The 144,179-nt window shown below is 38.9% G+C and overlaps 3 protein-coding genes across 6 annotated transcripts; 1 reads left to right on the top strand and 2 right to left on the bottom strand.

The window, feature by feature from the left end:
- Positions 1–45,236: 45,236 nt before the first annotated feature.
- On the bottom strand, positions 45,237–64,093 carry MAT2B (methionine adenosyltransferase 2 non-catalytic beta subunit). 3 transcript variants are annotated; one of them, XM_059174238.1, is made up of 8 exons: positions 61,515–61,639; positions 55,996–56,153; positions 54,311–54,505; positions 51,712–51,826; positions 51,376–51,528; positions 48,418–48,611; positions 47,544–47,657; positions 45,237–47,169 (listed from the first exon to the last, which is right to left on the bottom strand). In XM_059174238.1, the coding sequence occupies exons 2-8, from the start codon at positions 56,038–56,040 to the stop codon at positions 46,999–47,001; spliced, it is 987 nt and encodes a 328-aa protein (XP_059030221.1). In that variant the 5' UTR covers positions 56,041–56,153; positions 61,515–61,639; the 3' UTR covers positions 45,237–46,998. The 3 variants fall into 3 exon arrangements, with proteins under 3 accessions (XP_059030221.1, XP_059030222.1, XP_059030220.1); XM_059174239.1 differs by lacking the exons at positions 55,996–56,153; positions 61,515–61,639 and adding an exon at positions 63,937–64,093; XM_059174237.1 differs by lacking the exon at positions 55,996–56,153 and having other exon boundaries at positions 61,515–61,688.
- A 20,809-nt stretch (positions 64,094–84,902) lies between these two features.
- HMMR (hyaluronan mediated motility receptor) lies at positions 84,903–124,598 on the bottom strand. Of its 2 annotated transcripts, XM_059174235.1 has the most exons (18): positions 124,444–124,598; positions 118,536–118,634; positions 117,758–117,837; positions 113,795–113,842; positions 113,440–113,628; positions 112,205–112,291; positions 112,015–112,115; positions 110,541–110,615; positions 110,226–110,404; positions 109,638–109,786; positions 105,415–105,629; positions 101,392–101,508; positions 95,165–95,311; positions 94,726–94,878; positions 94,547–94,646; positions 92,846–93,022; positions 86,654–86,816; positions 84,903–85,723 (listed from the first exon to the last, which is right to left on the bottom strand). In XM_059174235.1, exons 1-18 carry the CDS (start codon positions 124,487–124,489, stop codon positions 85,704–85,706), a joined length of 2,145 nt encoding a protein of 714 aa, XP_059030218.1. In that variant the 5' UTR covers positions 124,490–124,598; the 3' UTR covers positions 84,903–85,703. The 2 variants fall into 2 exon arrangements, with proteins under 2 accessions (XP_059030218.1, XP_059030219.1); XM_059174236.1 differs by lacking the exon at positions 113,795–113,842.
- Positions 124,599–124,836: 238 nt separating this feature from the next.
- NUDCD2 (NudC domain containing 2) lies at positions 124,837–131,864 on the top strand. The gene is made up of 4 exons (XM_059174233.1): positions 124,837–125,326; positions 127,582–127,630; positions 127,856–128,007; positions 131,372–131,864. The coding sequence occupies exons 1-4, from the start codon at positions 125,138–125,140 to the stop codon at positions 131,453–131,455; spliced, it is 474 nt and encodes a 157-aa protein (XP_059030216.1). The 5' UTR covers positions 124,837–125,137; the 3' UTR covers positions 131,456–131,864.
- Positions 131,865–144,179: the final 12,315 nt, after the last annotated feature.

The following is a 144,179-nucleotide window of genomic DNA, read 5'->3' as shown; positions in this document are numbered from 1 at the left end:
AGAGCCTAAAAGTAACAGATCAGAAAGGAACAGAGACAAATACAGTAACAGTCATGTTATAGTCAATACAATGACACTAAATTCAAATCTTTCAATAGTTAGCCTGAATGTAAATGGGCTAAGTGCCCCAATCAAAAGATACAGGGTACCAGAATGGATGAATAAACAAGACCCATCAATATGTTTTCTACAAGAAACTGATTTTAGACCCAAAGACACCTCCAGATTTAAAGTGAGGGTGTGGAAAACAATTTACCATACTAATGGGCATCAAAAGAAAGCTGGGTGGCAATCCTCATATCAGATAAATTAGATTTTAAGCCAAAGACTATAATAAGAGATGAGGAAGAACACTATATCATACTTAAAGGGTCTGTCCAACAAGAAGATCTAACAATTGTAAATATCTATGCCCCTAACATGGAAGCAGCCAATTATGTAAACCAACTTAAAAAAAAAAATCAAAGAAACACATTGACAATAACACAGATACTATGATACTTTCTGTGGAAAACCCATAAGACTCCACTCCAAAAATGCTAGAACTCATACAGGAATTCAGTAAAGTGTCAGGATATAAAATCAATGCCCCAAAATCAGTTGCATTTCTATACACCAACAGCAAGACAGAAGAAAGACAAATTAAGGAGTTGATCTCATTTATACTTACACCCAAAACCATAAGATACCTAGGAATGAACCTAACCAAAGATGCAAAGAATCTGTACTCAGAAAACTATAAAGATCTCATGAAAGAAATTGAGGAAGACACAGTCTTCCTCATGCTCATGGACTGGAAGAACAAATATTGTGAAAATGTCTATGTCTAAAGTAACCTACACATTTGATGCAATCCCTATCAAAATACCATCAACTTATTTCACAGAAATGTAATAAATAATCCTAAAATGTATATGGAACCAGAAAAGACCCTGAATAGCCAGAGGAATGTTGAAAAAGAAAACCAAATTTGGCGGCATCACAATTCCAGACTTCGTGTTCTTACACAAAGCTGTCACCATCAAGACAGTATGGTACTGGCACAAAAACAGACACATACCTCAGTGGAACAGAATAGAAAGCCCACTGTTCAATGCAACTGGAAATCTCTCCTTCTCTCTCCCCCCTCCCCTTATAAATTGAGGCTATGGAGTAAGAGAAAAGTGCACATCCCCTCTTCCCTTCCCCTATTCATTAAAATCCCTTATTTTAACTACCCTACCCCATTTCTTCCCACTCCTTTTCTGGCAAAAAGGAGTCTTTTCCCCTCTTTGACCCTAAGAACATACTGCACAGGGGAAATTGCCCCCATCTGGACCTGGCTCCACTCTTAGTTTCTCTTCTCTTCTTCTGCTCTTTTCCTGGGGGCTCTTTTTCTTGGTGGAGTGTGGGTAATAGAACAGTGATAGACTTTGGGGGAACTTTAACTATTTTTTTTCTTTTTTGTTTATAAAAACACTAAACATTTAATTCCAGAGAACCAAAAATCCCACCTCCCACAGAACACTACTAAGGGGCATGTTTTCTCCTCCATACCTTTCCTGTTTCTCTCTCTCTCTCTCTCTCTCTCTCTTGTTAATGCTCTTAAAAACAAATTAGTTTTTTATATAAATAAAGTTTTTAAAGTGTGAGAAAAAAAAACAATAGGGATCCCAGAAATGGACCCTCGACTCTATAGTCAACTAGTCTTTGACAAAGCAGGAAAGAATGTCCAATGGAAAAAAGACAGTCTCTTCAACAAATGGTGTTGGCATAATTGGACAGCTACATGCAGAAGAATGAAACTGGACCATTTCCTTACATCACACACAAAAATAGACTCAAAATGGATGAAAGCCCTCAATGTGAGACAGGAATCCATCAAAATCCTTGAGGAGAACACAGGCAGCAACCTCTTCGACCTCAGCTGCAGCAACTTCTTCCTAGAAACATTGCCAAAGGCAAGGGAAGCAAGGGCAAAAATGAACTTTGGGGACTTCATCAAAATCAAAAGCTTTTGCATAGCAAAGGAAACAGTCAACAAAACCAAAGGACAACTGACAGAATGGGAGAAGATATTTGCAAATGACATATCAGTTAAAGGGCTAGTAGTCAAAATCTATAAAGAATTAATCAAACTCAACACCCAAAGAACAAATAATCCAATCAATAAATGGGCAGAAGACATGAGCAGACATTTCTGCAAGGAAGACATCCAGATGGCCAACAGACACATGAAAAAGTGCTCCACATCACTCGGCTACAGGAAAATACAAATCAAAACCACAATGAGATACCACCTCACACCAGTCAGAATAGCTAAAATTAACAAGTCAGGGAATGACAGATGCTGGTGAGGATGCGGAGAAAGGGGAACCCTCCTACACTCTTGGTGGGAATGCAAGCTGGTGCAGCCACTCTGGAAAACAGCATGGAGGTTCCTCAAAATGTTGAAAATAGAGCTACCTTATGATCCAGCAATTGCACTACTGGGTATTTACCTTAAAGATACAAATGTAGTGATCCAAAGGGGCACGTGAACCTGATTGTTTACAGTGGCAATGTCCACAATAGCCCAACTATGGAAAGAACCTAGATGTCCATCGATAGATGAATAGATAAAAAGAAGTGGTATATATCTACAATGGAATACTATGCAGCCATCAAAAGAAACAAAATCTTGCCATTTGCAATGACATGGATGGAACTAGAGGGTATTATGCTAAGCGAAATAAGTCAATCAGAGAAAGACAATTATCACATGACCTCTCTGACATGAGGAAGTTGAGAGGCAGGATAGGGAGTTATGGGGGAAAGAGAGGGAAAAAATAAAACAGGATGGGACCAGGGAGGGAGACAAACCATAAGAGACTCTTGGTCTTGGGGAACAAACTGAGGATTGCTGCGGGGTGGAGGGTAGGGATGAGGTGACTGGATGATGGACATTGAAGGAGGTGAGGACATTGAGGACATGTGCTATGGTGAGTGATTTGAATTGTGTAAGACTGATGAATCACATACCTGAAGCAAAAAATAATACAAATAATACATTATATGTTAATTTTAAAAATTCTGGAAAAGACAAAATCCATGGAGACAGTGAAAAGATCAGTGGTTGCCATGGGTCGGAGAGAGGGAGGGATGAAGGGGTGGGGGATATTGACAATGGGTGAAACTGTGTGTCAAGCAGGGAGTGTATGGGAAATCTCTGTATTGTCCCCTCGATTTTACTGTGAACCTAAAACTGCTTTTTAAGAATAGTCTTTTTAAAAGGGAAGCTCTTTGTATCATTATTCTTACAAGTATTTCAAAAGCTTATAATTTTATCAAAATAAAGTTACCCACACCATGAAACCAGAGCACTCTCTCTGCACATGCACAGGGAAAAGGCCTTGTAAGCACTCCACAAGAAGGTGCTGTCTACACCACAAATAGACGTGTTGGAAGGGGTCAAGTGAGAGAAGGTAGAAGGAACTGTGGTCTAAAAGGATTTCAGATCCTGCTTGCCAGTCTTTTAACTGGTTTTGATGTTCCTCCCCCTTTCTGGAAATGTTTATATTTCAAAGTCTTTTTGTCTATAACCCTGTATAAGAGAGAATTAGAATTTCCAGAGAGTTAGAAGAAGAAGAAGGAGAAGAGGAAGAAGAAGAAGGCGGCCCTGATACCTATTGTAAAATCAAGTTTCAGAATATAGACATTTTGGTTCTGATTTGGCAGAACATCCAAGAATGCTAAAAGCAACAGCATAATAAGGCGAACCACAACCTCAAAAGCCAGCAGCAGTAGGGAACTCGTGTTACATCTGCAGCCTGAAATAGTATGAAATAGATATTTTTAAAGATTATTAACTTTCATGATTAAATGTCTATAATGGCAATATTGAGTAAAATAAGGTATAGAGAAACCCATACAAGGGAATCAATCTAGGGGGGTGTGTGGATGGGGAGTACCCTAAGCACATTATCTGTACTTCACTATATTATCTGTATGCATCACAGTAGTTTCTAAGAATGAAAGTTGATGAGGTCTATCTCTCAATGAATGCAAAGTATTTAGCACATAACAAATACCACTTAAAACAAAGGCCAGGCGGGCGCCTGGGTGGCTCAGTGGGTTAAGCCGCTGCCTTCAGCTCAGGTCATGATCTCAGGATCCTGGGATCGAGTCCCGCATCGGGATCTCTGCTCAGCAGGGAGCCTGCTTCCCTCTCTCTCTCTGCCTGCCTATCTGTCTACTGTGAACTCTGTCAAATAAATAAATAAAATCTTAAAAAAAAAAAAAAAAAAAACAAAGGCCAGGTGAAAAGAAGCCAAATGTTAACAATGACGATTTCTTCGAGGTAAGATGATGAGCTTGCTTTCTTTGCTTTCTTGTATGTGTGGTTTGCGCTTCCTCTTCTTCTCTTCTCCTTCCTGTTTCCTATGATGATCATCCCCAATCTTTTTTTTTTAAAAAATCAGGAAAAATAAATAAATTTTCTTCTCCAGGCCATGCTGTTTTTACCTGAAGGTTAAAGAACCACTAACTGACCAGACATAATGTTCCACTGTAGGCATTCCGAGAAAGTCCTATAACTGAACGAACAGATCTGATTTCACCAGCAGCAAGAGCATTTATGTCCAAAGAGAGCACAATTATTCCCTTATGAACTGAGAGGCTTGAGATATATAGAGTAGAATGAGGCAGGTTAAAAAATTACATGAACTTGAAGTTTCTCAAAGAGCACAAGGAAGACTGCATGAATCCTTGACAAAAGTGGTCATTAGATATGCAACAAATCCAGTTCAGAAATACGTGTTTAGCTTGGTTGGGGACTGACACTAAAGGTAAAGGAAAAGTTGACTTGGTTAATAATAAATATATTTCTTGGGGAACCTGGGTAGCTTAGTCAGCTGAGCATCCGACTCTTAATTTTCGGCTCAGGTCATGAACTCAGGATCCTGGGATTGAGCCCCACATCTGGCTCTGTGCTCAACAGAGTCTACTGGAAATTCTCTCTCTCCTTCTCCAGCTGTCCCTCCTCCTGCTCTCTCTCTCTTTCTCTCCCCCCTCTCAAATAAATATATAAATAAAATATTTTTTAAAAAAATAAGTGGTTCTTCCCTTAAGTAAACAAACATGTTTCTTACTTAAGAAAGAAAGCTGAGAACTATTGGTAGACTAAAGTATTACATTACCCTGTGGAAATTCTCCAGGCTTGAGTCTGGGCACCCTCACATAGGTAGTGCGAAAAGTTTCAACAAGCGCCCGAACAGAGACCTTGGGTTCTGGGTCTACATGAATGCTTGGGTCTGAGGGTCTGTCAGCACTCAAAAGTCCCATTTCAAATTATCATTCCCCTCCCTACCCACTTCAGTGATAGAGGCTACACGCGTTTTCACACTTGGAAAGAGCCCTTTCAGAAAGATCCCACACAAAACTCCCTCAGAATTATTCTATCTGTTATGGATTGAATTGTGTCCCTCAAAATTCATATGGCAAAACCCTAACCCATAATGTGACTATTTTTGAAGATAAGGCCTTCAAGATAATTAAAGTTAATAAGGTCACAAGGATGGGGTCCCAAACCAATTGGACTAGTCCTTATAAAAAGAGGAAAAGAAACCAGAGCATTCTCTCCGAGCATGCACAGAGACATGATTTTTGGCTCAGGTCATGAACTCAGGATCGCCATGTAGGTGCGGTCTGGGTGCAGTCTGCCAGCGTGGAGGCAGAGCTCTTAACAGAAACCCACCCTGACAGCACCTTGATCTGGGACTTCCAGCCTCCAGAACTGTGAGAAAATGAATGTCAATTGTTTAAGTCACTCCAGACGGTGATACTTTATTATGGCAGCCCAAGCCAGCTAACATATCACCTTTTCTTTTTAATCTACAAAAATTTCACCCTTATGTAGTAAGGGAATAGACTACAATAGTCAGACTTACCAAATTTTGAACTTGCACTTCTTAAATCCCTTCCCATAAAAATAAAGCTAAAAGGATGTTTTCCTCTAATGTGGATCTTTTATAACACTTGATGGTTCATTTTATTCTGACTTTACTTTGTTTGTCTAAGGAATTGGATGTATAAGAAACAAAATAACTTCCCCTGATTACCAAATAAATGCATAATGAAAATATGCAGAAGCCATCAGGGTCTACATGAAGCCATCCTAGATATCATTATTGCTCCCTTCAAGCCTACTTAGGTTTAAATTAGAGAAAAATGTTGGGAAATTTCTTTAAGTTGTTTAGCTGTGATGCTCAGAAACACAGAAGGGATCATGGAGATTTTATCTTTGACACTAACAGAAAAGAACTTCCACTGGAAAGCAAAATGCTTTTACGCTTCAACGCTCTCTAAAATGACGAGGAGGTCACTCGAAAATTGACTTCTGATAAAGTGTCAGATTTTTAGTGACCTCATGCGAGCCAGATTTTGGTTAATTAGAAGCTCGTCTATGAGGAGACATCTGAAAGTTCAGTGAGGAACCATAACAACTTTTTGGACAGGTTTCTCTTCATCTGTGGGCTGATGGAGAAGTCAGATAGTATTGATATCCATCTCTTTTTCTTCAGACACAAAAGTCCAGCTTTTGCCACAATACGCGTTCAGTGAGCTGGTGACTTCCGAAGGATGTGCTTTTGTTGGCCTCCTTTATTGATTTGCTTGACCCCAGAAATACACAATAAATAGCTTTCTGTTCAACGTTAAAAAGAGAAACCAAATTCCCAACATTGTCCATCCAGTCTAAATCCTTCATTGATTAAAAGAAAGAAAGAAAGAAGCAACAGCAAAAGAAAAACCACAAAAACAGCAGGCAGCAAGCCAAAGGCAAGACCATTATAAATAAAATGACCTACTTCAGAAAGGAGGCCTGGTGTTCACCACCTAATTTAAAAAATTGTCTTCCATTGAGCTAATAATCAGATCATGTCTTTATATGGTACGTAAAAAGGGGAAACCAGGAAGACAATCAGTGACAGAGCAAGAAGTGCACATATATTGGAGGAGAGGGGGTCCTTGATCTCCTCGTGACGCACTGTGACCTCAGCCTACTACCCTGATTTTGCTAACAGTAATGTTTGTAGTGTAAGAGATGTCCTTCCAATTAAGAGCGATAAATCTAGACTTATTTAAGTGATTCTGCTCACTACTTGGCATTATATTTATTTTTACCCATATATTCCTTTGGAGCTCAAACCAGAATCAAAGCCATCAAAGACAGGGTTTGTATCTGTCACCTCCATTTCCTCAATATTTGATGAATAAATAAATTAACGAATGAAATACAAGACATTGAGACTGCTACAGTTGCTTTCAGAAAGCCCTTAAGGATGAAATGAGAACTTAAGAGGTCTAAAGGGAGGGAACTGGAACAACTACTGTGATCAGAACATTACCCCTTAATCATTAGGCAAGAGCTAGGAAAAGCCATCTGGTATAAAATAGGGAGCTCTCGTTGGGAACTATCAAAGGACAATGCATTCCATAATCAATGACCATGTATATAAACCATAATATCAATACAATGGGGAACTATGTAGCCATTTTAAAGATCAGAGCATAGAATGTATTTAAAGGGGAAAAAATGGTGACAATGTTTATAGTAGGTGACGGTGGCAGGTAGCAAATGCATAGTGTCATTCTGTTTATTTGATAATCTCAAATCCCACACCACTTTATACTCAGTGATCATCAGATTAATTTGGTAAGATTAGATTTTTATTCATTTATTGCTGCTTTTACAGATGTCCGCAACAGATATGTATTCATTCGTAATTAGAAATTGCTCAAAAAAAGAAAAGAAAAATTACTCAGTGATGTTCAAGAAGACTTTGCCTCAGCCTGAAGCTCATAAATAGATCACGAGACTAAATTTACTGCTCTCACATTCCTGTCACCTACCCTTTGGAAACAGCATGGGTAAATGTAAGCAATTTTCTTTTTTAAAAACAGGACTCTTGGGCGCCTGGCTGGCTCAGTGGGTTAAGCCGCTGCCTTCGGCTCAGGTCATGATCTCAGGGTCCTGGGATCGAGTCCCGCATCGGGCTCTCTGCTCGGCAGGGAGCCTGCTTCCTTCTCTCTCTCTCTGCCTGCCTCTTCATCTACTTGTGATTTCTCTCTGTCAAATAAATAAATAAAATCTTTAAAAAAAATAAAAATAAAAATAAAAACAGGACTCTTCAAGAAAACAAACAAAAATAAGTCTACCTCTGTTTTGTGCTGGTCTCAGCCTATCAATAGTGATGCTAGAAGTGCCTGGGGACACACACCTGCGCTTCCCACAGACACCTTTCCAAAGCAATGTTAACACTGGACTGACCCTTGTGGTTCTTATTATGATAGCAAGAAACCCTTCAGCCAACAACCACCCAGAAACTTTAAAAAAAAATAAAGGTTTATTATTTACAAGACCTGGAAATTACACAGCACACCTGGGGCCACACTGCGAGGTCTCAGGGAGGAATGGAAGGGAGAGAGGGAGAGAGAGTGAGCACAGAAGAGTGCTGAGTGTTCTGTTTTTATTGGGGTTGAAGGTGAGGGCCTAGGGTTTCACAGCCTCTCTTTTTATTGGAGAACTGAAAACATAACAGGGGGAGTGTAAGGTGCAGGGAAGGGAAAAGACAAATAGCCCAAATGATCAGTCACCAAAATCAACCAAAATCTCTAAAACCCAGGAATCTCAGGGTGGAGAGGTCGTCTGGCTCTTAATCAAATTACAAATTATGTGGCTGGTGTTTGTTTCTGAGAAATGGTCTTCTTTGAAGTGGACGCCTCTTTAAAATGGATGGCTGGGCTATCAAAGCTGAAATCAGGTACTCCCATCGGGACAAGCAAACACCACCAATCCGGGTTTAAGCCACACTCTCAACCTAATCAGGCCAATTCCCTGGGACCCACCCAGGGACAGTGACACAGCTCTTCCAACTATCCTCAGATCTGATCATTTTCTCTCTCTTTGGATTTCCTGTCTGTGGAGCAGAGCTTCACTTCCCCACATGTTCATCACCGATCTCTGTGCTTCCTGCGAGTGCAAAGGGGATGGCTCCTGTCCTATCTGAATCTACCCAGAAACTAAGACTCAAACGGAAAACTCATCATCTCCTACTGCCTCGGGCTTACTAATGCCTGGCGAGTAGCATTGTCTCAAGAACAAAGTGCTAATCCCATCCCGAAGTCAGCTGCGCTGGGTGGTGGGGTTGCGCAGACGGTCGGAGGACATCCCCTTAAACTGAACTCAGGAGTTACCTGGGGAGCTGGGTAAAAGACGAGTTTCCGCGACCTGGCTTCCGAAGTTTTTTCGGTGGGTCATTTTGAATGCATACACTGAATAGATTTCTAAGGTAGTTCTGCTGCAGGTGGCCCACAGATCACACCTGGAGAGACTGTGCTCTCAGTCTTTATCTAATGACACAGGGCAGACTATCAGGACAACGGAAGCACTTCAAAGTTTTATCCCATCTGTGACTGAAGTCAGGAGGCTTGCCTCTAGCTAGCTGTAAACAAGTTGAAGTGGAAAGTAGATTTTCCGAGCGTTTGGAACCTAGATTTCAATTTCTCCTTTTAGGAATGTGATAGTGCTCTCACCTGGGGACTTTAGTCAATGCTGTTTTGCATTTATAGTTTACTTTGCTCAGTAATTATTCGCAAAGTGTTTTGCAGAGTATGTTTGGTCTCCCCAGCTTGATCGTAAACTCCTAGGGTAGTTGAAAGGCTTTCAAAATATTTCTTAATGACATGGAAAGAAAGAAATTATGCTTAGCGCAGTGTTGTTGACAAAAGTGCATTCAAGGTCATTACGTGTATATTTCCTCTACACCTCATTTAGTTCTAAATCCGGAGTAGGCTTCCTTTTAAATTGAAGACCAGGAGTAGGAATGTGAGGTAGAGAACATAAACTTTTTAAATAGTAAAGAAAGCTTACATTTTGTAATGAGGGGAAATTTTGTTTTAATCCAATTGTCCTTAAAATGCAGTCCACAGCCCTGCAGAATTAAAAAAGAAAGTCATCTTGTCAAAAATGCAAATTCTCAGGGTGTCTCAGTGGGTTAAGCCTCTGCCTTTGGCTCAGGTCATGATCTCAGGGTCCTGGGATGGAGCCCCACATCGGGCTCTCTGCTCAGCAGGGAGCCTGCTTCCTCCTCTCTCTATGCCTGCCTCTCTGCCTACTTGTGATCTCTCTCTCTGTCAAATAAATAAATAAAATATTTTTTTTAAATGCAAATTCTCTCAGGGAGCCTGGGTGGCTCAGTCGTTAAGCATCTGCCTTTGGCTCAGGTCATGATCCCAGGGACAGAGTCCCACATCGGGCTCCCTGCTCGGCGGGGAGCCTGTTTCTCCCTCTCCCTCTGCTGCTTGTGCTCTTTCACTTTAATATAAATAAATAAAATCTTTTTAAAAAAGTGAGCTGTGTGACAAAATACCATAAACTGAAGGGGACGTGGGTGGGTGCTTAAACAACATTTATTTCTCACAGTTCTGGAGGCTGTAAAGTCCAATATCAAGGTGCTGGCAGATTGAGTTCTTAGTGAGGACACTTTCAGGTTTGACGAAATGTGTCTTCCTGCTGTGTGTGTCCTCACACAGACTTTCGTAGGAAATAGTATTCCTATAAAGGCACTATTCCTATCATTACCAGGGTGCCACTCTCAAGATATAATCTTAATCTAATTACCTCTCAAAGGCCCCACCTCCAATTCCATCACACAGAGTCTTGGGCTTCAACCAGGTAATTTGAAGAGGATATATTCTGGGGTGCTTGGGTGACTCAGTTGGTTAAGCCTCTGCCTTTGGCTCAGGTCATGATCCCAGAGTCCTAATGTGGCTCCCTGCTCCTCAGGAAGCCTGCTTCTCCCTCTCGCCCTGCTGCTCCTCACTGCTTGTGCTCTGTCTCTGTCAAATAAATATATAAAATATTTTTTAAAAAATGAAGAGGATATATTCAGTCCATAACACACTGAAATGTGCACTTAAAAATAGGGTTGGAAAGGATAGGGGAATCTGTTCTACGGATTTTAGAAACCAAAAAACAAAACAAAACAAAAACTTGAAGACTATAAAATAATAAAGCTACCACGTGACCAACATGCGCATCCTCCTTGCTAGAAATCCCAGAAAGTGTCAGATGTTCATGAAAAGAGATTCTCCTGTCTATCTATGAAATGAGTAAAACAAATACACAGCAACAACTGAAAATATCTCTGCCGCATTTTACAAAGTGTTTTGACTCACTTGATCTCAGGGGCGTCTCCTCACTTCCTCGAGATGAATATTAAGTCCTATTATTTTCCTGTATTACAGCTAAAGATTCTAAGTTCAGGGATGACCTGGGGAAGAGCCACATGGGTACCCAGAGGTGCCTAAATTCAATATTTATTTCCCTCCACCAAAAAGCATTCCCCTCCTTTATTATAACAAATGAATCCCCCCCCGCCCCCCACCCCGTCCCTTCACCCTGCTTTGCAAAGATTGGGGTAAATGTTATCTTCTAGAGCTCCTTGCTAAGTTTGTTTGTTGTCTTTAGACCTTTATCTTCAGTCACAAATTAACAGCTTGTCCTCATATTAACCAGATGGATGGCTGCACCTGATTAATTGCAGTTGTAAGATGGATAAGTAGATTAAAGAACACAGCTCACTGCTGGCCAGACATAATTAAGAAAGGAGGAGTGAGCAAGTTCTGCTGGGGCTTCCATGAGGGAAAGGCTCAGTGGACTGATTTCCTGGAACTGCTTCAGTTGCTAAATTATGAGAAGCACTCGCTGCCCACACTGGGAGAACGCTGAAATCCTGCTGCTGAGAGGGCACAAATCCTGCTTCTTCCCTAAGATGTTCAGCATTTAAATCAATGTTTCTCGGAGTGTGTTGTTTGACCACCTGTCTCAGAATCAGGTGGGTATTTATTAAAGATGCATATTTCTGGACCTCATCCAGGACCCACTAATTTGGGAGGGGTTGGGGTCTAGGAATCATTGTTAACTACCACTAAACCACTGACTTACTGCTATCTTCAAATGTGTAGAATTTCCAGTTACCAAAAGGACTGCACAAATCCATACTTTGTGAAAAATAAAGAGCCCTTGGTTACCAAAAACTCCAGCAACTGAATCTCTAAAACCCCCAAAGATCTGGCAAAGCAGAGACTCTATGCCAGACTCCGCCCAAGCTTTTTTTCTCAAAAGTCTCCGGATAGCCTTACTAGAGATGCCAATTCTAGGCCTCAGCCCAGACCTACTGAAACAGAAACTCTGGGGATGGGGTATCCTTCCGGATGAGGTATATTAACATTTGAGGATTACTGCTCTAGACCTGTGCTGCTCAAACTTCAGTGAGCACATGAATTATCTAGGGAGCTTGTTAAAATGCAAATTCTGTTCCAGTAGGTTTGGGAACTAATAATCTCCCAAGTGATGTTAATGCCGCTGGTTCACACACAGATCACACTTTGAGTAGCAAAATTCTAGGTAACTTTTCATCTAATGTCATGAAAGAAAATTCATATGCACACACACAAAAAAAATGTCAGAGGCTGGTCCCCGGGGCACCTGGGTGGCTCAGTGGGTTAAAGCCTCTGCCTTCAGCTCAGGTCGTGATCCCAGGGTCCTGGAATCGAGCCCCGCATCGGGCTCTCTGCTCAGCAGGGAGCCTGCTTCTCCCTTCTCTTTCTGCCTGCCTCTCTGCCTACTTGTAATCTCTGTCAGATAAATAAATAAACATATTTTAAAAAAAATAAATAAAATATTAAAAGAAGAAGAAGAAGAAGAAGCAGGTCTGTAGGCCTGGTTGAAATGGTTGGTTAGTCAGCACACTCCAACTGCAGGAAGGGAAGCTGCTGAATCACCATCCCTTGGCTTCGAGTCTTGAATACTGAAGAAGCATGTGTACTGACTGGCCTACATGCCTTCCTCCAAATCCATGATAATTAAGTTCACCAATTTTTATGTGGCTGGCAAAGGAAGCCAAAATAGCTTTGTAATAATCAAACTCTGCTTTGCCCCAACTTTTTTTTTTTTTTTTTTTTTTTTTTTTTTAAAGATTTTATTTATTTATTTGACAGAGAGAGATCACAAGTAGGCAGAGAGGCAGGCAGAGAGAGAGAGAGGAGGAAGCAGGCTCCCCGCTCAGCAGGGAGCCCAATGCGGGACTCGATCCCAGGACCCTGAGATCATGACCTGAGCCGAAGGCAGCGGCTTAACCCACTGAGCCACCCAGGTGCCCCATGCTTTGCCCCAACTTTCAAACAGCTAATAGGCTCCAATAAAGTGTACTAAACCCTCTGTCGAGTGACACGGTGTTGTGTAGCCAGCTCTGTCAGGACCTTGGAGAGTGGTACTATCCCCTGTCACTTCAGTGGGCCTTGATGTCCTTGGTCACTGAGTGAGGGGACTGGGGTCTTTGCCTACTCTTAAAAGCCCATGATTCTATGACCCATTCAGGCCTTTCTACTGACTACCCTCACTCCATTGTTTCTGGTGCGTGAAGACTGCCACAGCCTACCCTCTGTACTTAGTTCACTGAAAGTGCAGGCGTTTTGTTCCTGAGTCAGCCTCTCTTGCTGATCCAGGGATCACAAGCTTTGGCAACATGTGTATGAATTTGGATGCTACACGTTCTTGTGTTTGTACTTTTCACCTTTACCTTGGTATATTTTAAATTATTCAGCCTTGATGTTCCATCACGCTAAAATTACTAATTGGGAAAATGGTCACATACAGGATTAGTTTGCCAGGCTGTCAAGGGTTTACTAAGTAGCCCATGGCCGCTGAGATGAGGTATGTATAAATTAGAGAGTGAGGATTTGCTTCTAATAAAGGCCTACCAGAATAATTTGTGCAATAAAGACTTCGAATATCTAGTAGGTTTATAGAATTTCTCTAGTGTAATTAGGAGAGGCATTGTTGTGTAATGAAGAAAATTAATTAGAACTAAATGTTTAGGGAATGTGTAGTTAGGTAACCAAAGGCATATTTGCAGCCTAATTGTTTTTTGGCAGCTGGAGGCATTTTATACCCTTTCAGGGTGTTCAGTTAATAGATATTTTAACATGCCCAACTGTTTGCTTTTTCTTAAATTTAAACTACTCCCATAAAAAAAAAAAAAAAAAGTTCATCAAAGGCTTAAACCAAGTATGTATCCCATTGGAAAAATGCCTCTGTCATCTGGTTTATTAGATCATACTGTCTGTCAAATGTTAATTATTTTCAGAGGAAGTCCATACTGAGGCTAATTGGTATGCCCTCCTATACCACATAATTAGACAATTTTAGTGTTTATGCTTATAAAAGACAAACACCAAAATATTTTCTAATATTTTGCCAATATTTCTCTTAACCTATACTCAAATCTCAAATATTCTGCTTCAGGTCTCTGGAACAAGGTAGAGTTTTTGAAAATACAGTAAATTTTCACATAAGCTGGTTTGCTTATCCAGTTTGTTATTTTTTATAATATGCATAAAATTTTGAAGTCAAGCAGATGTAGATTCAAATCCTGGCTCTGTCATTTACTATGTGATCTTGGGGAAATTATTTAAGGTACTTAAAGCTTTATGGGACTGTTGTGAAAATTCAACAAAATAAGTATATTTTATTAAATTACAGAATTTTTGGTTTCAGGTGAGAGAAACTTAAAATAACAACAAAGAGGGGAAATAACTTTTATTTAGAATAACTTTAGATTTCTGAATTATAAAAACATTACTCAATTTCCATATAATCTCCACCCAGCTTTCCCAAAAAATAAACAAATTAACTCCCATAAACTATTTTTTTTTAAAGATTTCATTCATTTACTTGATAGACAGAGATCACAAGTAGGCAGAGAGGCAGACAGAGAGAGAGGAGGAAGCAGGCTCCCTGCAAAGCAGAGAGACTGATGCGGGGCTCAATCCCAGGACCCTGGGATCATGACCTGAGCCGAAGGCAGAGGCTTTAACCCACTGAGCCAGACGCTTAACAGATTGAGCCACCCAGGCACCTCTGCCATAAACTATTAACAGCAGGAAATGAGGGTGCCTGGGTGGCTCAGTGGCTTAAGCCTCTGCTTTTGGCTCAGGTCATGATCTCAGAGTCCTGGGATCGAGTCCCGCATCAGGCTCTCTGCTCAGCACACACCCTGCTTCCCCCTCTCTCTTTGCCTGCCTCTCCACCTACTTGTGGTTTCTCTGTGTGTCAAATAAATAAATAAAAATTTTAAATAAATAAATAAAACCAGGAAATGAATACTGATAAAAATACTTTAATTTACAAACCTGATTCAAATTTTGACAATTGTCTCTTTCTGGTCCAGGATCCCACTTTGCTTCGAAGCTTCTCATCTCCTTGATGTCCACCAACAGTTATTTTAAATAAGTCCCTAAATTTGAGTTTGTCTCAAATTTTCTCATGATTTAGGTTCAGGCTATACATTTTTTTTTTTTTAAGAGTTAACCTTTTTTTTTTTTTTAAAGATTTTATTTATTTATTTGACAGAGAGAGATCACAAGTAGGCAGAGAGGCAGGCAGAGAGAGAGAGGAGGAAGCAGGCTCCCTGCTGAGCAGAGAGCCCGATGCGGGACTCGATCCCAGGACCCTGAGATCATGACCTGAGCCGAAGGCAGCGGCTTAACCCACTGAGCCACCCAGGCGCCCACAGGCTATACATTTTTTATAAGAATACCACAGAAGTGACATTGTATCCTTCTTAGGGCATCATATCAGGAGCCACATGTCAATGTCTCATTCCTGTGATATTAAATTTGATTACTTCGTCAACACATTGTTTACAAGGTTTCTCCACTGTAGAGTTACTAGCTTCTCCTTTGTAAATAAGTATTTCATAAGGTGATACCGTGGGACTGTGTAAATAGGCTTTTTCTCATCATATTTTCATTCACTCACTTTAGTATCCACCAATGATTATAGCCTGCAACAATTATTACTGTGATGTTTGGCAAATGGTAAGCTTCTTCTAGTTATCAACTGGAATTCTGTAAAGGAAGAGCAATCTCATTTCCCTGCTTTATCTGTTTATTCCATGGTTTATATAAATCAGTATGGTCTCACATATTTATTACATATCAAATATTCTATGTATTATTATTATACTAAAATTGTCCCAGATGTGGCTATTAGGAGAGTCTTCACATTAGTTCATGTGTCCTTTTGATCACTTCCTTATTTTCTGGCACCTATGCCCCCCTCTTAATTCCAGCTCTGGAATATGCCATTGCTACAAGGAGCCTCATGTCACTGGAAAGTTCAAGGCAATGAGGCTAGCTTCAAGCACAGCTGAATCAAAGGGCTCAATGGATGTCATCAGGAATTCTAATATTTCTCTCAAACTTTTGGCTCTGATTTTCTCAGCTTCATTCCTAGATTACACTGTGGCAATACATGGTGGCTAAGGTAGCTACTAATCTTTACCCTCACAAACATTTTTCCTAGGAAAAAAGAGAGAACTCTTTTTTTAAAAAAAAGATTTTATTTATTTATTTGACAGTCAGAGATCACAAGTAGGCGAAAGGCAGGCTCTCAGCGGAGAGCCCAATGCTGGGCTTGATCCCAGGACCCTAGGATGATGACCTGAACGGAAGGCAGAGGCTTTAACCCACTGAGCTACCCAGGCACCCCAAAAGAGAGAACTCTTGATAGTCACAGCAAAAAATCCCACAAATAGGTCAGAATAACACGAACTGGGTCATATGCCCATTTCTGATCCAATCCCTTTGGCCAAGGAAATAGGGTACTCTGCCCTATGGTACTGATCAAATGACCACTCCTTGACAGGGAGGGATGAGAAAGGAGTCTAGTCTCATGAGAACCACATGCAGTGGGTTTTCCCCAAGAAAAGCAGACTCTGGTATGATACAGATAGGCTTCTACCACACACTACAACTACAAAGCTCTTTGCTTGGTGCACCGCACAGTGAATATTATACAAAGCCTTTTCCATCAACTCACTCTTCTGCCTCATCTCATCACTTCCATCTCCAAACAGGCAAATTGGAGATGAGATAAAATTCATATAAATCAAGCTGGTTACCTACTGGCAGTGCTGGCCAAAGATTTTCAAAGTGAAAAGAGGAGTAGTGTTGTTACATTATGCAGGTCTAAGCCCTCTTATCTATCTACAACAAAAAGCTACCTGGAATGGCTGAGTACTATTCTAATTAACATTGTGGGTAGGTGTGCACTTACACAATTGCGTTTATGTACATGACATTCAGATCTACAGTTTTCAAAGAGATAGAGGTAGTGTGGCAGAACAGAAATACTAGGCCTTTGGATACCAAGATCTCAGTTCCAATTCTGCTACCCTGTATGATCTTGGGTGAGTTACTTAGTCTCCCTGAGCTTTTCTCCTCTGCAAAATGGAGTAATACATACCTCATGTGATGTGAGAAGTCAATGACATAATGCATATAAAGCATTGAGCACAATAGTAAGTGCACAAGAAAATTTAGAATATGGATAAAAATAAAGGGAATATATATTATATATATACACAATGTATATATACACACACATACATATAGGAAAAAACTAGCATGAATTTCATCTTTCTTCAGCAATAATACCAGTATATTGGAATTTCCAAAACATCACTATAAACATCAGTTATTAAAGAATAAAAATGTGAAAATTACCAATTAAAGTTTGCTGAGCATGTTATATCTCTTTTTATGTTGCCTTAAAACAAACCAGTAAAAAATAACAACAGCAAAAACTAGACTAAGGAAAAAGAAACAAGAGAGTGAAAAGGCAGACTGTAGAATGGGAGAAAATATTTGTAAGCCATATGCCAAATAAGGATTTCGCTTCTAAAACATATAGAAGCTCATACAACTCAACAGCAAAAAAAGCTAATAACCCAACTTTAAAATGGGCTAACCACTTGTACAGTCATTTCTCCAAAGAAATAGTCAACAGGAACATGAGAAGATACTCAATGTCACTAAAAATCAGAGAAACAAATCAAAACCATAATGAGATCACCTCCCACCTGTTAGGGTGACCATCAGACTAACAAAAATAAGTGTTGGCAAGGATATGGAGAAATTAGAACATTGTTGTTGGAATGTAAAATGGTATAGTCACTATGCAAAACAGTATGGAGATTCCTCCAAAAATTAATGGATTTATCCATAAAAATGAAATGAAGAACTGGAAGAGATTATCTGTACTCCCATATTCAATGAAGTCACAATAGGCAGGATATGGACACATCCTAAGCTTCCGTCAATGGATAAATAAAGATGTCATATATACACGCCATGGAAGAGAATTTAGTATTAAAAAAGAAAGGGCAGGGGCGCCTGGGTTGGTCAGTTGGTTAAGCAACTGCCTTCGGCTCAGGTCATGATGCCAGAGTCCCGGGATGGAGTCTTGCATCGGGCTCCCAGCTCCGGGCTCCCAGCTCCACGGGGAGTCTGCTTCTCCCTCTGACCTTCTACCCTCTCATGCTCTCCCTTACTCTCTCTCTCTCTCTCTCAAATAAATAAAATCTTTAAAAGAAAAGAAAAGAGGGACACCTGGGTGGCTCAGTGGGTTAAAGCCTCTGCCTTCGGCTCAGGTCATGGTCCCAGGGTCCTGGGATCGAGCCCCACATCGGGCTCTCTGCTCCGCGGAGAGCCTGCTTCCTCCTCTCTCTCTCTTTGCCTGCCTCTCTGCCTACTTGTGATCTGTCAAATAAATAAAAATTTAAAAATCTTAAAAATAAATAAATAAATAAATAAATAAAAGAAAAGAAAAGAAAGGGCAGACAATCTCTGCTATCCTGCCGGCAGCTTCCTTGCTTATGTATTCAATAAACTTCTATTTCTTTCGTTCTGCCTTGGGTGAATTCTGTCACTGCCCACGCTACCAGTTTCTAAATAATTGGTAACCCCACATTTGGTGGTCCCCCATTTGATCAGGAGAGACATCACACTTGGTGGCTGTACTGGCCAATTTGGTGGACCCCACACTGGGAGCCTTTGCCAGCCCCGGGCTCTTTCCCCTAGTGGACTGACTCTAGGACTCCTTGGGGAACTGATGACCTCCAGCCAGGGTTACTTCTCAGTAAGGACCCAAAGCCCCAGGGAAAACCGGCCAGATCTCTCTTGCCCAAAAGGGTGAAGGATATCTCTTTTTGCCTCTCCTTCCCCCCATCCTCTCCATTCTCTTTTCAGCCCTTCAGTAGCCTATCTTCTTTAAAAAGAAAAAAGGAGGGGCGCCTGGGTGGCTCAGTGGGTTAAAGCCTCCGCCCTTGGGTCATGGTCTCAGGGTCCTGGGATCGAGTCCCGCATCAGGTTCCCTGCTGAGCAGGGAGCCTGCTTCCTCTTCTCTCTCTCTCTCTCTGCCTGCCTCTCTGCCTACCTGTGATCTCTGTCAAATAAATAAAAAATCTTTAAAAGAAAAAAAAGGGGCGCCTGGGTGGCTCAGTGGTTAAGCCGCTGCCTTCGGCTCGGGTCGTGATCTCAGGGTCCTGGGATCGAGTCCCGCATCGGGCTCACTGCTCAGCAGGGAGCCTGCTTCCTCCTCTCTCTCTCTCTCTGCCTGCCTCTCTGCCTACTTGTGATTTCTCTCTGTCAAATAAATAAATAAAATCTTTAAAAAAAAAAAAAAAAAAAAGAAGAAAGGAAAGAAAGAAAGATAGATAGATAGATCCTGCAACATGAAACATGATGCTAAGTAAAATAAGCCAGTCACAGGACAAATACGGCATGATTCCACTTGTATGAGGTATCTAAAATAGTTAAACTCCTAGAAGCAGAGTAAAATGGTGGGTGCCAGGGACTGGGAATGAGAGGGTGCAACTGGAATGAGGAATTCCTAATCAATAGGCATAAAGTCTCAATTATGCAAAATCAGTACATTCTAGAAATCTGCTGTAAAACCACTGTGCAACATTAACAATAATGTATTGTAACCAAAGAGACACAGAATCTATACTCAGAAAACTATAAAGTACTCATGAAAGAAATTGAGGAAGACACAAAGAAATGGAAAAATGTTCCATGCTCCTGGATTGGAAGAATAAATATTGTGAAAATGTCTATGCTACCTAAAGCAATCTACACATTTAATGCAATTCCTATCAAAGTACCATCCATCTTTTTCAAAGAAATGGAACAAATAATGCTAAAATTTATATGGAACCAGAAAAGACCTCGAATAGCCAAAGGGATATTGAAAAAGAAAGCCAACGTTGGTGGCATCACAATTCCGGACTTCAAGCTCTATTACAAAGCTGTCATCATCAAGACAGCATGGTACTGGCACAAAAACAGACACATAGATCAATGGAACAGAATAGAGAGCCCAGAAATAGACCCTCAAATCTATGGTCAACTAATCTTCGACAAAGCAGGAAAGAATGTCCAATGGAAAAAAGACAGCCTTTTCAATAAATGGTGCTGGGAAAATTGGACAGCCACATGCAGAAAAATGAAATTGGACCATTTCCTTACACCACACACAAAAATAGACTCAAAATGGATGAAGGACCTCAATGTACGAAAGGAATCCATCAAAATCCTTGAGGAGAACACGGGCAGCAACCTCTTCGACCTCTGCCGCAGCAACATCTTCCTAGGAACAACGCAAAAGGCAAGGGAAGCAAGGGAAAAAATGAACTACTGGGATTTCATCAAGATCAAAAGCTTTTGCACAGCAAAGGAAACAGTTAACAAAATCAAAAGACAACTGACAGAATGGGAGAAGATATTTGCAAACGACATATCAGATAAAGGACTAGTGTCCAGAATCTATAAAGAACTTAGCAAACTCAACACCCAAAGAACAAATAATCCAATCAAGAAATGGGCAGAGGACATGAACAGACATTTCTGCAAAGAAGACATCCAGATGGCCAACAGACACATGAAAAAGTGCTCCATATCACTCGGCATCAGGGAAATACAAATCAAAACCACAATGAGATATCACCTCACACCAGTCAGAATGGCTAAAATCAACAAGTCAGGAAATGACAGATGCTGGCGAGGATGCGGAGAAAGGGGAACCCTCCTACACTGTTGGTGGGAATGCAAGCTGGTGCAGCCACTCTGGAAAACAGCATGGAGGTTCCTCAAAATGTTGAAAATAGAACTGCCCTATGACCCAGCAATTGCACTATTGGGTATTTACCCTAAAGATACAAATGTAGTGATCCAAAGGGGCACATGCACCCGAATGTTTATAGCAGCAATGTCCACAATAGCCAAACTATGGAAAGAACCTAGATGTCCATCAACAGATGAATGGATAAAGAAGATGTGGTATATATACACAATGGAATACTATGCAGCCATCAAAAGAAATGAAATCTTGCCATTTGCGACAACATGGATGGAACTAGAGCGTATCATGCTTAGCGAAATAAGTCAAGCAGAGAAAGACAACTATCATATGATCTCCCTGATATGAGGAAGTGGTGATGCAACATGGAGGCTTAAGTGGGTAGAAGAAGAATCAATGAAACAAGATGGGATTGGGAGGGAGACAAACCATAAGTGACTCTTAATCTCACAAAACAAACTGAGGGTTGCCGGGGGGAGGGGGTTTGGGAGAAGGGGTTGGGATTATGGACATTGGGGAGGGCATGTGATTTGGTGAGTGCTGTGAAGTGTGTAAACCTGGTGATTCACAGACCTGTACCCCTGGGGATAAAAATATATGTTTATAAAAAATAAAAAAATTATAAAAAAAAAATAAAAAAAAAATTAAGGTAAAAAAAAAAAAAAAAACAATAATGTATTGTACACTTAAAACTTTATCAAGAAGATATACAATGTGTTTTGGGGCACCTGGGTGGCTTAGTCAGTTAAGCAATTGCCTTCGGCTCGGGTCATGATTCCAGGGTCCTGGGTTTGAGACCTGCATTGGGCCCCCTACTCAGTGGAGAGCCTGCTTCTCCCTCTCCCTCTGCCTGCCACTCTACTTACTTGTACGCGCGCTCTCTCTCTCTCTGTCAAGTAAATAAATAAAATCTTTAAAAAAAAAAAACTTTATCAAGAAGGTAGATCTCATGCTAAGTGTTCTTACCACAATAAAATAGAATTTTAAACCTACAGTGATTGAGGAAGTTGAAGCCCCACTTTTAAATGTGGGTAGAACAGTGGGGTAGGAATTACACCTACTGTTACTGGTGGCCATGAAACATGAGAGTGCTGCTTTATTAAAAATTACTCTGACAGTTTCTCCATACACAGAACCCCTTTAACATTTTCTTAACATTTGCCTGGTATGTTGATTGGACTATGATTTAATGACGCTGTTTTTCTTAAGTAAATAAGCCAGAATATAAATCCAAATTAGTGTCATCACCTTCAAAATAAAGATATAAATTTGTTTTAATGAAGTTCCAAATTTCTGTATCTAATTTTTTTTCTCATTAAGAGCAGACTTTTTTGAACACTACATCAAAAACGAATGATATATTACATGTTGGGTAATTGAATTAAAAGAAAAAGAGCAGACTTTTTGCAATCAATTAAAAGTCATTTAAATCCAAGACTCAGGTGAGTGGGCAAGTTTGATGTACACGTTTGGAGTTTAAAAACAATAAGGCAATAATAAAAGAAAAGAACTGGTTTCCATTTAATAGGATGCTATGAAGCTGTCAAAGATAGTGAAGCATATACATATGTGTGTGTGTGTGCGCGCAGTTATGAAATGGCCTAGAAAATATATTGTCCAGTGACAAAACAGCCAGAAACCTAAGAGGATTATAGCACGCTTTTAACTACATTTAAAAAAAACAAAAAGATGTATGTAAATATATGCTTCATCAATGCACGAGCTAGCTCTGGAAGGGTACCTAAATAATCGGTAGTTTACAAATAGCTGTTGTTCCAAAAACATTAATATGCTTGTGTAGCAGCTTTACATGTTTGATACTTAGCACTTACTAGATTTCAAGATCCTTTAGGACAAGAATTATGCCCCAATCCTCTTGATATTCCCATATGCACAGGAGATTACGTAGTACTCAATAAATGGCTGGGGATAAACATGATCAGATTTATCTATGGTAAGCCAAATAAAGAAAGGGGTGCAGAGAGAGAGATTCCTCCAAACTAATAACGAAAACAGTGTGAGGGCTCATTTGAGGAAGCACTTGAGTACAATACAACCGCCTCATACTCTTCTTATAAAAATAAGTATAACTGATTTGGCAAGAGCTTCTGCATTCTACTTGCTATTGTGGTAAGTCGCAGAAAAAACTTTCTATTTGGTCCCCAGAAACTGGATAACTCATCAGGTATATTCTGCAACCCAGTCTCACACACAGACACCTGCAGTTGTATTTGCCATTGTAAAATTAATAGCCCGTGTGGTTCCCAGAAGGGGTCCAGCTTGGAGAGAGAACTTCCCACCACACAGCGTACAGTTAGAAACAGCTGGCCCCATGGCCAGGGAATATGCTGACTGCTGCGGAAGCATTTGCCATGGGCCATTGCCATTCTTGGAGCACTAGACCAGCCCCCAGGCTCTTCCTGACACGATAGAAACCCACAGGCAGGTGGTTGCTGCTCCACTTCATTTCTTCATTCAAAATATTTTCTGAAGATCATATCCAAGAGCACATGTCATGTGAAATATTAACGTTTCAGATCAAAAACCAATACACCTCAGAACATGAAACTTCGTACAACTTCAGAGATGTCCTTGCCTAAGTGGACTGAAGGGGTAAAAAGTCTGCCAGTCTGAAAAGTCAGGATGCCTGAGGTTACCTCAGAGAGAGGAAATATATTGAACCATTCCCCCCAACAACATACAGAAATCAACCAGTATCATTTGCAAATTTCATAGAGAGAACACTGCAGGAGAGAAAGGGTTAGCTACACTTTAACATTCTCAAGCACTTACTGTGGCCATGGAAGCTGATAAGGGTTATATGGGTTTTGCACACAAATAGATACTTACTGTTGAGGAAACTAAAGCTCAGAGAAGTTACTTCACTTTCCCAAGGCAAAACATCCAGTACAGATATCAGGATCTGCCTTTAAGCCCACGTCTATCTTACCTAAAGCTGATGTTCTCCCCACTCTAAGAGCCGATGAAAAGCAAAGGTGAACAATATGGGCTCTGGGGCCAGATCACCTGGGCATGAACCCTGACTCTACCAACTGCCAGATGTAAGGCGTAAGTAACATGCCTCCTTGTGTCTCCCATTCCTCCATGGATAAAATACGCACAAGAAGTCAATACCCCGGAGGGTTATTTTGAGCGTAAATGGCTTTGTACTTCTCTGTACTCGGCAAGCATTATTACTGTTATTATGTCAAATGCTGACTCTGGAGAGCATCAGGGCAAAGATACTTTGATGAGAGATGGAAATTAACATGATCAAGTTGTAAATCAGGAGAAGGCAGATCAAGGTAAGAAATAATGAGGTATGTACCTGTGATGGTATTTGAGGACGGATAGGAGTGGGGGAAAGCTCACCAGGAGAAAACATGATGAAACTGGAATAGAACGTTAATGAAGACAAACTTAGAAATCAGAGTCATCGTGCTGATTGGAATACCCTGATACATTGGTTTGTTGTTCCTCTTCTCTGCTCTTTAAACAGAAGAGACATCTCTTTGTTGAACGATCTCAAAAGCAATTGTGTAAAAAGTAAAGTCTATACAGTTTGAACTCCTATGAGGGATTTAGTCCACCTTCCTCAGCTCAGGCAAAGGCTTCCAGAAACAAAGCACCAACTTTGATTCCTAAATGAGCATCAGTCCCTGTGGCTGTTACTCAAAGCTCTGAGCAGCACAGAACCTAATAGTTCGGGCTCCACAGCTGGGTTCTGAGCCTGGGGCTCCCAATGACTTTTTAGAGAGCTTCATGATTGGTTTGCTTCCATGGGATTTGGATCAAGATGAAAAATGAGCCCAAGGTTATTTGGAAACAGTTCATATTTAAGAGACCTTCAAACACTTCACAAATAAAAAGTGGTCTATAAATATTGTATAATAACCATAGAATAACTTCCCACTTGCTAATGTTTATCACTGGGGAAAAATTAGCAATGGGCACACTCATACTTCAAAAGTTAGGAAATTGAGGCTAAAACCCAAGTAGTTTGGAAGAGTTGAAATAATTTTACTCAGAGGGGAATAGCAGTTCGTAAGGGAAGGAAATTGTGTTTGAATTTCTCAGCAGTGAGTGTGATAAAAGTACTCTATCTAAATGATACCTATTTCTCACTGAGTATCCTTAGCCTCTAACACGCAACCAACCTCTCACCCTGCTAACTCATTACTGGTCATCCATGGAGATGGTCATTAGTCACAGGAATAGGGTTATGCAGATTAAAGATCACCTATCTGTAATGCATAAAGTAGAAAGCAAATGCAACAATCTCATAAACACATAACTAAATGTCTTTTCAATCATCATCCATTACCACCCTTCTGTGGCATGGTGCTAACCCTGACCCTTTATTCTGGTGAAGGGTGGACCTTTAGGGCCTGTGTTACATTAGTGAGTCGAATTGGCCATTTTTTCATTATAGACCTGCTGCCTTAAAAATCAGCATTTACAAAGCAGCTTGTGATGCAGTGAAGAACCCAGACAGAGATGTAATAAACAATGTTTTAAATTACATTTTGGACATTTTAAAATGCTCTGGGCTCAATTTCATAAGGTATTTGCATTTGTAATGAAAAAAAAAAAAAAAACCATCTCTGAGCTTCAGTCTCAGGTTAACAGCCTCTTTTATGTTGTAAATTTTTTGCAGGAGCAATTACAAATTGTATACAGATTCATTATTTCTCAAGTACTTTATCAGGACATTTCCCCATACATCTAATTTGTCCTGTCTGAAATGTAACTTGACATAAGGGATTTTCTTAATTGCTTTTGAAGCCCTTCCAAGATAATCAACTGCTTTTTGGAGCATGATAAAAGACAGTAGACAATATTGCCAGTCTGTCTTAGGATCACATGCTGAAGTTTTTGGGTAAAAGCAAAGAAAGGCAACATTTGCCTCCTAAACTATTCAGTATCTCCATTTTAATTTGGCTTCTCCTTAAATGACAGTATCTAAGAATAGAGAAAAAAGAAAATGTCCCCACCATTTTTATCTGCCCCATTGCAATGGCTGTCACTCTGGGGGTAGATGCAATCAATATCTACAAAAGGACAAAAGGATAGCCTGTGTTATTCTGAAGAATCTTTTTTTTTTTTTAAGATTTTATTTATTTATTTGAGAGACACAGAAAGAGAGAGAGAGTCGGAGTGAACAACAAGCAGGGGGAGCAGCAGAGGGAGAAGCAGACTCCCCACTGAACAGGGAGCCCAAGGTAGGGCTCGATCCCATGACCCCAGGATCATGATCTGAGCCAAAGGCAGACGCTTATCTGACTGAGCCACCCAGGCACCCCATGAAGAATCTTAACCAAAGACTAAATAAAGACTGCAGCGGCGTGCCTGGGTGGTTCAGTCAGTTAAGCATCTGCCCTTGGTTCTGGTCATGATCCTGGGATCCTGGGATGGAGCCCTGCATGGGGCTCCCTGCTCAGCTAGGAGTCTGCTTCCCCCCTCTGCCACTCCCCCTGCTCATGCTCCCTCTCTAAAATAAATAAATAAAATCTTAAAAAAAAAAATGATTGCAGCAAAAATAGAATAGCCAAATTTGGGAAGGAGAAGGAATATCGTCAAAAGGAGGTTGTTTTGGCTACCCTCCTTTAACAGATTTAAGTAAATGACAGAACACTTACTTACTTTAAGGGAACATTTCTACCTGTGTTTTCAAGCTGCCAATTCTAAAAAATTTCATTTTTTAGTTACAGAACTACATTTAATGGCAGGCAGGATTATGCTTAACCACTGATGCCCACACCCTTGTCCCCAGAGCCTTAAATGGCAAAATAGACTTTGTAGATGTGACTAAGGCCACCAGCCTTGAGATGGGAGATTATCCTGGATTATCAGGGAATATGCAACCTAACCATATGCCTCCTCAAATTTGGATAGCCTCTCCCAGCTGTGGTCAGCAAGATGAGACAGAAGGGTTGGAGAAATTCAAGATTCAATCCACTGTTGCAGGCTTTGAATATGGAGGAAGGGGGCCACAAACCAAGGAATGTGGTGGCCTCTAGAAGTTGGGAAGAACCCTTAGTTTATAATTAGCAAGAAGGGACTGAGTTCTACCAACTACCTAGGTGAGCAGGAAACTTAATCTTCCCTACAGCCTCCACAGAAAGGAATACAGCCTGAGAACACCTTGTTTTTAGCCTAGGGAGAGCTGTATCAGTCTTCTGGCCTATAGAAATATGAGATAGTACATTTGAGCTGTTTAAGCTTCTACATAGGTGGTAATGTGTGAAAGCCACACAGAAAATCAATAGTGTCTATACTGTAATATCCTATTTTTTTAAAATCAGCTCTCTGTCCAATGTGGAACTTGGACTCACAGCCCCAAGACCAAGAGTCACATGCTTGATCTATTGACTGAGCCACCTAGGTACCCTGTAACATCCTATTTATATACCTCAATCATCCTTGAAGTACCCAAATACAAGAGATTTAATATTAATTATATTATCATATAGCATTTAGTACCACCCTATACAATGAAAACTCAAATACCGCTTGCTGAAATCAAATTAAATTGTATCTGACAAATGGAAAACATGAAGAATCTAGTGTCCTTCCAGGAAGCTGACATTATTAACTTAAGGACAGTAACTAGGACAGTGGGTAAAGGATGAAAAGCATTAGCGTTGTTTTAGATTAACATTGTTAATATGCCATGCTGATCCTTACTCATTTCCCAAGAACGGTTCTTGGAGGAACAGAACTGATTCTTCTTAATTTTAAAGCTTAGCCTTGACAGTCTATAACAAGAAGTTCATGGGAATTCAAGGAATATTAGATCTTTTCAACTAAAAACCACTCCAAAATAATAGGAATCATGCCTAATAACAGCATCACTTTTTCTAGGTGAATGCAGACAGTATTAATAACCAAAAATAATATGGTTAGTTTGTTGCTTCATTTGTATTAAATGATGGATGACCTTATCTAAGATACTTATGTTCTAGGTGTAATCAACTTTCCCAAATACATAATGGTACAGGATAGCCATTCAAGTGAGCCAGGATATTTAAATCTGCTATGGAAGGCATTAAGCTAAAGAAAACTGAGAGTGTTCAGCTCATAACCTGGGTTAGGAAGAGATTCATGATGCAAGCCTATGAAAATCAATGTAAGTATGGTGCTCCATTTTAAGATAGTAGATGGAAGGCATGTATCAAATTTGGTTTCCTCCCAAAACCCCAGTGAAAAATCTTTTTGAACAAAAGACAAAATAACAAGGACAGGGAGAACTAGAAAGCAGACAATGGTGACAAAATTTTGGAAGCCAGAAAGCGAAGAGGACTAATGTAAACCATTCAACCACCCCAAAAAGCTGAATTATAGCCAGTGGCTGGGAGAGCTGAGAACCATAATAATTTATTCTGAAATGCCCTGATCCCTTCCCAACACACCCATATGATTGGACTTTATTCTATAAAGACCCGGACTGGAAGGAATGTTAAGGATGGAGGTACTACACAGCAATGAAAGGATTAAGTGAACAGATGAAAGCTAAATGCTAATCACAGTAATTTTCAACTGTATGGGAGCTGTCACATAATCTAGCAAAGAACCCAAAACTGTTTACCCTGTATTTTGGGACTAGGTTTCTACTGGATGAACTGCACAATCTTAAGAAAGCCTATTATATATAAGTTGAACTTGGTTCTGACAATAGTCTAAACAATTACTAATTATGGAATCTCTAAGATGAATTAGCATAAGTAGGAAGGAGGAAGTGAGAGGAAACCCTGGGTGCTATGAGTGCCAATAGCCCCTAGGCTGGTTTCCCTCCTGGCCCCTGTATCTTCAACCTCTAAAGATAGCTCAAAGATAGGGCAATGACATGCTGACAGGTTTACCCAACTCCTCCTGTAGCAACACTTTTTTTGTGGTAACTACCACAGAAAGAGCTTAACAGCATTGATCCCAGGCTTCATCTCCCACCCAACCACCAGATACCAGGCAGTCAAATCTTTGCCCTTCAAACAAGGGACAGTAAGACCCTTTTCTGAGAAATCTAACCTGTCCAAAAGGGGAAAAAAAAACTAAAAATAATGACAGTGGGAGGTCCCCAATTAAAGGGAACCATTCACATAGACCAAGAATGGCTGTTTTTGGTTGGGTTGACTTCACTCCCAGGGAACATTTGGTAATGTCTGGAAATATTTTTGACTTTCTTTTTTTTTTAAAGATTTTATTTATTTATTGGACAGAGAGAGAGAGATCACAAGTAGGCAGAGCAGCAGACAGAGAGAGGGAAGCAGGTGCCCCACTGAGCGGAGCTCGTTCCCAGGACCCTGAGATCATGACACAAGCCGAAGGCAGAGGCTTAATGCACTGAGCCACCAGGCGCCCCCATTTTTCACTGTCTTAACTAGATGGCTGTGGTTGGTACCCAGTTAGTATAGGCCAAGGATGCTGCTAATCATTTTACAGTTCACAGGTCTATAACCTGCAGGCATATATTCATCAATTCCAATAATCCTTTTAGTGTCTCAATCCCAATCACGATCAGCAGACAGCCAAAGGTTATAGGACAACTTAGCAAAGCCTTAAGAGCAAAAAACAAAAAAAAAACAGACCCAGCACAAAGAAACAAAAGCAGTTTGGAGGAAGAGAAATCTTGCAGCCAAAAAAAAGAAACAAAACCAAAAATTATCACTAATATTTCATATAAGTAAGAGTCCATACATCCATGAAACATGATAATGGCAGGGTTTTTGTTTGTTTGTTTGTTTTACAAAAAGGAAACACTGAGGAAAGAAAAAATGCTCTTGGAAACTAAGGTGGTAACAACAACAACAAAAAGGAATAACTTAGTAGAAAAACTGAGGAAAAATTTTTTTAAAGCTAGGGCAATCTCCCAGAATATAAAAAGATAAAGAGCTAAAAAATAGGAAAGAAAATAAGAGTCAGAATTCAGAGTACAGTTAACCCTTGAACATGGACTGGAACTGCATGGGTCCACTTATATGTGGATGTTTTAAAGGACAGTGCTATAAATGTATTTTCTTTCTTTCTTTCTTTTTTAGATTTTATTTATTTGAGAGAGAAAGAGAGAGAGAAAGCAAATGAGAGGGAGAAGGAGACAGAATCTGAAGCAGACAGACTCTACACTGAGGGCTGAGCCCAATTTAGGGCTCGATCTCACAACCTTGAGATCATGACCTAAGCCAAAACCAAGAGTCAGACATTCAGCCAAGTGAGCCACCTAGGCGCCCCTGTAAATGTACTTTCCTTATGATTTTCTAAACAGCCGTTTACTCTAGTTTACTGCATTTGAAGAATCCAGTGTATAATACATGTAACATACAAAATGTTTTAATTGCCTATTTATTAATAAGGCTTCCAATCAAAAATATGCTACTACTAGTTCAATTTTGGAAGGTGGAGAGGGAGTCCAAAAGCTTGACAGATTTTCTACTGCACAGGAGGTCAGCGCTTCTAATACCCACATTGTTCAAGGGCCAACTATATTACTTCCTATTGCTGCTGTAAACATATTATCATGAATTTTTTGTTTTAAACAATTTGTTATCTTACGGTTTGGGAGATTAGTCTGAAATGGGTTTCCCTGGGCCAAAACCGAGGTGTTGGCAGGGTCTTCCCTCCAGATGCTCTAGGGGAAAATGTTTCCTTGCCCCTTCTAGCTTGTGAAGGCTGCTGCATTCCTTGTCTCCCTCTTAAAAGGACCTGTGACAATACTGCACTCACTAGGACAATTCAGGGTAACTTCATCTTGTTGATTCTTAACTTAATTATATATGCAAAGTCTCTTTGTCATATAAAGTAACATTCATAGGTTCTGGAGATTAGCACATGGACCTCTTGGGGCCGGGGACACTACTCAGCCTACCACAATCAAAGTATGAGTTATGATAACCATGAAGTAGAATGAACAAGAAAGTGGGGAAAGACAGCAATGCAACAGTGAAGGATGTAAGTTTAAAGACAGAGGGGTTCAGGGCTAAGCAATATGGATAGAAATAGATCCACAATAAAATTTCACAATACCAAAAAAAAAAAAAAAAAAAAAAAAAAAAGAAGATTCAACAAGCTTCCAGAGAGGAGGAAAGAAACATAACAAAAAACAAAAGATCACAATGGCTCTGACCTTGATACCAGCACGGGAAGCACCAATACAATGGAACATGGTCTTCAAAAATTTGGGAAAAAATTATTCCCCTGTTAAAATATTATACCCAGGCACTCAATCAAGTTTAACATTTTTATCTCTTATGGACTTTTTCTCAGGAAGCTACCGAAGAAAAGAAACATGAAATACAGGAAAACAGAAGATCCAACACAGAAAGAACAGGGTAAATTACAGGACAACAGTGAAGGGCAATCAGAAAATACAAGGTAATGGGTCCAGATTAGAGCAATCTGACTCAAGAAAATCAAGGGCTGTTCCCACCAACATGTTTCTGCAATTATACCACCTTTTTTCAAAACCAGAGAATGCCAGATGAGCCTGAGCGAAATGGTCATGGATTCCTACTCTGTCCTTCATGCTGAGAAGCCTGCAATAGGTGGGTATCCTCATCTTACTCCCCCCAAAATGTCTAAGAGCCAGAGGTAGGCCATGATGAGCCTAGCAGTAGTCCCCCTTACCACATTACTACTGGTCATCCAGTCACTGGCTCATAGTGTTACTCTATAGTAGGACCAATTTTCCTTTCCCTTTTATCCACTGAATTCTCAGGAGCTCTGTACATACTCAGGAAAGGTAAAGCCAGAGGCATTATGGTTCATCACCTCTGGGTGCTGTCACTCGGCTGTGGCAATAGTTATTACCTTTTTCTTCCCTGGCCAGCTGTTTGCTTATTATCCATTTTCCACAATGAAATAATATATAGCTAGAGATACATATATAAATTGCAAATAACCATAAAAATAATCAAAATAGTGACAAATGCAAAGGTCAGGATACTACCTCAGAAGGAAGATAGGACGACTACTATTTTTTTTTTTTAAGATTTTATTTATTTATTTATTTGACAGACACAGTGAAAGAGGGAACACGAGCAGTGGTAGTGGGAGAGGGAGAGGCAGGCTTCCCATAGAGCAGGGAGCCCTATGCAGGGCTTGATCCTGGGACCCTGGGATCATGACCTGAACCAAAGTCAGCCTCTTAATGACTGAGCCACCCAGGTGCCCCAGGACGACGACTATTAAACAGAAAATAAGTGGGGCGCCTGGATGGCTCAGTGGGTTAAGCCTCTGCTTTTGGCTTATGTTATGATCTCAGAGTCCTGGGATCGAGATCCGCATTGGGTTCTCTGTTCAGCAGAAAGCCTGTTTCCACCTCTTTCTCTGCCTACTTGTGATCTCTCTCTGTGTCAAATAAATGAATAAATAAATAAATAAATAAGTTTACTTATTAACACAAAATTAAGTATTGGCAAAAATGAGAAATTTATTGGTCTTGTGCACGGTTAGTGGGAACGTAAAATGATGCAGCCACTATGGAAAACAGTATGGCAGCTCCTCAAAAAACTGAAAAATAGAATTGCTATATGATCCAGCAAATCCACTTCTCAAGGACGTACTCAAAAGAACTGAAAGCATGATCTCAAGGAGATACTTAACAACCATGTTCACTGAAGCATTATTCACAATGGCCAGGAGATGAAGGTGTGAATGGATGGACAAAATTGGCATATACATTACAAGGGAATTTTTAAAAAATATTTTAAAAACCTTAAAAATGAAAAGTTCTGACACATTACAACATGGATGCATGCTGAGGACATTATGCCAAGTGAAATAAGTTGGTCACAAAATGACAAATACTGCCTGGTTCTACTTATATTAAGTACCTAGAATAGTCTAATTCATAAAGAGAGAAAGTAGAATGGTGGTTCCCAAGCCTCAGTGGGAGGGGGGAGGAAGGAAATAGGTGCTTAATGGACATAAGAGTTTCAGTTTTATAAGATGGAAAGCGTTCTGGAACTGTGTTGGCAAATACAATCAACACTAGTGAAGTATATATTTCAGCATGGTTAAGATGGCAAATTTTATGTTATGTGTATTTTACCACAATTTAAAAAATTGGGGGGGGGGGTGCCTGGAGGGGTCAGGTCATGATCTCAGGGTCATGAGATCTAATGCCACATCCAGCTCCACAGTTAGGGTGGAACCTGCATGAGACTCTCTCTCTCCCTCTCCTGCTCACACACTTTCTCTCTCCCAGATAAATGAATAAATCTTTAAAAAAAAATTTTTTTTTTAAGTGAGGATACTGGTTGGCTCTAGAGGGAAAAGTAGCACTGTAGTGGTTAATTTTATGACAATTTGGGTAGGTCACAGGGAGCTGAGATGTTTGGTCAAACATTATTCTAGTTGTTTCTGTGAGGTTATTTTAGATGAGATTAACATTTAAGTCAGTGGACATTAACTAAAGCAGATTGCCCTCCACAATGTGTGTGGGCCTCAATTCAATCAGCTGACCAAGCAGACTGCCTTCACATTTCATTTGCAAAATCAGCTCTCCCTGGTTCTACAATGGATTGCATTTGAACTCAAACTGGAAGACTGGCTCCCTGGGTCTCCAGCCTATGGGTCCAACCTTCATGTTTTCAGTTTGCCAGTCTTCATAATCACATGAGCCAATTCCTTACAATAAATTTCTTTCAACATATATACACACCCTACTGGTTCTATTTCTCTGGAGAACCCTAATACAAGTAGACTATTAGAAAGACATACAGTAGTCTCCCTTATCCATGTGGGATATGTTCCAAGACCTCCCAGTGGATGCCTCAATCAGTAGACAGTACAGAATCCAAGGTATACTATTTCTCCTATATAGTCATACCTATGATAAAGTTTAATTTATAATAGGGAATGTAAGAGATTAATAATACCATAACTATAATATACTGTAAAAAAGTTACACGAATGTGGTTCCTCTCTCAAAATATCTTATTGTGCTGTACTCACCCTTCTTCTTAGGATGATATGAGATGAGAAAATGCCTATGTGATGAGAAGTGAGATGAATGATGTAGGCACTGTGATGCAGTGTTAGGCTACTACTGTCCTACTGACAATACGTCAGAAGGGGGATCATCGGCTTCCAGCCTGCAGTTGACCTCAGGTAAATGAAACCACAGAAAGTGAAGCCGCAGATAAGGGGGAACTACGGTATAGAAAGCTTCTAAGGTATCCATAATGTTCTATTTCTTAACCTGGGTTGTTGTACAGGGTACACGTACATAGGGTCATTACTCTTTAAACTGTATATACATCTTATGCACTTTGGTACATATGACTTACCACAACTAAAAACTTTTTTGGGGGGAGCGCCTGGGTGGCTCAGTGGGATAAAGCCTCGGCCTTCGGCTCGGGTCATGATCCCAGGGTTCTGGGACTGAGCCCCACATCCGGCTCTCTGCTCTGCAGGGAGCCTGCTACCTCCTCTCTTTCTCTCTGCCTGCCTCTCTGCCTACTTGTGATCTCTGTCTGTCAAATAAATAAATAAAATCTTTAAAAAAAAACTTTTTTTTTTAAATTTCTAAGATTGGGATGAAATCAAATTATTTCCTGAAATTCACATCTAGATTTCTTAACCCTTCCAGATTTTAAATAAGTAACCTGGACCTACTAAGCTCATCTGTATCTGGAAACAAGTGCTAACTTGGTTTAGTTGACTTAAAGTGGATCATGGGTGATAGATCTGCAAGGACTCAATAGGAGAACTTAGGAATGTTCTGAGATTGACATTATTAAAGAGGATTATTCCTCATGCTGCTGAGACACATGTAATCAAACCAATGTTTCATATGGTGTTCCCTCACACAGCATATATTTTTTCCCATCATCCATCCTTACCTTATAGTTTCGGGTGAATTCTAATGACAGAAGAACATTTCCAAAGGGCAGAACCCGCATCACTCTTCCAATTCAACTAACAACCTAATAGGTACTAAGAACATAAAACCTGGAGGTGAGAATAAAAAATTATTCTCAGCCCTACAACATGACCAACTATTTTACTTACCCTGGATAACCTCTGGCAACACTTATTAAAACATCTTGAAACTGAGGAGCCTCACTGACTCAGTCAAGAGAGCATGTGACTCTTGATCTTGGGGATCATGAGTTCAAGCACCATGTTGGTTATAGAAATTACTTACATAAATAAACTTAAAAAAAAAAAAAACTTTTTGAAACCTCTATAACAAGTTTATAGTTCAAAGGCAACATTTTTTAAGTCCTATAATGAACCGGGGAAAACTTGAAATTGTTCCATGTTGCATGTTTGTCAAAAATCAGAATGAAGATGGGGTCCATAGAAAACAAAACAATTGTGGGAATGAGCTAAGCAATTTCATTTTGATATTAAATCAATTGTAAAAAAGAAAACAAACTAGGGGCACCTGGGTGGCTCAGTGGTTTAAGCTGCTGCCTTTGGCTCGGGTCATGATCTCAGGGTCCTGGGATCAAGCCCCGCATCGGGCTCCCTGCTCCGCAGGAAGCCTGCTTCCCTCTCTCTCTCTCTCTCTCTCTGCCTGCCTCTCTGCCTGCTTGTGATCTCTGTCAAATAAATAAATAAAATCTTTAAAAAAAAAAAAAAAAAAGAAAAGAAAACAAACCAGAGAATTAGGTCAAGATGGCAGAGGAGTAGCAGACTGAGATGACATCAGGTCACAGGGGTTCAGCTAGTTATCAAACCATTCTGAACACCTACAAACCCAACAGGAGATTGAAGAGAAGAAGAGCAGCAATTCTAGAAATAGAAAATCTACCACTTTCTAAAAAATAGGATGTGTGGAGAAGCAAATCCAAAGCAATGGGAACATAGACTGTGGGGGGAGGGGCTGGCTCCCGGCAAGCAGCAGAGCAACAGAGCACAAAATTTGAACTTTTATAAGTCTGCTCCACTGAGGGACATTGCTCCAAAGGCCAAACGGGGGTGGAGCCCTCGCAGGGACAGTGTGGTCTCAGGTCCCACGGGTTCACGGAAGGACTAAGTGTCTGATTACAGCAGAGCTCGCAGGTAACAGAGCGGGAAAGCTGACTAGAGACGGATCCGAGGAGTGAGCTCTCTGTTTGGGGTTACCTTAAGCTGTGATCCATGGCACACTCTAGCCACTGCTCTTTGAGCAGGGACCCCACAAGTGGCAGGACTGAGGAAACCCACCTTCCTTCTCTGGAGGCAGGAATCCGCTGAGTTTGGAGACTTCTAATGGGGCTGTGTGCCAGAGACAGAAATACCTGGTTACAGGCCGGGTGAGCTTGGAGCCCGGCTGGAGACCAGGGAGATGGGAGTGATTGAGTGCTTTTCTACGAAGGCACACTGAGAAGTGGGGCATGAGCTCTCAGCTCCTCCCGGCTGGAGATAGGGAGGCTGCCATTTTCATTTCTATCCTACAGGGCTCTATGGAAAGCATTCAGGGAATAAAACCTCCTGAGAGGGAACCCAAACAGATTACTTAGCCAGGGCCCTGGCAACGGCTGTGCAATTCCACCTTCAGCAAAGACACTTGAGAATCACCACAACAGGCCCCACCCCCAGAAGATCAACAAGAACATCCTGCCAAGACCAAACTCACTGATGAAGGAGAACAGCGGAATTCCAGAGGAAGAGAAAGCAAAGTCATGGAATTCATGGCTTTCTCCCCATGATTCTTTATAGTCTTGCAAAGTTGATTAAATTTTTTAAAAATTTTTTATTCTAATTTTTAAAATTTTTCCCTTTTTTTTTTTTTTAAAGATTTTATTTATTTGACAGAGAGAGAGAGAGAGATCATAAGTACACAGAGAGGCAGGCAGAGAGGGGGAAGCAGGCTCCCTGCTGAGCAGAGAGCCCGATGTGGGGCTCGATCCCAAGACCCTGAGATCATGACCTGAGCTGAAGGCAGAGGCCCAACCCACTGAGCCACCCAGGCGCCCCTCCTTTCCTCTTTTAATATTAACTAGTTTATCTTAACAATACCTTTCTTTAAAAAAAATCTTTTCAGGGGCGCCTGGGTGGCTCAGTGGGTTAAGCCACACAGTGTTTAATTTTTTTAAACTTTTTACCCCCTTTCCTCTCCCCACATATGGGGTCTCTTCTGATTTGGTTAGCATACATTTTTATAGGGTCTTTGCCACTCTTTTAGTATTTTATTCTCTCATTCATATATTCTTATCTAGAAAAAAAGACAAGGCAGAAAAACTCACTACAATGAAAAGAACAAGAGGCAGTTCTGAAGGCTAGGGACCTAATAAGTATGGACATTGGTAATACGTCAGATCTAGAGTTCAGAATGACGAGTCTCAAGGTGCTAGCTGGCCTCGAAAAAGGCATGGAAGATATTAGAAAAACCTGTCTGGAGAAATAAAAGCCCTAAAATCTAACCAAGCTGAAATAAAAAAAGCTATTAATGAGGTACAATAAAAAAATGGAGCCTCTTACTGCTAGGATAAATGAGGCAGAAGAGAGAATATATTGTGATACAGAAGACCAAATGATGGAGAATGAAGAAGTTGAGCAAAAGAGAGACTACTACTGGACCACAAAGGGAGAATTCGAGAGATAAGTGATACCATAAGATGAAATAATATTAGAATAATTGATATTCCAGAAGAAGATGGGGGGTTTGCGGCAGAAGGTATATTGGAGCAAATTATCGTAGAGAATATCCCCAATATGGCAAAGGGAACAAGCTTCAAAATCCAGGAGGCACAGAGAACCCACCTTAAAATCAATAAAAAGAGTAGGGTCCACACCCTGTCATCTAATAGTAAAACTTACAAATCTTAGTAGCAAAGAGAAAATCCTGAAGGCAGCTTGGGACAAGAGCTCTGTAACATACAATGGTAGAAATATTAGATGGGAGCACACTTATCCACAGAGACCTCACAGGCCAGAAAGGACTGGCATTATATATTCAGAACACTAAATGAGAAAAATATGCAGCCAAGAATACTATATCCAGCTAGGCTGTCATTAAAAATAGAAGGAGAGGGATGCCTGGGTGGCTCAGTTGGTTGAGCGGCTGCCGTCAGCTTGGGTCTTGATCCCAGGGATCAAGTCCCAAATTGGACTTCTTGCTTGGCGGGGAGCCTGCTTCTCCCTCTGCCTCTGCTGCCACTCTGCCTGCCTGTGCTCGCGCTCTCTCTCTGGCAAATAAATAAATGAAATCTTTTTAAAAAATTAAAATAGAAGGAGAGATAAAAAGCTTTCAGGACAGGGGCGCCTGGGTGGCTCAGTAGGTTAAAGCCTCTGCCTTCGGCTCGGGTCACGATCCCAGAGTCCTGGGATCGAGCCCCGCGTTGGGCTCTCTGCTCGGCAGGGAGCCTGCTTCTCTCTCTCTCTCTCTCTGCCTGCCTCTCTGCCTACTTGTGATCTCTGTCTGTCAAATAAATAAATAAAATCTTTAAAAAAAAAAATAGCTTTCAGGACAAACAAAAACTAAAAGAAGTTGCCAACACCAAACCAACCTTAAAAGAAATATTGAAAGGGGTCCTCTAAGCAAAGAGAGAGCCTACAAGTGGTAGATCAGTAAGGAACAGAGACAATATATAGTATCAGTCACGTTACAGGCAATACAATGGCACTAAATTCGTATCTTTCAATAGTTAGCCTGAATGTAAATGGGCTAAATGCCCCAATCAAAAGACACAAAGTATCAGAATGGATAAAAAAACAAGACCCATCAATATGTTGTCTACAAGAAACTCATTTTAGACTCAAAGACACCTGCAGATTTAAAAGTGAGGGGGTGGAAAACAATTTACTATGCTAATGGACATCAAAAAGAAATAGAAACCAAAAAAACCCAGAAGAACAAATCAACGAAACTAGGAGCTGGTTCTTTGAAAGAATTAAGAAGATTGATAAACACCTGGCCAAACTTATCAAAAAGAAAAGAGAAAGGACCCATATAGATAAAATCATGAATGAAAGAGGAGAGATCACAACAACACCAAAGAGATACAAACATTATATAAGAACATATCATGAACAACTATGCACTAGCAAATTTGACAATCTGGAAGAAAAGGATGCATTCCCAGAGATGTATAAACTACCAAAACTGAACCAGGAAAAAACAGAAAACCTGAACAGACCCATAACCAGTAAGGACACTGAAGCAGCCATCAAAAATCTCCCAGCTGGGCGCCTGGGTGGCTCAGTGGGTTAAGCCGCTGCCTTCGGCTCAGGTCATGATCTCAGGGTCCTGGGATCGAGTACTACATTGGGCTCTCTGCTCAGCCTGCTTCCCTCTCTCTCTCTCTCTGCCTGCTTCTCTGTCTGCTTGTGATCTCTCTCTGTCAAACAAATAAATAAAATCTTTAAAAAAAAAAATCTCCCAGCCACCAAGAGCCCAGTGCCAGACGGCTTCCCAGGGGAATTCTACCAAACATTTATTTTTATTTTTTTAAGATTTTATTTATATATTTGACAGACCGAGATCACAAGTAGCAGAGAGGCAGGCAGAGAGAGAGGAGGAAGCAGGCTCCCTGCTGAGCACAGAGCCCGATGTGGGACTTGATCCCAGGATCCCGGGATCATAACCCGAGCCGAAGGCAGAGGCTCTAACCCACTGAGCCACCCAGGCGCCCCTACCAAACATTTAAAGAATTAATACCTATTCTCCTGAAACTGTTCCAAAAAATAGAAATGGAAGGAAAACTTCCAAACTCATCTTATGAAGCCAGCATTACCTTGATCCCCAAATCAGACAAAGACCCCATCAAAAAAGAGAATTACAGACCAATATCCTTGATGAACACAAATGTGAAAATTCTCACCAAAATACTAGCCAAAAGGATCCAACTGTATATTAAAAGGATTATTCACCATGACCAAATGGGATTTATTCCTGGGCTTCAAGGCTGGTTCAACATCTGCAAATCAATCAATGTGATACAATACATTAATCAAAGAAAGAACTAGAACCACATGATACTCTCAATAGATGCTGAAAAAGCAGCTGACAAAGTACAACATCCTTTCTTAATCAAAACTCTTCACAGTGTAGGGATAAAGGGAATGTACCTCAATATCAAAGTCATCTATGAAAAACCCACAGCAAATATCATTCTCGATGGAGAAAAACTGAGAGCTTTTCTGCTAAGGTCAGGAACACGGCAGGGATGTCCATTATCACCACTGCTATTCAATATAGTATTAGAAGTCCTAGCCTCAGCAATCAGACAATGAAAAGAAATTAAAGGCATCCAAATCGGCAAAGTTGTCCAACTATCACTCTTTGCAGATGATACGATACTTTATGTGGAAAACCCAAAAGACTCCACTCCAAAACTGCTAGAACTCATATGGGAATTCAGTAAAGTATCAGGATACAAAATCAATGCACAGAAATCAGCTGCATTTATACACCAACAGCAAGACAGTAGAAAGACAAATTAAGGAGTTGATCCCATTTACAATTGCACCCCAAACCATAAGATACCTAGGAATAAACCTAATCAAAGAGGCAAAGAATCTGTACTCAAAACTATAAAGTACTCATGGAATAAACTGAGGAAGACACAAACAAATGGAAAAATGTTCCATGCTCATGGACTGGAAGAACAAATATTGTGAAAATGTCTATTCTACCTAAAGCAATCTACACATTTAATGCAATCCCTATCAAAATACCATCAATTTTTTGTAAAGAAATGGAATAAATAATCCTAAAATTTATATTGAATAAACAGAGGAATGCTGAAAAAGAAAGCCAAAGTTTGGGGTGCCTGGGTGGCTCAGTGGGTTAAGCCACTACCTTGAGCTCAGGTCATGATCTCTGGGTCCTGGGATAGAGTCCTGCATTGGGCTCTCTGCTTGGCAGGGAGCCTGCTTCCCTCTCTCTCTCTGCCTACTTGTGCTCTCTCTGTCAAAAAATAAATAAACTGTCATCAAGAAAGTATGGTACTGGAACAAAAACAGACACATTCATCAGTGGAACAGAATAGAGAGCCCAGAAGTAGATCCCCAACTCTTCGGTCAACTAGTCTTTGACAAAGCAGGAAAGAATGTCCAATGGAAAAAAGATAGCCTCTTCAACAAATGGTGTTGGGAAAATTGGACAGCCACATGCCGAAAAACGAACCTGGACCATTTCCTTACTCCACACATAAAAATAGACTCAAAATGGATGAAAGCCCTCTATGTGAGACAGAAATCCATCAAAATCCTTCAGGAGAACACAGGCTGCAACCTCTTCCACCTCAGCCGCAGCCAACTTCTTCCTAGAAACATCGCCAAAGGCAAGGGCAGAAAGGGCAAAAACAAACAATTGGGACTTCATCAAAATCAAAAGCTTTTGCACAGCAAAGGAAACAGTCAACAAAACCAAAAGACCACTGACAGAATAGGAGAAGATATTTGCCAATGACATATTAGATAAAGGGCTAGTATCCAAAATCCATAAAGATCTAATCAAACTCAATACCCAAAGAACAAATAATCCAATCAAGAAATGGACAGAGGACATGAACAGACATTTCTGCAAAGAAGACATCCAGATGGCCAATAGACACGTGAAAAGTGCTCCACAATACTCATCATCGGGGAAATAAAATCAAAACCACAATGAGACAACACCTCACACCAGTCAAAATGGCTAAAACTGTAAGTCAGGAAATGACAGATGCTGGTGAGGATGTGTAGAAAGGGGAACCCTCCTACACTGTTGATGGGAATACAAGCTGGTGCAGCCACTGTGAAAAACAGCACAAAGTTTCCTCAAAAAGTTGAAAATAGAGCTACCCTATGACCCAGCAATTGTGCTACTGGGTATTTACCTTAAAGATACAAATGTAGGGGCGCCTGGGTGGCTCAGCGGGTTAAGCCTCTGTCTTTGGCTCAGGTTATGATCCCAGGGTCCTGGGATCGAGCCCCGCATGGGGCTCTCTGCTTGGTGGGGAGCCTGCTTCCTCCTCTCTCTCTGCCTGCCTCTCTGCCTACTTGTGATCTCTGTCTGTCAAATAAATAAATAAAATATTAAAAAAAAAAAAAAAAGATTCAAGTGTAGTGATCCAAAGGGGCACGTCTATCCTAGTGTTTATAGCAGCAATGTCCACAACAGCCAAACTATGGAAAGAACCGAGATGTCCATCAATAGCTGAATGGATAAAAATGATGTGATCACACACACACACTCACACTCACACACGAAATACTATGCAGCCATCAAAAGAAACGAAATCTTGCCATTTGCAACTGCGTGGATGGAACTAGAGGGTATTATGCTGAGCGAAATAAGTCAATCAGAAAAAGAAAATTATCTTATGATCTCCCTGCTATGAGGAAGTTGAGAGGCCATGTAGGGAGTTTGGGGGGTAGGGAAGGAAAAAAATGAAACAAGATGGTGTTGGGAGGGAGACAAACTATAAAAAAGGCTCTTAATCTCACAAAACAAACTGAGGGTTGCTGGGGGAAGGGGAGTAGGGTGAGGGTGGTTCGGTTATAGACATTGGGGAGGGTATGTGCTATGGTGAGTTTTGGAAAGTGTGTAAGCTTGATGATCACAGACCTATACCCCTGGGGCTAATACATTATATGTTAATAAAAAATAAAAAAATTTTTCAAAAACCCACAGCAATTAAAAAATAATTTTAAATAGAAGCTATGAAATTTCTGCTATGTACAGAACTCTCATGAATAAGTAATTTGGATTAAAGATGAAATTAAAATATTTGTGTTTTAAACAAATAAATAAAAATAAAAATAAAAATAGAAAGAAAAAACCAACAAAACAAAATAAAACGCCTAAAATTGTTGAAAAAAAGAGTATGGGAAGACATCCAGCTGGCTCAGTTGGTAGTGCATCCAAGTCCCGGTCTGAGGGTCACTGAGTTCAAGCCCCACGTTGGGTGCAGAGCCTACTTAAAAAAAATTAAAATTTAAAGATAAATAAACCAATTACAAATATAGGAATTTTAACATCCAATTTCTGGAGATAGAATTAGGCACATTTAAATTCAATTTGCAATTAGGTACATATAAATTAATTTGCATGGCAAAATACAGAATTTCAGAAGTACTTGGGCTAAAGAAGTTACAGTAAGGACTAATTTATCCTTTTTAAAATTTTTTAAAGGCTCCCAGGTGGCTCAGTCAGTTAAGTGTCTGACCCTTGATTTCGGTTGGAATCATGATCTCCAGATTGTGGGAGTCCGCACGGAGTCAACTTATCCCTCTTCCTCTGTTCCTCCCTCAGTTGCACACTCTCTCAAATAAATGAAAATCTTTTAAAATTTATTTCAAAAATATTAAATGCTCATTATAGAAAACTCAGAAAATATTAAAAAATCATTTAGAAAAAACCCACTTGTAATTCTACTTATGGAGGAAAACTCCTATTGTCTTTTGTCAGAAAGTATAGCTAGCTCAAGAGTGTATAAGCACAGGCTCCTCCACACACCCCCAAGCTCTTCCTCTAGGCACTTGGTAAGTCCACTGCTACTTTCTGTCAATCACCTGTGCTCTAGGCATTTCCACAATATAACCTGTGAAATAGATAATATTACTCCCACTTAACCCTAAAAGGAAACTTGAAACTCAAAGGAAAAATAACTTGCCAGAAGCAAGCAATAGAACCACATTCGAAATCAGATTTGGCTGTTTCTTATTTGCTACACCTAATACGGTCCTCAAGTTAGAAAATTCTCTCTTGACTAATCTACACAGTTGAAGTAAAATCTACTGCCTTATTTAAGGCTAATGATATCATGTGGTTTACAAAGAGATAGAATTTAGACTCCAACAGTAATTTATCCCAAAGGTTTTATTGGACAGTTGAATGTTTCCTACTTCCTGCTGAAAGTGTCTCAAATGATTGTTATTTTATATTAAAACTCAAAATAAGCAAATACCTTTAACTATATAGGACAGTAGTTTAAACATGTAACAAAAATAGTCTGAGAAATATTTAAGATACATTATGTTCTTCATACATTCAGGTTGATTGATCAAGCTCTTTTCCTTTTGGTAATGAATTTTTCCTAAATTCATTCTTGTGCCACAGACTGACACACTTAGGACCTGTTGGAATATATACCTGAACTTTTGGTATGATCTGTGGATATACAGTAGAACAGAAAGTCTCACAAACTTGAATGTTTTATACATTGGGCTCATTATAAGCATGCTCTAAAATTCCACACAACCTGAAGTCCATCATTAAAGAAACTAATAATTAAATAAATCGTGGTTCATTCACTGATATATATGCCACCATCAAAGAATACCTAGGTCCTTCCCTTTGGTGCTCTGCGGGTAGGTTTGTGGTAGCTCCTGTGGCTGTTGGTGCAGTAGACTGTGTGGGCTAGGGGAGGGAAAGAGTGGTCTCAACTAGGTACAGTAACTGTCATGGTCACTGTCATAGGGGCCATGGCCCAGGTGTCAGAGATGCTCAATTGGCTCATGGAGGTCTGTGATGAGGGTAGCAGGAACTGTGTGATCAGAATGGTTCTTATAGATAACTTGAGCCAAGTGGTAAGAAGAATTACAGGAACTAGATTTCTCATGTCAGAGAATGGAGCTGCACAGAAAAGAATGGAGTGATTTGGCACTGAAGTATCAAAGTGAATTTGTTTCTTTTAGAGAGAGATGTCAGAAAAAGTCAAGATCATGAAAGAGAACACTGAATAACTGTTGCAGGTTGAATCCTAAACAAAATGGTAAGAAATGCCACAAAAAATCCTGGACTGGATAGACTTATAAAGGACATTACTGGCACAACACATGTGAATGGGGTCTGTGGACTAGATAACAGTGTATCAATGTTAATTTTTTGAGTCTGAAGGTTTTATTATAGGGTTATGTGGAAGAGCATCTTGATTTTTAGGAATTATACACTGATGCTTATATAGCAGGGTGGGTGACTTGGAATCATGTCTGCAATTTACTCTTGAACAGCTCAGAAAAAACAAAACATACTTTGTGTATGTAAAGAGAAAGAGAAAATGATAGGATAAATGTGGCTAAATGTTGATAACTGCGAACTATGGAAGGGGAATACAGACATTCTTGTGCTATTATGACAACTTTTCTGTTAAGATTGAAATTTCAGGGGCTCCTGATGGGCTTAGTCAGTGGAGCACAGGATTCTTGATCTCAGGGTTGTGAGTTCGAGCCCCATATTGGATGTAGAGATCACTTAAAAATAAAATCTTAAAAAAAAGAAAAAGGATTGAAATTTCAAAGTGAATAGTAAAAACAAAACAAAACAAAACACATAGACATTCTTTATACTAATTTGGAATAAACTCTAAGGCATATAAAGATTTTAAAAGCACAGAAAAATTTTTATTTTATGATGCTATTTGTATAAAGAAGGGATGGTGACATACACATGTAAGGAGTGTATTTATCTTACTATACAGAGTGCCTGCAAAAACATACCAGGATCTGATCTACATTGATTTCTTCCACAGATGGAAAATCAGTAGCTAGAGAAGAATGAGAAAGGTTTTTTACTCTGAAACTTTTCAGTTTTGTCCTAGGTGCAATTAAATAACTTTAAAAAGGGGGGGGGGGGCTTTAATCCAGTGGTTGCCAAATCCAAGTACCAGGCTGCTTACTTTGGAAGCATCCAGAGAAAATTTATAACTAGATTAGCAGGTCTCAATTCCAGAAATTCTATTTCAGTGAGTCCAGGTTAGGGGTTAGGTACCACCAAAATTTCCCTAATTACAAAATATAACATGGTGTGGGAATTGGTCCTTTAAACAAATCATCCAAACCTGATTCTTTCTAAACCTAAAACTCTAAGTAAATTAGGAACTTAGAAATACTTTTTTTTTGTCCAATGGATGACAAAATCATAATCTAGGGAAAGGATACCCCATAAGTGAAATCAGAAAACCAGGTTTCACAATGAACCCTCAACAGAAGCCAAGTCATACACCTCATTCTGCCATGCTGATTCCTTATTAAGGACCAAAAATATCCTTGAAGCTAAGGTCACTTCAATGTTACTCTGCATAGATAATACATTCAAATACTCTGCATTCTTCAGAAGGAACATCCTACATAAACATGTGTCAAAATTACATAGTTATTTTTAGTTAAAAAACAATCAGATGGCACAAGTAGATACAGTATCTGTAACATTCTAGGTCTCAAGTAGAGTTCACCAGGGTTCATTTTATTATTTATATCTCAGTAAATATCAACTGTATTTTCTTATATGCATCAGATGTTACATAAGAATGTAATTTTTAAAAATTAAAGCAACAAATAACAGTGAGTTTAGATGCTTGGTCCTTATGGTTATAAAGTAAATAAAAGAAAACTAAGCATTACCATGCCAGCAGTACATATTTATTATTCTTGAATGGCCAAAAGACTTACAAGGCCCATCATTATTAATATAACCACAGATATGAAATATCACTTAGTGACATGGAGTGAAAAGGACAGTTTTACACATATTAAAAAAATACATACACATACACACACACTCTCTGTCAATTGCTCACCACACACTGCTACAAAAGCAGGAGGCATCAGGCTACAGGAGTTCCAATATACATAACACGTTGAAATATCTCAAGCTTAAAAACTGCATGTAAGTTGCAAAAATAAAGTTTCTTTCTTCAAACATTTTGATCAGAGCTCAAGCAATGCAAATAATGAACACCAATGATTTTTGTACTACTTAACTCACTTTAAAACATAAAAAAGGTCAACAGTTGCAAAAGTCCTGAAAATGTAGAGGTTATAGGAATGAATAATGCATTTCATCCAAGAGAAAGTCTACAGTAGATCTGTCTCATCCTGGCTTGTAAATATTTAAGAATCATAATTTACTATACTCAAACAAAGTTAAGCCAGAACAAAATGATAAAAAGAAAAATCATTACTTCAACTGTGGCATTATTGCCCTTAGTTTCTTTAGACAATTTCCTAGTGCAAGAGCATCATTTACCTGAAAGATCATGAGTCACAATTAAAGAGCACTCATACAAAACTATTTCCTTTTTTCTTTAAAAAGTGCCACATACTATACTTCTCAAAAAAAAAAAAAAACTGCACATACACTAATGAAAGACCGTTTGCCTCCATCTCTTGTCAATGAGGAAAGGCCAGAGTGATTCTTTGATTCCAATTCTAAATGGTGTTCTCTGGCCAATGCCCAAGGTCTCTAATTTGGTGCAGTCGAGCTGAGCATTTCTTGGACGTTGTGCTCCTAAGACGGGACTGTCAGTTATCTTTAAAGAAAAATAAAAACAAAAAAATTAAAAATAAATACATCTATGTTGCAGTTTTATAGTCTCTATTTCACTTTGCCCTTAACTGCAAATCTGATCTGATCCCTGGAAAAATACAAATAATCAAGATAAGACTTTTCCTATAAACTTCACCAATACCCATGGGCTTCCTTGTACAGGATAGAGATAAGTAACAATATAAACCACCAACTTACAAGTTCACTTTAATTAGTACCAAAAAATGAAGTTACCCAGTATTTCTAAAGCAACATGGAAAGTTTTATCAGTAATACAAAATATAAAAAAAAAAAAATACAAATATAGTGACAGATCTGGGCTTTCAACCAGTGAGGTTTAAAACACCATGTACTTACAGGTCGTAAGTGACTGCTGGGAAGGTTGAAGGCATCTGCAATTGCACATGCCATTTCATACTTAGTCATCTGTTCATTGCCAGACCAGTGAAAGGTTCCCTTAATTGATGGATCCTAATAACGACATAAAAATTCAAAACAGTTTCAACTTTTTGAGTTGAGTGGAACAGACTGCACAAAAAAACTAATTTAGAAGTGCAGGAACTAAAATGCATCCCTCCTTTCTAGAATGCTGCCCAGGAGATATCTAAAATCAAATTCCTATAAATATACCCAGCTAAGCATGAGAAACAATTTCTAGAATTTAGGCTTAAGAATTTTTTTTTTTAATAAAAATATAAATGGCTCCAAATTTTATTTAGTGGGAATCATAAGAATGATTATAGATTTTTACAGAAACACAGGCCAATTTAATGAGTATTTCTAATTATCCTCAGCTAAATCAAAATGTAACAGAACCATTTTGCAGTATGAGCTAATTAGTCACGATATCCTTAAATAGTTCCATAGTACCTATTTAAAATATACATTTTTATATGTTAAAAAACTACAAACCATTATTAACATCTTAAAATCAATCACTCTCACCTTTCTATTAATATTCTAGTCAGAGACAGAGTCCATAGTGTATGAAAAAAAAAAAATTCAAATACAAGAGCATAATATTTTTACTATTCACAAATATAGCCTACTATCTGCAAACTACTTTCGTTTGGTCGCAGTTGTAAAAAAAAATTTTCATAAACACTTGTAGTTATTTATTTATATTATTATAAAGATATATATTATTATGTATAATAATAAAGGAAACAAAAACACTTGGATTTTCACTTGTTGATGGCAATTAAGAACTCCTCCTTCCAAAGATTCTCACCAGCATTCTCTTTTCTGCTAACTGGCGACATACAGTAGCTACATCTTTGACATGTGTAGGGAACCTCTGCTGCCAGTGGTCCATGTTAGCTGACTTGTTACTGAACTGCACTTTATCAAACATAACAGTTACAGCACTTTCTTCAAGCTTTTCAACTTCTCCATACAGAACAGGAATTCTCAAAACAGCAGCTCCTAGGAATTAATAAAAACAGGTAATTTTTTAAAGTTGACTGGTTCTTAAATCTTGATATAAAATGAAAGTACACAGATTTAAATAATACTGCCACAGGGGGATGCCTGGGTGGCTCACTGGGTTCAGCATTTGCCTTCAGCTCAGGTTATGATCCCAGGATCCTGGCATCAGCCCCACAACGTCAAGGTCCCTGCTTAGCAGAGAACCTGCTTCTCCCTCACTTTCTGTTGTTTCCCCTGCTTGTGCTTGTATACCCATGCTCTCTCAAATAAAAAAATTAAAATTTAAAAAAAAAAAAATACTGTTGTAGAAAACTTGCAATATACCAAAATGACATAGTTCACCTATAATAACGCCCATTTAACAAATATTATACTGAATATTTTTAAAGGTTTCTGTCATTTGGGGTATTTTTATATATTATTTTTTTTTTAAAAGATTTTATTTATTCCTTTGACAGAGACAGATCAGAAGTAGGCAGAGAGGAAGGCAGAGAGAGGAGGAAGCAGGCTCCCCGCCGAGCAGAGAGCCCGACGCGGTACTCAATCCCAGGACCCTGAGATCATGACCTGAGCTGAAGGCAGAGGCTTTAACACACTGAGCCACCCAGGCGCCCCTTTATATATTATTTTTAACAGTCATAATAATGAAGAAATTAAACTGATATGACAACGAAGTGCAATGAGTGATCCTTGACTGGATCCTAGATTAAAAAATAAAAGGCAATGAAGGGTATTATTGGGACAAGTGGGAAAATTCCTACATAGATGATATATTATAGTATAACACCATATTAATGTTAAATTTCCTGAGTGTGATAACTACACTGTAATTATGTAAAGAAAAATCTTCTTAGTAGATAAATAGCATAGGGGAGCCTGGGTGGCCCAGTCAGTTTAGTGTCTGACCCTTGGTTCCAGTTTAGGTCATGATCTCAGGGTTGTGCGACTGAGCCCCACATACAGCTCTGTGTTCAGTGGGAAATCTGCTTAAAGATTTTCTCTCTTTGCTCCTCCCCCACCCCAGAATCAATCAATCAATCAATCAATCTTTTAAAAAAGATAAACAGCATGGTGAAATATTTTGGGGTGAATTTCAACTAATTCCCAACATGTTCGGTGAAAAACACACACACATACAACCATGACACATTAACAAGTGGTGCATCTATATAAAAGTTATGTGAGTGTTTCACCACATTATTCTTGGAACCAGTGATTAAGGAATTATGAGCTTTCAGATTTTATGTAGGTCCCTACTGAGCAGTTACAACAGACTTTGAATAATGAACACTTTAACTGAAAGTTAAACTTTTTAATTAAATTAACATACTGGATAACCACGTATAGATATGTATTCAAGGATGATTCCTGCAGGATAATTTATAATACCAAAGGGAAAAAAAAAAACCCATCTGGAAATGCCATAAGCATGGAATCTACACTACAAGATGCTTCTCAAAGACTGTACAGTCTAAGGCAGTGCAAGGAATCATTAAATCAAGTACTATGCAGCCACTGATAGGAAAAGATAATCCAGAGATGACTCAATATGTAGTGAAAGACAAATATTCAAGGGACCAGATTATAAAACGAAATCCTCCATTTTTAGAAAATTCACAAAAAATGCTTTCATACCTAACCACATTTGGTGCTTCCCAGAGGCGAGATTATAAAAGAACTTCTACCCTTTACAATTTTGATTTTTTTTTTTTCCAGTAAGAGTATTACTTTTTATATTCGGCACATATATTTGTGTGTATATACACAAACACATATAAGGGAAAAGAAGAGCCATACAGGGGCGCCTGGGTGGCTCAGTGGGTTAAGCCGCTGCCTTCGGCTCAGGTCATGATCTCAGGGTCCTGGGATCGAGTCCCACATCGGGCTCTCTGCTCAGCAGGGAGCCTGCTTCCTTCTCTCTCTCTCTCTCTCTGCCTGCCTCTCAGTGTACTTGTAATTTCTCTCTGTCAAATAAATAAATAAAATCTTAAAAAAAAAAAAAAAAAAAAAAAAAAAAGAAGAGCCATACAAACAGAAATTCAAAACCTCGGGCACCTTGGTGGTTCAGTCAGTTAAGCATCTGACTCCTGATTTTGGCTCAGGTCATGATCTCAGTGTTGTGAGATCAAGCCCCGCCCTGGGCTCCACACTGGGTATGAAGCCTGCTTGAGAGTCTCTCTCTCCTTCTCCACCTGCCCCTCCCCCTAACCCCCTTGTCTCTCCAGATCTTAAAAAAAAAGAAATAAATAAATTTAAGAATTGTACAAAAAATAACAAATACCTCAATCTAGGAGAAATGATACAGACCTGTTTTTTGAAAGAATATTACAAATATTTATACTATAAGAGTCTTGTCTTTTATACAATAACTTTTTTTTTTAATCTAAGCTCTATGCCCAATATGGGGATTGAATTCACAACCCCAAGATCATCAAGAATTACATACTCTACTGACTGAGCCAGCCAGGTACCCCTATACATGACATTCATGTATATACCAATACTGGAAAAAGTCTGCAAGGATTCATAAATTCGTCATGATTTCTAAAATTCTTATTTTTCATTTTTATTAACTACATTCTCTAATTTTTCCTCCAATGATTTATGCTAATTTTTTCAAAATTTTGTATGTCTTATATATAGCATACCATATATATGTGTATATATACATGTGTGTATGTCTGTGTGTGTTTTTCTCAGTATCATAAAAGGAATCCTCAAAACAATCAAAACTATCAGGAGCTAAAGAAATTTGTCTTACCTAAATTGTTCTCTAGGACAGCCTTTTCTCCTTCTAATTTTGTTTTGCCATACAGATTTAGGGGACTTGGTACGTCTTCCTCTCTATAAGGTGGATCTGTTCCATCAAATACATAATCTGAACTAATGTAGATTAGAAATGCTCCAATTAAAGCTAAAAAAAAAGACATAAAAGAAAATAATCTATCAAATTATTACATAACATCACTCTGCACTGGCATTTATAATAGCTTATTCATCATATATAAATCTCTTCTAAGCGATCTAGAAACCTTTGACCTTTATAAACTCAGCAATTATTTAATATTTTGCAAAGATTTTATAAAGTCATCATTACCTGCTTCCTTTGCTAAATTCCCAGAAGCATCCACATTAAGCTGAGAAGCAGCATCTGGCTGATTTTCCACAACATCTGGCCTTCTCTCCGCTGCACAGTGTACTATGACATGGGGCTGGATGGTAAACATTGATGTATTTTTAAGCCAAAGGAATAAAACAAGGGAGCTACAGCCTCCCAACAGTGACTCAATTCATAAAAAAGGTTTGCTAAATCAATATTCCTTCAAGTAAATAATCGCTGTAATTTTTTAAATTTTTTTTTTTTAGAATTGCTATAATAGTTTTGCCATGCTTCCCTTTTCCAAATTTCAAACTTCCTTAAAATAAATGTAGGTGGGGTGTCTACGTGGCTCAGTGGATTAAGCCTCTGCCTTCAGCTCAGGTCATGATCTCAGGGTCCTGGCATTCAGCCCTGCATCAGGCTCTCTGCTCAGCAGGGAGGCTGCTTTCCCCTCTCTCTCTACCTACTACTCTGCCTACTTGTGATCTCTCTCTCTCTCTCAAATAAATAAATAAATCTTTAAGAGATAGACAGACAGACAAATAAATAAATAAATGTAGGCCCTGAAAAGGAAAGAGCAATTTAGTAATCCCTAGGCAAAACCAGATAAACTCAAGATCAACAACTATTATTTTTCTTTTTTCTTTTTTTTTTTTTAAGATTTTATTTATTTATCTGACAGAGAGAGAGATCACAAGTAGGCGGAGAGGCAGGCAGAGAGAGAGAGAGAAGGAAGCAGGCTCCCCACCGAGTAGAGAGCCCGATGCGGGGCTCGATCCCAACCAGAGCCAAAGGCAGAGGCTTAACCCACTGAGCCACCAGACGCCCCAACAACTATTATTTTTCAACCAAAATAAGCTTTATTCTCTAATTTGGATGGGAGAAAAGAGCTAACATTTATACAATAAATATGACCTAAATAATAATTTGTGTTAAAAGAATACCAATTTCAAATTAAATTCATAAATTCAAATCTCTTATACCAACCATTTAAAGAATGTTAACTATGGGGAGCCTGGGTGCCTCAGTGGGTTAAGCCTCTGTCTTCGGCTCAGGTCATGATCTTAGGGTCTTGGGACTGAGACCCACCTTGGGCTCCCTGTTCAGCAGGGAGTCTGCTTCTCTCTCTTTCTATCTGCCTGCCCCTCTGCCTATTTGTGATCTCTCTCTCTGTCAAATAAATCAAATCTTAAACAACAACAACAAAATTTTAACCATTTATTATATCACCTATATACTAACCCCTGTGCAAGGAGCAAGGATTTCATAATCTACTGGAAAAGAAGGGTATGTAAAGAGACTGTTTCAGTAGTATGTGACATACATCAAGACAGAGGAATGGGGCACCTGGCTGGCTCAGTCAGTAGAGGATGTGATTCTTGAACTTGGGGTAACAAGTTCAAGCCTCATGTGCAGCCTAGAGCTTACTTAAAAAAAATAATTATAATAACTAAATTGAAGATATAGGAATGCACAGGGTCTTTTGTTAAGGAGGGGTACCTACTTCCCAGAGAAGATGAACCCAAGTGAAGATTCGGTAAAAGTACTGACAGGCAGGGCTAACACACAAACATGCCAGACTATCTCCATCCTTAACAACTGCCGAGGAAGCATAATCTTAGAGTTGCTTTAAAACTTGAACGTGCATAATCTGGGGTGCATCTTACAATGTCCTGAGCCCGACACAGACTTACTGAGTTAAAATTTCTGGAAATGAGATCTAAATAATGAGTTCTCCAAGTGTCTAATGCAGGTGTACCTTGGACATTGTTGAAAAGAACTTTAACTCTCACAATTTGATCAGAGGTAGAACAAAAGTTAAATTTTTCAGTAACTTTACTACAGCACTGGTCAACAAGTTATTTAACCCGAGCCTCTGTCATCTCTAAAATGGAAATGATAATACCTACTTTGCAGTGTCACGGGTTTACAGATAATATTAAACAGGCATTTGCACAGAAAGTCGTATTTAAAAAGAGAACCTCACAAACATAAGCTTTTTATAAAATGCTTTTTTTAATTCCCAAGTTTTGTCAACCTGTGTTTCGACACAATCTTTTGAACGGCTGCATATATTTTGCCATGCTAACAGAAAAAAAAAAGTGCACTATACACTTGGTCGTGGAACATGGGTTTGAGTTACGAGTCTATTTAGATGCGGATATTTTTAAATAAATAAAATACCATAATGTATTTTCTCAGTACCATTTTCTTCTCCACAGCTTATTTTATTGTAAGAATACAGTATATAACACATATGCAAACTATGTGTTAATCAACCAGGCTTCCAGTCAATAGTGTTAAAAGAATACCAATTTCAAATTAAATTCATAAATTCAAATATCTTATATTAGCAGTTCTTTTGAGGAAGTAAAAAGTTATACACAGATGTTCAATTATGCAAGGATTGGCATTCCTAAGGCCTGCACTGTTCAAGGGTCAACTGCATACTCTTGTTGCTTAATAGGTTAGAGCTTAAGTACAGTTAACTCTCTTGAGAGCAAGAACATTTTCTAAATCATCCAGACAACTGTTTAATATAGTTCATAGACAATTCTTAGGATAGTTTATGTATGTGTTAAACAGACAACCATACCTGAAAATCATGAATGATGTGATGAACCGCTTCAGAATCCAAAAGATTAACCTGTTCAAATTTTGGTCTTGCTCTTCTAAAACCACAGCCAAAGGCATGCCAATTATTCTGCTTAAATTCTTTATACACAGCTCTGCCAAGAAGCCCAGTGGCGCCAGTAATCAGAACCCGCCTATTGGGAACGTTAACTTCCTCCTAAAAGATGAATAGGAGAACAAAGGATTAGGTATTTTGAAAATACTCTCTCTACAAAATTAGTCACTATTATTGTTCAATAAATACTTCCAGTCTAAGTAGTTTGCTTCGTGTCCCATATTTATTAGACAATTCTTAAGTTAGAACAAAGATCAAGCTGCATCAATAATTATATCACTTAAGAAAACGTTCTACTGGGGCACCCTGGTGGCTCAGTCATTAAGTGTCTGCCTTCGGCTCAGGTCAAGCCCCACATCAGACACCCTGCTCGGTGGGAAGCCTGCTTCTCCCCCTCCCACTCCCCTTGTTCATGTGCCCTCTCTGGCTGTGTCTCTCTCTGTCAAATAAATAAAATCTTTAAAAAAGAAAAAAGAAAGAAAGGTTTTATTCATCTTATCCAAGAAAAAGAACCTAAGGTGATACTGTAAGGATATACCTAGTTAAATAGATTTATAGTTGAATAAACAGCAATTTTATTACGTTCTCCATTTTATAAAAATGTACAATTAGTCTGAAGCTATGAATTTTTTACGCCCTGATTAACTATTTGGCTGTATTCCACCAGTATGTTCACAAGTTGACAATTTTGGTCTTCAGTTTGTAATCCCAAGTTTTCTTCCAAATCTCATTGATTTATCATATTCTGATAGGTCTGAATTAGAGAATTCACATTTCACAGGAATTTATGTGGAGGAAAAATACACGTGGTCTTAACAGTAATAATAATCCAAGTTTAAGCAAACTGGTAAATGTTCCTGAGTTATCTCTAAATTTACTTTAACAGACAAGTTAAAACTAACATTGGTGGGGAAAGCCCTAACACAGAAGATAATGGAAAAAAGAAAAAGAAACAAATATTTTAAACTAATCTATGTTCTTACATGGCAAAGAAAAAATTCCTTACACAATGAAATTAAAAGGAACTACTATTTAGGAAAAAAAAAAGTTGTTTCCAAACCAGTTTAAAAACTTCCATTCTTCCCAAAGATGGGTAACACCAAATTTCCCAAACTCTTGAATAAAATCAACATTTACTATTTTAAAAACCACCAATAAATAGTTTTATTGGGGGGGGGGCACCTGGGTGGCTCAGTGTGTTAAGCCTCTGCCTTCGGCTCAGGTCATGATCTCAGGGTCCTGGGATCAAGCCCTGAATACAGGCTCTCGGCTCAGCTGGGAGCCTGCTTCGCCCTCTTTCTCTACCTGCCTCTCTGCCTGCTTGTGATATCTCTCTCTCTCTCTCTCTGTCATATAAATAAATAAAATCTTTAAAAAAGAGAGAGAGAGAGAAAAGAAAAGTTTTATTAGGGGCACTTTGCTTGCTGCGTCAGTATAGCATGTGACTCTTGATCTCAAGGTCAAAAATTTAAGCCCAGGTTTGGTGTGCAGCCTACTTTAAAAAAATTATTATATTTTATCAGTTCGCAGTCTTTTTACTATAGCTATGGTCACCTATTCTGAGATGTCAGAAACTTCAAAAAGGATGGTACCTGGGTGGCTCGGTGAGTTAAGTGTCTGCCTTTGGCTGGGGTCATGATCCCAGAGTCCTGGGATTAAGTCCCACATGGGGCTCCTTGCTCAGCAGGAAGTCTGCTTCTCCTTTTCCCTCTGGGGCTCCCTTGCTCATGCTCTCTCAAATAAATAAAATCTTAAAAAAACAAAAAACAAAACAAAAACAAAAACACTTTAAACAAGCATACAATAACTAAAGATCTTTGATAGTCCTTAGTTTAGCAGAATAATTTAGCACTATGTTTAAAAAAAAAAAAAAAAAAAAGGCGGCCACCACAGGGCATCTGGGTGGACAGTGGGTTAATGCCTCTGCCTTCAGATCAAGTCATGATCCTGGGGTCCTGGGATCGAGCCCCACAGAGCCCCACATTGGTCTCTCTGCTCAGTAGGGAGCCTGTTTCCGCCTGCCTCTCTGCCTACTTGTGATCTCTGTTTGTCAAAAAAATAAATAAAATCTTAAAAAAAAAAAAAAAAGAAAGGAGACTACATAATGGTAAACTCTTTTTTTTTTTTTTTTTTTTTTTTTTTTTTTAAAGATTTTATTTATTTATTTGACAGAGAGAAATTACAAGTACACTGAGAGTCAGACAGAGAGAGAGAGAGAAGGAAGCAGGCTCCCCGCCGAGCAGAGAGCCCGACGCGGGACTCGATCCCAGGACCCCGAGATCATGACCTGAGCCGAAGGCAGCGGCCCAACCCACTGAGCCACCCAGGCGCCCCATAATGGTAAACTCTTAAAGATATCTTTTCCTTAGTTCAACCATTCCAAACTTTTTAAAAATTGAAGGAAAAATTATCTAGGCTCTCTGTTGTAAAACCTGGCCCCAAGCCAACTGATCTATGAAAACAAGGATTTCAGCCAGTAAAATATTTTCTTTGAATTTTGGCAAGAAAACAGCCCTACAAAGACTGATTTGTAAAGAAGAGAGAACATGCCAAGTCTAGTAGATACAATCAGAAAACAATTTACACAGGATAAATACCATAAAGATCCCTGAGAAAATATAAAAGAGCTATGATTTGGTTTCTTCTGAGTTTCTCACTTTTTATTACTTCACATTAAAGAAGCAAAGGCATATGTTACAGTTCTTAGTTGGTGGCTCTTAGGGTTCATTATGTGTAAGAATCATGCAGGAGGCTTTCAGATTTAGTACATCTGGGATAAGTCCTGATAATTTGTATTTCTAACAAGTTCCCAGGAATGTGCTGAAGATGGTGATTTGGAAACTGCCCTTTGAGAAGTGTAATCTTGAACTCCAGGAAAAGTCCAAGGTTTTCCTAAGAAACATTTATCTTATTCAAAGAAGCCAAAAAATGTCATCTACCTTTCCAAAAGCGACACCTTTCCTTCCTTCCCTTTTCTCCCGTAAAAGGAAAACAAGAGTTAAGTCAAAGAACAAGTATAATGTATTACACAAAGGTTACTGAACAGTGGATTCCAATCTCTGTGTACTTCACTGACTGCGTAAAGCACACTTTTTCCTCATTTTAACATCCCTGTTAAATGAATGAAACAGAGATGCATCTTCTTACTATGTCATACTTTGGCAGTGTCTTTTGCTTTTTAGTGCATCTTAAAATCAGAGCCCAGATAATCAAGTACATTTTAGACTTGATGAAATACAGAATTAAATTACAAGGACAGCAAGGCTCTTAGGGAATTTAATACACTTAACTTTAAAACAGAATGTGGTTGCATGGAAAAAAATACAATCTTTTGTCCTTAAAGCCTGGGGTAATTTGTAAGGTCCCTAGAAGAAAAGAGGAAACAGTCCATGGTAACCAGTGAACAGATGTCAGTGCTCGAGAATTTTCTTTATTAAAAAAAGCAGAGATCTGAAGTGCAAGCATTTCTTAAAACGGAAATGATACTGCACAATCTTATATCTGAAAACTATCCAGTATTATGTAAGCCTACATCATAACTCCTGATCATAAGAATAGCCTTATTAAACATGCAGGGCAAATACTATTTCCAAACTGAGGAATCTCAAGCACTGAAACATCAAAGTCTTTACCCATAGTAAACGGAAAAGGTTGGGCCCAGACTTGTTTCTAGCTTCTATGGTCCAGCCATAGAAGACAAAACTGAGTTTTGTCTTAATCCTTTGAACTTCTATTTGATTTCATAATGATTAAATTTTAACTATTCTGCCATGAAATATGGTACTGAAAAGTTACTGAAATTTCTATTGATCAAATTCCTCATTAATAAAAAGAGGAATGTGAATAAGATGACTAAGGCTCTTCCAGCTTTACAGTTTTGTAATTCTAACATTTTCCATATTATACTTAACACAGAGGGGACTGAAGAGCGAAAGGAGCCTCGTTTATTTAAGTCATTTTTCCTCTTTTCACAGAGTTCTCTCTAGAGACTCAATGAGCTCCTTCTGTCACACTACAGGAGCCAAGACAAGATTTTTGTCATTTGGTGGTTGGCAAATAAAATATGCCTCACTCTGAAATTAAAAGACTCCAAACAAAAATATTTATTTTTTACTTTCTATATATAAACAGAAATTCATCTCAAGCTTTTAAAAAGCACACTGTTTTCAGGGGTTTTTGTTTGTTTGTTTTAAAGATTTTATCTATTTATTTGTCAGAGAGAGAGAGCGCAAGCAGGCAGAGTGGCAGGCAGAGGCAGAGAGAGAAGCAGGCTCCCTGCTGGTCAAGGAGCCCGATGTGGGACTCCCTCCCAGAAACTCAGGATCATGACCCGAACCAAAGGCAGCAGCTTAACCAACTGAGCCACCCAGGTATCCCTTTATTTTTATTTTTAAAAGAAAAGGACTGGGGCGCCTGGGTGGCTCAGTGGATTAAGCCACTGCCTTCGGCTCAGGTCATGATCTCAGTTTCCTGGGATCGAGCCCCGCATCGGGCTCTTTGCTCAGCGGAAGCCTGCTTCTCTCTCTCTCTGCCTGACTCTCCGCCTACTTGTGATTTCTCTCTCTGTCAAATAAATAATAAATAAAAAATCTTTAAAAAAAAAAAAAAAAAGAAAAGGACTATTCCTCTAAAAAATTACTTTGGACTGTTACTCCATAAAATACTTTAGTCTTGCAAAACTCAGGAATATCCATGCACTTCAAAGAACTCAGAATGAAGAAACTGTAGTTAATCCAAACAACAACAGAGAATTGAAAATACTGTCTGCCTGAAAACTTAACTTACATGTATATACTATGAAGTATCACTTTAAGTTACTCTGAATGTATTTGCCTCTAACTACATAAACTCTTAGAAGTATAAAACTACAAGTGAACAGATTTATATAGTCACTCAAAGAATTCCTAAAAAATTAAATACATATAAATAAACATAGAGGTACCAGTTTCATTATGCTACCTAATCAAATGACACCAAACTATAGGTAATGATACAAATGGCTCTTTCAAAATGGTCAAACACTACTCCGGGACAGTGATTTTCACTTTAGTACACTTGCATTAACTTCTAAAAATGTCTCAGAGGGGCGCCTGGGTGGCTCAGTGGGTTAAGCCTCTGCCTTGGGCTCAGGTTATGATCTCGGGGTCCTGGGATCAAACCCGGCATCAGGCTCTGTGCTCCACGGGGTGCCTGCTTCCCCCTTCTCTCTCTCTGCCTGCCTCTCTGCCTACTTGTGATCTGTCAAATAAATAAATAAAATCTTAAAAAATAAAATAAATATGTCCCAGAAAAAGAATGAGACATCAGTAACATTTAAATTGAGATCTTCTTAAAATTTTAGTGGTAAATAAAATACTTTGCTATTTTTAGAACCTCTTAGATACGACAGTTTCCTCTTCCTTTCTTTAACTGATCCTCTCATACAACATTCCTCTGGAGGCAGATCTCTGAGTAGACATTACTGGACACTAAGAGACTCAAGATTCCATGACTATCTAGGTGACACTGGTCTAACTGCTACTGTCACCCTATCTCTACCCTTCAAGACAGTCTTAACAGGTACCACCACAGTCACCTTCTCCAATGTAAGCAGTAAGGCAGTCCTCATTCTCACGAGTGAATTTTTTTTTTTAAGATTTTATTTATTTATTTGACAGAGAGAGATCACAAGTAGGCAGAGAGGCAGGCAGAGAGAGGAGGAAGCAGGCTCCCTGCTGAGCAGAGAGCCCGATGCGGGACTCGATCCCAGGACCCTGAGATCATGACCTGAGCCGAAGGCAGCGGCCTAACCCACTGAGCCACCCAGGCGCCCTCACGAGTGAATTTTAATTCCACATGTTTTGAGAGAGCAGAAAATATGTGTCAAGATTTAGGGTGGAGGCCCCCTGGCCAGCTCAGTCCGTACAGCTTTACACTCTTATCTCAGGACTATGAGTGTGAGCCCCACTATGAGTGCAGATTATTTTAAAATTAAAAGAATCTTAAAAAAAAAAAAAAGTAAGATTTAGGGTGTATCGTTTTTAGTGAAATCATGAAAACCTATTTTCATTAATCTACTGAACTCCTACTGTGAAACATTAAGCTTTACACGCATACACACAAACACACACACGCATATGTATGTAAACAATATGTAACATTATGCATTCAGTACTTTGGAGGACACATAAAAACAATACATAAGTTTTCATAGTCCATCTCGCCTACCTTTACCCCAACCCCAACACCAAACTGATTAGAAACACTAAATATACTCTTGGAAGCATAAAAATTCTGCAGTATCAAAAACAGCCATCTCCCACATCTCTTATTTCCGTAAGACATATCGGTCTAGGCATTAACATTCTTCTTTTCGCCATTGCTAGATACATTCTGTGGACTGAATGCTGGGAGGCCCAGAAATGAAACACAAGCAAGCATGGAGACAGAGACGGAAGACGTCTGGGATAGTTCTCCCACCGTAACAATCTTCCTTTATGTAACCTCCATAGTGATTCAAAGCCTGAGAAAGTGAAAGAGATTTGTATCTGAATCTCGGCTCCAAGCTTACTGAATGAACTTGGCCGAAGGCTCATCCTGTAAACCTCAATTTTCTCCTCTGTAAAATGGAGCAAAAACAGTATCTCGCCGTTAGGACGATTAAATGATGCATGTAAAGTGCCTGACCTAGTGCCCTGCACTAAGATTTCGGTAACTTGTCATCTCCAAATCCGCTATTTCTAAAACACCACTTTCCCCTTGGTTCTCAGGTAAGAACTGGTAAGATCGAGAGATGGAACAAAGAATGAAGAAGAAATTCAGAGAGATAAAACAAAACCGAAAGAGCTCTGAAAGCCCCTCTTCGTTTCCGGGAGGGAAGACCGAAGGCACCAGAGTGAAACCAGACCCCCTCGCTTCCTGCCGCAGGACTGGAGGAGCAAACACCGACGGGTGTGCACGGAGGTAAACAAACTCGGTGGCGCCGCCCTCTCCAACCAGAGCTGGGGCGACTCAGAGTCAGGGGCTGGGATTTCTGCAGGATACGCAAGGTAGATCACCCGAGCCCCCGCGACCTGGCTCGTCCCCCTCTGCATTCCCGATTCCTACGAGACCCCCGGGCCGACTCCCTCACCTCCACCAGCCGGCAGCTCCCGGGAACAAAGTGGATGGAGAGCTCGTTCTCCCGCCCCACCATGCCCGCCGTCTTCGCGCCGCCGCCGCAGCGACCGCCACTTCCACCAGCCCAGGATCGCCGCGGGCCGCAGCTTCGTCGCCCTCGGCCCGCCTCCCTAGGTCTGGGCCGGCCCCCGCTCTCCGCTTCCGGCTTCCGCCGCCAAGGCCTCGCCCGTTGATTGGCCACGCTCAGCCGATGCCCCAGAAAGGGGGAGGGCGCGTTCAGTACGCTCCCAGCCCACTCGCCAACTCTTAAAGGAATACACCAAACAAAGGCCTTGGCCTTAGGCTGTGAACACAAGTTTTGTGTGGGGAGGGGTTGTTTCTGTACTTTTTTTCTCTCTTTGCCTTTGTTCTGGACTAGGGAAGGACTGAACTGGATCGCCTAGGGTTTCAAGTTTCCAGAGTGCCCCGTGCGTAAGAGCCAGCCGCGCACGTAATACAGCAAGTAGGAGAAAACATTTTAAAGCCAGGGGGTAGGTTTGGGGAACACCAGGAGGAGGGAGGACAGTAGACCTCCCATCTCTGCAACATTAGGAGGTGGTTTTTTGTTTTGTTTTGTTTTCCCCAGAGATTTAGAAAGACAGAAGAATAAAAATACAAGTGTTGGCATCTGAGTCATTAACACCTCAACAACCCATTTGTCTTTCTGGGATGCTAAAAAGTGGTACGTGTGAAATTCTAAATAAGTCAAACTATTTTTAACCAGTTAAAAATAAAAAGCTGGGGGGGGGGGTGGGGGAGGAATTATCCGGGAGCCTCTTCAAAATAGATTCTCGGACTGTACCCGTAAACACATAACGAGACCCTGTGGTAATAGACCCGGGGACTGTACATTTTCGTTAGCGGAAGGAACCGGTCCCCACCGACCCCCTTGGAGAGAAGCACTCGTGTCACGAACTGCCCGGTCCGGCCCCGCGAGCTTGGCCTCCGCAACCACCGCCAAGTTCAAGAAACCGAGCGGAGGAGCGTTAGACCCTCCACCACTTGCACGGCTTCCTAAAAGCACGAATCGGAAACAACAGCCCCGAGGGCCGAGAAAGACCTCGCAGGCAACTGGTTTCCCTCCCAGCTCAAAACCGCAAAATCCGCGTCCATTGGGACGCCTGTGGAATTTGCCCAGGAAAAAACCCGCCATGGGCCGTGTAGGCTCCGCGGGCATGCACCCAGCAGTCCCGAGTGTTCTGACCCAGACACGCCGGACACGGGGCTTGAGAGTCGCCTACAGGCGTGACCGCGGCTTGGATTTTTCTGAAAATCTGAACAAAAAGGCCTTATTTTCATAATCCCTTTCGGTTTATTTCAGAGCTAAAGACTAAGCAGCCTTTTGAAAAAGTTTTTCTTTGTCTGAGCCCCGTGAATTTCCTTTCTACCCAACCCCCCTCCTCCCAGCAAGAACTCATTTCTTCGAGTTAACAGTCTTTCTTTGGAACGGTGGGGGAAGAGAGCCTGAAGCCTCCCCAACCCCCCACCCCGCTTTCCAATTTTTGTTTTTTCCCAAACTGTTACTGTTAATCAACTTAGCATTATTCAGAGAGTCCTTGAGAGGGCTGCCCCAGCATTAAACATTCATAATCTGCACACAAAGAAAAGGTGAGTGTCCGTGGGTGGGTAGGGGAGGCAAATTCAAGATCCTCCTAATCCTCTTTAAAAACTGGGATTTTTGTTGTTAATTTCTAGTAGCGACGTGTGATGCAACCTGATCGTTCTGATTTTTTTTAAAAAGTGTACAGTGCGAAGATTTAAGGACATGCATATGCAATTACTATTTTATTTTTATTCTCAGAGCAGCCTTGTCCAGAGTTAAGAACAAGAGTTTTCTTGCCTACCTTAGAATTTGGCGTGATACCTCCCAGGTAAAACCAGAGTCTAGTTGTGTAGTTTTTATTCATTCTCTTTAAAGATTAAAGTTTCTCTGTGAACAAAAATGCCACCGCTGTACATACAATATCCAAGTTCCTGTGGTGGCTAAGTCTATAAATTCAAAGAGAGCAGCCTGGAGCTAAAGTTATGTTAGCAGATTCAGTTCATGCTAAGACAAAGGCAGGAGCACACAATTAAAGATAAAATCCTTACTTATATAGAACCTTCACGTACGTCACTGCATATAATTTGGTTAAGGAAACTGCTGTTCTGTTTTGCTTTTTTTTTTTTTTTTTTTGTCAGTTAATGAGACTTAGCTGAAAACCTGGTCCCCAGGGTCAATAATTAAAACTGGTTTATCCTTCCATGTCCCAAAGTTACATGTTTTAAAGAAATGAATGACACCCGCTTCTTTTTTTCTTTTTTTAACACACCCTTTTGGTTTTTACCATTCACTGGGATGCTTTTTAAAGACACTAACTCCAAAATGCTTCATTTCTTGAACAGCTAGCTCTTACCTGTTCCATGTCCTCCGGCATTTCAGGCATAATTCCAAAATTATCTCAGGAAAACAGATTTGGGGTGAGTCTCAGCCTCTGCCTTTTCTGCCTGGGTCTTTGTTCTGCCTGAAGAGAGCGCAGGCACGCAAAAACGTGAGCTTCAGCTTCACTCGACCTTTTAAATTAGCATTTTGATTCCAATCCCAGAATCTCATGCAGTTTTCCACATTGCAGTAAACTGGCAGCTGATTCCCCCTGGCAGTCTTGAAAATACCCAATGAGAAGTTTCATGTTTAATTGCATGTCAAGTTAGGGTCCATTAGCAAAACTATTGGGAGAACCAGTTTATTTAAAAAAAGAAGAAGAAAGGAAGAAACAAAAAAACTTCCTGTGAAGACTTGTTGCAATTTTCTCTTGCAGAAGAAAAGCAAGAGCTCACAGTTGGAAAGCACGCAGATTTTGCAGTTGATTTCGTGTCCTGAAATATTTTATTCAGTTATGCCGTATTGCAACAGCATCTAAGTAAAAATTTTTCAGTGCTTTTCTACCCAGTGCCTTCTAATTATCTCAAAGCACAGTAAAAGGCACTGGTGGTAACAGCACCCAATAATTAAAATGCAACAGGTCATTTTTATTAACATTATGCTGCCTTCGCACTGAGAAAATGGTAGGTGGAGCATCTTTAAGTGAAGATTTCTAGATGAATGAGTTGCAAACCTGCATGCACTATAGAAACTATGAAACAAACGTCATTCTGTAGGAGTGAAGCCCTGTAATCTTACTTTTAACAATTTCTAGGACAATGAATACACTCCATTAAATTTTGAACCACTGTTCTGGACTATGGCTTTGTAACAATTTAAGAACAACAACAAAATGCCATATAGGTAGAACTAAGAAAAATACCCTTAACTCTTTATATTCTAGACACTTAGAGCACACAGCACATAGTAAACTCTGAGACACGCAGAAAATCTATAAGTCATGGAGAACTGCGCAATTAAAAAAAAACTGATACATTTTACCAAAATCAGAAATTTGTATCCAGACAGTATTAAGAAAATGACTAAGCAAATCACAAACTGGATTGGGGGGGATCTTTATACACACAAATGAAAAGGACTCATAGTTGGAATATTTAAAGAACCCCTACTGAAACTGCTTAAAATCATAAAGTTGAGGGGGGCCTGGAGGGTTCAGTTGGTAGAACACCTGACTCTTGATTTCTAGGGGTGGAGGGTGGGGAGGTGGGGGGAGGGGGGTGAGTTCAAGCCCCATGTTGGGTATAGAGATTATTTAAATAAACAAGTAACTTTTTTTAAAAGATTTATTTATTTATTTGACAGAGATCACAAGTGGGCAGAGAGGCAGGCAGAGAGAGAGTAAGGGTAGCAGGCTCCCCACTGAGCAGAGAGCCCAACTTGGGGCTCCATCCCAGCACCCTGGGATCAGGACCTGAGCCGAAGGCAGAGGCTTTAACCCACTGAGCCACCCAGGCACCCCAAACAAATAACTTTTTTAAAAAATGCATAATGGGCACCTGGGTGTCTCAATTGGTTAAGTGATCCACTCTTGGTTTCTGCTCAGGGCATGATCTCAGATGTCTCCATGCTCAGCAGGGTATGCTTGAGATTCTCTCCCTCTCCCTCTGTTCCTCCCTCCACTTACTCACAAGGGGTACGCGCCACGCGCTCTCTCTCTCAAATAAATACATGAAATCTTTTTTAAAAATTAAAATGAAAAAAAAATTAAAGTATAAAGCTGAGCAAAAATCAAATGGCTGCACTAATGCTTTCCCAAAGCTTGATTTGAAACTGAGTATCCTTTAACCTCTCTTCCACAAACCTCCCTCCTCCCTCTGCAAACCTCCCCTCTTCTGTTCTCAGCCTTTTGTTTCAGGAACCCAGTACCACCCTGGAAACTACTACAGAGGCTGGCAGCACATTCCCAATTCCTGTCTAAACTGGCGAGATTCTCTTTTTTCCCTATAAAACTCCCAGCCCCCTTCCGTAGGGGGGCTTGCAATTTTTGAAAGCCATAGCCTGCTGCACTTTCCTTTGCCTGGCAAAGCAATAAGGTTCTTCTTTATTCCAAAGTCTATCTATGTGTTATATTTTGGCCCCTAAGCACAGAAGCCAGTGATCAACAGCACAACTCAGTAATTTTTTTAAAAATTATTTTTTTAATGGACACATTTCAATAGATAACTTCACAAAGACATAAGAATGGCCAATTATCACATAAAAAGATGCTCAGCATCTGGGAAATGCAAACTAAACTCATACTGAAACATTGTCATTAGCCAGGCCCCAAGACTTGACTTTTATGGCTCATCTATGCTTACTTGCTGACCTTTGTTCCACATTTTTCCTTAAGCTCCTCTTTCCAGTTTAGCTCAAACAAAAGACCTGCAGGAGCTGCATAGCACCCACACTGTGATGGAAAGTGAAACTATCCTTCAAGAAATAATGAATGACTGAGCAGAGTTCCCCTGAATACCACCCAGAGCAGTTTGAGCTCAAACCCTGGCTCACACCTGCACAGATGGGCCATGGATTGACCTATGAAGTGACCCAACAGTTAGCTTTTCCTCATTATAATACTCTATTATTATATAATACTATATGAAATCTCTACCCAGGAAACAGCAACACAAGCCTCATTTACTCAACATATATGAATAGGATGTTTCTTTTAGGTGCAGGTAGCGACCCTATGCCTGCCTCTACATGCAATGACCAGGCTCCCTTCTGAATATTCTTCCTAACCCTAAATAAAAGGAACCACATTCACCCTTGCCTGGGGACTCTAGGCGTTGGAAGTTATTCCCTGTGATCTCATTTGCTGCAAATAAAGTTTACTTTGTGTGACAACTCCACCTGGTTGTGACTCACCAAAGAGGGAACTTATGTTAGTTCAGTTACAACACCATTACATACCTATCAGAATGGCTAAAATGAAAAAGACTGATAACTTCATATGCTAATGAGCATTTTTGGCAACTAGATTGCTTATTCATTGCCAGTGGGAGTATAAAATGACACAACCATTGTAGAAAACTGTTGGGCAATTTATTATAAAGTTGAACCCTTAACTTAGTAATTCCATTTCTGGATGATTACCCAGGGGAAATGAACATAGAGACTTGCACAAGAATATTGATTGCAGCTTAATTCAAAATAACCTAAAACTGGAAATAAGCCAAATATAGAACAGATAGATTGTGGTATATTCATAGTATTGGAATATTACTTAGCTATACAAAGAAATGAACTGCATGAATGAAACTCAAAATCATTGTGCTGAATTAAGGAAACTAAACATAAAAGAGTATGATTCCATTTATGTAAACTTCTGAAACAGTTGAAACTAATCTATGATGAAAGACACTAGCTTGGGGGAGGGGAGACAGATTGATTGTGAACGCCATAAATGAACTTTCTGGGGTAATGGAAGTATTTTATAACGTTTTTAAAGTTATGTTGATATGAAATATTTTATAACTTTTTTTATGTTGTGTTGATTAGCATATGGGTAACAAGGGTATACATGCTTATCAAATTATAAGAGTTAATATCTGGGGGTGGCTGGCTAGCTTGGTACAGCACATGACTCTTGATCTCAGGGTCATGAGTTCAAGCTCATGTCGGATATATAGGTTGCTTAAAAAATAATAAATATTAAAAAATATATATATTGCAATTGAATTTTTTAAATAGAATTAAGATCTGTTCATTTCACTGTCTATATTACTATATATAATTTATAACTCAGTTTAAAACAGTAACAGACATGTTTTGGACCGTTTGGGTCACAGCCTTAGACTCAGTCAACAATTCCCAGGATAGAAGTTTGAAGTAGTGTTAACTACTTCACTGGTACTGTTAGCTAGGATGCAATAGGAAGTTGTTTAGATCAGAGGCCTGAAAGCTATTAGCAGAAGGAGGGGAAGGGGAGTAGGGACAGATCAGTACTTCCTGTTGACACCTGGCTAGGTATTTTCCTCATAGCCCGGAGCAAGAGCCATTCTGAACTAATCTGGAGCTAAGGACATGCACAGAAGTCCCCCTGAGTTGTCTTGAAGTTACTTTAGCTCATTGTAATACTAAGATCTCCTCCAGTGGGTGGGGTTTTCTGCCATTTTTTTTTTAACATAACAATGTATGCTCTAGCATGTTGGAGTGCTAGGCATGTGTAATTGAATCAAAGTGCCTAAGTAATAGAATATGTGTATGTTCCTTAATATGCATGCAAACTCCCTGCCCACTAATACACTGAATAAAAGCTTCCTTTACCAACTCATGGGGAGCTAGGTAGTGCTTTGAGAGCTATTCCTGTCTTCTAAAAGTAATAAAAATTTCTTTGCTTTCAGCCCTTCTCTGGGTTTTGTTCAATTTAGTGCACCTGGAGAGGTGAACCCCATGAGTTCAGTTAACAGTATAAATGATGAGCTAAATGGACAGTATTTAAATTTTTAAACTCATTAGGACCTAAGAAATCAAAATCTTTTTCCTTGATAGGGTATGCACACATTTTTCAAGTTTAAGAAATATATCCCTAAGTTATAATGATACCCCAAGGGCAAGAACAAAGGTTTTTGTTTTTCTTTTTTACAACCTCCTCTCACCTCCACTCCTATCCTTTTTTTTTTTTTTTTTTAAGATTTTATTTATTTGTCTGAGAGATAGAGACAGAGAGCACAAGCAGGCAGACTGAGAGAGAGAAGCAGGCTCCCGGACACCGAGCAAGGAGCTGGATTCAGAACTTGATCTCAGGACCCTGGGATCATGACCTGAGCCAAAGGCAGCGGCTTAACTGACTGAGCCACCCAGGCGTCCCCACTATCCATTTTTAAAATTGCCTTTGATTCCACCATCTCAGCTGTTCCTGAAATGCCAATTGAATATTACCCCCACCTTAAAAGACCACCAGAGACGTGAGTCAAAGCCAATCAGCAAGGGTCATTTATTGCAGGTTCGAACCTGGACCTCTGCGCCGCTCGTTGCCGCTAACGCCAAGAGGTCCAGAGCTGGGTCGGTGCAGGATTTTTATAGACAGATACAAACAAGTTTCGGGTGGGGCTGAGCTGATTGATTGACAGTTTGAACAGGCATACTTGGCGTCAGTGGATTGGGTCAGGGGACCCCACGCGAAAGCAGACAAAGCAATCTTACAGAAGCAGAACTGGCCGGTTAGCCCACGCATGCGAGAAAAGCACTATCAGGATATTGAAGGCCTGGTTACTATCAAGTAAAGACAATTGGGAGTCTCCTGGTGGAATGTTACATTCCTGCTATCAAGCATCCTTGTTAATGAGATTTAGGTTTAAAAGAAATTTAACTTTATTTACTTTTCCTTCTACCTCCGCCTCCTTCCATTTTTCATGGAGGGGAGGGTGACATTAGGGCTTGAGGAACTGAGTTCTGTGTCCCTGGAAATTGGGCTATTGATAAGGTAACTTCTTTGTTTGTAAATCTCAAGGACATTTGCAAACCAAGGGAGACTCCTACCTTGCAGGACTGTGACCTCTGCAAGTTAACTATTTATCGTTTTATGGCAGTCAGGGGTGCCTGAGGAATGCTACACCTATGGAGGGGAGCGGGTGAAGGGGGGGTGCAAGGCGCCAGCTTTTGCTTTGTCCTCAGCCAGCCTCCTGCTCCTTCATTCCTATCTCTGTGACTCCTATACTCACATTAACGGCTCTGTGGCAAACTCTCTCTAGCTATGGTTTCCCATAGCTAGACATCTTTACCTCTGATAAACATATGTTCCTCTGGTATATCAAACTCACATGTCCAAGGAACAAAAAGTAAATTTAATATTAATTAATCATCTTGTCTCCCAAAACCTGATCTTCCTTGTAACCCCCCAGGTTTGTGAGAAAGATACTTTAATACTAATTAACTAATAGACTCAAATTTAGATATGGGAATTTATTAGGTAATAAAGATAAACTAAAAATAAATCATTAGGGGCACCTGGGTGGTTCAGTGGGTTAAGCCTCTGCCTTTGGCTCAGGTCATGATCTCAGATCCTGGGATGGAGCCACATTGGGCTTTGCTCAGCAGGGAGCCTGCTTCCTTCCCCCTCTCTCTCTGCCTGCCTTTCTGCCTACTTGTGATCTCTCTCTGTCAAATAAATAAATAAAATCTTTTTAAAAAACGTTAAAAATAATAAACTGGATTCCTACTTCACTTATACTAAAATAAGTTTTCAACAGATTTAAAATTTTAAGATTTGGGGAAAACTACTAGAGAAAAATGTGTCAAGGTGCCTGAGTGGCTCACTTGCTTGGGCATCTGCCTTCGCCTCAGGTCATGATCCCAGCGTCCTGGAATCGAGCCCCCTATTGGGCTCCCTATTCGTGCGGGAGCCCTGCTTCTCCCTCTCCCAGCCTTTCTCTCTCTCTCTCACTCTGTCAATGGATGAATAAAATCTTAAAAAAAAAAGAAGAAGAAGAAGAAGAAAATGTGCACAATAATCTCGGAGTGAGGCAGCCCTTTATGAGCGTATCATAAAATTCAGAAACCAGGGCGCCTGGGTGGCTCAGTGGTTTAAGCCGCTACCTTCAGCTCAGGTCATGATCTCGGGGTCCTGGGATCGAGTCCCACATCGGGCAGCCTGCTTCCTCCTCTCTCTCTCTGCCTACTTATGATCTCTCTCTCTGTCAAATGGATAGATAAAATCTTAAAAAAAAAAAAAATTCAGAAACCAAAAGTAAAAATATAGATTTTTGTAAATCTCTGCATACTATTGTTGGTATACAACAATAATAGTGATCATTAAACTAGTCGAAAGACAAAACTGGGAGAAAATATATATGATGCATGAGAAATCCAGAGCTAGTTGCCATGCTATATAAGGAAATTGGGGAGAGAACCTTAATGGAGGTTCTCTCCCAAGAACCCTTTAATGGGGCTTCAACCTTTTAAAGTGCAGAATTCAATGGTTTTCAGTATATTCAGAGTTGTGCAACCATCACCACTATCCAAGGGACACTGCCAAATGCTCTGAAGTGGCCACTGGACTTGTCAGGTTAGTGGAGGATTGATATAGAAGTTCAAGTAAAGGATGAGAGAAAGGACTGGAAAAAAAGGACGTGGAACTCAGTATTGTAGAAAACTCTTCCAAACACTGTTTCTGTGATGAGGTAAAGGTGTGGAAGGGTGGAGGGTTCTATACGATCCAAGGAGGACTGTGACTTTTGTTTGGCCTTGTTTTTTGTTCAGTTTTAGAAGGTCTATTACTAGAGCACGTTTGTAGGACAGTGGGGGTGATCCATCAAACTAATAGGAGGTGTTACAGGTTGAATTGTGACAATGACATGTTGAAGTCCTAATCCCCAGCACCTGACACCATGACCTGGTTTAGAAATAGGGCTGTTGTCCAATTCACATTTACAGAGACAAATGTAGAATTCTCCTGAAAGGAGGGGCACCGAAAGTCTCATAGCCCAGCCTGCCATCCGTGGAGTGGAGAAGGATCATCCTCCCCTTCAAATTACTGTCTTTCAAACAATAATATAAGGTACTACAAGGAGTAAGAGAATAGAAGAACACAGGGTTTCAGATTGGAAAATTTAATAGAGGGAAAATGAGGAAGTCCTGACTGCTTCAATTTTCAGTTAAGTATGTGGTAATGCCATGAGTTGAGGGTAATGAGGCAGGAGGGATACATGAGTCATAACTTTGAGGGCAGGACTGAACTAAAATTGTACCGATGTAACTTTTTAGCTAATGCAGGAGGATTTTTAAAACTTTTTATTATTAAAATGGTCAAGCTTACTGAAAATTTTAAAGAGCTTAATGAACATCCTTATATTTTCTACCCAAACAATTGTTGGTATTTTACTCTAATGGCTTTCTCTATATAGATTTTATTTTATTAAAGATTTATTTATTTATTTTAGAAAGAAAGAGCACACAAACAGGGAAAGGGGCAGAGGGAGAGGAAGAGAATCTCATGAACTTCCATTGAGCAGGTAGAGCCTGACACGGGGCTCAGGGCTTGATCTTACCACCCAAAGACCATGATTTGAGCTGAAATCAGGAGTCAGTAGTTTAACCGGCTGAGCCACCCAGGCACCACTTTCTCTATATATTTTAAATTAAATTTGTTTTCCTGAACCATTTCAAAATAAGTTGTAGACATCATGACATTTTACTTTTTAAAACATCAGCATTCATTTTCTAAGAATGAGGTCATTCTCTCATATGACTACAATACCACTGTCACACTTAAGAAGATTCACAATTCCATAACATCGTCTATATTTATGGGGTGCCTGGGTGGCTCAGTGGGTTAAAGCCTCTGCCTTCGGCTCGGGTCATGATTCCAGGGTCCTGGGATGGAGCCCCTCCTCCCATCGGACTCTCTGCTCAGCGGGGAGCCTGCTTCCTCCTCTCTCTCTGCCTGCCTCTCTGCCTGCTTGTGATCTCTGTCTGTCAGAGAAATAGATGAAATCTTGAAAAAAACAACTCATAACATCATCTATATTTAAATTTCTCTAATTGTATCAAGAATGTATTTTATAGCTTTTAAAAAAAAAATCCATATATCACCAAAGTTCCCACATTTTGTTTACTATTTTCATCTTCTTTTTAAAAGAGCTTTAAGGGACGCCTGGGTGGCTCAGTTGGTTGGACGACTGCCTTCGGCTCAGGTCATGATCCTGGAGTCCCCGGATGGAGTCCCGCATCGGGCTCCCAGCTCCATGGGGAGTCTGCTTCTCTCTCTGACCTTCTCCTCATTCATGCTCTCTCTCACTGTCTCTCTCTCAAGTAAATAAAATAAAAAAAAAATAAAAATAAAAGAGCTTTAAATTCACGGGAAAAGTGAGTAGAAGGTACAGAGATCCCTCATATTGGCGGTCCCCGTCATACTCCACCCCTCACACTTGCACAGGCTCCTTAGCAACAACCAAGCAAGAGTGATACGTTTGTTAACAGTGATGAACTTACACTGACACATTGTAATCAACAAAAGTCCACAGTTTACATTAGTAAACTCTTGGGGCTGTACATTCTGGTACATTCTGTGGGCTTGGACAAATGTATAATGGCATATATCTGTCTCTGTGGTGTCATACAGCGCATTTTCACTACCCTAAAAATCCTCTGTGCTCCGCCTATTCATCCCTTTCCTCCGCCCCCCCCCTCCCCCCGCCAGCTCCGGGAAACCATTGATCTTTTTGTCTCCAGGTTTTGCCTTTTCCAGAGTGTCGTATAGTTAGAATCACAGAGTACACAGTCTTTTCAGATTGACTCTTTTCACTTAGTAATATGCATTTATTTCCCCCATGAGCCTTAATAGCTCATTCTTTTTAGCACTGATTAATATTCCATTGTCTGGATGCACCAAAATTTATTTATTTATTTATTTATTTATTTATTTATTAAAGGTTTTATTTATTTATTTGACAGAGAGAAATCACAAGTAGATAGAGAGGCAGGCAGAGAGAGAGAGAGGGAAGCAGGCTCTCTGCTGAGCAGAGAGCCCGATGCCGGACTCGATCGCAGGACTCTGAGATCATGACCTGAGCCGAAGGCAGCGGCTTAACCCACTGAGCCACCCAGGCGCCCCCCAAAATTTATTTAAACATTCACCTACTCACCTACCTTGGCTGCTTCCAAGTTTCGGCAATTATGAATAAAACTGCTATAAACATTTGTGTGCGGGTTTTTATGTTAACATTCATATTCCCCACCCCCATCACATTAGCTTTTTGAAGAAACAATACCAGTTACTTGATGATTTTTTTCAGGGATTCATATAATATTCCACTAAGCTTTGTATTTTCTGTAAAGTGATTTTTTTTTTTTTTTGAGACTTGATTAGATTGATAGCGCTGTGCATGCATATTGTATCGTATCAGGAGGCACCTGACAAAAGGTCATCCTAATATGAATGGTGTTTTACCATTTGGTGTGGTGGTCCTGCCTTCCTCCTTTTCACGCTCCTTTCCTCCTTCCCTCCCTTTCTCCTTTCCTTTCTTTCCTTTAGTAATTTCTGCATCCAATGTGGGGCTCCCGTTCATGACCCCATGATCAAGTGTCACATGCTCTACCGACTGAGCCCGCCTCGTGGTACATTCTTTTATCCTTTGCAATTAATAAGTAATCTTTGGAATCCTACTTTGGGACCTGTGAGTATCCTGTAACCTAACAACATTCGCCTAATTGCCTCCACTGATATTCCTCTTCTAAACTTGTGATTATGTTGGAGGGGGCAAAGTCCCTAACACTTAATGAAGTCACCTAGGGAGAGAGTGAGGGTAGCTGAAGAAGAGAGAGTGGGTGTGGCTAAAGAAGAGAAGAGAATCCAGGTTCAACTCCTTACTCTAGTAATTACAAACCAGATACAGGGCAGTGCAGCAAAGGAGCGAGAAAAGCAACAGTTAGGTGAAAGGAAAACCAAGTACATGGCATCAGCTCTCTGGACAAAGCATTTCAAGAAAGAGGAAGTTCTGTTAGCATAAGATGAAATTAGAGAAGTGCCCATTGGATTTGGTAAGATAGAATTCACTGGAGAAATTGGCAGGAGCTTTGCAGAGGACTGGGGACAGAAATCAGACTATAGTGAGTTAGGATGAGTAAGACAAGGGAGAAAGAGCTATAGCATGTGCTTTTTTTAGAGTTGGATTTTTTATTAAGATTTTGTTTATTTATTTGAGAGACAGAGTGCTTGCGTGTGCACACAAGGTAGGGAGGGGTAGAGGAATAAGACTCCCCACTGAACAGGGAGCCCCACTTGGGTCTCAGTCCCAGGACCCTGAGATCATCACCTAAGCCACAGTCAGATACTTGAAGGACCGAGCCAGGCACCCTTCAGAGGTGGCTTTAAATATCTCTAGCACGTGCTTGTCAATAAATATTGTTTTTCACAAATTGTATACTTACTTCTCTTCCTTTGGTCATTTCTTTCAACATGAGCTTTGAAATACAGTGTAGTGACAGAAGATTTTGAAATATTAATCTTTGTATTTTTTTAATTTCTTACAGCTCCCTCCTAATTTTCTCCTACTCACTTTGCAGCATTCATAGAGCCAGGAGGAGAATTAGGATGGTTCAAGTGAAAATACACAAATACAGCAAATATTTGTCCTGCTATTGTTATTCTCTAGAATCTAAAGCTAATGAGGACTCTGAAGTGGAAGGGGGCTGACAGATCAGTCCTTTCTACCTGATTGAGGGAGAAGAGATAAACATTATTGTGACTGAGATGGGAAGAGAGAGTATTGGAGCCACCCTTGGTATCTTAAGAGTCTCCAGAAAATCAGTTGACAAAATTTGATTTGTGATTAAGGCTCCAGTGACTCCTAAATTGAAGGAATATTAGACTTGGGGTCTCAATGAAAGCTTTTGTAAGGAGAATGAATGTCTCCCACATCTTTGGGCTCTGGGGTCTTCTCTTTTACTTTGCCACTACTTTGGGGGCCCCCACCCTATTTCCAGGAGATAGTCCCATAAAGTCATGAATAGCAACAAGAGATCTGGAGGGTTTCCAGGGATGGTGAGGAAGGAGGTCAGGGCATCCCACACTATGGTGCTCTCTTGGCAGTAGTGTGAACATGGACAGGTATTCAAGGTTAAGGGCTAACGTGGATATACAGGGCCTGAGTGGAAGTAGACATGGCCCTCAGTTCTGAAGCCCAGGCTTCCTATCACTTGGGTTTTTACCTGTCAGCCTCGGCACACACAGGCCAGGTCCTGTATGTTCCCTGGGAGGCAGCATGTCAAAAATCTTGAAGCAAAACTTGAAGGGTCAATAAAAAGTCGAAAGGTCAGCTCTTTCTTTCTAAAGAAACCTCACCCACACCTTCAGTACACACTGGCCTGGCACTCCCTCAGAAATGTAGGCTATTCATTTCACAGCTGATTTCTGAAAGGTCTAAAATTTCTCCCTTAAATATCCTCCTCCTTTGGGGAGAACTGGGACTGTGATGATGATGAGGACGATGATGACGACGACTTTTGGCAACGCTTTGGAAAGCGAACACCATTACACTCATGTAATCCGTTGCTGGTTGTTTATTATTCTCCATGTCTCCATCCTCATATTATGAAAGCTGTGCTACTTTTGCTTCAGCATAATTAAATCAGTTTGTAACTTTATGTATGCCTAAGTGTGACTGTCTTTCTCGCTAGACTGAAAGCTCTGTGAAGACAGGAGCCATCTTCATACATTTCTTTGGCCTCTAGCATAGTAGTTATTTAAAAAATCTTGGTAGTTGTTAAATGATTCTAACACTGGCAGATCTCACCGAGCCATAAGAAACAGTTACCATCCACACATTCACCATTCCCAGATGTGTCCTTTTGTTCAGGGCCTTCTCCCAAGCCACCTATATATGCAACGAATGTTCTGCCTGACGTTTCCACCCCACCTCAAACTCAGTGTGTCCCAAACCGAATGTGTCCACCTCACTTGACAATGTGCTCTTTCACCCATGTTCTTTATCTCAGGGAACAAGCTCATTTACCCATTGTCCAAGCCAGAAAGCCTTTAACTCTCCCTCAGGCTCATCTTCTGTTTTTACCTGCCTTACTATCTTTTTTTTTTCTTCTAAAGCAACTAGACGTCGTCTAATGGATACTAGGTCCAAGTAAATATTATTGGATAAATGATCTGACTTCTGGTTTATTTCCATAGAATTAATTTCCCACTCAGTGGTCAATGCAACATCTCATGTTGATCCATTGCTCTTTAATGGCTCACTATTGTCACAGGTTAAAGATCAAATTTCATAGTATACATTTTTCTCTTTATCATTCACACAATCAGATCCACTTATCCTTGCAGTTCAATTTCTTGCCACTTTTCTCCTGGTGATACTGAATGTTGTTTATCAAAGGGGCCAAACTCTCTTACTTTCCCATTTGATAATACATTTCCATTGAATCCTCATATCTCTGATCTTCCTGACACTCCTACCCATTTCTTCAGGTCCTAGCTTAGTACTTACCTCCTGACCTAACCTGGAAGGGTTGGAAACTCATGCTAGATCGCTAAGCACTTCGCAAACCAAGATCTTAGTTAACACTTAGCTAATCAAAGACCTACATTGTCTTTGCTTCCAAACAATTTTGTAGGGGGCATTCTTACACTGAAGTCTTTGTATAGATAGCTTAAAGACAAAGCCCTGGGAGAAAAATTTCTGGATCACAGGGCCAATGATTTTTTATTTTAGCAGATACTGTCCAGTTGATTTTTATATAGTGATAGACCTATAGTGTATCATCATTGATCATTGTTAATCTGATACAGAAATGCTGGCATTTCATTTTACTTTGCATTTACTTGGATGGTAAGTCAGATTATCCTTCCCAAAATAAAGAACCCTTGCATTTCTTCTGGGTTCTATCTGCATAGATCTTGCCTACTTTCGGACAGTTGGTGTTATCCTTAACTTATAAAAATCTCTAATCAGAAGACATTTGCTTTATCTGTCATATGTGCTTGTTAGTTGACCATGGAATTTTTCTCCATTTGGATTCTTTTAGTTTTTATGAAATCACAGCTATGTTTTTTGGCTTCAATCTTCTTTAGAAAATCTCTCCATTTTGAGATTATGAAGACACATTATTATGTACTATGATTATAGTGAGGTTTTTTTTTTTTTAAGATTTTATTTATTTATTTGAGAGAGACCATGAGTTGGGGGAAGTGGAGAGGGAGAGAGAGAAGCAGACTTTCCACTGTGCAAGGATCTCGATGCGGAACTCGATCCCAGAACATTGGGATCACGACCTGAGCTTCACTGAGCCAGGAAGGCTCCTGTGTTTTTTTGTTTTTGTTTTTGTTTCGTTTTATTTATTTATTTTTTTAAAAGATTTTTATTTATTTATTTGATAGAGATCACAAGTAGGCAGAGAGGCAGGCAGAGAGAGAGAGGGGGAAGCAGGCTCCCCCGCCAAACAGAGAGCCCGATGTGGGGCTCGATCCCAGGACCCTGAGATCATGACCTGAGCTGAAGGCAGAGGCTTAAACCACTGAGCCACCCAGGCGCCCCATGTTTTTGTTTTATTTTTTTTTAATATTTTATTTATTTATTTGACAGAGAGAGAACACAAGTAGGCAGAGTGGCAGGCAGAGGGAAAGGGAGCAGCAGGCTCCCCACTGAGCAGGGAGCCTGATTCGGGGCTTGATCCCAGGACCCTAGGATCATGACCTGAGCTGAAGGTAGACTCTTAACCGACTGAGCCACCCAGGCACCCCCCCTTTCTTTTTTAAAAAATTTATATCAGTAATTTATTTTTGGTTTGAAAGTGACACAAAAGATACAACTTTTTCCTCCTATATGGAAAGCCAGTTATCCCCAAACAACTTATTGAGTAACCTGTATTTTGTAGACATTCCACCATTGATTATTTTTCTCTTTGTGAAGTGGAAGTAGCTCTCATTGGCTAAGGGTGGGGCTGAAGTCTGAGGTTTGAGAAAAATTAAAAATGGGGAAGAGGGGTGCCTCGCTGGCTCAGTCAGTAGAGGATTCGACTCTTAAGGTTGTGAGTTTAAGTCGCACGTTTTGTGCGGAGCCTACTTTTTAAAAAAGTGGGAAAGAAAAAGAAACATAGAATTATTAGGTGATTTCAAGAGCCAGGAAAGGTTGGAAAGCAGGACCTTGCCATGGCTATTTTGATATTAGAGTATTTTATTTAGTAATTTTCAACAGCCCGGGTACAAAATCACAAGATGCAGACAGTTCAGTTTGTGCGTGTTGAATTTTAACAGGAACGTGAGAGGAAAGAAATGGAAAGATAGAGCAGTGAGCCATGACATCTAAGTAATAAAGTGAATTAAACAGAAGGTGGTCTGGTAAGAATTTTAGGATCAATTATGTCATATTTGATGTTATTTATTTTGCCCACAAATCTGTAATTTGGGCAGGGCTCGGACCAGTCCATTCAATACTGCTCCACATCACCAGGGGCAGTTGGCTTTAAGGCAGGGAATCAACTGAAGAAGGCAGGATTCCAAGAGTGAGTGTTCTAGAACACCACAGAAATGGTGTAGCATCTTTGCTGACTGTGGTAAACAAAATAATGGCTCCCTCAGAGATGTTCAGATCCTAATCTCTGGAACCTGTAGCTATTACTTTACATGACAAAAGGAATTTCACAGAGGTTGTTAGAGACTTTGATGATTTGTGTGGGTCCAATATAATCAAAGGGACCTTAGAAGAGGGAGGAGGGAGTGTCAGAATAAGAAAGGTGTGACAACAGAAGCAGAAGTTGGAGAGTTATGCCTTGAAGATGGAGGAAGGGGCTATGGGCCAGGGAATGTAGGTGGTCACTAGAACTTAGAAAAGACAGAGGGCACCTGGAGGCTCAGTCAGTTAAATGTCCAACTCTTGCTATCAGCTCAGGTCATGATCTCAGGGTCGTGAGATTGAGCCTTAAGTGGGACTCTGTCTAGTGGGGAGTCTGCTTGAGATTTCTCTCTCTGCTCCTCCCCCTGCCCTTTCTCTCATATCAATCAATCAATCTGTAAAAAAAAAAAAAAAAAAAAAAAAAAAAAAAAAAACCCACACCAAAAAAATTTAGAAAAGACAAGTGAACTGATTTGTCCCTGGCGCCTCCAGAAGGTAGGTAGCCCCACCAATACCTAGATTTTAGCCTTATAACATTCATTTCAGACTTCTGACCTCTAGAATTGTTGGATAATAAATCTGTGTTCTTGAAAGCCATTAAATTTGTGTTGATTTGTTAGAGTGGCAATAACACTAATGTAGATGAGTTAGCTACTGAGCTACTGAAGTTGAATAGTGCCACTTCCACTGTAGTTATAGGCCCCACCCAGACTCATGGGGAGGAGAGACTACCATCTATCTCCCAATGGAAGTGTGTCAAGGTCACACTGAAGAAAGGCATGTTGGGTGGGAGATAGTAGTATAGACCATCTGTGGGGTGCCTGGGTGGTTCAGTCGGTTTAGCATCTAACTTTAGTTCAGGTTATGATCTTGGGATCTTGGGATCGAGCCCTGTGTATCAGGCCCCACACTCATGGGAGAGTCCACTTCTCCTTTTCCCTCTCCCTCTGCTCCTGTTCTCTTAAATAAATAAAATTAAAAAAAAAAAAAAAAGGAAAAAAATATTGTCGGCAATAGGAGGAAAACTGAGATCAACTTGATCACTTAAGGCCTAGATCAGAGAAGCCTAGTCTGTAGGAGCTGAGTGTCTGTAAATCTTCATTAGGTCTTAACCATAAACACTTTCCAATATGTGGCCCTTCAAGACTTAGAAGCTTTTCAGAAGTTACTGAGGTAGTGTTAGCAAAATGCTAGGAATACACTTTAATAAAACTGTTCCAGAGATCTACTATGGTACTCTCTTTAATGAGATGAAGATATTTATATTATACTTGAAGGATTATCATGTTGGGGATGATGAGGATTAGGAGAGGACAAAAAATAAAGTTTGGGACTCAACCTTCTCAGTCTGAAGCCATCACAAACGTGGTATTAAAGATTCCTCCTAACAAGCTGTTCCATTTTCTTCATAATCTCAAAAGGGAAGAAACTGTTAGCTTCATATTGTTTATAGTCATTTTTGAAAACACAATTTTAACAAGGGCATATTTTCTTCTCTTGAGAATTTTCTTTCATTAATGATTAAAAAAAATTTTTTTTTAAGATTTTATTTATTTATTTGACAGAGAGAGATCACAAGTAGGCAGGAGGCAGACAGAAAGAGAGGAAGGGAAGCAGGCTCTCTACTGAGCAGAGAGCCGGATGCGGGACTTGATCCCAGGACCCTGAGATCATGACCTGAGCCAAAGGCAGCGGCTTAACTCACTGAGCCACCCAGGCGCCCTGATTAAAAAAATTTGTGAAACCCTCCTCACAAAACTCAAATTAAAAAAAAAAAAAAGCAAGAAATACCCCCACATCTGGCTCCCTGCTAAGAGGAAGCTGCTTCTCCCTCTCCTCTCCTTGCTTGTGTTCCCTCTCTCACTGTCTCTCTGTCAAATAAATAAAATCTTAAAAAAAAATGCAAGAATGCAACTTAATTTGATTTAAAACATTATTAACAAAAAATAACACATACAAAAATAAACAAGTCTTCATAAATAAAGCCATTTTAAACCAGTAGTCCAAAAAATAATCCCAACATTAAGACTTTAGTTTGAGAATAAACTACTTAAGAGCTTTATTGAGGTATAAGTGACATATATTTAAGTGACATGTATATATTAAAGATATACAATTTGATGTTTTGGCATATATACACACACACACACACACACACCCATGAAACCATCACCATAATTAATGTAGTGAATATATTCATCACAAAAACAATACCTCTTTTATTCCTAATATTGGCAGTTTTTCCCCTGATTAGTCTAGCTAGAGGTTTATCAATTTTATTGATCTCAATAAATAAACTTTCATTGACTTTTCGCTATTATTTTTCTGTTTTCTAGTTTATTGATTTCTGCTCTGATCTTTAGTATTTCTTTTCCTCTACTTAGTTTGGGTTTAAGTTGCTTTTCTGTTTCTCATTCCTAAATTAAAAGCTGAGGGCAGGGCACCTGGGTGGCTCAGTGGGTTAAAGCCTCTGCCTTCGGCTCAGGTCATGATCCCAGGGTCCTGGGATCAAGCCCTGCATCGGGTTCTCCACTCCTTGGGGAGCCTGCTTTCTCCTTTCTCTCTCTGCCTGCCTCTCTGATTACTTGTTATCTCTGTCAAAAAAAAAAAAAAAAAAAAAAAAAAAAAAGCTGAGGGCATTGAGACCTTTCTTCTTTTGAAATATAGGCACTCAGTGAGATAATTTTGTTCTAAATCTGCATTAGTAGATTTAGATTTAGCAGCATTCCCTATATTCTGATACACTGTGTCTTCATTTTGATTCTCTTCGGAATAGTTTCTAATTTCCCTTCTGATCTTTTCATTGACCCATGGTTTATTTAGAAGTGCATTATTTAGGGACGCCTGGGTGGCTCAGTTGGTTAAGCAGCTGCCTTTGGCTCAGGTCATGATCCCAGGACACTGGGATTGAGTCCCACATCGGGCTCCTTGCTCAGCAGGGATCCTGCTTCTCCCTCTGCCTGCCTCTCTGCCTGTGCTCGCTCGCTCTCCCTCTATCCCTGACAAATAAATAAATAAAATCTCAAAAAAAAAAAAAAAAGAAAAAAAAAAGAAGTGCATTATTTAGTCTCCCAACTATCTATGTGTTTCCCAGAGATCTGTTATTTCTCAATAAATTCTATTGTGGAAGAGAATATACCAAGTATGACTGGAATCCATTTACACTGAGAACTGGTTTTGTGGCCTAGGATACAGTCAATATTGGTAAATTTTGTATATTTACATAAAAAGAATGTATATTCTACAGTTGTTGGGTAGTTTTTATAGATGTCAATCTAATCAGGTTGGTTCAGAGTATTGTCCAAATCTTCAATATCCTTTCTGATTTTCTATATATTTATTCTACCACTTATTGAGTGGGGCTCCCCCCCTCGCCCCCTCCACCCAACACAGGGCTTGAACTCACGAACCTGAGATCAAGAACTGAGCTGAGATTAAGAGTCAGACACTTAACCAAATGAACCATCCAGGTGCCCCAGAGAGAGGGTATTGATATCTCTAATTATAGATTTTTCTATTTCTCCCCGCAAATCTATTTTTGATTTACATATTTTGAAACTATGAGTGGGTGCTTTGTTTAAATTTTGTCCTCCTAATGATCTGACCCATTTATCATTATGAGATGAACTTTATATTCCTGGTTATATTTTTTGCTCAGAAATCTGTTTTATTTGTTCTTAATATAGCCACTCTAGCTTTTTGCTTTCAATTGGTTTACATTATCCTGCCCCATCTTTTTTTTTTTTTTTTAATTTGTGGTAAGACTACTTAACAGATTTACTCTCTTAATAAATTTTAAGTGCAAGATACAGTGTTTTAAACCATAGGCATGATATTGTAGAACACATCATTACAACTTACTCACTTAGCATGACTGTATTAAACATTCTCCATTTCCCCCTTCACCCAACCTCTGGCAACCACAGTTCTACTCACCGCTTCTATGATTTTAATAATTTTAGATAACTCATGTAAGTAGAATCATATGTATCATTTGTCTTTCTTTGATTGACTTATTTTACTTAGCATAATATCCTCAGAGTTCACCCATGTTGTTGCATATGGCAGGATTGCTTTCTTTCTTTCTTTTTTTTTTTTGAGGCCAAGAAATATTTCCTACGTTTTCTTTATCCATTCATTTGTCTTGGACATTTGTTTACACACCTTGGCTACTGTGAAAAATGCTGCAATGAATATGGAAGTGCAAGTACCTCTTGGTGATTCTCATTTCAGTTCTTTTGGATAAATACTCAGGAGTGGAATTCCTGAATCATATGGTAATTCTCTTTTCAATTTTTTGAGGAACCCCTATACTATTTCCCATAGTGGCTGCTCTATTTTACATTCTCACCAACCATGTACATGGATTCCAATGCTTCCATATCCTTGCCAACACTTTTCTCTCTCTCTTTTCTTTTTCTGATAATAGCCATCCTAGCAGGGTGAAGTGATAGATCTGTGTGATTTTGATGTGCAATTCCCTGACAACTAGTGCCTCTGAGCATCTTTTCCTATATCTGTTTGACACTTGTATGTTTTCTTTGGAGAAGTAGCTATTCAAATTCTTTGACCATTTTGCAACAGAGTGCAGTTCCTTATACATCTTGGAAATTAACCCCTTTGATATACAGTTTGCAATTATTTTCTTGAACTCTGCACGTTCTTTTCACTCTGTTGTTAGTTTGTTATGCAGAAAAAAACACAAAGTCCCACTTGTCCAGTTTTGGTTTTGTTGACTTTTAGTATCATAACCAAGAAATCATTGCCAAGACCAGTATCATGAAGCTTTCCTGTATTTTCTTCCAGTTTTATAGTTTAAGGTCTTTGAGATTATTTTTTTGTGTGTGGTTTGTTTTGCATTTAGATATCCAGTTTTCCCAACACTATTTGTTGAAGACACTCTCTGATCCCTATTTATATTCTTGGCACTCTCAAACTAGTTTCTGGATTGCTCACAAAGGGAATTTGTCTCTGCATTATCGCTATTTCAGTACGTTTATGGGGGAGAGGAGGGTCCAAGGTTTCTATTCTGCCATCTTGCTGATGTCATGTCTCAGCACGGTATATCTTTTAACACTCAAAGTTTTATGGGGCACCTGGATGGCTCAGTCAGTTAACCATCTGACTTCAGCTCAGATTATGATCCCAGGGTCCTGGGATTGAGTCCCATGTTGGGATCCCTGCTCAGTAGGGAGTCTGCTTCTTCCTCTCCCTTTGCCACTGCTCTCTCCTGCTTACTCTCTCAAATAAATAAAGTCTTAAAAAAAAAAAGTTTTAGTTTTCACCTATTTTTGTCTTTATATTTGAAGTGCATTTTTTTCTAGTTTCTAATTTTCTAGTTTTCAAATTTCTAGTTTCTATATCATATGATCTCCCTGATGTGAGGAAGTGGAGATGCAACGGTGGGCGGTGTGTGTGGTTAGGGGGGTAGGAAAAGAATAAATGAAACAAGATGGGATTGAAAGGGAGACAAACCAAGAGACTCTTAATGTCACAAAACAAACTGAGGGTTGCCGGGGGGAGGGGTGTAGGGAGAGGGTGTTGGGGTTATGGACATTGGGGAGGGTATGTGCTATGGTGAGTGCTGTGAAGTGTGTAAACCTGGAGATTCACAGACCTGTCTGTACCCCTGGGGCTAATAATATATTATATGTTTATAAAAAATTTTTTAAATTAAAAAATAATTCTAGTTTCTACATTTCTTCTGAACTTGTGGCTTATAGTAGCATACCAACTTTGTAAATCAGTTATTTTAGATGAAGAATCACCATTTTCTAAATAATATACTACCATATATGATTCTGGATACAAGGTAGGGAGGGCAGAGCAAAGAAAAGAAATATACCTTAAATAAAACCATTAATGTAATTTTATATAATACCAGTTGAATAATGCGTAAATGACTAATGTGTGGTTTTATTTCCTATTACACAAATATTAATCAATCAGCCAGTTGTCAGAAGCCAAGCACACTAAGACAAATTCTTTTGAGGATAGTTTCTTAGATTTTTAGTGTATCTAAGAATAGACTGCACAGTTTATTAAAAATGCAGATTTTCAGGCAAAACTCTAGATTTTAATTCAGGAGGAATCTGCAAATTACTGACCAACTCAGTGTCCCTGGTAAGAGACAAAGAGATTACTGTGGAGTTCGGCATACCCTTTTTTCTTATTTGAACTGGATAAATGGATGATGGGTATGACAGAAGGAGCCTTATTAGACAATCCAAGTAGAGGCAGGAACAAAGCAAGGTGTTTTAGCCTAGCTTAAGAGGTTCAGATTAGAAAAGGCCTCCGGTATCCAGCTAAAAACCTATGATTAGAATCTGGAAACCATCTAAGGTTTCAGAGTAGGGGGATAATAATCTGAAAATTTTTTAAAGGAATGTTGATTGGATGGGATGAGTTGTAAGTTGGAAAGCCTGTGAGAAGGTGTAGGATAAGGTGATAAAGGTAAGCATCGAGGAGGAGGTACAGACAATACAAAATAAAATATCAGAAGTCATGCTGGTAAATATTGAACTTCCCTTCACATACTTAAAAATAGGAAGTTAACATTAAATACATTAAAAACATTCATTAAAAACATAGTAACAGCAACAAAAGCAATAACAATAATAAAAATAGTAAGAATAAAATAATTTTTAACAGGTCTTTCCGATGTTTACTTGCATCATTCTTAAAAGTCCATAGGAGCTCAAGAGCAGTTTGTATTGCCTGGAAGAATCATCAGAAAGAGGTATTAGTCTTCTAAGTTAAAACTAATCCATCAGTCATTATAAACTAAAAATAGGCATTTCTTATCTTCTATAAAGTAGGTGAAGCAATGTTGGCGTTCTGTAGCATAATTATATTTCTATTTGAAAAATTTTTTTAAAGTCTTATTTTATTTATTTATTTATTTATTTCAAAGAAAAATTTTATTTATTTATTTATTTGACAGACAGAGATCACAAGTAGGCAGAGAGGCAGGCAGAGAGAGAGAGGAAGAGAAGCAGGCTCCCTGCAGAGCAGAGAGCCCGACTCGGGGCTCAATCCCAGGACGCAGAGATCATGACCTGAGCCGAAGGCAGCGGCTTAACCCACTGAGCCACCCAGGCGCCCCTAAAGTTTTATTTATTTAAGTAATCTCTATACCTAATGTGGGGCTCAAATTCATGACCTGAGATCAAGAGTTGCATTCTCCTCCAACTGAGCCAGCCAGGTGTCCCACATAATTACATTTCTTCATTCACTATTTCAACTGATGTTGATTTATTGTCAAAGATAAAAAGATTCATAGTCAAAAAAGAAAACTTTACTTCTCCACACCTACAAATTCAACATTTAGGTTAAAATTTTGCGGGAATGAAAGAGGGAACAATTCTGGGGGTAGGTGGGGTTGGTGGGTAGGTAGAAGCAAAAAAGTCAGACAAGGCTTCAAGGAAGATGGGCCATAACTGGGTTTGAAAGTGGGACCTAGACATGAGGAAAACTGAGAGTAAAAAGGAGGAAAGAAAAGGCATTTATACAAAAATCTTAGTATGGATTTAGTACTTCAGAAATTGTCAACAAATTCTCACAGTTCATAAAAAAGGAGAACTTGGGAAATGTTTGTCAAAGCAAACCCAAAGGAAGATGTCACTTACACATTTATTCATTTCTTACCTTCTTTCAATGGTGTTTTGAGAGGAAAATTTTCTTTGCTTTCATGAAGAAAAGCCTTTGAAGGATCAAAATGTTTGATACCAAGAACTTTATTCAATTCCTCTTGAAGTTTTGTCTCATTTTGTTTTCTTTTAGCGAGCTGAGAGCGGAGTTTTGACACCTCCTATGTAAGAAAAATATAGACAGTAAATAATTAAAGTTCATGTTGGTGAAGTGTGTTATCCACTTTACTGATGAATTCCAAAGTTGTTCTTTTACCAAATTAAAAGGCAAAAATCACTACTAGATACAGGCTTTAAGAATACAAAATAAAAATGACTCTGAAGGGCTGTGACAAAATGAGACATTTAAATCTTCTTGTCACTCTACAATGACAAAGCTATGTTTCTGATAAAAGTTCATCTCTAAATTAAATGCAGAGATCAACCACTGGAACGACAGCTCCACTAACCTGCTTCCCAGTGAAACCAGGAGAGGCAAGCTGAGAGAACCGCAGGCTGTTCCCCTTTCCCCCAAGTCCACCAAGTACTCAGTTCCTATGCCAGATGTGTCACTCAGAGAAAAGCTGGTCATTTTCTCCAACTTCAGCTCCAGAACCCTGTCTCAGAGATTTTTTCTGGGGGCCAGGGCCGGAGGGGAGAAAGTAGGCTATAAAACACATAGCTCCTAATTTCTTGCCAAAGGGGCTGATTTTACTTGGAATAGAACTGAGAGAAGTTCAAGCTGAAGGGTGCTGTGAATTATCACAGAGCTGGTGGTCAAAGGGAACTGGGTGGTGATTCAAAATGTAGGCTAAGGGGCACTTGGGTGGCTCAGTGGGTTGGGCCTCTGCCTTCAGCTTGGGTCATGATCTCAGGGTCCTGGAATCCAGCCAGACATCGGGCTCTCTGCTCAGCGGCAAGCCTGCTTCCCCCCTCTTTCTTTTTGCCTGCCTCTCTGCCTACTTGTGATCTCTGTCAAATAAATAAATAAAATCTTTAAAAAAATAATGTAGGCTAAATTGTAGGTTTAAAACTGATGAACAGGGGAGCCTGGGTGGCTCAGTGGGTTAAGCCGCTGCCTTTGGCTCAGGTCATGATCTCAGGGTCCTGGGATCGAGTCCCGCATCGGGCTCTCTGCTTAGCAGGGAGCCTGCTTTCCTCTCTCTCTCTCTCTGCCTGCCTCTCCGTCTACTTGTGATTTCTCTCTGTCAAATAAATAAACAAAATCTTAAAAAATAAATAAATAAAAATAAAACTGATAAACAAGACAGCTGGGAGGAGCCCTTCTAAGTCAGAACATAATCACTGACCTCAGATACAATTCCAATGAAAGAGCAAGAATTTAATTGGGTTAGTTTGAAGAGCAGTTATATACCAGGACACTGCTGAAGATAATAGAGCAATAGCAACTAGTAATCTAGCAACTAGCAAGAGTTTAACAAGTGATCAGGGAAATAGAGGAAGACAGCCCTACCAAAATCAGTGTCATGCCAGGGTGATCGTGTGCATGTTCTAAACCAAACTATCCTGAGTAGCAACATCAGAGGGACAACACTACTGGGGGTGGAGAGAAGGAACAGAATTCACTGGTACAATCCAGCCAATTACCAAACAAGTGAACAAGAAAATAACAGGCCTGGAAGGAGAGGGCTGTAACCAGAAGTGCTATAATATGTAACCTAAAATATCCACTACCTGACAAAAATGTACAAATACACAGGAAAGCATGACCTATACAATGGAAAAAAGCAGGTGACCAAAACTGCCTGCAAGAGTAACCAGATATTGGAATTATCCAAAAAAGATTTTAAACTAGCCATTACAAATATATTCATAGAGATAAAGAAACATAAATAATCAAATAAATAAACAAAATGAGAATATTCAAATTATTAGATTCTGAAATGAAAGAAGGGATATGATAACTGACCTTACCAAAATTATAAAGATTATAAAAAAGTACTATGAACAGTTATATATCCATAAATCAGATAACTGAAATGAAATGGACAAATTCCTATAAAGACACAAACTACTGAAACTGTCTCAAAAAGAAAGTAAATCTGAATAGATTCATAGTGAAAAGACTGAATAGTAATCAAAAACTACCCACAAAGAAAAGTCAAGGTCCAGATGGTTTCACTATTGAATTCTACTGCATATTCAGTGAAGAATTAATACCAATTATTCACAAACTATTTCAAAAAGTAAAAAAGACAACATTTTTCCCAACTAATTTTATAAGATCAGCATTATCTTGATACCAAAACCAGACAAAGATATTACATAAAACCTATAGACCAGTATCTGTTGGGAATATGGATGAAAAAAATCCTTAGCAAAAATTAGCAAAGTGAATCCAGCAACATAAAAAGAGAATTCTACACCATGACCAAGTGAAATTTATCACAAATGCAAGGTTAATTACATATCCAAAAATCAATTAATTTAAGAAATCATATCAATAGAATGAAAGTCATGTGATTATGTTATAGACACAGAAAAGGCATCTGAAAAATTTAACACACTTTCATGATAAAAACAGTAAAAAAACTAGTAATGGAAACTTTCTCAACTTGATAAAGAGTATCTATAACAGACCCAAAGCTAATAGCATACTTAATGGTGAAAGTGTGAAAGCTTTCCCCCAAATCAGGACCAAAACAAGGATGTTCACTCCTATCACTTCTATTCAACATTGTCTTGAGGTTCTTTCCAGGGACTTAGGCAAGCAAAAGTAATCAAATGCATTGTTAGAAGTAAAACTACCTCTATTTATGAAAGACCTTCTATACAGAAAATCCTAAGGAAGCCACTAAAAAAAACTCTTACAACAAATAAATGAGTTCAACAAGATTGGAGAATACAAGACCAGTACACAAAAATCAATTTTATTTCTATATACTTGCAACGAACCATCTAAAAATGAAATTCATATATAACTTCACATACAATATCATTAAAAAGGATAAAATACTGAGGAATAAATTCAACAAACGGAGTGTAAAACTTACATTTTGAAAATGCCAAAACATTGTTGAAAGAAATTAAAGATCTAAATAATTGGAAAAACATCTGACTTTCATGGATCAGAAGATGTAACATAGTTAAGATGGTAATACCTCATGCCTATCTACACACTCAACATAATTCCCATATGAATCTTAAATGACTTCTTTGTAAAAGTTGAATAGCTGGTTCTGGAATTCATATGGAATTGCAAGGGACCCAGAATAGTCAAAACAATCTTGAAAAAGGAGAAAGTAGGATGATTCATGCTTTCTGGTTTTAAAATTTATTACAAACCACTAGTAATCAAGACAGTATGGGGGCGCCTGGGTGGCTCAGTGGGTTAAGCCGCTGCCTTCGGCTCAGGTCATGATCTCAGAGTCCTGGGATCGAGTCCCGCATCGGGCTCTCTGCTCAGCGGAGAGCCTGCTTCCCTCTATCTCTCTCTGCCTGCCTCTCCATCTACTTGTGATTTCTCTCTGTCAAATAAATAAATAAAATCTTTTAAAAAAAAAAAGTAAAAAAAAAAAAAAAAAAAGACAGTATGGAAGTACAAGGATAGATCAGTGGAATATATTTGAGAGTCTAGAAATAAACCGTAAATAAACGGTAAGTTGATTTTCAAGAGGATGTTAAGACTATTCAATAGGGAAAGAATAGTATCTTTTAACAAATGGCAAGGGAACAACTAGAGGGGTGCCTGGGTGGCTCAGAGGGTTAAAGCCTCTGCCTTCGGCTCAGGTCATGATCCCAGGGTTCTGGGATTGAGCCTTGCATTGGGCTCTCTGCTTGGCGGGGAGCCTGCTTCCTCCTCTTTCTCTGCCTGCTACTCTGTCTATTTGTGATCTCTGTCTGTCAAATTAATAAATAAAATCTTTGAAAAAAAAAGAAAAGAGAACAACTAGATATCCACATGCTAAAGAATAGTTAGACCCTTACTTCACACTGTATATAAAAACCTCAAATGGATCAATGACCTAAATGTAAAAGCTAAAACTGTAAAACTCTTAGAAGAAAACAGAGATAAATCTTCATGACCTAGGATTTGGCAAAGGATTGTTAAATGCCAAAGAACAATAGACAAATGAAAAAAGAGACATGTTGGGCTTTGGCAAAAATTTTGTGCTTCAATCAACATCATTAAGAAAGTGAAATGACCGGGTACCTGGGTGGCGCAGTGGGTTAAGCCTCTGCTTTCAGCTCAGGTCATGATCTCAGAGTCCTGGGATAGAGCCCCACATTGGGCTCTCTGTTCAGCTGTGAGCCTGTTTTCCCTTCTCTCTCTGCCTGCCTCTCTGCCTACTTGTGATCTCTCTCTCTGTCAAGTGAATAAATAAAATCTTAAAAAAAAAAAAAAACCCAAAGTGAAATGACAATGTACAGAATGGAGAAGATATTTTCAAGTAATAAATCTGATAAGGAACAAACACATATAAAGAACCCTCATAATTTAATTAAAACAAACAAACAAACAATAATCCAATTAAAAACGGGCAAAGGACATGAATAGATAGTTCTTCCAGGAAAGAGATACAAACGACTGATAAGCACATGAAAAATGGTCAACATCATTAGTCATCATGGAAATGCAAGTCAACCACAATTAGGTATCTTTTCACAACCACTACTATGGTCAGAATGAAGAAATAAGGTAACAAGAAGTGTTGATAAGATGTGGAAAAACTGGAACCCTCATATATTGCAGGTGGAATACAGAAAGATATAGTTGCTTTGGAAAATAGTTCTTCAAACAAACACAAAGTCACCAAGTTACCAAGCAATTTCACTTTTAAGTATTACCCAAGAGAAACCAAAATATGTCCACACAAGAACTTGCATATGAATGTATATAGTAGTGAGTTATATAATAGCTCAAAGGTAGAAACAAGTAAAATGTCTATCAACTGAAATGGATAAATAAAATGGGAGATATTCACAAAATGAAGTATTATTTGGTCATAAAGAAGAATGAATTACTGATATACGCTACAACATGCATGAACTTTGAAAACACTGTTAATCAAAAGAAGTTAATCACGAAAGACCACATATTATTTGAGTGCACCAATAGAAAATATCCAGAACAGAGAAATTTATGGAGACAGAAAGTAAATAAGTGATGGGAGGGGTGAATGAGGAGATGGGGAGATGACAGTTAAAAGGTAAATGGTTTGGGGTGCCTGGGTGGTTCAGTGGGTTAAAGCCTCTGCCTTCCGCTCAGGTCGTGATCCCAAGGTCCTGGGATCGAGCCCTGTATGGGGGCTCTCTGCTCAGCAGAAAGCCTGCTTCCCCCACTTTCTCTCTGCCTGCCTCACTACCTAGTTGTGATCTCTATCTGTCAAATAAAAAAATAAAATAAAAAAATCTTAAAAAAAAAAAGGTAAGGGGTTTTGGGGTAGCTGGGTGGCTCAGTGGGTTAAGCCTCTGCCTTTGGCTCAGGTCATGATCTCAGGGTCCTGGGATTGAGCCTCGAATCGGGCTTTCTGCTTGCCTGCTTCCCCCTCTCTCTGCCTTCCTCTCTGCCTACTTGTGATCTCTCTATCTGTGTCAAACAAGTAAGTAAAATCTTAAAAAAAAAAAAAAAAAAGTAAGGGGTTTCAATTTTCATTTTGATACAAATGTTCTAAAACTGTGGAGATGGTTGCATATCTGTGAATGTCCTAAAAACCACTGACTTGAATACTTTAACTGGGTGACTTGTATGGTATGTGAATTATATCTTAATAAAGCAGTTAAAAAAAAAAACTTAAAAAATACTTAACTATCTTTTTCTTAAGTAATCTCTACGCGCAATGTGAGCTTGAACTCATGAGCCTGAGATCCGGAGTCACATATTCTACCAACTGAGCCAGCCAGGTACCCCAAATGCTTAAACTATTTTTGTATACTGCTTGTCTTTATATTTATTTATACCAAGGACTTTGCTGTTTTGTAAATCGAAATGGATGTGTAAAGCTTTACGAACTCTTCCAATTACACTAGTGATTTCCATTATACTAAGGAGGTAGTTGGAAACCTGAGAACGTTAATAGCCATCTGGTCAACACTCTTTAAAATAAATCTGTAATTCTCAGATGGATGTTCCTCTATAAACTTAGTTTTTTCTGATACCAAAGTCCTTCCTTTAACTTAAATTTTATAGTTAGAATAACAAATGCCCCACCCTAATACCTTCAAGAGAATGAAGTGTTATTTTACAAACCGATTTGAGTTGGCTGTTTTCATCTTTCAGTTTCACAACATGCTTGATTTTTTGCTTTAGATTTTGATGACCCAGTAATTTAGCATATGAATCTCTTAGTTTATTTAGTTGTTCCTGAGCTGCACCATGTTCATTCAACAAAGCCTGTTTCTCTGCTTCAAATGCATCCAGTTGTAGCTGAAAAAGAGGTTTTTAAAATAGACTTAGAAATAATAAATTTACATGTCTCATATGAACTACAAAGGAAACTCAAATACAAAAATAAAAAACAAAATGATGGATGAAAACAGATCATGCTGGCATATTCTCAGGGCTCTCCTTAAATTCAGTGAGTGAGACTCCTTAAAAAAACTTTGGTGTATTTCATTTCCAGGATCACTAAAACACAGGGAGAGAAGGCAAGCTAGACAGCCTAATCTGTGTGTCAGCTGGATCACCATGTTATAATCAACACTCTCACTTTTTTAAGTGGTAACATTAGTTTTTATCTTTTTTTTTTTTTTTTTAAAGATTTTTTATTTATTTACTGACAGGCAGAGATTACAAGCAGGCAGAGAGGCAGGCAGAGAGAGAGAGGAAGAAGCAGGCTCTCTGCCAAGCAGAGAGCCCGATGCGGGGCTCGATCCCAGGATCCTGGGATCATGACCCGAGCCGAAGGCAGAGGCCTCAACCCACTGAGCCACCCAGGTGCCCCAGTTTTTATCTTTTTTTAAGATCAGTGTGTGTGTGTGTGTGTGTGTATTTTTTTTTTAAACTTTATTTTTATTTATTTGACAGACAGAGATCACAAGTAGGCAGAGAGGCAGGCAGAGAGAGAGGGGGAAGCAGGCTCCCTGCTGAGCAGAGAGCCCGATGCGGGGCTCGATCCCAGGACCCTGAGATCATGACCTGAGCGGAAGGTAGAGGCCCAACCCACTGAGCCACCCAGGCGCCCCTTAAGATTGTATATTAATTTGAGAAACACAGAAAGAGTGTAACAAAATTAAGGATCACAGATTTACATAAATTATCAAAAACTTATATCAGGACAGCCTGCTAAGCTATTACATCTCTTATTAGAAAGTAATTTTTAGGGACGCCTGGGTGGCTCAGTGGGTTAAGCCTCTGCCTTCAGCTCGGGTCATGATCCCAGGGTCCTGGGATCGAGCCCCAAGTTGGGCTCTCTGCTCAGCAGGGAGTCTGCTTCCTCCTCTCTCTCTGCCTGCCTCTCTGCCTACTTGCGATCTCTATCAAATAAATAAATAAAATTTTTTAAAAAAGTAATTTTTAGCCTATAAAAACTACACAAAAAAATGTATGCATAAGAATTAAAAAAAATGTGGGCGCCTGGGTGGCTCAGTGGGTTAAGCCGCTGCCTTCGGCTCAGGTCATGATCCCAGGGTCCTGGGATCGAGTCCCGCATCGGGCTCTCTGCTCAGCAGGGAGCCTGCTTCCCTCTCTTTCTCTCTGCCTGCCTCTCTGCCTACTTGTGATCTCCTTCTGTCAAATAAATAAATAAAATCTTTAAAAAAAAAAAAAAAAAAAAAAAAAAAAAAAAAGAATTAAAAAAAATGTATGTCTCCTTTAGTAGGAGTTAAACTGACACTGTAAATATAAAGCAAAGTGATCTTTCAGAGAAACCAAGTCACTGTGTTGACTGTGACAGGGAACAAAGTGAATGCCTAAAAGAAACAAAAGTGAGCATAGTCCCAGCTGACAAACCTGAAAAGGTTTTGTTTTATTATATAGTTCTTCATAAAGGAGACGCCACTTATTCATTTCCTCAGTTAACTCTGCCACTGTGTTTTCTTTTCCAGCTTTTCTGTAAGGAGAAATGAAATTTTAAAACATAGTATATTAGAAAAAATAACTGAGGCAGTCAGGTTCTAAACCTAGATTACCTTGCTTCTTCCTCTTCGAGTTGTTTCTTGAACTCTTCACCTTGTTGCTTGAGTTGGTTCTGCAAATCAGTTATTGTTTTAAGAGACGAGATTGTGATTTCTTTGATTTCTGCTTCTTTAAGTGCTGACTTGGTCTGCAGATCTAGAAGCATCCTTCAGTTTGAGAGAGAAGAGTCCTTTAAACATTTTATAGCCACTTTAATAACATTTCCTCTTTTTTTTACTTAACAAAACAAACCAACAAAACAAACTCAAGGAACTCTCCAAAAATTGTACTTTTTAAACCATGTAAACCTTTAATTTGTAATTGAAGATCACCCAAAGCAAGTCATGAAATTACAATTCCCTGCAACACTTAGTAGCTGGCTTTCAACGACATTAAATTATCTTAACAGTTGTAAGGCTACAAGTGTGGGCAGGTTTTAGTTCTCCCACATACCTTGCATATTCCTGATTTGCATTCTCAGTTGCCAATATCTGATGATGAATGTCCTCTGCACTTTTCTCGGCCTTGGCCACTTTTTCCTGAAGTGATGAATTCTCCAGCTTAAGATCTTCTATCTCACTAGCTGTTAATGCTTTATAACTTATTAAAAGGAAAATAAAAAGTTGAAGGATTTTTCTAACTATTGTATGCATGATAAACATATAGCTCAGTAGTTTTTATTTTATACAGTTTAAGGTAACACAAACAAACCCCTTATAAAATACCATGCATTTACGGAGGTAAAAATTCAGTATTCTGAGGTCAGTACTAATGAGCTTATATGGCATATGCTGCTCATTCAAGGAAAAAAATATTGAGTGCCTACTATGTGTATGAAGTATACAAAACATGAAAATTACTCCAAAACAAATATATGATCCCTGCACCTACTGTCACAGGGTTTATGCTCTTGTGGGGAAGACAAGGAAATGCCTCTCCAGGTCTTTGCAAAAAAAATGGGAAAATATATGTATAATAAAATTTATGTCATGAAGAAAACTAGAGGGGTTATGTGTGGCTCAGTTGGTTAAATGTCTGCCTTTGGCTTAGGTCATGATCTGAACCCTGGGATGGAGCCCTGCAAAGGGCTCCCCACTTAGCTGGGAGTCTGCTTTGCCCTCTCCTTCACTCTCTCCCACACTTGTGCATATGTGCAAGTGTGCTTTCTCTCTCTCTCATAAATAAGAGTATAAATAAATCTTAAAAAAAGGAAAAGAAAACTAAAGCACACCTTAAGCTGAGCTTAAAGGCATTCCCATATGATCATTTCAACAGAAGCAGAAAAACATTTAACAAAGTACAACATCCATTCATGATAAAAACTCTCTGCAAAGTAGGTCTAGAGGGAATATACCTCAACATAATAAAGACCTTTTATGAAAAACCCACAGGCAACATCATAGCCAATAGTGAAAAACTGAGAGCTTTTCTTTTAGGAAGAGCTCTTCCTTTTTTTTTTTTTTTTTTAAAGATTTTATTTATTTGACAGAGAGAAATCACAAGTAGGCAGAGAGAGAGAGGGGAGTAAGCAGGTTCCTTGAGGAGCAGAGAGCCCGACCTGGGGCTCAATCCCAGGACCCTGGGACCATGACCTGAGCCGAAGGCAGAGGCTTTAACCCACTGAGCCACCCAGGCGCCCCAGGAAGAGCTCTTCCTTTAAGAAAAGAGCTTTTCCAGGGCACCTGGGTGGCTCAGTGGGTTAAACCTCTGCATTTGGCTCAGGTCATAATCTCAGTGCCCTGGGATCAAACCGCACTGGGCTCTCTGCTCAGCAGGGAGCCTGCTTCCCCTCCCCCCTTTCTGCTTGCCTCTCTGCCTACCTGTAATCTGTCAAATAAATAAAATCTTTAAAAACAAACAAACAAAAATAAATAAAAGAGCTTTTCCTTTAAGGTCAGGAACAAGACAAGGATGTTTACTCCACCGCTTTTATTCAACATGGTACTGCAAACCCTAGCGACAGCAATTAGACAACAAAAAGAAATAAAAAGCATCCCAAATGGTAAGTAAGTGAAACTCTATTTGCAAAGTACATGACATTATGTATAGAAAACCCTAAAGATAGCACCAAGAAACTACTGGAACTGATAAATGAATTCAGTAAAGTCACAGGATACAAAACTAATACACAGAAATGTGTTGTATTCCTTTACACTAATAGTGAAGCAGAAGAAAGAGAAATTAAGAAAATACAATTTACAATTGTACTAAAAACAATATCTAGGAATAAATTTAACCAAAGAAGTGAAAAACCTGACTCTAAAAACTATAAAACATCGATGGAAGAAATTCAAAATGACATAAGGAAATGGAAAGGCATTCCATGCTCATAGGTTGAAAGAACAAATATTGTTAAAACGTCTATAACTGCCCAAAGCAATCTACAGATGTAATGCTATCCCTATCAAAACAACAAAAGCGACAGTATGTGACATGGTAAGTGCTGTGAAGTGTGTAAGCCTGACAATTCACAGACCCATACCCCTGAGGCAAATAATACATTATATGTTAATAAAAATTAAGAAAAAAAACCCAAAACACTGAAAGCTTTTGCATAGAACTAGAACAAACAATCCCCAAATGTGTATGGAACCACAAAGACCTCAAACAGTCAAAGCAATCTTGAAAAAGAAAAACAAAACTTGAGGTACTACAACTTTAGATTTCAAGTCATATTACAAAGTGGTTGTAATTAAAACAGTATGGTACAAGTATAAAAATAGACACAAAGATCAATAAAACAGAACAGATAATCTGGAAATAATCCCACAATTATATGGTCAATTAATCTTGGACAAAGGAAGAAGGAATATACAATAGGAGAAAGACAATTTCTTCAATAAATGTTGTTGGTAAAACTGGATAGCTACCTGAAAAAGAATGAAACTGGACCACTTTCTTTCACCATACACAAAAATAAGCTCAAAATTTATTAAAAACCTATATGTGGACCTGAAATCATAAAAATCCTTGAAGAGAACATCACATTAATCTGACATTGGTTATAGAAATATTTTTCTAGATATAGTCTCCTGAAGCAAGGGGAATAAAAGGGAAAAAAACTACTGGGAGCACAGCAGAATAAAAGGTTTTGGCACAGCAAAAGAAACAATCAATACAACTAAAAGGCAACATACAGAGTGGGAGAAGATATTTGCAAATGACATATTTGATGATGGGTTAGCATCCAAAATATATAAAGAACTGATACAACTCAGTATCTAAAAAACAAATACTGCAATTAACAAATGAGCAGAAGACATGAACAGAAATTTCTTCAGAGATCCAGATGGCCATCAGACACATGAAAAGATGCTCAGTATGACTCATCAACAGAGAAATGTAAATCAAAACTACAATGAGATATTACCTCACACTTATCAGAATGGCTAACCTCAAAAACACAAAAAACAACAAGTGTTGACAAGGATGTGGAGAAAAAGGCACCCTCTTGCACTACTGTTGGGAACGCTAACTGGCACAGCCACTGCAGAAGACAGTATGGAGGTTCATCAAAAAATTAAAAATAGAAATATCCTATGATCCAGTAATCACACTGCTGGGTATTTTCCCCCTAAATACAAAAGCATTCATTCAAAGGGATACATGCACCCCTATGTTTACGGCAGTATTATCAACAATAGCCAAACTATGGAAGTGGTCCCAGTGTCCATTGATAGATGAATGCATACAGAAGATGTGGTAGATATATACAATGGAATAATATTCACTCATAAAAAAGAAATGAAATCTTGCTATTTGCTACAACATGGATAGAGCCAGAGAGTATGCTGCTAAATACAGTAAGTCAGAAAAAGAAAAATACCATATGGTTTTGCTCATGTGGAATTTAAGAAACAAACAAGCAAAAATAAGTAGATTAACCAAGAAACAGACTCTTAATTATAGAGAATAAACTGATTGTTACCAGAGGGGTGGGTGGGGGGGATGGGCGAAATAGGGGATGGGGATTAAGGAGTACACTTATAATGATGTAAAAAGATAAAATGAAATAAATAATAAAAGAAATGAAAAACCACCCAAAAGCCCAAAGTCAGAATGGGTAAATTATATTAATAAAATCAAATATTCTACAGCAGTTATTATGAACAAACTATAACCTCAGTCAATAATGTGACTCAATTCTTGAAACATACATATTGCAGAATATAAAGACAAGTCTCAGGAAATGACATAGAGCATAATGACATTTTTTGGCAAGATTCAGGAAAAAGGCAAAATTATAAAATATATTTGTATGGAGACACATGCTATAAAATTAGACACAGGAAAAAAGTGAGGAAATTGTTAATGTATGCTTTAAATGGTGTTATTTGTTGGTGGAAAGCAGCCAGATGGGATAGTAGTAGAACCCCTATATAATACCAAATTGTTGAAATGTTTTGGCTTACTGGTTTGGTTGTCTTTTATTGATTCATACATTTTTAAAAAAATATTTTATTTATTTATTTGACAGAGAGATAAATCACAAGTAGACAGAGAGGCAGGCAGAGAGAGAGGCAGAAGCAGGCTCCTGCTTAGCAGAGAGCCTGATGTGAGGCTCAATCCCAGGACCCTGAGACCATGACCTGAGCCGAAGGCAGAGGCTTAAGCCACTGAGCCACCCAGGTGCCCCTGACTCATACATGTTGATTTTATCTTTATGTTTTATAATTTATGTGTTGTATATCATTTGTGTTTATTAAATATACTAAAATAGATATAAGAAAAAGAGACTTCATTCCAAAATGCTCTAAATATAATAAAAATGTTTGTATCAATATGCTCTTGGTGTGAGATGCACACAAATTTCTTAAATTATCCCTGAAATTTATAGTTTCCCCCGAAATAAAAATTTTTTTAAAAAGGGAAGTAGGTAGATAGAATAGGAAGTGAGGAAATGGATACAGTAGATATAATCTTCTATCAAGACAATCTATAAAGATGAGTACAATTTTGGATTAAGAAGGGTGTTGTGAGTGAGAGGTGTTACTGGATAGCTGCAAAAGGAAGTGGAGGAGTGAAAGGAATTAATATAATTTATGTATTTTAAAGATTTTATTTATTTATGTGTGAGAGAGAGAGAGAGAATGTGTGTGAGTGGTGGGGAGGTGAGGAAGAGATAGAGAGGCAGGGAAAGGAAGAAGGAAAGAATCTCAAGCAGATCACATCTTGAATACAGAGCCTGAAGTGCGGTTTGATCTAATGACCCTGGGATCAAGACCTGAGCTGAAACCAAGAGTCTGATGCTTAAAAGACTGAGCTACCCAGGGACCCCTAAAGCTTAAGTATTTTTTTATATATACAAAATTTTAAAATATATATTTATATATAAATATATTATAATATATTTATATATAAATATATTATATATAAATATATATTTTTAAGATTTGAGTGAGTATGCTAGTGGGGGAGGGGTAGAGGGCGGGGAAGAGGGAGAGAGAGAGAAGCAGAGAGAAGGAGAGAGAAGCAGACTCCCTGCTGAACACGGGACTCTATCTCATTACCCTGAGATCATGACCTGAGCCAAAATGAAGAGTCAGACGCTTAAATGATTGAGTCACCCAGATGCCCCTATAATTTATGTATTTTATTTTTAAGATTTCATTTATTTATTTGAAAGAGAAAGAATGAGAGAGAGAAAGCACAAGAGAGTGGGAAGGGTCAGAGGGAGAAGCAGACTCCCGCTGAGCAGGGAGCCCAATGCGGGACGGGATCCTGGGACTCCAGGATCATGACCTGAGCCAAAGGCAGTCACTTAACCAACTGCCACCCAGATGCCCCTAAAATTTATGTATTTTATTTTATTTTCTTAAGATTTTATTTATTTATTTGACAGAGAGAGACACACAGAGACAGAAGGAACACAAGCAGGGGGAGTGGGAGAGGGAGAAGAAGAGCCTGATGAGGGGCTTGATCCCAGGACTCCGGAATCATGACCCAAACAGAAGGCAGACACTCAATGACTGAGCCACCCAGGTGCTCCAAATTTATGTATTTTAAAGATAAATGCACATTAACATTTTTTTCTACTTATTGAGACAAATTCAGTAGAAAAGTTGAAAAGGACAAATGGAATAATGTTACTGAAGGCTAAAAGACTGAACACTCCTCCTGTAATAGGTGAGATGATGAGTAAGCATAAATGCAGGTGTGTTTACAGGTTTGGTAATGAGGAGATAAAACCTTAAAAATTCTTTGTGAGGAAAAAGATGGTGTCAGGAGAGTAAGACAGAAGTGCCAGTGGTTTGAGAGTACATGAAATTTTTTTTTTTTTTTTAAAGATTTTATTTATTTATTTGACAGAAATCACAAGTAGATAGAGAAGCAGGCAGAGAGAGAAGGGGGGAAGCAGGCTCCCTGCTGAGCAGAGAGCCCAATGCGGGACTCGATCCCAGGACCCTGAGATCATGACCTGAGCCGAAGGCAGCGGCTTAACCCACTGAGCCACCCAGGCGCCCGAGAGTACATGAAATTTGATGGAAATGGCAGGAAAGGAAATTTGTATGCATAGTAAGATTACCTGGTAATAATCCTAAATGCCCATTTATGGCTGGGAATTATAGAATTTAGAGTAATACCAATGCCTCTATTAGTGTGGTTATATTTTCAGATTTCGCTAAACATGCCTCCCCACTCATATTATATTTGAGAGTGCCGGCTCCCGAGAAAAATACCTTTCAAACTGAGCAGTAACGTCTCCAAGGTTTTGCACTGTACTATCATACTTCTCCTCTAAAAGCAGGGTAGTCTGACTGTGAGTAGCATTAATTTTTTCCAGTTCAGCTTCTTTCCTAGGGAACAATTAAAAGATAAAACACTAATTACAAATCATTATTCTAAGGAAGGGATTAGTATTTACCTTTTGATACTGTGAATCATGTGTCCAAAGTCTGCATCTTTGTATCCACTACTGGATAGCTTAGATCTAACTTTACAGTCTGCTTCTTCTTCTTTTTTTTTTTTTTTTAAATTTTTTTTTAAATTTATTCATTTGACAGACAGAGATCACAAGTATGCAGAGAGGCAGGCAGAGAGAGAGGAGGAAGCAGGCTCCCTGCCCAGCAGAGAGCCCGATGTGGGGCTCGATCCCAGGACCCTGGGATCATGACCTGAGCCGAAAGCAGAGGCCTCAACCCACTGAGCCACCCAGGTGCCCCTACAGTCTGCTTCTAATAGCATGTTTACTTATGCACTAACTTCTCTTCTGGCCTCATCTTATCTTTCCTTCCCCCTTATCTTACTTTTGTTTTTATCCTAATTTATTCATTTCTAAATTTATCTTTCAATATTACATGTACTTATATAAATAGTTAAAACATTCTTTTTTGAAGAAGGTAGGGTAAAAAGACTAAAACAATCTTAACAGCAACCAAAACTAAAGAAAAATTACCAGTTAAAAACACTTGGATTGAAAAAGGTCCCTGCATTTAAATATTTAAGAAATACTAAGTGTCTTTAACTTCACTTGGTATTTCTTTGAAAAAAGTTCATAGGGATCCCTGGGTGGCTCAGTCAGTTAAGTGTCTGCCTTCAGCTCAGGTCATGATCCCAGGGTCCTGGGATTGAGCCCTGCATTGTTTCTTCCTCTCCCTCTGCCAGCTGCTGCCCCTCCCATGTGCTTTCTGTCAAATAAAGAAACAGAATCTTGAAAAATTAAAAAGAAAAGAAAAGAAGAGAGTTTTTAGGACTATATAGATTTATTCCAGTAATCTTCATAATAAATTATTACTTAAAGATTCAATAAGTCATTTGGTAGATTATTATTCATTTATAGGCTGTGAGACACAGAAAATAAACAGCTAATCAAATTCCTTCCCTTTTTTATTTTTTTTAAAGATTTTATTTATTTATTTGACAGAGATAGATCACCAATAGGCATAGAGACAGGTTGGGGCGGAGGGAGGGTGGGGAAGGCTCCCTGCTGAGCAGAGAGCCTGATGTCGGCTTCAAGATCCCAGGACCCTGAGATCATGACCTGAGCCACTCTGGAGCCTCAAATTGCTTCCTTTTTAAAAATTTTAAATTATTGGGGTGCCTGGGTGGCTCAGTGGGTTAAAGCCTCTGCCTTCGGCTCAGGTTGTGATCCCAGGGTCCTGGGATCGAGCCCCGCATCGGGCTCTCTGCTCCGCAGGGAGCCTGCTTCCTCCTCTCTGTCTGCCTCTCTGCCTAGTTTCTCTTTGTCAAATAAATAAAATAAAAAATTATTTAAAAAAATTTTTTTAAAATTATTTATTTATTATGTTCAATTAGCCAGCATATAGTACATCATTAGTTTTTGTTGTAGTGTCCAACGATTCATTAGGTGCATATAACATCCAGTGCTCAGCAAAACACGCGCCCTCCTTAAGATTGATCACTTGGTAACCCCATCTCTCCTCATCAAATTCCTTCTATAATGAGTATGGGATTTCAAAAGTATATACAGCAATAGCCGAAAGCAATCACATAGTAGTATAGGATTTATGACAAAAATATTCTCTTTCCTGTCCCATAGAGAAATCACTTTCAATTTTCTTAGTTTTTTCTTATGCTTCTAAAATTTCCAGGCTGGAAGGGACTTTAGAGAGCATGTCATTAAAACCTCTTTTTTTTTTTTTTTTTTAAAGATTTTTAATTTATTTATTTGACAGTGAGAGATCACAAGTAGATAGAGAGGCAGGCAGAGAGAGAGAGAGGGAAGCAGGCTCCCTGCTGAGCAGAGAGCCCGATGCGGGACTCGATCCCAGGCCCCCAGATCATGACCTGAGTTGAAGGCAGCGGCTTAACCCACTGAGCCACCCAGGTGCCCTCATTAAAACCTCTTAATTTTGTGTCTAATGAAATAGAAAATCAAAGAAATTAGAATTGTCTTGCTTAGGATCACAGAGCTGGTTAGCAGATCCAGCAATAAAATCCTTATCTCCTGACCTCTGTACCCAGTTCCTTGAGTTTGCATAAATGATTGTCTCAACATTCTTTCCTCCCCGAAACTGACATCATCTACTCGGTTTCTTTTCTTTTTTTTTTTTTTTTGACAGAGAGAGATCACAAGTAGATAGAGAGGCAGGCAGAGAGAGAGAGAGAGAGGGAAGCAGGTTCCCTGCTGAGCAGAGAGCCCGATGCAGGACTCAATCCCAGGACCCTGAGATCATGACCTGAGCCGAAGGCAGCGGCCTAACCCACTGAGGCACCCAGGCGCCCCATCTACTCAGTTTCTTAAAGTGCCTGTTCCTTGAGCCTGGCTCCAGCATAGAATAATTCCCCTAATAACACTTTGGTACTTACCGCTCACCTCAAAAGCAGGTTATATATATATATATAGGAATATATATATATATATATATATTCCTTTTTATCTCTGATTACCACAAGAAAACAGAAAAAGGATTGTAGTAAAAATATGTTAACAGGAGAGAGATACACAGTTGTTAGATACATTATAATACTGCGGACTTATGTATAGTTCTTGGTTCCTTCTTAGAAATATTTTTAGTACGGAAATCCCAAGGACTAAAATAACAATTATTTTAGGTGGAACTTGAACTTAAGAATCAACCTGGATATTTTAATTTAAATAATGTGGTGCAGAAGGATGCATAATGTAATAAAAATAGGGGATTAGAATTAAAAGCAAAGTCCAAGGCAAACCTGGCTGGCTGTCAGTGGAGCACGTGACTCTTGATCTCGGGGTTGTGAGTTCAAGCCCTATAGTGGGTGTGGGAAATACTTAAAAAAAAAGAAAAAAGAGGGGCGCCTGGGTTGCTCAGTGGGTTGGGCCTCTGCCTTCATTCAGCTCGGGTCGTGTTCTCGGGGTCCTGGGTCTGCACCCCATATTGGGCTCTCTGCTTGGTGGGGAGTCTGCGTCACCCCCTCTCTCTGCCTGCTTATGATCTCTCTCTGTCAACTAAATAAAAATTTTTTAAAAATTTTAAAAGAAAAATTTAAAAAAAAAAGAAAAAAAGAAAGAAAAGAAAGAAAAAAGATGGGTGCCTGGATGGCTCAGTTATTATGCATCTGCCTTTGGCTCAGGTCATGATCTCAGGGTTCTGGGATCGAGCCCCACATCAGGCTCCCTACACAGCAGGAAGCCTACTTCTCCCTCTGCCCCTTGCTTGTGTTGTGTCTCTTTCTGTCAAATAAATAAATAAAATCTTAAAAAAAAAAAAAAGAAAAAAAAAGAGAAGTTTGAGATCTCTTAAATTTCTTATTTTTGAATATTTCCTAAGGTTTGGTTATTCTTTTCTATTCTTTTGCTTTTTTGATTGCTATTTCTGAGAGCACAGGTACTCAGTAATTAAAGGTGCAACTTATGCAACATAAACTAATGTACACATAGGTGAAAAGCAGAAATGTTTCTTGTTCAAGGTAGGATTCAGACCTTTGTTTTCTTTCTACATCTGTTATTGCTATAATGTTGATATCCAATAATTTTAGACAACACACGAGCAGTAAGGGAACCCCAAATTTTGGCCATTTATTAACATCCTTTTAAACTTTTGGCCTGAAAAAAAAAAGAAGCTATGCTTCTGACTTCGGCTGTCATACTTGTTTGCATAAACATTCTATGGATATACTTTACTTCTCTCTATTCCTTATTTGTGAAATAATTCTAATCTCACTTACTTGCATGACTGACCTATGTATCCTGACAGAATGTACTGGAAAACACTTTTTAACATCTGAAGTCATATCAGACACAAGGTCTTATTAATACAAACCCTCTCAGCTTTTCTTCTAGGAGTTTCAGTTCTTCAGCTCGAGATTTTGTTTCTTCTTCCAACTGTCTGACTAGCCTTTCAGATTGTTCCTCCTTTTGCTGTAATTTATCTAGTTCATCCAGTGCTTGCTTTAATTCTTCCTCAAAGAGATTCCTTTCTTTCATCATTTCCTCTTGAAAAGAACAGAGCTTCTGTTGAAGACTGGAGGACAATTCCTACATCCAAACAGAAAACCACTGAAATAGTATGAAATGGCCTTCTGAGGCTTTTACTAAGCACAAAAAAGAAGTACAGATAATAAAGTATGAATACTTAATTCGAGAGCTTCAAAGAAACTTGAAAAGTACAGATGTCACCTGTGTGTCGTCATGGATTATATCCTGCACCGTGTTAACACTGGGGTAAATGTTTCAGGCTTTATTCTATGTATCGCACACCCACAACACATTTCTTGTAAAATTAAAATTATAATTTACAACTGAATTTTAGCATTTATCTTTCTCTGATGATACTATTTGAAAGGTATACTGTGATTTCAATAGTATAAAAATGTATTTTAATGTTATACTATAAATCATTACTGTCAAAAAATTCTGGCGCCTGGGTGGCTCAGTGGGTTAAGCCTCTGCCTTTGGCTCAGGTCATGATCTCACGGTCCTGGGATTGAGCCCTGCATCAGGCTCTCTGCTCACAGGGAGCCTGCTCCCCACTCCCCCTCTCTTCCCGCCTCTCTGCCCACTTCTGGTCTCTATCTGTCAAATAAATAAATAAAATCTTTAAAAAATAAAAAATAAAGAAGACACAAATAAATGGAGGGATACTCTGTCCTCGTGGATTGGAAAATTAATATTGTTAAAATATCCATACAACCATAGCAATCTATAGATTCTACGCATTCCCTATCAAAACGGGAAATTTTACAGAAATAGAACAATACTAAAATTTGTATTGAAACATAAATGACCCTGAATAGCCAAAGTGATCTTAAGAAAGAACAAAATTGGGGGCATCATGCTCCCTGATTTCAAACTCTCTTACAAATCTATAGTACTCAAAACAGTATGGTATTGGCATAAAAACAGATACATTGAGGGATGCCTGTTGGCTCAGTTGGTTAAGTGCCTGCCATTGGCTCAGGTCATGATCCCAGGGGTCCTGTAAACAAGCATTCTCTCTACACTTTATACTCCTAACAATGCATTTAGGATCTTTTTTTTTTTTTTTTTTTAAAAGATTTTATTTATTTATTTGACAGAGAGAGAGAGAGATCACAAGTATGCAGAGAGGCAGGCAGGGGAGGTGGGGGTGGGGGAAGCATCTCCCTGCTGAGCAGAGAGCCCGATGTGGGGCTCGATCCCAGGGCCCTGAGACCATGACCTGAGCCAAAGGCAGAGGCTTAACCCTCTGAGCTACCCAGGGGCTCCCTGCACTTAGGATCTTAAATACTAAGATACAAAAAAACATTTGAAAGGTCTGCCAACAATAACTGCAGTTGCAGGATTAGATGGCAGAAAAAAATAACAAAAAACAAAAGAACCCAGGTAAAGTGAAAATTGCCTCTGATTATATGCCACCTCAGTCTTAATGTTTTCTCAATGTGGAGATAACCATTAGTTTGGTATATATGCCTTCTGGTCTTTTCCTACACACTTATGTACTTAAAAAAATACACACACACACACACACATACATATATAAATAACATAAATTACATATGTAAAGATCACACAAAAAAATCCTAAAAATGATTGCTGAAATCTTTAAGTCAGTATATACAGATCTACTTAATTCCTTCAGTTGTTGCAGGTTGCCCAACAATATTTCCTATCAATGCATTCGAGTATCTATTTGCTCCACTCTAACATGTTATATATTATCAAATGTCTTAATTTGTACCAATCTTATAAGGGAAAAACAATTATTTCCATTTTCCATTTCTTTGATAATTACTAAGGTAGAACATCTTTTCATATTTACAGATTATCTGAATTTTGACCTCTGTGAATAATGAATTTCCATGCTTTGCTCATTGGTTTTTAAGAACTGTTTTTCTCGGGGCGCCTGGGTGGCTCAGTGGGTTAAGCCGCTGCCTTCGGCTCAGGTCATGATCTCAGGGTCCTGGGATCGAGTCCCGCATCAGGCTCTCTGCTCGGCAGGGAGCCTGCTTCCTTCCCTTCCTCTCTCTCTGCCTGCCTCTCTGCCTACTTGTGATCTCTCGCTGTCAAATAAATAAATAAAATCTTTAAAAAAAAAAAAAAAAAAAAAAAAAGAACTGTTTTTCTCACTAATATGTTTATTTATTTATTTATTTTTAAAAACTAATTTATTTATTTATTTGACAGAGAGATCACAAGGAGGCAGAGAGGCAGGCAGAGAGAGAGAGAGAGGAGGAAGCAGGCTCCTGGCCGAGCAGAGAGCCCGATGTGGGGCTCGATCCCAGGACCCTGAGACCATGACCCGAGCCGAAGGCAGAGGCTTTAACCCACTGAGCCACCCAGGTGCCCCACTAATATGTTTATTCTTTATGTAATCTAGATTTTAAAAAATGTTGCTTTTGTTTCACATGCATTTAGATACCATTTTATTTTATTTATTTTTTTTTTTTAAATATTTTATTTATTTATTTGACAGAGAGAAATCACAAGTAGACCGAGAGGCAGGCAGAGAGAGAGAGAGAGGGAAGCAGGCTCCCTGCTGAGCAGAGAGCCCGATGCGGGACTCGATCCCAGGACCCTGAGATCATGACCTGAGCCGAAGACAGCGGCTTAACCCACTGAGCCACCCAGGCACCCCTTAGATACCATTTTAAAACATAACTGTAAATGCCCAAGTAGTAATCTAACACATGTGCCAGGAAAATACATATTTTTTTAAGATTTTAGTTTTAAGACTTTATTATTATTATTATTTTAAGAGATTTTATATATTTAAAGTCAATCAGAGAAAGACAGTTATCATATGATCCTCTGATATGAGGAATTTGAGAGGCAGGGTAGGGGTGTTTGGAGGGGTAGGGAGGGAAAAAATGAAACAAGATGGGATCAGGAGGGAGACTAACCATAAGAGACTCTTAATCTCACAAAACAAACTGAGGGTTGCTGGGGGTTGAGGGGGCAGGGAGAGGGTGGTTGGGTTATGGACATTGGGGAGGGTATGTGAATTGGTGAGTGCTGTGAAATGTATAAGCCTGATGATTCACAGACCTGTACCCCTGAGGCAAATAATACATTACATGTTAATAAAAATAATTAAATAAAAAAGGTTTTATTTATTTATTTGACAGAGAGAGACACAGCACAAGAGGGAACACAGCAGGGGGAGTGAGAGAGAAAGAAGCAGGCTTCTCACTGAGCAAGAAGCCTGATTCAGGGCTTGATCCCAGGGCTCTGGGATCATAACCTGAGCTGAAGGCAGAGGCTTAAAGATAGAGCCACCCAGACACCCCAAGATTTTACTTTTAAGTAATTTCTTAACCCAAGGTGGGGCTGGAACTCACAATCCTGAGATCAAGAGACATATGCTTGACTAAGTCAACCAGGTGCCCCACAAGAAAAAAAAAGTTTTTTTTAAGATTTTATTTATTTATTTGACATAGAGAGAGAGACAGCAAGAAGGGGAACACAAAGTAGGGGGAGTGAGAAAGGGAGAAGCAGGCTCCTCACTGAGCAGGGAGCCTGATGCAGGACTCAATCCCAGGACCTTATGATCACCGCCTGAGCTAAGGCAGATGCCTAATAACTGAGCCACCCAGGCGCCCCAAGAAAAAAAAATTTTTTTTTAAAGATTTTATTTATTTATTTGACAGACAGAGATCACAAGTAGGCAGAGAGGCAGGCAGAGAGAGAGGAGGAAGCAGACTCCCTGCTGAGCAGAGAGCCCGATGCGGGGCTCGATCCCAGGGCCCTGGGATCATGACCTGAGTGGAAGGCAGAGGCTTTAACCCACTGAGCCACCCAGGCGCCCCCAAGAAAAAATTTTTAAACAATTTTCTTATTTTGGTTCATTAGTTGCTTATAATTTTTTCACATTATTGATAACCCTGTCATAAACATCTCTGCAGATAAATCTGCAGCATAGACAGGACAACTTACTCAGGATAAGATTCTAAAAACAGAACTGTCAGAGTGAAGCACATATACAATTGAAAGGTCTTCTGATACACAGGGAAATGTATGACTTAATAAGCACAAGTTGTTTTCTTTTCTTATACTATAGTAAACTACCTTCTCTTGTTGCAGAAGTGAATCGATCTGTAATTCTTTTTGTTGTAGTTTTTCATGTTCCTGTTTTTCAAGAGTAAGTTTCTCCTTTAAGTTTTGCATTTCAGAATTTAGAATTTCAGTCCGTACTCTATCCCTCTCGACAAGGTCTTCTATAAAAGTGAAAAATGCTGAAATTAGATACTAACTTTGAGAAACCAGATTTCCATATTTTCTGCTATTAGCATGTTACACAGATCAAGTATTTGCAAAGAAATAAAGCCAAAACATAATTCAGAAGTTTGTATCATTTACTATATGAAATATAGTAATTCCATAATAAATAAATAAATTCTATAATAAAACCTTGAAAATTGGTTCTGTATCTTCTCATTTTAAATGGCCACCTAATGGGGAAGTCAAAAACTGCACCACTGCATGTACTTCAATGAAGACAAGCAATATATTGAAATAAACAGAGAACAAACATTATAAAAGATAAAAATTCTCACATAGAGAACAGGATTTTTATGTTGTTTTCATAATTATTAAAAAATGTGTTCATATAGCAGTACTTTCCTTAAATATTGTACCTATTATTTCTTTAAATACCTTTTTCTTTCTCAAGCAGCTGACACTTAGCATTCAAGTCTTCTACTTGTTTAGAAAGTAAAACAACATTTTCCTCAAGAGACTGCTTAAGGCTTATAACTTCATGATTCTTCTCTTTCAAATCTTCCTCTAACTGGGCAATATCCAGCTTGTATTTTTCCACTTGATCTGATGCACAACTGCATTAAAACAAATTATTTTGAACAGCACATGATTTAAGCACAGAGAAAATGAGAAAACTGAGAAAGTATGAAATGATGTACTCATCACTATTCAACAAACTAAGGTCTATTTAAAAACTACTACTCATATTACCTAATTTCTTCGATGTATTCTAAGAGTTTTTCTGTTTCGGATTTTTCGTCAATCTTTTCCTTCTCTATTGAAACACTGAAAAAAAATGGCATATGTGAATAAATACAATAATCACACATAATGCTTAATCTGTACCAAATACTCCCATATTGGATATGCTGTTTCTGGAGTCCAAATTCTTTTTTTTAATGTGGGTTTTTTTTTTTTTTTAAGATTTTATTTATTTGACAGAGAGAGACACAACGAGACAGGGAATACAAACAGCAAGAGTAGGAGAGGGAGAAGCAGGCCTCTTGCCGAGCAGGAGCTTGATTCCAGGGCCCTGGGATCATGACCTGAGCCAAAGGCAGACGCCCAACAACTAAGCCACCCAGGAGCCCCTAATGCATTTGTTTTTATTTTTAAGATTTTATTTTTAAATAATCTCTACACCAAATGTGGGGCTCAAATTTACAACCTTGAGATCAAGAGTCACATGCTCTACTGTAGCATCCAAATTCTAAACCATTATTTTATGTGACCTCTCAGGTTGACAATTTAAAATATACAAATAGGAAACTGAAGTTTTTTTTTTTTAAGGTTTCCAAATAAATTCTGATAAAAGGGCTAAGATGATGAGAATTATCACCTATAACAACCGAAGTGTTAGAAATGATCTTCCCTATAGCTTTCCTGTCTTCCCAACCCACAACACGTAGAAAACAGCATTTTATTGATATAAAGCCTTTGTTTTAGGTTGACTTTTATCCAATTACTCATGTGTTACCTCCTCCTCACAATTCAATTTAGAAAATGAGCAAATGATTTAGACACCTTATAAAAAGATTTTTATGAATGGTCTGTGAGCACAGAAGGAGAAGCTTGACACTTATAGTAACAAAATTACGAATGAGACATTACTTCCTACCTACTAGAAAGGCTAAAATCAAATAGACTGACAATATCAAACCTTGGAGAGGAAGTGGAACTGGAATTATATCATATACTGCTAAGTACGACTGTAAAATGTGACAACCACTTTTGAGTTTTTTAACACATTATATGTATATTACACTACCCTATGATCAGGAATTCTAATACTAGATGTTTATTCAAGAGAAATAAAAACCTATGTCCACAAAAGACATACATAGTAGTCTTATTCATAATAGAAACTGGAAATCCAAATAATGATCAACAGAGAAATAGTCAACAAATGGAGGTATATTCAGGAAGTATATTCATGGTGCTACTAAAGATTATGAGGCCTTTCCTCATCATTTATACAGAAAATAGACAAAATTACGACATTCATACATCTTTTCAGCATAAAATGCTTGGGAATCATCATGGCTCAGTTGAAGAAGAGAAACGGCAAGCAGGGAGCAGTAAGTTAAGTGAAGGAAGGTTTAGTCTTGGTAAACAAGAGCAAGGTGAGAGAGGAAAATCAAGAGTTAGTTACACTTAATAATTTCTTTCTTTTTTAGTCACTCACAGTTTCCCCTCAAGTTGTGCTATTTTCCCCTGAGACTCCTCAAGATTCTTCTGAGTGACCTGTAGCTTCACCTCCATGCCTTCCTGTTTAGCCATCATACTCTACACAACAGAAATATCTGTTTTAGGAAAAGAGAGATCATTCAGATCCCCAGATCCAGACACAGCAAACTCACCAAGATATCACTCACCCTTATATTCATTTCTCTTTTGTTTCTAAGTTTCATTAATTCAAGGCTTAGAAGTCTCATAGTCTTCTGGTTATTATCTTCAGAAAACTAAGTACAAGAAACATAAAAAATTCAGAAATATTTTCTACAAGGTCCTATATAAAAATCACAGAAATATTGATTATTCTTTACCTACATTATACTCTGGTAGAAAAAACAGGCTTTGACCACACCCAGATTACTGATTTTACACTATTACTGTTCTTGTCCCTCTCTTTGATTAATGTGACTTTCTGGTTCATTTATTTCATTTTTGGGGAAGGTTTTATTTTTAAGTAATCTCTACCCAATGTGGGGCTCAAACTCACAACCCTGAGATCGGGAGTTGCATGCTTTACAGATTGAGCCAGACAGGCACCCCTTTCTGGTTTATTTTTGGGAGTGTTTGGGTGGTCACCTATCTCTGCATGCTGCAGAGTCCACTGCAAGCCTCTATAACAAGCTTCTTGGGGAGGATTCTGTCAAGTGTGCTTACTTAATAAAATGCATCTGAATTGCCTGATCTCTTTGGAAATATGTAGATTACAGGGTCCACCCCAGGCCTACCAAATCAGAATCTCCCTCAGTGGGGTCCAGGAATCTGCTGCCTTCCACAAGCTTGATTCTTATGCACCCTCGCTCTCTTTGTGATCAAAGAGCTCAGCACATTACAGGCCCTGAATATATGAGTGTTATTAAACTGAACAGTGATTTACAGCCTCCTTATATTTCAGACAAAAGCAGATGACCATATGATGTCCTTTAAGATCTATTAGTATGGCAATACTAATAGACAAATTTAACTATTAAATATAGTTAGTCCACAAATTTATTCATTTCCCACTTCATTTCCAAAAGGATTTGTGATGGAACCCTGCTGTTCTGCTATTATTTATTTCAGAGAAAGATCTTTACAGTGGCTTCTAGGTGTAAATTTTGTAAGTTTTATTAATGGCCTTATTTACTGGGGGAGACCTTGAAGAAGGATGAGAAAATGTCAGACATTAAAACAAAAGTAACTTGTTTATCACCTCTTATACGTCAGGTACCATAACAAAAAAGACTATAATAATTCTTCTTGGAAGCAGTTTAACATTTAAGATACATTTGCTGAAGGAAAAATACTAAACTAGAGCCTAAAATTCCCAAACAACTACATAAGAAAAAAAATGTTTATAATTTATTCCATAGTAAATATTATTGTCAGGTTCAAATACCTTTGATTTTAGCAGTTCATTAGTCCTGGTTAACTCAATAAGCTGTTTTTCTAGTGAAGCATTACTTGCAGAGAGAGATGTTTTCTCCCTGACTGCAGCATTTAGCTTGGCCTCCATTTTTTCCAATTCAGCTTCCAGATCCTGGATTCGCTTGTCCTGAACACCACGTTCTTGCACAAGAACACGAATCTGGACAGAAACAAGGTGATAAATAAATGAATCACCAATACAGTGCCAACATAACTATATGCTATTGATAATGAAAACAATGCTTAACCTATAGAGCCACCAGGTGTTCCAACTCTTTCCATTTTATAATACATTTATTTTTCAGTTAAGTTGAAGCACTGCTTACCTCTTTTTCTAATATCTTCAAATCTTTATCATTCTTTTGAGATTCCCTCTATTTAAAAGTCAAAGAACAGAGATAAATTTAAATGCCACAAATATCACAAATTTGATTTTCAGCTGTAAAAAAAATTAGTTTAATTCTTCTTTCTTTTCTTTCTCTCTCTTTTTTTTTTTTTTTTTTAACTAAACTCTACCTACCAATGTGCAGCTTGAACTCACAACCCAAGATCAAGAGTCGCATACTCTACTGAGTCAGCCAGGCACCCCCTTCTTTTTTTTTCTTAAAGATCTAATTGGCTTTGGGGCACCTGGGTGGCTCAGTGGGTTAAGCCTCTGCCTTCGGCTCAGGTCATGATCCCAGGGTCCTGGGATTGAGCCCCGCATCGGGCTCTCTGTTCTGCAGGGAGCCTGCTTCCTCCCCTCTCTCTCTCTCTGCCTGCCTCTCTGCCTACTTGTGATCTCTGTCAAATAAATAAATAAAATCTTAAAAAAAAAAAAAAAAAAGATCTAATTGGCTTCATTAAGTGATTCATGAATCAGGCAGCAACCTACCTAGCAAATGGAGGGGAGCTCCTCATCAAACAGCTAATTTCTACTTAAAACATTTTACTTAGCCTAGTAAACATTTTGTAGGAGACTTATCTGGTAGAAGAAGGAAAATGTTCTTTAAATCTTAAAATATTTCAGGTTTGGGCGCCTGGGTGGCTCAGTGGGTTAAGCCACTGCCTTCGGCTCAGGTCATGATCTCAGGGTCCTGGGATTGAGTCCCGCATCGGGCTCTCTGCTCAGCAGGGAGCCTGCTTCCTCCTCTCTCTCTGCCTGCCTCTCTGCCTACTTGTGTTCTGTCAAATAAATAAAAAAAAAAAAAAAAAAAAATCTTTAAAAAAAAAACAAAACAATGTTTAAAATATTTCAGGTTTAAGTTTTCACCCTACTAGATTATTAGGCTTTTCCTAAGTCCAGGGAAAAGAACAGGTGGAGCTTCATGAATAAAGTTACTGAATGCCTTCTTTCTAATGTTAAACATTAATACATTTTGAATATTTAATTATGTTATTTCAGAAAGAAAAGAATCTTACAAAGAGAAATAAAGTTAAACCTTGATACCCAAGGAGGGAAGAAAAGCTACACATGCGAAGACATAAAAATTAAAATGGTGTAAGCGGATTTTTTTTAAAGGTTTTATTTATTTGGGGTGCCTGGGTGGCTCAGTGGGTTAAAGCCTCTGCCTTCAGCTCGGGTCATGATCTCAGGGTCCTGAGATTGAGCCCAGCATTGGGCTCTCTGCTCCTCGGGGAGCCTGCTTCTTCCTCTCTCTCTGCCTACTTGTGATCTCTGTCTGTCAAATTAAAAGAAAAAACAAAAACAACAACTTTAAAGATTTTATTTATTTATTTGAGAGAGAGAGAACACAAAGGAGGTAAGGTCAGAGGGAGAAGCAGACTCCCCACGGAGCAGAGAATCAGATGTGGGGCTAGATTCCAGGATCGAGACCTGAGTTGAAGGCAGACGTTTAATAAACTGAGCCACACAGGTATCCCTTGTCAGCTGATTCTAATTTACTCATTGCCTTTATTCTAAATAAGACACACAATTTTGCTCTATGTATTTTTATATCCAACAGCTTTTCTGACACAACGGCCCTAAACAGAATATCCATCTTTTCCACCTAAAATGGAAGAAAATGGATAAACATACTGCACACAACTTGTTTTATGTGCTTCTAAGTTGAGGGGGCCTATATCAGTCTCATATTTATTAATTTTCCACAGGATGGCATTTTCTATAAGGATGGCCAATTATTTAGGGGTTTTATACAAACCTGTATGCAATTTAGTTTTCTAAGAGTTCCGTAGTTAATTTGAAATTTTAGAACTGTTTCTTTAAGAAATTCAAATTAGGAAATTTAAATCAACTTCTTTAAAAAAATTTTTTTTAACTTTAATTCCAGTACAGTTAATATACAGTGTAATATTAGTTTCAGGTGTACAATATAGTGATTCAACACTTCCATACAACACCAGGTGCTCATCAAGACAAGAACACTCCTTAATCCCCACCACCTATGTCACCCATCTTTCCACCCTCCTCCTCTCTGGTAACATCAATTTGTTCTCTAAAGTTAAGAGACTGTTTCTTGATTTGTCTCTCTCTTTTTGATCCCCTTTACTCATTTGTTTTGTTCCTTAAATTCTACGTATGAGTGAAATCATATGGTATTTGTCCTTCTCGGACTTATTTCGCTTAGCATTAATCTCTCTAGGTCCATCCATGTTATTGCAAACAGCAGGATTTTATTCCTTTCTATGGCTGAAGATTATCTCATTGTATATACATTTAAATCACTGTGTAAGAAAAGACTGTCTATATCAGTGCTGCCCTATAATATATCACAGACCACATACATATTTTCTTCTAGAGAAGAAATGGGGAGGAGGGGGAGGGAGAATCAGATCCCCGCTGAGCGGGGAGCCCGACTTGGGGCTCAATCCCAGGATGCTGAGATCATGACCTGAGCTGAAGACAGGTGCTAAACCAACTGAACCACCCAGGCACCCCCACATATGTATTTTCAAATTTTCTAGTAGTTACATATATGTTTTAAAGTTATTTATTTATTTAAGCAATCTCTATGCCCCATGTGGAGCTCAAACTCATGACCTCAAAATCAAGAGCTGCCCACTCTTCTGACTGAGCCAACCAGGCACCCTTCTAGTAGTCATATTTAAAAAGTAAAAATTTTAATAATATATTTTATTTTACCCTAAATGTAATAAGTATTATTTCAATTATTGTCATTAGTACAAAATTATTAGTGAAACATTTTATGTGTTTTGTATTAGGTCTTCAAACCTTGCTGTGTATTTTACATTTATGGCACATCTCAATTCAAATGCTAGATTTTTATCAGAAATAGCTATCTATGGGCCACCTGTGTGGCTCAGTTGTTTAAGCATCTGACTCAATCTCAGCTCAAGTCTTGATCTCAGGGTTGTGAGTTCAAGCCACACACTGGGCTCCAGACTGTAATGCTGGGTGTAGGGACTACTTCCAAAAAAAAAAAAAAAAAAAAAAAAAAAAAAGAGAGAGAGAGAGATTGAGAAAGAAATAGCTACCTATATTTAGATTCCATAAACTGTGCAATGAAGAAGTAGATTCATATGTTAAAAAAAAAATTTATGTTTTCCAACAAGAGAATCAAGTACTGGTTTATAAATATATATTAATTAAAATTAAATAATATTAAAAATTTAGCTCTTCAAGTTCTCAATAGCCACATGTGGCTAATCACTTCCATATTGGATAATGAAACCCTTTATTATAAAATGAGAGACTTAGGTAATTGCTGAACAAATTAACAAGACTAAGCTTAACCTACAGCCTTGGTTTCCTAACTTTGAATCTTTTCCATATTAACAAAATTTTTTGGTAACTTCTTAAGAAACTACAACTTGCTTTATGAACTAATGGAAACAGTACAACATGTAGGCTATTGCACAAGCCATAACATGAAGTTAAGAATTTAATCTCCCACCACTCAAAAACTGAGAGTTTTTGAGCAGCACAACTCTTTAAGGCATTAGAATTTTTTTTCCTTTTTCTTTATCAATACTTACCTTTCCACACAAATAAAAAAAACTAAAACAACTCAAAACCAAATCAAAGAACTGCAAACTTTTTAAAGGCTTACAAGGTGTTAGACAAATTATCTAGATAGAGAAATGACTGAGAAGTGGGTACCATATTGTAATTCTGAGCTATGCGCATGTTTAAACAATATATTTAGTAATGATGCAGCCAGAAATGAAATCTTGGTATAGTCCTAATGATAATATTTTTTATTAACTTATAGGTTTACTAATAACCTTACTTTATACACTTAATGCATTCTAGTCAAATAAAATACCTTTCAGAAATATTTTCATGATTTAGGTGATAAACCAGCTAGAATATCAGAGTTCCTCACCTTTAATCCCAAAGTCTTAACTTTTCTTGCTGAAGCAGGCAGGGCAGCATCTTTGTCAACATTAAGATTTTGTTGAGATTCTATAATAGAATAAATTGTACAGATTCTGGTTGGTGCTTACATGTTTGAAACACAAACAAAATCCATTTCTAAATTTCTTTTTTTTTTTTTTTTTTTTTTTTTTTTTTAAAGATTTTATTTTATTTATTTGACAGAGAGAAATCAAATCACAAGTAGACGGAGAGGCAGACAGAGAGAGAGAGAGAGGGAAGCAGGCTCCCTGCCGAGCAGAGAGCCCGATGCGGGACTCGATCCCAGGACCCCGAGATCACGACCCGAGCCGAAGGCAGCGGCTCAACCACTGAGCCACCCAGGCACCCGCATTTCTAAATTTCTTATTGTAATTATTAGTGAAGTAATATAAAGTTCTTTTCTTAATTGTACAAGTCCAAATAATTAGTTGCACAACACAATTTTCACATCAACATTTTTCTGATTTTCCTAATATTCCCTGACAGAAAGTTAAGGTGATTACCAAAAGGAAAACTATATATATGTGAGTATCTTGCTTAATTTTTCTGGTTATACAGTAGTGAAATGATCAAAGCATTATTTTATAGTTGACTCATTTGTAAATGCATCAAATAAGAAAATTAAAATATAACTGTAACTCCACCTTTTTACAAATAGTATAGAATCTTCTAATTTAAATACTATTAGTCATAACTTTAAAACTTAAGAGATCATATACCCATTATTTTACTTTGGAATCCATTACCTTTTTGTTTTTTAAATCTTTGTGATTTCTCAAAGGATACTGGTCCTTTCAATACTTCTGAAGTCTTAACATCATAAGCACCTGGAGATGGTGCACAACCTAAAGGAAACATATAGAACATTAATGTCTCATCTAATGTTCCTTATGATCTTACATGGTGATGAATGTAAAACAGTTATTGGATGTGAAACAGTTAAAAACTGTGTCATAGTAAAGTAATACAAATTTAAAATGCCATTAATAAATTGTTTATTTTTTCATTTTTTTTTTTTTAAGATTTTATTTATTTATTTGACAGAGAGAAATCACAAGTAGGCAGAGAAGCAGGCAGAGAGAGAGAGGAAGGGAAGCAGGCTCCCTGCTGAGCAGAGAGCCCAACGCAGGACTCGATCCCAGGAACCTGAGATCATGACCTGAGAGGAAGGCATCGGCTTAACCCACTGAGCCACCCAGGTGCCCCTTGTTTATTTTTTCAAATGTAAAAATAGCATCCATCTGATATTACAAATATGTCTCTCTATGAAAAACATCATTATCTTCCCAAATGTTCTTTATTTCAATGAGTTAAAGAAACACAGACAATTCAACAAAACAGCAAAGACAGTCTTGAGATAAACATCATTAAGAACAAGCAACATGGGGCACCTGGGTGGCTCAGTGGGTTAAAGCCTCTGTCTTCAGCTCAGGTCATGATCCCAGGATCCTGGGATGGAGCCCTGCTTTGGGCTCTCTGCTCAGCGGGGAACCTGCTTCCCTTCCTCTCTCTCTGGCTGCCTCTCTGCCTACTTGTGATCTCTGTCTGTCAAATAAATAAATAAAATCTTTAAAAAAAAAAAAAGAACAAGCAACATGGCTTTGTTACTAAGGATTAAATCTAAGAAAAAAATATTTGGAATCAATTCTAACTCCAAGAGCATTAATGAGGCAACTACCATCAGAGTCTAGAAATGAAGCAACTAAAAGTCTAGCCTTCAAGGTTTAGTATGGAATAAAAATTTATAGTGATAATTCATCTCTGGCTAATATTGACACAACAGGAAACTTATAAAGTCATGTTATACAAAGTACAAACTACTAGACAATATTTCTTTCTCTCTCTTTTTTAAAAGATTTTATTTATTTATTTATCTGACAGAGAGAGAGAGAGAGCGTGCACGCGAGAGACAGCGCACGCACAGCAGGGAGAGCAGCGGGAGTGTGGGTGGGTAGGAAGCATGCTCCAGGCTGAGCAGGGAGCCTGACCTGGGACTTGACCCCAGGACCCTGAGATCATAACCTGAGCAGAAGGCAGCCATTTAACTGATGGAGCCACCCAGGCATCCCTGTACTAGACAGAAATTTATACAGTATAACCTCACTTAACTGGAGTCTCAAACTGAAGGCATTTTGGAGTGTTTATGCATAGTCAACTTGAGATCTTACTCTCAGGACTTAATAATAAAAATATCATTTTTATTATTGTTAGCAGAAGGGGAGCCTGGGTGGCTCAGTCAGTAGAGTATGTGACTCTTGATCTCAGGGTGTAAGTTTAAGCCCCACATTGGGCATAGAGCCTACTTAAACAAAAAAAGGTAAAAATATCATTAGCATAAAGCTTTAACTGGTTGAGAATAGATTCATACTATTCACTGAAAAACTATTTTCTTCAGCATAGAGTTTCATGCAAATGAACATGAACTAAAAGGAGTTTGAACATTTGAAGGTAACTCCAGCTGTCCCTTAAGTGTTTTCTAAATGGAATGATAGGGGCGCCTGGGTGGCTCAGTAGGTTAAAGCCTCTGCCTTCGGCTAGGGTCATGATCTCGGGGTCCTGAGATCAAGCCTCATGTGGCGGTGCGGGGTGGGGGTGGGAGTGTCTTTGTTGTTCAGCAGGGAGGCTTCTTTCTCCTCTCTCTCTGCCTGCCTGTCTACTTGTAATCTCTGTGTCAAATAAATAAATAAAATCTTTAAAAGAAATAAAAATAAATGGAATGATAGATAAGAACTTGTTGGTATACCTTGACTAGCATTGAAAAAAGTGAAACACAGAGGCTCAGTGGATTAAGCCTTTGCTTTCAGCTCAGGTTATGGTCTCATGGTCCTGGGATCGAACCCCGAATCTGGCTCTCTACTCAGTGCGGAGCTCTCTATGCCTGCCTCTCTGCCTACTTGTGATCCCTCTCTCTCTCTGTCTGTCAAATAAATAAATAAATAAAATCTTAAAAAAAAAAGTGAAACACAATAGAAAATATCAGCATGACTCAAATGTAGCAAAGTGAAGCACTGTTTTGTAGGACTTCTTGTTTCAATGATAGCTGTATAAATATTAAAAAATCTATCCTGGATAGAGATATACAATTTATTTCTCACTCAAGACACAATTAAAAAGTATTAAAATCATCCCTTTCATTAATTCTAAGAGGCCATAACAACATCAAGGAAGTTCCCATTCCTATACCTGGAATTAAGGTAACAAAAATAATGACACAAAAATTCCAATTCTGGGAGCTTTTTGATCTAAATGTGGTCAATAAGGAATTGAGATAGTGGGTTTCTAATCGGAAGAGAGTCTCAAAATGAAATACAGAATTCAGGGGCGCCTGGGTGGCTCAATGGGTTAAAGCCTCTGCCTTCGGCCCCGGTCACGATCCCAGGGTCCTGGGATCAAGCCCCGCATCGGGCTCTCTGCTCAGCGGCGAGCCTGCTTCCCTTTCTCTCTCTGTCTGCCTCTCTGCCTACTTGTGATTTCTCTGTCAAATAAATAAATAAAATCTTTAAAAAAAAAAAAAAAAAAAAAAGAAATACAGAATTCAATGAAGTATCTAAGGTAAAGACAGATTTACCAAAAAACATTAATCTTGGTTAGTTCAAATCTCTCACACTTTACAAACTGTTTACAACCTGGGATGAATAGGAGGCTGGCAGGGGTTTCCCTAAAATCAGCTTAAGGATGGTGGCACATCTTAGAGCACCTATGTTACTCATTTGCGATAAGGGTTGAGGGAGGCAGTGGGGAACATATTATGTTTTAAAACAAATGAGAGATTTCCACCATTACTGTTAGCAATGCTTTTTGGGGGAAGAGGGGATGAGGGTATGCAGAGCCTACGGTTATTCTGTGCTCTCTGCTTTCATTATTATTATTATTATTATTATTATTATTGTTAGTTTTAAAGTTAAGCTCTAGGCCCAACATGAAGCTTGAATTTACAATCCTGAGATCAAGAATCACATGTTCTACCTACTGAGACAGCCTTCTGTTTTTAGGAATGCTTCTGTGGGAAAGCAGGAGAAGCACCAGTCTAGACTCGTCGAAGCAGCCAGAAAATAAAATGATGTTGAAATCTTATATTTTGGGGCACTTGGGTGGCCCAGTGGGTTAAAGCCCCATATCTGGCTCTCTGCTCAGCAGGGAGCCTGCTTCCCTTCTCTCTCTCTGCCTGCTTGTGATCTCTGTCAAATAAATAAAATCTTAAAAAAAAAAAAAAGGAAAGAAATCTTTTTTTTTTTTAAAGATTTTACTTATTTATTTGACAGACAGAGATCACAAGCAGGCAGAGAGGCAGGCAGAGAGAGAGAGAGGAGGAAGCAGGCTCCCTGCTGAGCAGAGAGCCCGATGCGGGACTCGATCCCAGGACCCTGAGATCATGACCTGAGCCGAAGGCAGCGGCCCAACCCACTGAGCCACCCAGGCGCCCAGGAAAGAAATCTTATATTCTGGTTCATCATTAGGTTTACACTCTCAAAAGGGGATATGGGCCAGCAAACAATGGGATGGTGGACACTGACTAAGCAGCATCAAGAGTTGAAAACAATTATAACCACACTTACCAAAAACTTCCTTAAAGACTAAAGAATCAAATTTGGTTGTTAGATTTAGGATTTAGATTGAAGAACTAGGTTGAAATCCAGCCTGTATGTCTAGCTTTTAATATACTTATCCACCTCACACCTCAGATAATGTACTTATCCATCTTCCATGTTAGACAAAACTGCCTGAAGTTAGGAACTCTCTTGATCATGCCGGTACCCCCAGTATTTAGCTTATGGTTGAGTTGGGGAATGTGGTAAAGAAAACATACAAAGTCACTGGGATATGGGAATGGAAATAGAGTTTTGTGATTATCCCAGTCAGGATTCAAATTCATCTTTATATGCCAATTAATAGACATTACTATGGGCCAAGTACTTTTTAGCCAGAGGGAGAAGATCCTGAATAAGAACATTATACTCTCTCCTTTTTGAACCTAGTTTCAAGACCTCTGGAGTTACTTATTTATTTTTTAAAAAGATTTTGTTTACTTATTGACAGAGACAGAGAGAGGGAATAAAAGCAGGGGGAGTAGCAGAGGGATAGAGAGAAGCAGGCTTTCTGCTGAGCAGGGAGCCCAATGTGGGGCTCGATTCCAGGACCTGAGATCTTGACCTGAGCCGAAGACAGATGCTTAACTGACTGAGCCACCCAGGAGCCCCTGGAAAGTTATTTTTATTTGAGGTTATGATTCTCCACTTATGAAACAGGAATAAAAAAGAGTATCCACCTCATAGTTGTTGGGATTACTGGAGTAATTGGAGAACTCACTACAGTGCTCACATATACATAAAGCATCAAATAAATGATAATTACTCCTGAAACAGTGAACTTGGAATATTGTGCATTGGTAAAACCACTTTCACCTATTATAAAGAAAATAAACTTTCCTTAAAAGACACACTGCTGAGAGAACTTAGGGAAGGTTCTCTCAATATCCAGGAAACAATATATGCTTTGGTCTTTCAATTAAGAAAATAAGCTTGTAATAAAAAAGAAAGAAAATACGCTTTGCTGATCCGTTTGCTCTCTTGGCCTTCCTATGTGAGCAGAGTGATTCTTATTTACATTTGCATTTTGGCTAACAAGTTAAAGATGCAACAAGTGACCGCTAAAAAGGGTGTATTATAATGGCTAAATCATGGGCTTTGATGTTCAATCAAACCACTTACTGGATGCTCAGAACAGTGACAAAACCGGTTTCCTCACATGCAAAATGAGGACAGTATCAATACCTTCCTCACTGGGCTGTTGGACTAGATAGAATAGGGAACCAGTCAGAATAGGGAACACCATAGCATACAGTTTGCATGCATTCAATGATGAGTGCCTCACTAACCATATCAGTCTTCCAGGTGAGTGTGCTGACTATGAACCGCAGTGGTTAAAAAAAGCACACGATGGATTCATGGAGGCTTGATTTCTTGATGTCCTGTCTCAGTTCTGCTGGTTTGGTTCTGTAACACTGCGCAAATCTATGTCTCGGCTTTTTTATCAGTAAATAATGAATAATAGGATAACCTCTCAGGGATGTTGGGGAGTTTAAAAAAAAAAAAAAAGAACTAATAATCAATGTAAATACTTACTATGGTGACTGGGGCACTATCGTGTTATTACTTCATTACTAATGTTTTCAGTAAGTGCTGCCACCATATTCTCACCCATAAACTGCTTTTTTACCAATCATCCTTCTTTTATGCCCGAATGGAATATTCAAAAGAAATCCACAAGTTCATGCGGAAAGCCGCTGGTCAAAGGTCTCATCAGCGAGGTTTCCGCACTTGACCATCACACAGCTGCCAGCCGTTTCCTGATCCCGACTCCCTCTCCTCCGCTTTCCTTTCTCCACCGCACTAGCTGTTCATTGGCTGTATTCTCCAGTCCAATGTAAACTCCACGAGGCAGGGGTTTTGCCTCATTCACTGCTGTATCCTTATCACTCTGAACAGTATTAGGCACGTAGTAAATGCTTAGTATGGCTTTTAGAAAAACTAATCAATGGACTGAGACCCATCGCGGCCCTAAAAATTGCCTATTAGCCTCGGATGAAGGGCACCAAAAAGGGCAAGTGCGTCGTGACAACAAATCCCGACCCCCAGCTCCTTTCCCCGTACGCACCGGAAGGGTCATTGAATCGTTTCAAGGGCGCCTTAGGAAAAGACATGCTGACGATCAGCTCCACAAACAGAAGGTCACTACCGCCCCTCCGCCACTTTGTGCCGCTTATTCCAGCCCACTCACTCCGAATTCAAACCTCCCGGCTTATTCCCCGCCCATCTCTAACGTCAGCAGATTTGAAAACCAAAATCCTGGGCACACCAATCCAGGACGGGAACACCTATGAGCATGCGCACCTGTCTTCGCCGTGCCCAATTAGGGCTTCTGTGAGTTTAGGTAACCAGCCAATAGGAGACTAGTATTGCCTCCCCCACCCTGGTCCAATCAATCCTGGCGTTACTCAATTGTAATATACGTACTAGCAACATTTGCGCAAGCGCATTTTATAGCTGAGAAGTTCGAGGGTACGCTTTTGGCGTCATATAGGTGGCAGTGCAGAGAGTTCTAGTTTCACAGGTTCCGACCTTCTCCCACCGTTCTTTGGGTGTAAACTTCCCCAGATTTTAATTCTTTTAAACTGCCAGCGCCCTAAATGGCCACTGAAAAGGAAAAAGGAACATGCTGAGACATCAGCCTGCATCCCTGCGCATGTGCAGTGACCTGAGCTGCGAGTCCTGGGCGTGGCCTGAGCGTGGATACTTCGCGCTTGCGCTCCTCTCGCTCCGTGCGGCTGCTGCCGGGAGGCTCCTGGAGTATGTCGGCCCCGTTTGAGGAGCGCAGTGGGGTGGTTCCGTGCGGGACGCCGTGGGGCCAGTGGTACCAGACCTTGGAGGAGGTGTTCATTGAAGTTCAGGTGCCGCCTGGCACTCGCGCCCAGGATATCCAGTGCGGCCTGCAGAGCCGGCATGTGGCGCTGGCCGTGGGTGGTCGCGAGATCCTCAAGGTAGTGGCAGGTCGGGGCTTGTGCTCAGTTTCTTCCCGGCCTCTAAGTCCCAGGGTTCTGAAGTGCATTTTTTTTTTTTTTTTTTTTTCCCCCGTGAAAAGACTATTGGAAGGCCGACTAGCTTCTTTGGCCGAAAGAGCGGTATCATTGGCCTGGTTTGGGTCTGCTCGGAGCCCCCTCTCTTAACTAGTCCCGAGTTAACGTAGAGATTTGAGTTTTCCGGCTTTATTTCTAAACCAAATGAAGCTGCTGCTTTTGTGCCTCTGCGGGTCGTCACTTAGATCTTTAAAGGAACAACTATTTATAGGACGTCTATTCCAGGCACTGATGAGTGTTGAGAGGTCAGCGGTGAACAAGACAAGTTTCCTGCGCTCAGGTCATGTTCTTGCAAGGAGGCATAATAAAGCTAACCTAATAAATGTTCAGGCAGTTACAGGACAGTAAAGAAGAAAAGAATAAGGATATCGGGATGAGGATTCAGAGATGTTGTCAGGTGGTTTATTTTTTTCATCAAACATAGAAAAATTTTGCATGTTCGTGGAGTGGTTAAGGAGATAGTTTCAGAGGTGTTTGAAGAAAATACCACTTTTATTCTCATCATGTCCCTTGGACCTGTTAAATTCAATAACGTTGAAGTTAGATTTCTTTCCCACGTTAGATGCTCAAGGTGTTTGATGACAGTGTAGTGAAGTGGTGAAGGGAGATTCCTCAATGTAGGATACCTGGCTGTGTCATTTTTATAATTTTGTAACCTCGGGCAAGAGATTTTTCAGTGTGTCTATGCCTTCACCCACAAAGTATGGTAATTTTTTTTTTTTAAAGATGTTATTTATTTATTTCACAGAGATCACAAGTAGGCAGAGGCAGGCAGAGAGAGAGAGAGGAGGAAGCAGGCTCCCTGCTGAGCAGAGAGCGGGATGCAGGACTGGATCCCAGGACCCCGAGATCATGACCTGAGCGGAAGGCAGAGGCTTAACCTACTGAGCCACCCAGGCGCCCCCAAAGTATGGTAATAGGATGATAGGATTGTTTTGAGCATGACATGTTATCCAGGGGAATTAAGAGCTTGGACTTGTTTCTGTCATGTAAGGAGTATACACTACATATGGAAATGCTTTAAGTGCCTCAGAGGAAAGGAAGATTCATGTGAAAGACATTTGATTTGTTTCAGTTTGGATCTTACTGACTTTTCTGGATAGTTGTGTGAATCATAGTTTCCTGAACAGTGGTTTAAGATTACAGTTCAAATTTCTTTTAGTAATTCCAGTAACTTTGGGAATTTAGCAGTAATTTCAGGATTTTAGGTATACATTTAAACCAGTAGGATTTTTTCACACTAGTACTGACATATTGAAAAAATGTGTGTGTTTTTTTTATATGACCTTTTAATTTAATTTCCTAAAACTTCAATTTGACAAGTAGCAGCAAATCAAAATGGATTTGAGCAGGTGTATTCTCTTTTTAAACTTAACGTTTTCCTGATTTCTTTCTTAAAACAACAGTTTCTGAAAAATCAGTCACAGCTAATCTGTATCAGAACTACAGTATGCACTTTAAAATTTTTTTGGTGCTGGATTGCCCAACAAAGAGTTTGAACCAGTTTTTTTTTTTTTTTTTTTTTTTTTTTTAAAGATTTTTATTTATTCTTCAGAGAGAGAGGGAGAGAGAGCGAGCACAGGCAGACAGAATGGCAGGCAGAGGCTGAGGGAGAAGCAGGCTCCCTGCTGAGCAAGGAGCCCGATGTGGGACTCGATCCCAGGACGCTGGGATCATGACCTGAGCTGAAGGCAGCTGCTTAACCAACTGAGCCACCCAGGCGTCCCTGAACCAGTTTTTTAAAGTTTAAGAGATACCATTTATTAATTTCAGCTAGAAAGCTCTTCTAGGAGTTCTTTTCAATAGGTAAAGTTAAATCATTTCAGATATTAATTCACATTTGGCTCTCTGATGAGTAATATTTATTCATCTTCTAAAAATTAAGAAGCCCTGATCTTTCTTTAGAGGGCTCTGTGTTTTTTGTCATAGTAAATATTTCAAGCAAGGTAAACTTGGTTTCATTCCATTTTCTAGGAGGAAAGATAGGGTTATGCACCCAGCAATATGTTGGAAAGGTATAAAGTTTTATCTCCTTACTAACCAAACTAGATAGTTACATGTGGATTAGATAGAAAATTAGGAAAGTCTTAAATCATGAAAACCTTATAAAAATTAATGAAATATCAATGTTTTTAGTACTTTATGTATTTATTTTTCAGGGCAAGCTCTTTGATTCAACAATAGCTGATGAGGGAACATGGACTTTGGGTAAGGGTAATCTATAATTCTTGGAATGTTTTTTAAAAATTAATTTTGTCTTAGAACTTAGTAGGTTTCCCTCTGTTGTATTAGGTCCTTTGTCTTTGCAGCTTTGGAAGAGAATAGTAATGGAAATGTATTGAAAATAATTGTATGTCAGGATTACCTAATGATGTTTGAAAATACGAAATCCAATGATGAACTCTAATTTATTTGTAATTCTTATTTGTTTAGAGGACAGGAAAATGGTCCGTATTGTTCTTACAAAGACAAAGAGAGATGCAGCCAATTGTTGGACTTCTCTTCTGGAATCTGAATATGCAGCTGATCCTTGGGTGCAAGACCAAATGCAGAGAAAACTTACATTAGAGAGATTCCAGAAGGAAGTAAGTCAGAAGAATGTATGAATATGTATTGTTAAACATCTTAAAATCCTAGAATAATTATTATTGAAATTAAAACTCAAATGTAGTTACAAAAATTACAAAAGCTCTTTAGAGGTGGGGCGCCTGGGTGGCTCAGTGGGTTAAGCCGCTGCCTTCGGCTCAGGTCATGATCTCAGGGTCCTGGGATCGAGTCCCGCATCGGGCTCTCTGCTCAGTGGGGAGGGGAGCCTGCTTCCCCCCGCCCCCCCCCCCCGCCTGCCTCTCTGCCTACTTGTGATCTCTGTCAAATAAAAAAGTCTTTACAAAAAAAATTTAGGGGCACCTGGGTGGCTCAGTGGGTTAAGCCTCTGCCTTCAGCTCGGGTCATGATCTTAAGGTCCTGGGATCGAGCTCCGCATCGGGCTCTCTGTCCTTGGGGAGCCTGCTTCCCCTCCTCTCTGCCTGCCTCTCTGCCTACTTGTGATCTCTCTTTCTCCCTGTCAAATAAATAAATAAAAATCTTTAAAAAAATAAAAAAAAATTCAGTTTATAGACTTACATAGTGTAATGAAGTAAAAGTCCCTTTCATCAACATCTCTCCATTATGTGCTTCTGTCTTTTTTTTTTTTTTTTTAAAGATTTTATGTATTTATTTGACAGACAGAGATCACAAGTAGGCAGAGAGGCAGGCAGGGAGAGAAGAAGGGAAGCAGGCTCCTTCTGAGCAGAGGGATCATGACCTGAGCTGAAGACAGCTGAGCTGAGGGCAGAGGCCTTAACCCATTGAGCTACCCAGGCACCCCCTTTGTGCTTCTGTCTTATTTTTATCTCATTGATGTATTGGTTTGCTACTCTGTCTTTAACATAAATGCAGGATTACACTATGTGCATTGTTCATTTTGGTTTTTTTTCCATTTAATAATACATCTTGGGTCTCTTTTTCTACCAGTACATATAGATAAAACTTGTTCCTCTTAACTGCTTTAGAGTGTTTTCTAGCTTGAATGTACCAACATTATTTAGCTAATTTAGCTATTCCTTTTTGATAAGATTTGGATTTTTCAGTTTGTATCTGTTTGAAACAAAATTTGTGCTTTGATCTCCATAGAACTATCCCATGTTCTGTTAATTTATGTAGGAGAAGAATTACTGGATCAAAGCACTGTTAAAAGTTTTGATGGATAATTTCTTTCTATCTGATGGTGATTTCCAAATACGTATCTCTAGTCTAGATTTTTTTCCCAAATATTGGAGTCACATTTCCAATTCAACATCTCCACTTCACAGTCTGACGGACATATCAGACTCGACATATTCAACATGAACTCTCTAACTTCCTGCTACCATTTCTACCTCTAGTCTTCTAATCTTGGTTGATGAAAACTACTTGATCAGACCAAAAAACAAAAATGGGGAGTCATCCTCCACTCCTGTCTCTCTCTCACACAATGTGGCCAATTTGTTAGGAAACCTTACTGGTAGTACCTTCCAAATATATTCAGAATTTGTCTACTTCTCACCACCAACTCTACTACCATTCTAATCTAGACCATCTGTAATGACTTGCCTAGATTACTCTTAAAACCTTCTAATTGTTCTCTTTTACCCTTGCCAACTACGGTGTTCTCAAAATAGTGTAATAGTCCTTTTAGCATGCAGGTCAGAACACATTGCTTCTCTTCTCAGAACTCTTTCATTCTATCCAATCTGGTCCTCCATGATCTCTCCTTCTTCTACTAGGCTCCCCTTACGTTATTCTGATCTAGCCATACTGGTCTTTTTGTTATATTTGAACATTTTAGGCCATTCCTTTTCTGTCCTTTTGTCTACAGTGTTATCCCAAAACTTGGCTAACTTCTTCACTGTTTTGAAGTCACTGCTCAATAAAGTATACTTTTGGGGCGCCAGGGTGGCTCCGTGGGTTAAAGCCTCTTCCTTTGGCTCAGGTCATGGTCCCAGGGTCCTTGGGATTGAACCCCGAATCTGGCTCTCTGCTCAGCAGGGAACCTGCTTCCCCCTCTCTGCCTGCCTCTCTGCCTACTTGTGATCTCTCTCTCTCTCTTTAAATAAATAAAATCTTTAAAAAAAAATGTACTTTATCTTTCATCATCCTATTTAAGTACTTAATCTTCTCATGTTCCTTACTCTACTCTGGTTTTCTTTTCTTTTTTCATCTTCTGTAACACTTAAACACCAACTTTTAACACTTTGGATCAGGGGCTCACAAACTGACCTACAGGTGAAATCTAACCTGCTGGTTGTTTCTTTCTTTTTCTTTTTTGATTTTGTTATTTTTTGAGAGAGAAAGAGAAATCACAAGTAGGCAGAGAGGTAGGCAGAGAGAGAGAGAGAGATCAAAGCAGAGAGCCTGATGTGGGGCTTGATCCCAGGACCCTGGGATCATGACCTGAGCCGGAGGCAGAGGCTTAACCCACTGAGCCACCCAGGTGCCCCCTGCTGGTTGTTTCTGAAGTAAAGTTGTACTGGAATACACCTGTGCTCATTCATTTGCATAATGCCTATCTTATAGTAATACCAGACTTAAGGAGTTATGGCAGAGTATATGGCTTTCAAAGCCTAAGATATCTAATTACTTGGCTCTTTACAGAAAACTTTGCCAACCTCTGCATAAACTTCTGGTTTATTATTTGTGTCCTCCTGTAAGAATGTCAGTCCACCAGTACAGGGATCTTTGTTATGTTCACTCTTGAATTCCACATGCCTCTAATGGTGTCTTTTAAACAGTAAGAACTCTTTTATTTATTTATTTGACAGACAGAGATCACAAGAGGGCAGAGAGGCAGGCAGAGAGAGAGGAGGAAGCAGGCTCCCTGCTGAGCAGAGAGCCCGATGTGGGGCTCGATCCCAGGACTCTGGGATCATGACCTGAGCCGTAGGCAGAGGCTTTAACCCAATGAGCCATCCAGGCGCCCCAGTAGGAACTCTTAATAAATGTTTGTTGAATAAATGAAATGCCCTCCAAAAAGACTAAAGTATGAGATAGTATTTCCTAGAATTGTTATGAGGATTGAATATGTTGATAAATGCATAGCTCTTAGAACGCTGCTTGGCATGTAATAAACTTAAAATTATGCTAGTTATTAAAATCTGTTTTTGCACTCATACTAAAGTATATGTTTGCCCATACACTTGTCAACTTGTAATATACATACTGATCTTTTAAGTATTTGTAGATCTGAAAGTCGAAATATACATCCTAATTTTAAGTTCTATTTTGGTGATTACATCTTTTGACATATTTATTGGCCATGTAGATTTCTTCTTTTGTCAATTGCTAGTTTATATCTGTACCATTTCCCTTTTGAGTTACTTACATTTTTCCTTAAAAGATTTATTTTATCATAGTTTTTTTCATGTCTTTTAGAATCCTGGTTTTGACTTCAGTGGAGCAGAAATCTCAGGAAACTACACTAAAGGTGGACCAGATTTCTCAAATCTTGAAAAATAACTACTGCTTTTCTTTTGCTGCATTCTGTGGATCCCAGCAAAGTTGCCAACGTAAAGGAACAGATTATGTGGGGGAAGGAAAATGTGGATACCTGCAGTTAACAAATTGCAAAATAGATTTAACTATGGTTCTAAAATTGCATTCAAATATCATTTACATAGGAAACATCTTAAATACTGTGGAAACTATTCTACTGATAGAGAGTAACTTTTTTTGGACTTGTTTTTTTGCTCAGCATGAAGTTTTATATGCTGCATTTTACTAATTTCATATTTAACCTGTATTTTTAATACAAAAAACATTAGGGTCTAGATCATGTGAAATGACCAGTGCCTTCAGGGACAATTAAATTTTTCTTTCAATAAGTGTAATGCAGGAATAATGTTCAATAAACTTTTCTAAATAGGAATTGTGCACCCCTTTGTGTAAGTATGCCAGTTCACACCAGGAGTTACATTACTGAGAAAAATTTTAAGGAAGGAAAAAACCCACAAATATATTCTGAGTAAGTTCATTTTAAGAGTTAGTGAAAATTTCTGAAGTAGTACATTATTCCTTGGGAGATGAATTTGTCAAGAAATTGAAAAATAGAAACTTAACAATCGGAATCGATTAATATAAAACAAACAGTGAAGTGAATGGGATCATTGGGTGAGTCCTTTGTATGAGACAAAAAAGCAAATAATTGGGACGCCTGGGTGGCTCAGTTGGTTGGACGACTGCCTTCGGCTCAGGTCATGATCCTGGAGTCCCGGGATCGAGTCCCGCATTGGGCTCCCAGCTCCACGGGGAGTCTGCTCCTCTCTCTGACCTTCTCCTCGCTCATGCTCTCTCTCACTGTCTCTCTCAAATAAATAAATAAAATCTTTAAAAAAAAAAAAAAGCAAATAATTGATGTTTATAAATCAGGAACATAATTTTGCTCTTCAGTGATCCAGACATATAAGGAAGGATTGTCTTAAAATTTTATTTCATTATTTTTATGTCCTTTTGAATTTTAAAATCTCTCTTAAAGATTTTATTTTTAAGTAATCTTTACACCCAATATGAGACTTGAGCCTGCAACCCTGAAATCAAGAGTTCCACACTTTACAAACTGAGCCAGCCAGGTGCCCCTGAAAAATATTTTTAATAATCCCAAATGTATAGCCAAGTTATATGTAAAGTAAAAAGGACTATTTTCTTCCTGACTTGTTTGTAAGTTTATGATATGACACCGCATCATCTCTGAGTACCTTAGTATATATTTCCTTCAGAGGACATGCTGTTACATCACTACAATACAACCGTTAAAATCAGGAAATTAGCATTGGTACGTTATGACCATCTAATCCTCAGATCTTTATTGCATTCAAGTTTAACTCATTGTATCAGTAATGTTCTGTATGGCAAAGTGGTCCAGTCAGAATCATGTGTTGTCTTTAGATTAGATGTCAGTTGTCTGGTCTGCTTCAATCTGGAACAAGTCTTCATTTTTTTCTTGACTTCTACAACCTTGGCACTTTTGAATATTATAGGCTAGTTTTGTACAAAATCCTCATTTTGAGTTTTGTCTGGTACTTCTTCATGATTAGATTCAGGTTATGCATCTTTGGCAGGGATGTTACTGAAGTGATGCTGTGTTCTTACTGCATCCTATCGTGAGTTAGTAATTTTGGTACATCTTTTTTCTGTTAGTATGATCACTCAATAAGTGGTATCTGTCAGTCTTCTCCACAGTAAAGCTATTCTTTGTAGATTTGTTATTATTTTGTGGGAAGGTAGCTTCAGAGTACTACCCTCTTTCTCATCAAACTTCCAGTTTATCTGTATCTTTATTGATGCATAATTTCCTACTTTATTTAGTAGATTAGAATCTATTACTTGCATTATTGTGATGCTAAACAATTTTTTCTTGACTTAGCTAGTGGAAAACTATTTTAGATGACTTCTATGTCCTTTTGACATGTCCCATCATTATTTGAGTAATTTCTTATTTTCTGGCACAAGTTATACCAGACTTATGCTTTCACTGCCCTAATTGAAGAGTAAGCCATGTTTTTAAGGTGCCATGCATCTCTTAAATGGAGAATTGTATTTAGAAGCCAAGATTTGGGGGTGCCTGGGTGGCTCAGTTTGTTAAGCAGCTGCCTTTGGCTCAGGTCATGATCTCAGGGTCCTGGGATTGAGCCCTGCATAGTGCTCCCTCCTCAGTGGAGAGCCTGCTTCTCCCTCTCCCTCTGCCTGTCGCTCTTCCTACTTGTGCACTCGCTCTCTCCCTCTCTCTCTCTCTCTCTCTGTGTCAAGTAAATAAAATCTTAAAAGAAGTCAAGATTACTGTGCTAGTGAACAATTGCTATTTGTGTATAATGCTTATATATACAGCTATATTTATTTCTATATATCGAGAACCACGAGTTCACACAAACTTTCATGTCTAATCCCATGGAGTTCATTTTTCTTTTCTCCCTTTCTATATTTATAACAACAGTGAGAAGTTGATTCTGATTATCCTCAATATATTTGGTTCTCTGTTCTCGGTCATCTCAACGTGAGTGCCTTCCTTACTCTACTCAGGCTCCAACATCCTGCAGTGAGCAGGGATAGCCTCACTGTCTTGGACTCAAACACCCCATTGTGGGCCACTGAATCTGTCATACCCTTTGGCAAAATGGCCATCTTGTTCACTTTAACCAATAACTTTAGGAATAAGTTTTTGGGGAAGAGGCTTTTTTTTTTTTTTTTACATTGGCTTCTCTTCTTGACTTTCAAAGAAATTTATATTTTGAGTAAGCAGAATAAAATTAACTCCTGTTCATAGTATGTTTTTTGAATTTTTAGCATGTAGTTTCTGTTTATAGTTTTGTGAATTTTTAACATGTTAAAGGTATCTGTAAGCACCTTCAAAGTCAGGTGATTGAACAGTTAACAGTTAACAGTTACTTTTTTTTTTTTTTTTAAGTGAACTCTACACCCCACATTTGGCTCAAACTCGTGATCTTGAGATCAAGTGTTTCGTGCTCTACCAGCTGAGCCAGCCAGGTGCCCCAAGAGTTTTAATAGTTTAATCACTACAAAAGCTTAATGCTCTCTCTTTGTAGTCATACCACACTCCTAGCCTCAAATGCTGGAAACCACTGATTAAGACGTGTATTTATAGTTTTGTCTTTTCAAAAATGTTTATCAGTGGAATCATATGTAATCTTTTTTTCTTAAAGGTTTATTTATCCATTCTAGAGAGAGAGAGTGAGCAAGCTTGGGGAGATGGGGTGGAGGGGCAGAGGGAGAAAATTCCCCAAGCAGATTCCCAACTAAACATAGATTCTGATGTGGGGCTCAATCCCTTGACCCATGAGCCCATGACCTGAGGGGAAACCAAAAGTCATGCCCTACTGACTGAGCCACCCAGGCACCCTTTTTTTCTTTTTAAACAGCTTAATTGAGATAAAATTCACATATCATACATTTTGCCCATTTAAAATATATTAATTCAATGATTTTTAGTATAGTCATCTATTCAACCATCATTATAGTCAGTTTTCATTCTCATCATCTCAAGAAGCCCCATACCTTTTAGCTATCAACTCCCTCCACCCCCAACCAAGTGATAACTAATTTGTTTTCTATCTCATAAATTTCCCTCTTAGTGATATTTCATATGCATTGAATTATGAATTCAATAATAATAATATAATAATTATTATAATTATTGAATTATCGAATATGTGGTCTTTTGCTGCTGGCTTCATTTCGCACAGTGTTTCATCCATGTTCTAGTATGTCAGTATTTCATTCCTTTTTTATGGCTGGGTAATATTCCATTTATCCATTATCCATTTGTCAGTTGATTGACATTTGGGAGAATTCTACCTTTTGCCTATTATGAATCATGCTGCTATAAACATTCAAGTTAGGGTACCTGAGTGGCTCAGGAGTCCCTGGATCAAGCCCCAAGTTGGGCTCCCTGCTTAGCAGGCAGCCTGCTTCTCCCTCTCCCTGCCCCCCGCTCCCCACTCATGCGCCTGTGTGTATGCTCTGTCAAATAAAATCTTTAAAAAAAATAAACATTCAAGTATAGGTTTTTATGTCTATGCATATTTTTCTTATCTAGTAATAGAATTTGGAGTTACATGGAAACTATGTCTGATCATTTGAGGAATTTCTAGATTGTTTTCCAAAATGGCTACACAATTTTACATTCCCACCAGTAGTATTTGAAATTTCTAATATCTCCACAAATTTGCTGACACTTCCTACATGATTTTTTAAATTTTAGCCATTCTAGTGGATAGGAGGTGGTATCACACTGTGGTTTTGTTTTCTGTTTCCCTGATGACTATGTTGAGTATCTTTTCTTGTGCTTATAAACTATTTATGTATGTTCCTTGGAGAAATGTTCATTAGTATTTCCCATTTTTTATTGGGTTATCTATTATTGAGTTGTAAGAGTTCTTTATATATTCTGTATACAAGTCTCATATACTTTGCATTTATTTTCTGTTGTGTAGGTTTTTTTCATTTTATTGCTGGTGTCTTTTAAAGCAAGATTGTTTTAAATTTTGATGTATTTTAGTTCATTCTAGTTCATCATGCTTTTGGTATTCTAGTTCATTCTAGTTCATCATGCTTTTGGTATCATGTCTAAGAACATGGTGATCCCAGGTTATGAGGATTTTTTTCCAGTGTTTTTTTCCAAAAGTTTTATTATTGTGTGTTTTACATTTAGATATATGACCCATTTTAAGTTATTTTTTGTGTAAGCTGTATAATATAGGTGGAATTTCATTTTTTGCATGTGGATGTCTATTTGTTTGAAAATTTGTTGAAAAGACTGTTCATTCTTCAATAAATTGCTTTTGCACTTTTGTCATAAATCAATTGCTGTTTATATGGGTCTGTTTTTGGTCTTTCTGTTCTACTGATCCATGTGTCTATCCCTTCACAAATACCAAATTGCCTTGATAATAATTATAGCTTTATGGTAAGTCTTAAAATTGGGCAGCATGAGTCCTTCAATTTAATTCTTTTTCAAAGTTGTTTTGACTGTTTTAACTTTCTTTGCCTCTCTGTATAAAGTTTAGGATCAGCTATTTTCAGTCTGTCTCCAAAAAGTCTTGCTAGGGTTTTCACTGGTATAGCATAAGTCTTACAATCCATTAGCATGGGGCATTTCTTTATATAGGATCTCTTTGATTTCAGTCATGAGCATTTTGTGATTTTCAGCTTATAGAATACTTAGATCTTTTCTTAGATTTATTCCTAAGGGTACCTTTTCTGGAGCTGTTGTAAATGATATATTTTTTTGAAATTTGTCACTAGCTAGTGCATAGAAATGTTTGATTTTTTGTTTATTGAGCTTCCTGTGACCTTCCTAAACTTGCTTATTCTAGAAGTTTTTTTGTTATGAATTCCTGGAATTTTCTTCATAAACCACAAACAGGAGGTTTTATTTAATCTCTGCTACTCCATATGTCTTTATCTTTTCTTGCTTCATTGCACTTGCTAAAGAACAGAAGTGGTATAAGTGGCCATCCCTGTCTTGTTTGGTTTTCAAATTTTGATTTGATTGCTTCTCAAATTTTGAAACTGCTTATATTTTAACACATCCCAAACTTGGTCATGGAGGTTTCCTGCCATTTATGTATCTAGATTTGTTTGTCGAAGATTTTCGTGTCTATTCACTGAGATACTGGTCTCATTGATTAATTTGAGATATTGGTCTCATCAATTGTTACCTTTGTCTTGGTTTGGTACCAGGGTAATGCTACCCTTATAAAATGAAGTGGGAAGTGACTCTTCTACTTCCTAGAAGAGATGTGTAGAATTTGTGTTGTCTTCTTTCAGTATTTTATGGTATTTGCCAGTAAGATTTTAAACAACAAATTCAGTTTTTTAAAAAAGAGCTTACTTAGGAATTCTAGTTTATTTGTTTTAGTTTGGTTTAGTAAAGTGCGGGTAGTTCTTCTATTTCAAGGAATTAATTTATTTAACTTGATGTGCATTGTTTGTGTTGTTTCTTTAGTGCCCTTTTAATAGCATTATCTCTTTCAGTCCCGAGATTGGTCATTTCTTTTTTTGTCATTCTTGCTAGAGATTCATCACTTTTATTGCTTTTAAGGAAGAATTACTTTTTGGCTTTATTGATTTTCCTTATTTTCAGTTTCATTGATTTTTTTAATCCCTCCCTTTTTTATGACCTTTTCCCATCTGCTTGCTTTGTGGGTTTATTCTGCTCTTTTTCTAGTTTCTTTATGTGGAAGCTTTGAGACTTTTTTTTTTTCTTAATAAAAGCCAATTGATAATGTGAATTACTCTAAGCATTCATTTAGCTACATTTTATACATTTTGATATTTTCATTCAGTTCAAAATATTTTACTCTTGGGACGCCTGGGTGGCTCAGTTGGTTAAGCAGCTGCCTTCGGCTCAGGTCATGATCCCAGCGTCCTGGGATCGAGTCCCACATCGGGCTCCTTGCTCGGCAGGGAGCCTGCTTCTCCCTCTGCCTCTGCCTGCCATTCTGTCTGCCTGTGCTCACTCTCTCCCCCTCTCTCTCTCTGATAAATAAATAAAATCTTTTTAAAAAAAATATTTTACTCTTTAGAATTCCCCTTAGAGCCCTGAATTATTTGAAAGTATGTTATCTCCAAGTGTTTATAGATTTTTCTTTTACCTGTATTAACTTCTAATTTATGATCAGAGAACATACTTTATAATTTTAGTTCTTTTAAATTTCTTAAGGATTGTTTTGTGGCCCAGGATATGGTCTGTCTTGGTGAATATTCCTTGTGGATTTTTAAAAAATTAACATATAATGTATTATTTGCCTCAGGGGTACAGGTCTGTGAATCATCAGTCTTACACAATTTATATCACTCACCATAGCACATACCCTCCCCAATGTCCATAACCCAGCCACCCTATCCCTCCCCCCAACCCCCTAGCAACCCTCAGTTTGTTTCCTGAGATTAAAAGTCTATAGTTTGTCTCCGTCCTAATACCATCTTGTTTAATTTTTTCCCTCCCCAACCGTCATGACGCCCGCCCTGCCTCTCAAATTCCTCATAGCAGAGAGATCATATGATAATTGTCTTTCTCAATTGACTTCTTTTGCTTGGCATAATGCCCTCTAGTTCCATCCACGTAGTTGCAAATGGCAGGATTTTTTTTTTTTTAAGATTTTATTTATTTATTTGACAGACAGAGATCAGAAGTAGGCAGAGAGGTAGGCAGAGAGTCAGGCAGAGAGAGAGGAGGAAGCAGGCTCCCCACTGAGCAGAGAGCCCGATGCGGGACTCGATCCCAGGATCCTGGGATCATGACCTGAGCCGAAGGCAGAGGCTTTAACCCACTGAGCCACCCAGGCACCCTTGTTTTTCTTTTTCTTTCTTTCTTTCTTTTTTTTTTTTTGCTGGCTGCATAGTGTGTGTGTGTGTGTACATATATATGTGTGTATATATACATATGTGTACATATATATATGTATATATACACCATATGTTTATCCATTCATCTTTTGATGGACATCTAGGTTCTTTTCATAGTTTGGCTATTGTGGACATTGCTGCTATAAGCATTAGCATGCACGAGCCTCTTTGCATCACTACATTTGTATCTTTAGGGTAAATACCCAGTAGTGCGATTTCTGGGTCGTGGAGTAGCTCTACTTTCAACTTTTTGAAGAACCTCCATACTCTTTTCCAGAGTGGCTGCACGAGCTTCCATTCCCACCAACAGTGTAGGAAGGTTCCCCTTTCTCCGCATCCTCGCCAACATCCGTTATTTCCTGACTGGTTAATTGTAGTCATTCTGACTAGTGTGAGGTGGTAGCTCTCTGTGGTTTTTATTTGTATTTCCATGATGCCAAGTGAGGTTGAGTACTTGTTCATGCGTGTTTTGGTCATCTGGATGTCGTCTTTGCAGAAATGTCTGTTCATGTCTTCTGTCCATTTCTTGATTGGATTATTTGTTCTTTGGGTGTTGAGTTTGGTAAGTTCTTTATAGGTTTTGAATACTAGCCCTGTCTCTGATACACCATTTTCAAATATCTTTTACCATTTTGTCAGTTGTCTTTTGGTTTTGTTGACTGTTTCCTTTGCTGTCCAAAAGCTTCTGATCTCGATGAAGTCCTGATACTTCCTTTTTGCCCTTGCTTTCCTTGCCTTTGGCGATGTTTCTAGGAAGGAGTTGCTGCCTGTGTTCTCCTTAAGGATTTTTTTTTTTAAGATTTTATTTATTTATTTGCCAGAGATCACAAGTAGGCAGAGAGGCAGGCAGAGAGAGAGAGAGAAGAGGAAGCAGGCTCCCTACAGAGCAGACAGCCCGATGTGGGGCTCCATCCCAGGACCCTGGGATCATGACCTGAGCTGAAGGCAGCGGCTTAACCCACTGAGCCACTCAGGCTCAAAGATTTTGATGGATTTCTGTCTCACATTGAGGGCTTTCATCCATTTTGAGTCTATTATTGTGTATGGTGTAAGGAAATGGTCCAGTTTCATTCTTCTGCATGTGGCTGTCCAATTTTGCCAACACCATTTGTTGAAGAGACTCTTTTTTCCATTGGACATTCTTTCCTGCTTTGTCAAAGACTAGTAGACCATAGAGTTAAGGATCCATTTCTGGGCTCTCTATTCTGTTCCATTAGTCTATGTGTCTGTTTTTGAGCCAGTACCATAGTGTCTGGATGATGACAGCTTTGTGATAGAATTTGAAGTCTGGAATTGTGATGCCACCAAGTTTGGTTTCCCTTTTCAACATTCCTCTGGCTACTCGGGGTCTTTTCTGGTTCTGTATAAATTCTAGGATTCTTTGTTCCATTTCTGTGAAAAAATTGATGGTATTTTGATAGGGATTGCATTAAATATGTAGATTGCTTTAGGTAGTATAGACATTTTCACAATATTTGTTCTTCCAGTCCATGAGCATGGAACGTTTTTCCATTTCTTTGTGTCTTCCTCAATTTCTTTCATGAGAACTTTATAGTTTTCTGTGTACAGATTCTTTATTTCTTTGGTTAGGTTTATTCCTAGGTATCTTATGGTTTTTTGTGTGACTGTAAATGGGATTGACTCCTTAATTTCTCTTTCTTTTGTCTTGCTGTTGGTGTATAGAAATGCAGCTGATTTCTGTGCATTGATTTTTATATCTGGACACTTTACTGAATTCCTATATGGGTTCTAGGAGTTTTGGAGTGGAGTCTTTTAAGTTTTCCACATAAAGTACCATATCATCTGCAAAGATTGAGAGTTTGACTACTTCTTTGCTGATTTGGATCCCTTTTATTTTTTTTTCTTGTCTGATTGCTGAGGCTAGGACTTCTAGTACTATGTTGAATAGCAGTAGTGACAGTGGACATCCCTGCCATGTTCCTGACCTTAAGGGAGAAGCTCTCAGTTTTTCCCCATTGAGAATGATATTTTGATCAAGAAAGGATGCTGTACTCTGTCAAGTGCTTTTCCAGCATCTATTGAGAGTATCATATGGTTCTTGTTCTTTCTTTTATTAAGGTATTGATTGATTTGTGGATGTTGAACCAACCTTGCAGCCCAGGAACAAATCCCCCTTGGTCATGGTGAATAATCCTTTTAATGTACTGTTGGATCCTATTGGCTAGTATTTTGGTGAGAGTTTTTGCATCTGTGTTCATCCGGGATATTGGTCTGTAATTCTCCTTTTTGATGGGGTCTTTGTCTAGTTTTGGGATCAAGGTAATGTTGGCCTCATAAAATGAGTTTGGACATTTTCCTTTCATTTCTATTTTTTGGAACAGTTTCAGACAAATAGGTATTGATTCTTCTTTAAATGTTTGGTAGAATTCCCCTGGGAAGCCGTTTGACCCTGGGCTCTTGTTTGTTGGGACATTTTTGAAGACTGCTTCAGTGTCCTTACTGGTTATGGGTCTGTTCAGGTTTTCTATTTACTCCTGTTTCAGTTTTGTAGGTAGTTTATGTGTCTCTATGAATGCATCCATTTCTTCCAGATTGTCAAATTTGCTGGTGTATAGTTGCTCATTATATGTTCTTATAATTGTTTGTATCTTGTTGATGCTGGTTGTGATCTCTCTTCTTCCATTAATGATTTTATTCATTTTAGTCCTTTCTCTTTTCTCTTTTATCAGTCAGGGTTTTATCAGTCTTATTTATTCATTCAAAGAACCAGCTTCTTGTTTCGTTGATCTGTTCTGTTGTTCTTTTGGTTTCTAGTTTATTGATTTCTGCTCTGATCTTTATTAATTTCTCTTCTCCTGCTGGCTTTAGGCTTTCTTTGCTGTTCTTTGTCCAGCTTCTTTTGGTGCAGGGTTAGGTTGTGTACCTGAGAGCTTTCTTGTTTTTTGAGAAAGGCTTGTATTGCTATATACTTTCCTCTCAGGACCTTTGCTGCCAAAGATTTGAACAGTTGTGTTTTCATTTTCATTTGTTTCCGTGAAATTTTTAAGTTCTTTTTTAATTTCCTGGTTGACTCATTCATTCTTTAATAGGATGCTCTTTAGCCTCCATGTATTTTAGTTCTTTCCATCTTTCCTCTTGTGGTTGAGTTCTAGTTTTTAAGCACTCTGGTCTGAAAATATGCAGGGAATGATCCCAATCTTTTGGTACCAGTTGAGACCTGATTTGTGACCCAGGATGTGATCTGCTCTGGAGAATGTTCCATGTGCAGTAGAGAAGAATGAGTACTCTTTTGCTTTGGGATGGAATGTTCTGAATATATCTGTGATATCCGTCTGGTCTAGTGTGTCATTTAAAGCCTTTTTTTCTTGTTGATCTTTTGCTTAGATAATCTATTTCAGTGAGGGGGGTGTTGAAGTCCCCTACTATTACTGTATTATTGTTGATATATTTCTTTGATTTTGTTATTTATTGGTTTATATAATTGGCTGTTCCCATGTTAGGGACATAGATATTTAAAATTGTTAGTTCTTCTTCTTTTTTTTTTTTTTAAATATTTATTTATTTGACAGACAGAGCTCACAAGGAGGCAGAGAGGCAGGCAGAGAGAGAGGAGGAAGCAGGCTCCCCACTGAGCAGAGAGCCCGATGCGGGGCTTGATCCCAGGACCCCGGGATCATGACCTGAGCTGAAGGCAGAGGCTTTAACCCGCTGAGCCACCCAGGTGCCCCTAAAATTGTTAGTTCTTCTTGTTGGACAGACCCTTTAAGTATGATATAGTGTCCTTCCTCATCTCTTATTACAGTCTTTGGCTTAAAATTTAATTTATCTGATATACAGATTGCCACCCTAGCTTTCTTTTGATGTCCATTAGCATGGTCGAATGTTTTCCACTCCCTCACTTTAAATCGGGAGGTGTCTTTGGGTCTAAAATGAGTTTCTTGTAGACAGCTATCAATGGATCCTGTATTTTTAATCCATTCTGATACCCTGTGTCTTTTGATTGGGGCATTTAGCCCATTTACACTCAGGGTAACTATTGAAAGGTATGAATTTAGTGCTATTGTATTGCCTGAAACATGACTGTTATTGTCTGTTGTTCTGTTCCTTTTTGGTCTGTTACTTTTAGGCTCTCTTTGCTTAGAGGACCCCTTTCAATATTTCCTTTAGGACTGGTTTGGTGTTTGCAAATTCTTTTAATTTTTGTTTGTCCTGAAAGCTTTTAATCTCTCCTTCTATTTTTATTTATTTTTTATTTTTATTATTATTTTTAAAAATATTTTATTTATTTATTTGACAGAGATCACAAGTAGGCAGAGAGGCAGGCAGAGAGAGAGAGAGGAAAGCAGGCTCCCTGCAGAGCAGAGAGCCCAATGTGGGGCTTGGTCCCAGGACCCTGGGATCATGACCTGAGCTGAAGGCAGAGGCTTTAACCCACTGAGTGACCCAGGAACCCCTCTCTTTCTATTTTTATGAGAGTGTAGCTGTATATAGTATTCTTGGCTAGATATTTTTCTTGTTTAGTGCTCTGAATATATCATATCAGTCCTTTCTGGCCTGCCAGGTCTCTGTGGATAAGTCTGGTGCCCATCTAATACTTCTACCATTGAATGTTACAGAGCTCTTGTGTTGAGCTGCTTTCAGGAATTTCTCTTTGTCACTGAAACTTGTAAGTTTTACTATTAGATGATGGGGTATGGACCTTTTTTTTTTTAAATTGATTTTTGAGGGGGTTCTCTGTGCCTCCTGGAGTTTGATGCTTGTTCCCTTCCCCAAATTAGGGAAGTTCTATAATCTGGTCCCATATATCTCATGCCCCCATCTCTCTTTCTTCTTCTTCTGGGATCCCAGTTAGTCTAATATTGTTTTATCTTATGGTGTTACTTATCTCTCAAATTATCCCCTCGTGGTCCAGTAGTTGTCTTCTTTTGCTCAGCTTCTTTATTCTCCATCATTTGGTCTTCTGTATCATTAATTTTCTCTTCTGCCTCATTTATCCTAGCAGCGAGAGCCTCCATTTTTTCATTGCACCTCATTAATAGTTTTTTTTTATTTCAACTTGGTTAGATTTTAGTTCTTTTATTTCTGCAGAAAGGGATTCTCTAGTATCTTCCATGCTTTTTTTGAGTCCAGCTAGCACCTTGATAATCGTCATCTGAACTCTAGTTCTGGCATATTACTAATGTCCATATTGATTAGGTCCCTAGGTGTTGGTACTGCCTCTTGTTTTTTTTTTTTTTTTTTTTTTTTGAGTTTTTACACCTTGTCATTTTATCCATATGAGAGTAGATGAATGAGAGAACAAAATATAAAAAGGGTAGCAATGACCCCAGAAAGATATACCTAACCAAATCAGAAGAAA

Source organism: Mustela lutreola, chromosome 5 (assembly GCF_030435805.1).
Source record: "Mustela lutreola isolate mMusLut2 chromosome 5, mMusLut2.pri, whole genome shotgun sequence".
Classification (NCBI taxonomy): Eukaryota; Metazoa; Chordata; class Mammalia; order Carnivora; family Mustelidae; genus Mustela; species Mustela lutreola.
Note: the sequence above shows the minus strand (reverse complement) of the source record. Positions and strands in the feature narration are given on the sequence as shown.

Bases quoted from the DNA above. Each gene is read 5' to 3' on its own strand.
- HMMR (XM_059174235.1), bottom strand. From the start codon at position 124,489: ATGTCTTTTCCTAAGGCGCCCTTGAAACGATTCAATGACCCTTCCG. The intron at 110,616-112,014 runs GTGAGTGACTAA...ATTTTTTTTCAG, and splicing joins GCACAACTTGAGGGGAAACT to TGTTTCAATAGAGAAGGAAA. The intron at 94,879-95,164 runs GTATGTGGGAGA...CTCAAACTGAAG, and splicing joins GCAAATCAGGAATATGCAAG to GATGCTTCTAGATCTGCAGA.
- NUDCD2 (XM_059174233.1), top strand. From the start codon at position 125,138: ATGTCGGCCCCGTTTGAGGAGCGCAGTGGGGTGGTTCCGTGCGGGACG. The intron at 127,631-127,855 runs GTAAGGGTAATC...TTATTTGTTTAG, and splicing joins TGAGGGAACATGGACTTTGG to AGGACAGGAAAATGGTCCGT. The intron at 128,008-131,371 runs GTAAGTCAGAAG...CATGTCTTTTAG, and splicing joins TAGAGAGATTCCAGAAGGAA to AATCCTGGTTTTGACTTCAG.
- MAT2B (XM_059174237.1), bottom strand. From the start codon at position 61,577: ATGGTGGGGCGGGAGAACGAGCTCTCCATCCACTTTGTTCCCGGGAGC. The intron at 51,529-51,711 runs GTAATGATGACT...CTTTTTTTTTAG, and splicing joins GAATTTAGCAAAGGAAGCAG to CTTTAATTGGAGCATTTCTA. The intron at 48,612-51,375 runs GTAAGACAAATT...ATTAATTCCTAG, and splicing joins TGTCCTAGAGAACAATTTAG to GAGCTGCTGTTTTGAGAATT.